The 144,179-nt window shown below is 40.0% G+C and overlaps 5 protein-coding genes across 9 annotated transcripts in view; 3 read left to right on the top strand and 2 right to left on the bottom strand.

Annotated features, from left to right (window-relative positions):
* Positions 1-52,325: 52,325 nt before the first annotated feature.
* On the bottom strand, positions 52,326-79,784 carry arhgef7b (Rho guanine nucleotide exchange factor (GEF) 7b). 3 transcript variants are annotated; one of them, XM_030067569.1, is made up of 22 exons: positions 79,593-79,783; positions 76,679-76,762; positions 72,264-72,348; positions 71,988-72,112; positions 71,278-71,482; positions 66,687-66,781; positions 64,296-64,390; positions 63,973-64,068; positions 62,157-62,279; positions 61,529-61,667; positions 60,775-60,834; positions 60,379-60,525; positions 60,053-60,139; positions 59,725-59,803; positions 58,772-58,902; positions 58,452-58,676; positions 57,788-57,881; positions 57,064-57,153; positions 56,224-56,367; positions 55,401-55,497; positions 54,171-54,225; positions 52,326-53,650 (listed from the first exon to the last, which is right to left on the bottom strand). In XM_030067569.1, the coding sequence occupies exons 1-22, from the start codon at positions 79,755-79,757 to the stop codon at positions 53,528-53,530; spliced, it is 2,544 nt and encodes an 847-aa protein (XP_029923429.1). In that variant the 5' UTR covers positions 79,758-79,783; the 3' UTR covers positions 52,326-53,527. The 3 variants fall into 3 exon arrangements, with proteins under 3 accessions (XP_029923429.1, XP_029923449.1, XP_029923439.1); XM_030067579.1 differs by having other exon boundaries at positions 53,527-53,679; positions 79,593-79,784; XM_030067589.1 differs by lacking the exon at positions 56,224-56,367.
* Positions 79,705-118,656, top strand: LOC115370521 (protein-tyrosine kinase 2-beta-like). 2 transcript variants are annotated; one of them, XM_030067558.1, is made up of 31 exons: positions 79,705-79,950; positions 85,790-85,946; positions 86,045-86,412; positions 88,595-88,773; positions 89,882-89,969; positions 90,156-90,235; positions 90,800-90,862; positions 91,603-91,657; positions 91,776-91,916; positions 92,773-92,847; positions 93,096-93,197; positions 93,883-94,000; positions 94,656-94,695; positions 97,704-97,738; positions 98,489-98,533; positions 99,863-99,957; positions 100,858-100,939; positions 103,448-103,548; positions 106,988-107,103; positions 109,923-110,023; positions 110,240-110,329; positions 110,815-111,019; positions 111,276-111,381; positions 111,794-111,841; positions 113,291-113,416; positions 113,550-113,585; positions 115,030-115,057; positions 115,472-115,512; positions 115,709-115,843; positions 117,458-117,538; positions 118,201-118,656. In XM_030067558.1, the coding sequence occupies exons 3-31, from the start codon at positions 86,209-86,211 to the stop codon at positions 118,432-118,434; spliced, it is 2,850 nt and encodes a 949-aa protein (XP_029923418.1). In that variant the 5' UTR covers positions 79,705-79,950; positions 85,790-85,946; positions 86,045-86,208; the 3' UTR covers positions 118,435-118,656. The 2 variants fall into 2 exon arrangements, with proteins under 2 accessions (XP_029923418.1, XP_029923410.1); XM_030067550.1 differs by lacking the exon at positions 79,705-79,950 and having other exon boundaries at positions 85,725-85,946.
* A 2,491-nt stretch (positions 118,657-121,147) lies between these two features.
* Positions 121,148-128,517, top strand: LOC115370550 (inosine-uridine preferring nucleoside hydrolase-like). Its single transcript, XM_030067600.1, has 8 exons — positions 121,148-121,195; positions 122,293-122,483; positions 122,986-123,165; positions 124,351-124,462; positions 124,601-124,737; positions 126,416-126,493; positions 126,854-126,970; positions 128,149-128,517. The coding sequence occupies exons 1-8, from the start codon at positions 121,168-121,170 to the stop codon at positions 128,299-128,301; spliced, it is 996 nt and encodes a 331-aa protein (XP_029923460.1). The 5' UTR covers positions 121,148-121,167; the 3' UTR covers positions 128,302-128,517.
* Positions 128,518-133,759: 5,242 nt separating this feature from the next.
* On the top strand, positions 133,760-139,156 carry LOC115374571 (inosine-uridine preferring nucleoside hydrolase-like). Of its 2 annotated transcripts, none has more exons than XM_030073557.1 (8): positions 133,760-133,907; positions 134,729-134,913; positions 135,021-135,200; positions 135,657-135,768; positions 135,894-136,030; positions 137,017-137,094; positions 138,018-138,134; positions 138,214-139,156. In XM_030073557.1, exons 1-8 carry the CDS (start codon positions 133,841-133,843, stop codon positions 138,364-138,366), a joined length of 1,029 nt encoding a protein of 342 aa, XP_029929417.1. In that variant the 5' UTR covers positions 133,760-133,840; the 3' UTR covers positions 138,367-139,156. The 2 variants fall into 2 exon arrangements, with proteins under 2 accessions (XP_029929417.1, XP_029929409.1); XM_030073549.1 differs by having other exon boundaries at positions 135,018-135,200.
* A 39-nt stretch (positions 139,157-139,195) lies between these two features.
* The window catches only part of unc50 (unc-50 homolog (C. elegans)), a 7,059-nt gene continuing 2,075 nt past the window's right edge, over positions 139,196-144,179 (bottom strand). The window contains exons 2-6 of the mRNA XM_030073568.1: positions 143,994-144,179; positions 142,854-142,974; positions 141,920-142,059; positions 140,618-140,725; positions 139,196-139,966 (exon numbers count right to left, since the gene is read on the bottom strand). The exon at positions 143,994-144,179 is cut by the window's right edge and continues 86 nt beyond it. Of these exons, the coding sequence (XP_029929428.1) occupies positions 139,830-139,966; positions 140,618-140,725; positions 141,920-142,059; positions 142,854-142,974; positions 143,994-144,179 (692 nt within the window). The 3' untranslated portion in view covers positions 139,196-139,829. The remainder of the gene's footprint in view (positions 139,967-140,617; positions 140,726-141,919; positions 142,060-142,853; positions 142,975-143,993) is intronic.

The raw sequence follows: 144,179 nt of genomic DNA, 5'->3' as shown, positions 1-144,179 counted from the left end.
AGATACGCATTATGTGCCACCTATTCAGATAAGCCAACACTTTCGCGAAAAAGAAAACATTCCTAGTTTTAGGAATTACTTACGGTTTACTTTACTTACAGTATACATAGGTACCATGGAAGGTAAATGTGGCATTAAGCTGGTGGAAAAATGCACCGGTTTTTAGAAAGGTGGGGCCAAAGGAATTCCTTGACTTAAATATGGGTTTTGGAAAATGGGGGCCAATATTTGCTGAAGGTACACTGTATAACACTGCACTGAAACAAGGACCCATTAGACTCAACTGACAAAAAAAAAAAAAAAAAAAAAAATATGTGGATTAAGCACACAATCCACATTAACCCACATAAGACACCTTCTAATTGAACCTGCCCTTAGCTCATAGAAAAATATTTTTATTTGGCCATTATCATGCCAAAAAGAAATTATTTAACATTTGTCCTGGAACTGTATTCTTGTTAGGAAGGGAAAGCCTTGGAAACAGTGTTTAGACCATCAAAGGACACTAAAAAATCCATAATAATAATGATAACAATAATAACAACAATAATAATAATGATAATAATAATATGACTTCAGTCATAGATGGACACCACTGGTTGGACAACATCTTATTTTTACTTGAAGACTATAAAAGTGTTGGTGTAACCCTAAACCACATAGCCTGTCTGCTAAAGCATTACCTTCATCAAAAGAGAAAGCGGTCCTGAAACCAATCAGCCCGCCCGTCATGCTCGCTCCTTTCCCTCCCTCCTTCCTTTCTTCCTCTCTGTTCCTTCTTTCTGTTCTTTTCCACCATCCCTCCCTCCCTCCATCCACCCCAACCCCCCCTCCTCCATCCCTCCCATCGCTTTTCTTTCTTACAGAAAATCAAAAAGGCTGACATGCAAATGGGGCTTATTAAATCCTATTAGGCCGTCTGTCACAAGCCAGCAGAAGGAGAGAGCGAGAGAGAGAGAGAGGTTGCGGCGTCAGCTCACATTGCGATTAGAGGGAGGGAGAAAAGGTGGAGAGATAAGAAAAAGGGAGGATGAGAGGAGAGAGCAAGCAAGGAGTGAGGGTTGAGAGCGGTGAAAAACATGTGAAATTCTTGTTTTACTACCAGCTGGCAACTACGGTGCTCTTGGACTTATACACAGAAATACACTGAAGGTATACAACTTTAGCACTAATCCAATGGAGCAGACGTGAAAAAAGACGATCCCATCCAAAATGAATGTCTTGTCCCCCTGCTCAGTTTTATACGCTGCCATCAGAGAGCTAGTTTTCATGTGACATATTTCTTTTTCTGAACACCATTCGCTTTCATTTAACTCAAAACAAGCTAGCCTTCTACTGAATAAACAATGATAGGATATTGTTACATGGAAAAAAAATGCTACTTAACTATATTTTCTGTCATTCATAACTAAATACATCCCCACACACCCATTTAATCTTATACAAGTGAAGGCGCACACTAGATGATAAGCTTAATGAAATTATAATGTACTTGTTGTGTTTCCACTTAGCTAAGCAAACAGCAGTTCAAGGTCATTACCTGGGATTTACCTCCATGCACAATTCAAAATGTCACATGGTAAAGAACATCAGCGATGGTTACCTAGCGTGATGTGCCCGTCAAACTATTACAGAGACTCGAGTGTCATCGCCATACATGATACAGCACAATGTCATACTTTAATAATGTATTATTATTACAGCCTCTATGACAAATGAAACACTGTAAAAGGACCATATTAGTGATATTGCATGTTTAACTAATCTGCAACATGCAAATACTTTACATTTCTGCTATTTTTTCCCCAAAGCAAGCAGTCTTTTAGTATTTTAGAACTCCAATATCATTTTCCTCCCTTTTTTCCCCCATTGGTTTCCATTCATTCCACTATGATATGAAAATGAACTTTCAGAAACTTCAAACTTTCGTCACACCACCAAACGGTTCCTCCACCACGGAAAATAGTCCCCACGGAAATGTTTGCTTTACACAACCAACTATCAGTTTTGTGCATTATGCATGGCCTGATGAAGATCATAGTTGAAACGTTGGCCTTGTATAAATACATGTCTGACATTGCATCAGAGCTGAAGTGTGAGACCCATCCTGTCATTTGCTTGCACAACTTTTTTTGCAGTCAGCACCTCACTCATCTTGGTGTGCACTCCTGCCCTAAACTTGTCTGTATTGGCAACTCAAAATAAACTAAAAATACAACATGGTACACATTGATTGTCCTGCAAATTTGTGGCACACCAACTGGTTATGAGAGTAAATTTCATGAGATCTGGGCCGGATATGGCCGGTTGTTATAATTCTTTTCCCTGTTCTCTGTCTCATCCCTCGCTTCTCTTCTCCTCTCTTCATTTTTCCATGGTTCACTTTTTCAGCGATGAGAAAGAGGAAGAAGAGGGCTGCCTTTCTCTCGCCTGTCAATTATCCCTCTGTCTGTCTGTCTGTCCAGCTTAATTGGCGTTTAGGAGACGCTTGCGGCGTCCCAGAGGGCTCGGCCAGAACAATGGAGGCCCGTATAGCTGACCGGCCCTCGGCTCAGCCCAAATTGAATTGGAAATCTTCCATCTTCTCTTTAGCATAACAAAGGGGGGTGCAGGGTTTTTAGACAAAGGGCCCGTTTTAATGGAGAAAATCAATCTCTGGGAGGAAGCGGCCGTATTGTCTCCCATCAGCCATACAGGTGTGTCTCGCCCATAGCAGCCTTAATCAGAGGTGGCAGGAGAGAGATCTGGAAGCTACATCTCTGTCACTATGGGAAAGCCTGGAAGAGAGGGGATGTCAGGAGGAAGAACAGTGTGTGTTTGTGTGCCGTCCTGTAGCCCAGAGCAAGGCACTAGCACCTCCAGTGTTAAGGTTTGGGACCAAACTTTAATGGTATGCTTAAAGTTTGTGTTTGTGCAACTTTCTTTCCTCTCTAATTTCGACAAATCACCGTCATACACACAGAGCGTAGTCAGGGTAGAAAACTGGCGGTTCATTTGAATTGTGTAGACTTGTGACATCAGCACATTTGATTACTGTTATTGATTCCTAGAGCACTAGAGCACCTTTACTCACTGCTGTTCATCTCAAGCATGCCCCTGATGCTGCCAGGCCGGCCCACCCTCTCATTTTCAGTTTCAGTGTAGCAATCTGTACTCATAGTATCAATCCCACTGCTGTCCCACTGTTTGTTCCCAAACAGTCCCACAATGCATTTCACACCATGTGATCAGCCAAGCTGGTGGTACAGGAAACCCTTATAATGATTAGGAATCTGAGTGACTGGCAAGACTATATTCAGCATTAAAAATGAAATGATAAGAAAAATACCCTAGGCAAAGGCTGGTCCCATGAACCATTTTGGGGCAAGTTTATTGGGATTGGAAGAATGTCGATTGGAGGAATGGTGGGATGCACAAATGAACACATGCACACATGCACACACACACACACACACACACACTGCATACCAGCTGCTCTCCAATTATATTAATAGGCTTTCTGGAACTGAACCATGTAGTGACTCGGAACCAGTGTTTTTCAGAGATGTTGAAAACACCAGTCTGACTGTTTCCCGTGGGCCAATCAACTCAGGACCATGTCCAATCAACTCATCAACTCCCCAAAAAACCTGCTAGCCCAAAGGTAAAGGGGTGGCACAAACACACACCACTCCACTGTTATATTAGTAAGATCTCTGGAACCAAACTTTGTAGCAACACAGAACCAAAGCTTATCTGGGGGTTCTTGGGCATGCTGAACACGCCACTCTTGATCCCATTTCTGCACAACCCTCTGTCCCTGAGTTATGGGCTCCAGTCCATGGTTCCAGCCCATGGACCAGTTCTGACTATTTCCCATTCGGTCCAATTGATTCGGGACCATGTCCAATTGGCTCTGTGCCCCTAAAAACCTCTGTGAAACCCAGTGAAACCAAAACAAACGTTTGTTGTTGTGCATCCTTCTATATGCTGTAATCTCATTTCTATCTCTAACTTGTGCAACTCAAACAACCCGTCACCTCAAGGAACCGTTCCTCTCTCAGTCCAATCATGTCTTGTGCACATGCACTGCTGCTGTGCACGCGTGCTTCTCCTCCCCCCAAATATCTACCAGCTTACTTTAGCTACAGTAATTTAGCTGACTGCAGCTACAGGATGGCAGAGGCTCACCAGTTCTTGTTCCTTCATTGCGTTGATATCAAAGCTTCAGACATGAGCTTGCATGAGGGTCAGCTCCAAAGCACCTCACTCCATGAGAACCAGAAGGAACACTGGGGAATGGTGAGCACGACGGAGACATATTAAAGGAGAAGGGTTTTATCATTGCTGTCGTGATTCCTGATGGACATCAACAGAAGTCAGGGGAAATCATAAACTACTTAGTGCCCCTTTAACTCAGCAGTAAATGATGTGCACAGCCAAATTATACATCTTGAAAGTCGTAACAAAATTCAGAACACACCCTTTGTTGTGCTGTCACACTCCTCTGTGTTTCATCTGCTTAAAATATACAGTTTCCCTGAAGGAGGCCCTTCAACAAAAGGATATAAAAATCCTCAAAGCTCAGCAACTTGTCCTGATTCCACTGTAAGGGGAAAAAAAACATACATGAAGCCAAGAGAAGATTTGCTGGGATGTGGATTTGGTGGCTGAGATTGTTTCTGACTACAGTGTTGGGTACAAGTCTGCAGTTGGAGATGATACTATCAATCAGTCAATCAGATAGCTTTATTTACATATTGCTGCGTTTATATTATACTGCAATAAAAGATGTCTTGTTCTAAAAATTACCAAAAAAAAAAAAAAAAAAAGTAAACGCTAATTTTAAAACATTTTTAAATAATAAAATATAATATAAAACAGAATGATTTTTGGTGTCTGTGGAAAAAAAGTGCACTAAAGAGATATGCCTTAAAGCTGCTACATCTAACAATTTAACATCAAATTCACACAAACTCAACTTCTGTGGCACCACGTCAGTCTGTGTGCCCACTTAAGCAGCTCTCACATGTCGCCCTCTTCCCTCCACTTACTGGAGTGCACCTATACCTTTTTTCTAGGCAAAGTACAAGTATGAGAAATTTATTTTGAGTACTCTCTGATGCCAAGTGCTGATACGAGTACTTCATATTATATATACCAACCATGAAAGCCCTTCAGCAGCCAGATCTCTTCACAGTCCACCTTGTCAAAAACAGAAATGGAATATCGGTGGATTTCATCAAACAGAAAACACTTAGTCCCATTTTTCCAGCTAATGTAACAACCTTTGAAATGCATGCACCAACATTTGCAACAGTTCACTTCACCAAGGCTGAGCTGGACTTTAACATGATATTAATAATATCCACTAATATAATAATAATATCCACAACAGTATCAGTGTAACCCTAGTTCTAGAGGCTTAAGGGACCATCCCAGTGATTATGAATGTTTAGCCCTTTTACTACAATTTCCCTCCATTTTATGTTGATGTCACAACATGTAATCAAAATCTCTAAGTTTTCAAAAGTGAATTTGTGGTTGAAACAGCCACCTTATAATGTTCTGCCTCTGTGGCCAATAAAGTTCAGCAGAGAGAGTCGACAGTTTAGCTGGGTGGATGTCCTGACTACTAAGAGACAGTTGTTCTGCAGAAATAGAAATTCATCGTCTTCTCTATGGAGCTCCTCTATGTAATCTCTGGTGGCCACTTTGATTATAAACTATCAAGTTTACAACATCATCATATAATCAGTATCTTCATAGAATTGGTGTTTTGTCTTCTAGATTAGGTTTATCCACAAGATAGCTTGTGAATTTGAGTCTGTTAGTCAGTGGAAAATGACCATAGTCTTCTGTTGTCAGATGCCCCTGAATGCACCACCAGGAGGGCTTTCAGATACCTCAATTTCAAGTCATCAAAACACAAGAGTGCTGCTGCTTTTAGGAAAACTAATGTGGATGACTTTAGTGCGGTGATGGAATACTGGTGTGAAGAAAGTTTGAAATCTCTGAAAGTTCATTTTCATATCATAGTGGAATGAATAGAAATCAATGGCTGGATAAAAAAGTGGCAAAAATGATATGGGAGTTCTAAAATACGACTGCTTGCATCTGGAAAACATTTGCAGACAGGTGAACTAGACACATTTTTGTATCATGCCAAGCATACAAAATAATCAAATAATCAAACTGCAATAATTGAAATCGCCAAGGGTCAATTTAAGTGAAGACTTACAGTCAATGTGCTTACTACATATTTTTTGTCAGTTGAGTCTAAACTGCCTTTGTTTTTTGTGATTTCAATCATTATCTTTGATGAGGATTGTCAAAACACTGAACTTTAAGGTAAGGCAAAGTCAAACCCCAATCTTTGAATATTCACTTATATTGACTAAATTTCTATATCTATATAGTGGAACAATGACATAACTGACAAGACACTGATGAATTATTGGAAATAGAGCATCAAGCCATCAGTTTAGAGGGAATTTTGCTTCTGCATGTTTTTAGATAGGACCTCCAAATACGTGGACCATGAGCGAGTCATACCAATCCATCATTAAATGTGGTGTGAAGTAATGGGCGTACCCATAATGGAATTCTTTGTCCAGCAACATGTTTTTGAATAGCAGGCCACGGTCTACCATACCTAACTGACATCTTTTTCACTCTGTCTGTTTCGCTTTCCGTGTCTGCGTCTCTCAGCCACTCTGTCAGCGTTGTTCAGGAGTAGTCTTTTAGGTCTGCGTGTTTTGATAAGGTGAGTGTTTCTGTTTATCTGCGTGCTCCCAGCTCCATGCATTACCATGAGAATGGTTTAAGCCCTGCGCTAATCCTGTGTGTCTCTGTTGTAATAAATGTCTTCATTCACACACTGTGCAGCGGAGAGGAGGCGAGACAACACAAGGCAACAGCAAACATGCCGTCTTCCGCCAATGATGCGGCCCGTGTCTCGGCCGCATGGTGACGAATACATCACCTTGTTTTGACCTGGGAGTGTGGCGTCTCTCGGGCCAATCAGTGTCATTTTAAAATGATGGGAGCACAATGGTGAGATGCATCATTCCCCCAAGTCTCACTGAAGTGTGATCAGTGGTGTGCGTGACTATCACATGACGCATGGACAAACAACTGAACAAATAAACAAATTATGTACAGTACAGTAGTGCCCCCCTTGGACCAGGCGGTGTAATTCTGAAAACGTCAGCATGAAGCGATGGGATGCATCATTCCCTCAACTTTGGTTAAGATCTCACGGCATGCAGCGAAGAGGAAACGCTGAAAGACAACAGACAGAAGAAAGAAATGAAAGGACAATCGCGTAATTTACAAATGAACAAATGCAAATGAGTATCCGCTATAGTTTGTTTATAGCTGATTTAAAGGTGCAGTATGTAAAATTGCCAAAAGTCAATACAAGCGAAGATGCTTTGACTCAACAGACAAAAAAAAAAAAAAAAAACATGGAATAAGCACGGAATTCAATGGTCTCGACCCACTGATAGATTTAGTGCTCACACCACATTTTTCTGAAATCTAAAGGGTGCCCATTTAAATCAACCCCCATCAGTTTTACATTGTGTATTTTTTAATTTGATGCGTTTGAATGCTTTTGTATGTGGGCATTCCACCAAGTAAAACTTGCAAAAAATGCGTTTTTCTGCTTCTTTGGCATGACTTGAATGCAGCAGAAAACCAACAGCCAGCAAAGTATAAATCGGGAAGTGAATGAGACATGCAAAAATGCTCTCTGTCCACCTATGAAACCACAGCTTCAAGGTGTGTAAATCTGAAAACACCGGCTTGGCGTGTATTTATTCATTTACAATTAACCAGTGGCGTAAAGAAACCACAACCTCACCGCTATCAGTAACTTTATTTAGGAGAAACCATAAAAACTCGCCTCTCTATCGTGTCTTGCGCACCTTCAGTGATCCATCGCTCCATTATAAATGTCCCGTTTGAGAAAGGGGAAACTCACAGCACAATCAAATACGTCTGGAGACCGTCCATCCAAAAACTGGTGGAATCTGTGCTTTCGAACAAATTTGATTTATCATTTACAATGACCGGCTGCATCGAGATTTGTTTACTTCCACTGATGCAAGAGGCTGCTGCTTTCAGTTGCGCCTTGGGAAAGCTATTTTAGAAATTCCCAAACTTTGATATCATTGTGGTTCATGTTGCACAAGTCAGGCGAAATGCATGTGGCATACTGTGGATGGAATGGTGAAAAGGTGTTTTTGGGATTTGCCCAGCTTCGTGAGGACATGGCTGGAGTGTTCTTGCATTGATAGGACATGTTTTAATAGCGTTTTGGATTCATCGGCTGGGAGATTTCAAAAGTAATTACAAGCTGAATGAAAATGCCAGGGATTATAACTTTATTTCCACTTTATTTGAGTCAAATACCAAGTTTAAAATATGTCCGGAATTCCAGTAGTCCGGCAAACTGAAATTCCCCACCCACTCGGATTTTCAATGAAGCATCCTACCCTCGGTCTCGCCGCCCCCCCGCCTCCCTCCAGCCCCCTGCATCTCTCCCACGGGACTCCCCCTCCTTAACCCAGACTTTTCCCCAGACAAAGCAGTCCATTAAAAAGCCTTTAGCGAGGCCATTCACTGACAGCTTTCACAGAGAAGGTTGGAGTGCGTGCGTGTGTGTGTGCGTCTGTGTGTGTGTGTGTGTGTGTGTGTGTGTGTGCGTCTGTGTGTGTGTTCACGTGTACCTCTGTAAGGTCCTAGGCCTTTATGCTTTGGAATACCCTGCCTGAGCAGCTTAGTCTGGCAAAATCGCACATAATCCTATATAATCTTACAGCAATGCATTAATACCTACAATGTAACCATATAACCACATGAATATACCTGTTTTAATCTTCATTTTTCTAAACCCCTGACTGTAATTAATGGTGGACATTATGAGATCTCTGAGCATTATTAGAGAGACACTGTTAGAATGCTTTTTGAAGAACAATAATACATGCACTTGCTCAAAATGACTGTTTTTCTTAATACATTTATCCGAGCTAATCAATATCTTTAACATTTTCATACAAATAAATATGTGTTTTGCTATTCTATGACACCGTATCTCAACCGTATGGATTAAAGCTGCAGTCATGAAAGACCATTTCCTTTTTTAAACCCTTGGTGTCTCATAGCTCTTAGGAAAACCTTCTCCTGCATAGGAAGTAAAATGTTTTATGTTTCCAGTTTCCAGATGAAGACCTGTTAAGATGGACACAAAATTAAAAACAAACAAACAAAAACAAACAATATCAAGGATTAACCCTTTAACTTTTCTCATTAATAACGGTGTCTGTCCTCATTGTGCAGACAGGTGAACATTGAGTGCATTCCCTCATTTCTCTATGTTACGTTTCCCCTCCCAAGTAGAACACAAACTGGAGAAACAAAGGTTGCTAAAGGGGAAACTAACATAAACTGCATGTAAAACAAAACTGGGTCTTGGGTTCTAAAAGGTGGCAGGGGAATTTTACTTCTTCCTGCCACCCACTAAATCTATCAAAATGATAGAAGAACAAAAAAAAAAAAAAAGTAAAAGAAAAGAGTGGAAATCAGTGGAAGGCCAAAACACAAAACCCCACACAGCACACAGTCAGTTTATCCTCACTAAATACCAAGAGAGCCAACTGAGGGTGTTGACTCTCACACACACTCACAACCCATCTGAACTGAGCAGCAACTGCTCCTTATATATCCGCCCAGCCCCGCTGATTAATCAGACCTTCAGCTGGGAGTGGACACCACAGGTGCATCCACTTCTAACGAGCAAGGTGGTTCTTGTGGGGAAAAACTCCAGTACTACCAAAACAACTCATAACATCTACACTACACTAAAGCCAAGGTAAATCAGGCTGTGATCTGTAACATGTAAAAGGAACTTTGGATGGAATAGCTGTATGTGGTGGTTTTCACAGTGGGGCCCTTGGAGGGTCTTCCACGGGGTCCAAAATGAGGAATAGTGAGATTTCACTGTAATTTAATTCACTAAAGCAAATGTAGAGGGATGAATGTCTGAGAGATCATCTGAACATTTTCTTGTCAATGCAAAGTATGACATTGAAACAAGCTGACCCTTTGATATCTGAGCAAATTCACTTGATTTCTTTCAAAAACGTGGAAAAGCGACAAATTCCTCAGAACATAAAAAAAATGCAATAAATAAATAAATAAATACATACATGCATACAAAACATGTTTTCCTTTCCTTTCTTTTCCTCTTGCATTTAATACTGAACACAAACCAAAATATCTCTTAATATAAGGGTCACTTGTTGAAACTTGGGAGTCCTGAACTAGAAAACGTTTGGAAGCTCCTGTAAACACAGTCAAAGTGAGCACGCGCGCACTGAGCCAGGCGAAATCAGAGCGTCTAGATCCACCATTGCTAAACAGAAATGCTTTTCCTGCCCAGACTCTTTGCTGATGGCAAAGGCCGAGGGGCAGGAGACAGAGCGGAACTTAAAGGAAGACAGGCGGCGAGCGAGGGAACAAGAGGAAGACGGAGCACCGCAGTTAGCCTTTGCACTTTCCCACCGTTTGAAGAAGATGAAGGGAATGGCGGGGAGGAAGGGCAGATGGCAAACCTCTTCAACACCTTTGATGCTCAAACGGCAGCAGGAGATCAGAGCCGGAGAGCTTGAGGAAGAGAATTGACAATATATAGATATATATCACAAAGAGGACAGGGAAGATTGAAACATGTAAGAGTAAGTGTCCCGACACCACGAAGAAACAGAAACGGAGACAAATAATAACGGATATTGCTAAGATATTGCTTCCTCCCCGAGTGCATTGCTACAGTATATGTCAAAACAGTGAATTTGGCCGGCTGGTGTATACGCGCAGCCAGTCTGACACATAAACACACACACACACACACACACACACACACACACAATGACTTCTAATGCCTATGCTGGTGTGTGTATGTGTTTAGCAGAAAAAGTAGATCATGCTTGGCCAACATGTATCTCTCTGTCCTGCCGCCAAATGGAAAATTACACCCTGGCTTTGGCTACTGCACTGCGTGCGCGCGCACACACACACACACTCATCCTCCTACCCTTATGAGGACTTTCCACTGATTATATTCATTCCCTAACCTTTAAAGGAAGATTCAACCGTAGAACAGATTAACACAAATATGCCAAATATATTTTACCATGTGGTCGTGGTGCGGTTTTGTTGTTTTCTACTTTAATTTCTTTTCACTGAAACTTCTTGGTGGTGCACCAGAACCGGGACATCATAATTCTGCATAAGTAGAATCTAAGAGACTGCAGGGGCGTCGAGGGGAAGGACAGGTAGGGCAGGAGCTCAAAGCTTATTCAGGAGGATCTTTGGAAATGGTGTCTGTGTAGGCTCCCAGCTGCCCGGGTCATGGTTCTCAATGTCGACGTGAATCGAGCTCAGTTGGACTGGTTTTAAGGTTTTCACTTCTTCAGTTCAGAGCTGAAGAAGTGTTCTTCTTGGATGAGCTCTTTTTGTATTTGTTGGATTGTAACCCACAAATAGTCACATCTTCCTAAGCCAGCAAAGCTTCCAAGGTTGAAACTTCCTTTCACTAACTAATATCAATGCTAATAATTTTAATCCTTAACTAACTTTAACCTCAACAATTACATTGAATCGTAAAATTTCAGCACATTGCACAGCTGTTCTTATAAGTTTAATAGCTTTTTCTGTGACTACAGATATGAACATGTTGAAATCCATTCTGAACCCAGTTTCTCAAGTTCATCTGGTTTAGCCTGATGCCATGCAAACATCATACGTGGGTTAGAATAACCTAAGTAAATGCCATAGAAATCATATAAGAACAAGACAACTCAATTTTATTCTTTGTATCTTTGTATCTTGTATCTTTGTATCAGTGTCTTACACTAAAGCTACATTTTTGGCCAAGTCCAGCATGACGATGGGTACTTTCCTATAAACCTCAGAGGAATAATGGGGAGAAAATACAAATATCTGAATTTATTGGATTTCCCCTGCTATTACATGTGACAGTAACTTTCACTTGTAATAGCAAGAACTGCTCATTTGACAACCAACAGCCCTTTTCTGTATAGAATGAACCTCAGATTCTGACACTTTCATGATGATTTCAAAACTTGATAATGACGATAAAAAATAATTTGAATGAAAAATTGCACCCCAAAAATTGCACAACAATTTCAATTCAAATCCATTGAACATTTAACATTTCTGCTTTATTCGCTTATGAACTCCACTGTGCATGTAATAAAATAAGCTTATGGGGTAAATTTTATTGAATGAGAGGGAAAATTCTAATGTGAAACAAGCAGAATCTGCAGCACCTTTGGACAGTTCAGTTGTCACGGCACACCACAGTGCTGCGGCCCTCGCTCTCGGAACCAGCGATTTACAAGATGCTGATGAATGATGCTAAGACATATGGGGGAAGAAATATGTGAAAACAGACAGACTAAACTTTGTTCAGCTCTTCTCCATGTTGGATGATTGCAGACAGTGTTGTCACGCTGGCTTAATTAGACTTTTATTTTGATATTCACATGCATGATCCTGCAGTTCTCCTTTGTGACTTGATGATGCAGGCAGCATGCAGGGCCACACTGGTTCCTCTGCATGGGTAATTATGGGTAATATGACATTTTTGCCACCCCCTGCAGGTTGTAATGCCAGTTGGCTTCTTGCTACTGTCAAAATGACACTTGCACTCCTTACAGTGGGAGTGTCATTGTGCCTGTTGTGTTATGTTAACTATACTTTGGAATTGTTCTTCTCTGTTTTGTACTTACTAATGTAAATTGTGCTTGCTGTTCTCGTGCCTTGTGTTAATGGGAATATATTAAAAAAAAAAAATTGTTATATTGGTTTTATATGTTATTGTCAACGGTTATTTTGTTTTATTGTCTTATTGTGTTATTTTATTGTCTTGTGTCTGAACTGGAAGGTAATGGGGATCCTTGAGTCAACAAATAAACAAACACCAACAAAGATTTTAAAACGGGACTACAATGCATCGAGTTGGGCCAAGAAACTAAGAATTTAAAAAAAAAAAAAAAAAAAAAAAAAAAAAAGATTCACACATATATCGCACACACACACACACACACACACACACACTCATAATTTCCAGTGGCATGTGAGATGGATAGGCAAATATTGAGCTGTGACAAAGTAAACAATGCCCTGGTAACCAGATGGCTGGACTGACGCACATACACACACACACACACACACACACACACACACACGGTGATGTCTATAAAAACTCAATAGCTGGTGCCTTGAAAGAGAGAATAGACAGGGACATGAAAAAGCTGCGCATGTGTGTGTGTGTGTGTGTGTGTGTGTGTGTGTTGTGGGCTTGTTATAGCCTTCATTAATGAAGGCCGGATATCCTCATTTATTTATCATCCTCCCTCATGAAAAACCCAGGATAACAGTGTAATTAAGAACATTTACACATATATATGTGGAATCTACAGCTTCCCATAAGCAACCAGTGCAGTGTTTGTAGTCTAGTGCAATTCTATAACTATGTAATTGATCAAACTGCATCATATCCATCATCAGATTTTTTAAAAGGACAATATTGGCCCCATACACTATATTACCAAAAGTATTCGCTCACCTGCCTTTACTCATACTATGAACTGAAGTGCCATCCCATTCCTGACCCATAGAGTTCAATATGATGTCGGTCCACCTTTTGCAGCTATTACAGCTTCAACTCTTCTGGGAAGACTGTCCACAAGGTTGAGGAGAGTGTTTATAGGAATTTTTGACCATTCTTCCAAAAGCGCATTGGTGAGGTCACACACTGATGTTGGTCGAGAAGGCCTGGCTCTCAGTCTCCGCTCTAATTCATCCCAAAGGTGTTCTATCGGGTTCAGGTCAGGACTCTGTGCAGGCCAGTCAAGTTCATCCACACCAGACTCTGTCATCCATGTCTTTATGGACCTTGCTTTGTGCACTGGTGCACAGTCATGTTGGAAGAGGAAGGGGCCCGCTCCAAACTGTTCCCACAAGGTTGGGAGCATGGAATTGTCCAAAATGTTTTGGTATCCTGAAGCATTCAAAGTTCCTTTCACTGGAACTAAGGGGCCAAGCCCAGCTCCTGAAAAACAACCCCACACCATAATTCCTCCTCCACCAAATTTCACAGTCGGCACAATGCAGTCTGAAATGTACCGTTCTCCTGGCAACCTCCAAACTCAGATTGCCAGATGGAAAAGCGTGATTCATCACTCCAGAGAACGCGTCTCCACTGCTCTAGAGGCCAGTGGCGGCGTGCTTTACACCATTGCATCCGTGCTTTGCATTGCACTTGGTGATGTGTGGCTTGGCTGCAGCTGCTCGGCCATGGAAACCCATTCCATGAAGCTCTCTGCGTACTGTACTTGGGCTAATCTGAAGGTCACATGAAGTTTGTAGCTCTGTAGCAATTGACTGTGCAGAAAGTCGGCGACCTCTTTGCACTATGCGCTTCAGCATCCGCTGACCCCTCTCCGTCACTTTACGTGGCCTACCACTTCGTGGCTGAGTTGCTGTTGTTCCCAAACGCTTCCATTTTGTTATAATAGAGCTGACAGTTGACTGTGGAATATTTAGGAGCGAGGAAATTTCACGACTGGATTTGTTGCACAGGTGGCATCCTATGACAGTTCCACGCTGGAATTCACTGAGCTCCTGAGAGCGGCCCATTCTTTCACAAATGTCTTGTTTCACAGTCTGCATGCCTGAGTGCTTGATTTTATACACCTGTGGCCAGGCCAAGTGATTAGGACACCTGATTCTGATCATTTGAATGGGTGAGCGAATACTTTTGGTAATATAGTGTATATCAGTCTAACGGTATGATGAAAAATTCATTCCAAATTGTTTAGGAAGCAGTATTAAATCAACAGGTTTCACAATAAAATGCCCTTAAGGACAAGCACACACACGGAAAATACATCCTTATCATGATCAGCACACATGAACAGTATCACACACACACACACACACACACACACACACACACACACACACGCACACACGCACACATATGTCAGCTGTTAAATATGCTGAGCCTGTGTCCTCCATAGGGCAGCTCTCCAGATCCATCACAGCCATATAGTGAGCTGGCTAATAGAGCATGATTATAGAGCACATCACCCTCGCTGCTCTCTCTCTCTCTCTCTCTCTCTCTCTCTCTCTCTCCTCCTCCTCCTCCTCCTCCTCCTCTTCTCCAGTTCCCACTCTATTCTTTTATCCCCTCCTCCCTTTTCGATTTATCCCCCATAGCTACCAACCCCCTATTAATCCATCTCAAAATATCAGTTTAGAGAAATTCAGCACAAATAAATAAGAAATAAAGCCGAGCTGTGGAAGCCGTCTGTTTGGAGTGCATTATGTTGTGGGAAGAGCCAGCCATGTCAATATTAGCTAGCTCACTGACCGATAGATCTTTTTCACTGCCGCCATTTTGCCATGAAATAGCAGGGTAAACACAGGTGTTACTCATTACATTTACTAAAATTTTCTTCTTTCTTTGCTTTTATTGTTTATTTGTTTATTTTATTGTTTAGGTGCTAACATTTCTAATACTAACATTGCTAATGTTAATGCTAACATGTACTTATTTATCATATTTATTAAACATAAGTGCTATTTTCCATCTTGTAAATTGCATCGATAGCCTATATCTGGCTAGGTGGTAAATAATGTAAGTATCTGAAAAATAGTACTGTTAAACGACAGTAAGGTCGTTCAAGAATAAACTTGCTCACGTACTGAGCATTTGCAAATCATATGGGCAAGAAACTTTCTGACATCTACCTTCTTTCCCATGTGAGCTAAATGCGGCAATAGTGAAATTAGAGTGAAAAAAAAAAAAAAAAGTTTACCTTGTTGGTTTTTGAACACCAACACTGTACACTCCTCTGTATTTTTGGACCGAAGTTGCAAATAACTTTTGCAAGCAGCTATTTTGAAGTGTATCAGTGATTCCCACAAAAGAGTGTTCACGCCAGGGTGGAGAAGCCTCTAAAACAACAAAACTCTGCATTGAAACCCAGGATATAATTAATATCTAATAGGCTACTAGTTATGAGGGTAACCATATTTGTGCAAATGCTTTTTCCGCACCCTGTAGTTTGTTCTTTTGACCAAACTGATCAATACAAGTGGCTGGATTTCTACAGCCCCGCCAACCCCCCACCCACTGTGAAGTCAGCTGCAAATGCCAAGCCTCTACCATTATTTTGCTCATGTGGTATTAGTAGCCGTAATGCTATAATGCCATAATGCATCAAAACATTACAAATATAGTTCTTGAATTACTTAAAATGGGTTACGGGACCTTCCCAGTGATTTTTCATGATATCAACACAATATATACATCTGTTAATTAATTAATTTTTCCCTCCTTTTCTCCAGCCACTGGTTTCCATTCATTCCTCTACGATATGAAAATGAACTTTCAGAGACTTCAAACTTTCTTCACACCAGTATTCCATCACCGTAGTAAAGTCCTCCACCTCAGTTTTCCTAAAAGCAGCAGCACTGTTGTGTTTGATGACGTGAAACTGGGTGGAGTGAAACGGTCCCTCCACCAGGGAAAATAGTGCCCATGAAAATGTTTGCTTTGCACAACCAATAATCAGTTCTGTGCTTTATGAATGGCCATGACTTTGTTTGCTGCACAAACAGAACATCATAAGGTCGGTGTTTCAACCAAAAATTCATATTTGAAAGGAAGGGATTATGATTACATGTTGTGAAATCTTTAGCACCCTTACATGATTTGCAAAAGGGTTTGTTGCAATGGAAAATGTGGGGAAATTATGGAAAATGGACCAAACATTCAAAATCATTGTAATGGTTATATTAAATGAAAGACCCCCACCCTTGAAATAGGCTTGCTTTGCCTCTGGTAGTGTTATACCAGCTATATAACACTTTATGTTGCAGTATGACATTATTAGGCACTTTGGATGATGACCTTTAATGTGTTTTTCATATAAAACTGTGTGAAATAAATAGATTTTTTTTTTTAAACTCAGTCCACGCAGGCCCTTCGATGCCAGCGTTGTTACCACATACACACACGCCCACACACACAATTACCATATGCTGCTGTGGCGTCTTTGTATTCGAGGCCTAACCTGTATAATAGGTGTCACATTAGCAAGACAACAAATCAAACCCTCCTTCATTTCCCAGGCCTCGGCTCTCCTCCACAGCTGTAGGCCTCTCTTTGTTGTCAGGGGAGTTTCTAATTAATATGATAAATAAGATGGCGGGTTCAACTCCCCAATGCTTTTTAATTGGAGGAAGCCTTGAATGGCACGCGGGCAGAGGCAGAGATTAGCGGGGCTATTTGTGAGTGTTTTGTATGGAGGAGAAAATTTTCATCCTCCCAGTGATTTCCTGTCTCATTGTGATACTCGACTCGGTGCCCGTCACACACACACACGTGCACGCGGCCGCGCACACGCATGCACCATAGTGTGTTTTGTGCAATTTGAGAGACAGCTGACAGTCTTTCCAGTGGCTCTATGATCCGCCATGTTACTACTTCCTGACAATCAGAACCATATTCACTCCATTCTGTTACGCCGTACACACACGTGCACACACACACACTGTTTACTTGCCAATTTCAGACCATCTGCGAGTACACTGACACACTCAGATACAAGTACAGTACAGTTTACATGTACACACACCTGCATTTGAATGCAACATCGTCAATATTATATACAGTTGGATTTTTTAAAATTTAAATTAAGTTGTAGTATTTCATTTTTTAATGCTTTCTAAACATATTTTTCATTGAACTCGCAAACTTGCAAAATAAAGAAAAACAACAACAACACTACGCAGATACATTAGAGCAGTGCAGAATAATACTGACAAAAAAACAAAACAAAAAAACAAGGGGAGGGTTGCGGGTGTTGAGGGAACCTGTTGTATTTTATTTTATTTCATTTTAAGAGTAGACTAGACATAGGAAAATGTCATGACACAAAAATAATAAATAACATAACATAAAATAAAATAAAGTAAAGTAAAACTTAGGCAAAGATAACTGTGGCAATTAAAAGCGGGACAGATCTAAAAAAGGCAGAAAAATTGACATCCAGGGAGTAAAAAATAGATAAATAATAAACGTGTATGTGCACTTAAGCCGATGACACCTCTATTTATATGTGGTGTGACTGGGAGAACCAGTACTGGGGATGCAACTCCCTCATATTTTAAAGTGCACTGAGAGCTAACTTGTTGAAGGAAGCCGTCCATTTATCAAGTAAGGGTTGCCAGATTTTCAAGAGGCTATCATTGCAGTAGATAGCTTCTGACAAAGTTGCTCCAAGTTCTGGATATCCACCAGATCTGAGCCACTGCTGAATCAGAGGAGTAGCCTCTGCCTTCCAAATCTGTAAAATAAGACATTTAGCAAACAATGCACATGGCTTACCCTGTACATGCCAACAGAAGGACTACAGTTGGATTTTGAACTTTGTTTTTGTTGCTATGCTACGTTTGCTTTTAATTCAGCGCACAAGCACTTTGGAAATGTGTGTGTGTGCGTGTGTGTGTGAGCATCCTTCATGGTGTACTATGCACCACCTACGGAACACAAAAAGGAAATCGGTCGAATATCTGACAGCTTTGCCTCGAGCGTCTATCACCAGCCTACTTCTCTTAAACACACACACACACACACACACACACGCACACACTACTCTGATCTCCTCATCCTCGGCTAATCCTGCTCCATCTAAATCAGAGCAAACAGCCTGGAGGGGACAAACCGCTGTTGTTTCGCGCCCATCTAATCCCTCTCTCCATCATTCTCATCTCCTTCTTATGTCTGACAAGGCTTCTGAGCATCGGTACAGATCAACAAAACCCACCAGTGTGTGTGTGAGTGTGTGTGTGTGTGTGTGTGTGTGTGTGAGGAGAGAGAGAAACAAGCACAACAATCCAAGGGGATTTAACTCCGTTTTCTCCAGGCCTATTTTAGTGTCGTGTGTCAACACTCAACAACTGAGGAGGAAAATCCTGTCTGGCCGGACAGTCAAAACCTTTGTCTCTCGCTCTCCCTCCCTCTCCCTCTCCCTCTCTCTCTCTCTCTCTCTCTTTTTGAGAAATTAGAACGGAATAAATTCCCTTTCTTGGCACCACTGATGGTTTGAGGAGAGGAGGACTACAGAGAGAGGAGGGGAGGAAAATGAAGGGAAATAGAGAAGGAGATGGTAGATGAGCGGAGAAAAGAGGAGAGAAGAAGAGACTATTGGAAAAGAGGAGAGGAGAGGCGATGGAGCAAGACAGAAACACACACATACAAACACACAGACACACACACACACACACACACACACACACACTTGCCACTTTGCCACAGCAGCGTTTAAAGCTGTAATGACAGGCCAGAGAGTGATAAGAGACTCAGAGTGGAGAGGCCACTATAGCTGCTCTCCTCTCCCTGCTAACAACTGTAATTATCCAAACTCCACACTCACTACTATTGATCTCTCTCTCTCTCCCCCTCCCGCCTGTGCCGCTCTATGTCTCTCGCTCTCTCTGACAGGGTGACGGTGGAGTGCGTCCCTCTCGACAGGAGAGTTGTTCACACCTGCCGGCGGTAGACGTGGAGAGCAGCAACAAGGACTTGGACAAATACGTGACGGCTGCACAACACAAATATTGGTGCAGCTCAGATGTTCCCCTCGCCGAGTGTGTTAAGTGTGGCGAGTGAGTGTACAGTAGGCGTGTGTGTGTGTGTGTGCACGCGTGTGTGTGTGAGTCCCCCATCTGTTTCTCACACCTGGTTTCAAGCTTAGCAACAGCCCTGTCCTCACATACAGTGTTTGAGTGTGTTGTTGTACTTCTGTCCTACCGAATGTCCTCATAAGGATAGAAAGGCGAGGACATTTCTGTCAAATGGAGAGTGCTTTGGCTCAGTCTCACCTCTAGAGGGAGCTAGTCCGGGTTTAAACCTTGCATTTAAGATTAGGATTAGGTTTAGTTTAGCTATGGTGAGCCAAATATTATTATTAACATGGCAATATGCAAATCACAGGAGCTGCAATTTTTTTTGATAAAGGTTACATGTGTGGCAAAACATTGTTTTGAAAAAAGTATTATGGTGCTACAGAGATGCCCTGACCTGCAAACTGTATTTTCCAGATGTAAGGAAACATGTTTGTTTGGTACAGACCACAACAAAAATATATAAATCATCATTTTAATGGCTTTTGGGGATAAAATGAAAATTGTTTAATGCAAAAGTGATAATTCCTACTAAAATCATGAGTCATATCAGAATCAAAATATCTATGAAATTAATAGCAATGAGTTTTTTTTTTTTTTTCCCCCGCCAGGATAGAAAGGTGAAAGTGAGGGTGATTTGGCGTGGTCTTGCCTCTAGAGGGAGCTAGTTCGGGGTGAAAGCTCGGGTTAAGGATTCGAATTTTGAATTTGAAAACACAGTGAAATATTTCATGTTTGGCTACATGACTCAGAATGGACATACTCCAGGCAACAAAACCAGGTGGAATGACACTGACAGAAGGTAAGGACAGGTATTTTTATTACCTGAGGTCTCTCATGACTGGAATTGAAGCTGAATGGTTTTTTTTGCCAGGGCACTAACAGCAGCATGATCTCACTTTTCCAAATTTGTTAAGCACCTCAACCCACCTGCTGTTTTTTGGTTGTTTTTTTCCCCCTCCTCTGGCCAACAAACTGACAAAAAGTCCCCTTCAAACACATTACAAAACATTTATTTTACCTTTTCATTTCAGCGCGAGCGACCTTTAATCACGTCTGCGCGGCCGCTGAAATGAAGTTGGACTCGAAACGATTAAAACGCCCGCGGCTTTGCTCTTTCATCGACCGGAGGGGGAAAAAAAAACAGTTACGACAACATTAGCTTAAATGTTGGCTTTAATGAGTAACGCTAACAATGCTAACGAGTCATTATTAGGGGGCCATAAAAGCAAAAAGAAACATGTTTCCCGCTGAGACAAAGAGCCAGTGGAGAAAAATAACAGAGGAAAATTCAAAATGTCAGGGCTTTAAGTGTTGAAACTAATCAGGAAAGCTGTCATTAGGAAAGCAAGGTTAATAGCTGCTGACAGAATCACCTTCAGCAGACACCAAGATAAGTAAAGGTCTGCTCTTTATTAGCACCGCTGGGGCACACACACGTACACACATGAATACGTGGACGCACACACACGCGGAGGAATCGATGGGCGGCAATCCGGTAGCCGTGCATTTCCCATTGTGGACCGTCAGATAGCGCCATTCAGAACGGGGGAAGGATTTACGAGGCGCACCGCGGCCGAGACACCCAGACAAAACGCGCCTTTTGTTCCCCCCATCACCTGTTCCAGATTTATGACGCCCAATTACAAACGTGGATGCTAACAGTATTCCCCATTAGCCTATCAAATGCTTTAGTGGTTGTTGCCTCAAAGGGTTATCTGGCCTTTCAGCAGGGGCTTAACCAATTTATGGCCCCCCCCTTCTCGAAGATCTGAACAAAGAACTCTTTGGCTCTGCTTTTTGTTTTGCCGCGCGGCTCCCCAAGACAGGTAATTAACAGGGAAGGAGTTTGTGGTTAATTTGTGAGATAATTATCTAAATTAAACTGCCTTTCTCGATGCAGCGCTCTCCCTCTCTCTCTCCCAGTCGCCGGCGTGCGCGCAATCTCTCGCTCCATCGTTTGATGAGGGTGGTCAGGGTATTGTACTGCTGTAGAAACAAAACCACTAATGACATGTTCGTCTTTCTCGCCTTTTGTTTTGCCCTCTTTGTTTTCCCTTTGTTTTTTCCTGCCAGAGAAGAAGTAAATTAAGAGGGTAGCAAAACAGACAGTCACTGAGATAGAGGGAAAGAGCGGGAGAGCGGATCCATAACGGGAGAGAATCGGTTTCCACGCCGACCTTACCCTGACGACGCGGCGGGAAAGAGCCATTAACACAGACTGTGATGTGATCCAAGCCGGCAGCTGTTATTCAGCAGGGATCTGTGAGCACGAGTTCTGATCTGCACTCAGTGTGTTGCCTTTCAGAGCTTCATAGAAGAGCTCATTTTGCAGATCGGGCTACTGGAGTCAAATGCGATGTAATTCACTGCAAAAACGCAAAATCTTACCAAGATTATTTGTCTTATTTCAAGTCAAAAATGTCTTATTTCAAGTCAAAAATGTCTTATTTCTAGTCAAAATATCTCATTACACTTAAAATAAGACATGATCACCTCAGAAGTAAATTGTTTTTAGACAATTTTCACTTGTTTCAAGTAAAAATTCACTTGAAACAAGTGAAAATTTGCTTGTTTGATTGGCAAAATTTGCCAGTGGAAAAAGTGAAAATTCACTTGAAATAAGTGAAAATTAGCTAGAAACAAGAAACAAATTTTGCCAATGAAACAAGCAAATTTTCACTTGTTTCAAGCAAATTTTCACTTGAAACAAGAGACAGTTGTCTAAAAACAAGTTACTTCTGAGGTGATCATGTCTTATTTTAAGTGTAATGAGATATTTTGACTAGAAATAAGACATTTTTGACTTGAAATAAGACAAATAATCTTGGTAAGATTTTGAGTTTTTGCAGTGTTCTAACCTTAACAAGACACTGAGCACACTTCATATTTTGATTGCAGTAGATCAGTGGCTTCAGCCTAGGGTCTGGGTTGAAAAACTGGGGAATTCTTTAATTTCACTGTTATTCCACTGACTAGAAGTTAGCCCAATGAGAGAATGTATAAGAATTACCATTCTGGTCATAGGTTTCACACTGTGCACTGTCAATCTGCAGCATAGACAGTTATGAAATAACTCAAACTTGTCAGATAGGGATTCTTGAGACCACATCTTATCCAATATGGGTCCATTGTGGATCAATTTGGGGGTCCTTGACACCAAAAAGGTCGAAGCCATATATAAGCCGCATATAATACCATGAATTCTCTGGTGTCTGGCATTCAGGAACAAATTCATTTAAAGCATCTTTACAGGTATAACAAAGACACGTCTGAGAAATTGAATGGTATTTCCCTTTATAAAGCAATAGTCCTTCATGTTTTCTCCATGCCCCAACTTAGAAGCAGGTTCACTTTTTATTCTGTTATTTTATTTTATTTTAATTTATTATTTGGCCTGCCATTCCACCAGTCTCCCCACTGCAGTCTCAATAATGAACACTGCTGTGCAAGTTACAGAAAATCAGTGATTAGTTACAGTTAGTGGTTACTTCTCTGAATAGCAATTTTTACCAATTATGCCAAAAAAGTAATAAGTCACTAGGGATTGTAACGTTTGTGTTACTTTTAAATACCTGCCTCAGTTCTTTATTAATGGACACAGGTAGTTTGTCACTGGTATTTTGCTAATGAGTTGTCTGAGGGCAACGGACCCAGCTGTTGACTCAGTCATGGACACGGCACCTGACAATCAGTGTGTTTAGTTCTGTCTGGCTTCCAGACTGTGTAGACGAACATGTGATGTGGATAAAGTTCTCACACCTGTGCATAGACTGCAACTCGCCACTGAATTTTTGTCCTTGATCTCAAGGAGGGAAAAATAATGTTCCAGGACAGAAAGCTCACATTGCCTGAAGTGTCGGACACTGTGTGCAGTCTAATGCTGACTGACTGATTCACTCAGCCACTGTCCAACAGTAATGAACCCAGTTAAATTTCAGCCATTGTAATTTAATTCTTTAATTTGAAAAAGTAATTTGTTACATTTCTAATTATCATCAAAAGTAGTGGAATTACATTGTCATGTTAGTTCCAGAAAACATGCATGGCTTTGAGAATATCTAATACCCCTTTTCCACCAACGCGGTTCCAGGGCTGGTTCGGAGCCAGTGCCTGACTTAGCACCAGTTTTTTGGTTTTCCACCGCCCAAGCACGGGCCAAACTGGTTCCAAACTGGTTCCAGGCAAGCACCAACTTCGAGCAGGGGCTAAACAGGAGCCAGAGAAAGAACCGATGACGCGACCCACCACATCATTGGTGGGCAGGGTTACAGACCCAGACGGGAACAGCGAACGCTATAAACATATAGCTAAACATAGTCACCGTTCGTTCCGACCACGAATACGACGGGTATCCAGCCTCTGGATTGCAATGTAGGCTTGTAAAGACACAAGCAGCATTTGCATTTGTCGTCCATGTTGGTTATTGATAGATAGATAGATACTGTAGATAGATAGATAGATAGATAGATAGATAGATAGATAGATAGATAGATAGATACTTTATTCATCCCGAAGGAAATTCACAAATTGTGATTCCGAGCGAGCATCTCGCACACCCATGTCATCACGTTTTCTGCTGACATAATGACGTGGCTCTGACTTGGTTGCAGTTGGCTGTTGGCCGGTGGAAAAGCAAACCGGTTCTTTGTTGGAACCAGTTAAGCACCAGCTCTAGCACCAGCTCCAAACTAGCACCAGGTGCTTTTTGGTGGAAAAGGGGCATCAATGTGCAACATGTATGTTAAGGAGCATCTGTGCCACTCAGTTGCAGTATGGAAGTGTAACAGAGAAAGGAAGATGTCAGGGAACTGTTTTGTTGTTGTTGTTTTTACGTTTTACTATGTCTTACCCATGGTTAGGCTTTTTGGAACTTTTTCTACATGTAAAAATCCATGTCAGCTATCAATAGCAAAGGAAACTGAAATGGCCAAATCAGAAACTGGGAGATTTCTGCATGACTTTGGTCAAATCTTTCCCGTCTGAAGAGTTTAGAAAGAGAAGCAATTCATGTTTGAAGTGGACATTGAGGGCCTTTCAGAAACTGCATTGGTTGGACCTACTTACATACCACTGGAAGAAGAAAAAGATATACAGTAGTCAATATTCTAATGGAACTAACGGCCAAGTAACCACAACGGAAGCAATATACATGGATGAAACAGCACTTTGCGGTTGATATATATTTTGTGGACACTTTCTGGACTCACCATTTATTTGACAAATGTATTTCCATCACCATTTGTTAATTCTTTTATTTACTGATACAAAGCCGGCCTTAAACAACGGTAAGAACTTTGCACTACTTACAAACTCTAATCGAAATTTGCCGTTTCCAATCAGCTTCTCCAATGTGATAGATCACAGTTTGCATGAAAACACTTGGATGGAAACCCAACAAGTGTGTCTGTCTGTCTGTCTCTCTCGCTCTCTCTCTGTCTCTCCATCCCTCCCTCCCTCTCTACTGTATGAAGGAGGGATGATCACTCCCTGTCACATCTGTTGGCACGTTGCCATCAGGCCTTGACAGCAAAATAACACTCTTCAGGGAAAATAATACACTCGTTCTGCCGTCGGCGCTCCCAGACACATGCCTCGGTGTGTGTGTGTGTGTGTGTATTTATGTGTATGTGTGTGTGAGAGAGAGAGCGCGCGTGTGCCTAAAAGCCCTCGTCGCTGCTGTCAACCTGAGTACAAAGGATCACTTTATATGATTAGTATGCATCTCTGAAAAACATATTGAACAAAAAGCCCTGCCCCGAATGCTGCTCCACGCCAATTAATGGATTAAGAAATTATTTTGAGGCGAGGCTTGTTGCGAGACAGCTATGATATGTGGCTGGAGAGGCATTTCTATTTTGGTTATTGCCAGCCATAAGGAAGCAATGTATTTTGATCTATACACTGACACTGTATGCAATAGCAGGTTCACCAGTCATTTGTGCTGGCTGAGCGATGAAACGGCGTTTAAATCATGAGACATTAAAACAATCCATTCAAACCAGTGCGAATAGAATTGAAATGAATGGTGGAGGATGTCCTCAACAAGTTAGCTGCTGACCTCATGTATGAAGCTAACATCAGCTATTCATACTGTGGGCAGAGCTCTCTCTCTATATATGAATTCAAAACCAGGCAATTTTATATACATATTGCGTATTGCTATTGGGAAAGCAGATACATCTCTTTAATACTTGATACAGACAAGAGTGTTGCACCACTTTTAATGATTCGGTGATTTAAACAAAAAAGGCCAGTGTCATCAAATCACACTGGGAAGTAAAAAATTGTTCTGACAGTCTAAGTACAAACGCACATTATGATATATTGCATGCATTTTTTTTTTTTCTCTTCACCCCCTCACTGCTGCAGCTTCATTCAAAGCTTCTTCTGAAACGTCACATTCTGCAGATGAGCGGATCCAAATTTCAGATCAGCGGCGTGAGTGCCTCTGTTGCTTTGATCAGAAAAAGTCCATTCAAACCAATGATCCAGCAAGAGAGACTGAAATGTATCCCGCATTTTATCCTCGCACTGAACTCAGCTGCAGCTAGTGTTGCAGTTTAACATGGCCCAGTGGCGGCGCCAGAGATTTTTTCTTGCTGGTGCTGTAGTGGGGCTGAATCATTCAGTGATGGGGCTGATGGATGTACCGTATGGTAGCCTTTAGTTGCGCAAAAGCCAGACGCGCAGGATTCAAAAGTAAGTTTCAGATATGTTTTTACTAATGCCGCTATTGATTCACAAAACAACAGCGTTTTTCGTGTTTAATATACAAGTGAATTGCGTCAGCAACATGGGAGACAACCCGGGCTACACAAGAGCATAAACAAAAACATAACAGAACTTCCGAGCTGGAGTGCACATCAGTCACACACCAATCCAGCAATCAGCATTAAATGCGTGCTTTTCAACTTAAAAACAATGTCAACACTGACAGACAACAACGCCAACAGACAGCCCACATTAAAGTCAAATAAGGAAAACAGCAGATGTGAGGCTTTGTAGGAGTTGTAGGACAAATCGTATGCAATAAACAAAACAATAATTAAAACAAAAACCAAGAATCACCCAGTGGAAGTCCATAAGCAAAACCAGCAGGCTTAACAGCAGTAACAAGTGACATGTTCTGTCTCTAACCATCTCCTCTGCTGCGTTTCAGCACCACTGACAGCGCAACACCTACTATAGGTTATACACACACCCACTTCAATCAAAAGCGCTGTCCATGGTACCAAGTTTTCATTAACCGCAGCCTGCACATTTTACCATGGACGGTTTTTGCTATGGGCAATGTGAGCAACCGCCCAGAGCGCAATCTAGGCTACTTGGGGGCGCACGAGCGCCCTCAAAAAAAAAAAAACAACAAAAAACAAAAAAAACTGTCAGTTTTCTAGACTAGCCTACCATATTGACCCGCATAAACACGACCCTGATTTTAAGACGACCCCTCTTTTTCAAGACCCTTTTTTGGAAAAATAGGCTTTTTACTTGCTACTTTTTTTGGCTAACACCCATCTCTCCCAAGCAGGATCACCTCGAAAGTACAATCAACGACTTGAAAATCGGAGAAGACACTATCAGGCACAATCTTTGAAGCAAGCCTTTGCACGCTTTGTTGATTACCACTTTTAACAAGCAGCCACAGAAGAACACGTCTTGTCAGTTCTCAAGCTATTGTGACACACTTTATGGCCCTAGTGAAGTGCGTTGTCACCGTAGCAACTAACCTAACTGCCATTTTGTTCAGTGCCAGCCAAACAACCACGGCAAACAGTCCAATGTCCATTTTACTCCATTCAAGTTGTGTTGATATTTATATTCATACTGGAAATTTCAGTTTCATATCGCTCATTTGTTCATTCATTCTTCCCTCTGCAGTTACGTTGCACACCACTTGATTTAATTTATACAGTTTATTTTCATCATTGTCACTTACACCTCTCCCCATGCACATTAGAGGAGCGAATGCAAAAGCTTTCATGGTCTTTATATAGGCTGAATCACTTTGGTGTTATATCAATCAGTGATAGAAAGAGGAGAATTTAATATTGCTTGGCTCTTAGCAGCTTTGCCTCGCTTGTGGTTGTGTCAGCTGCCCTGGGAGAAGCCCCAGGATTTTATTAATGGTTTCAGCTCTGTATGTAAATAGTCAACATTTAGTTATGCATGCATACACACACTTTGTACTGTTGCCCAGTGAGCAGCTGCACTGGTGTTGAGTTGAGGTTAGGGACAAAGTTGGCGGCTCACTTACCCTGCCAGGATTTTCTCATTTGAGCCTCAAGATTCAAACCAGCAACTGTCCAGTCACTTCAGGCTATTGCCATTGGCTATGCACCATCATCCTAGTGCTGCTCAAAAGCCCTTTTGGACATGGCACTTAACCCAGACCCTCTGAACCTTGGCTTTTAGTCCTGTATTAAGAGCTCAATTTGTAGATTTTGGAGAAAGCTGTTGGAAAAAAGAGCAATTGGACTCCAATTGACCCTGGGAATGACATTTGATTTCTTATATAGCAGTGCTCCATTTTAGGTGTGTGTAGTTGGGTGAGTGTGTGTGGGGAGGATTTATGTGTGGGAAAAGTGATCTACTTGAGTTATGGGTTGATGGCTAGACAGTGAAACAGATGATCCTCATGAATCAAATGACATAGCAAAATGTGAAGGTGGAGAAATACAAAATTAGAAAATATACATGTTTTGTAACTAGAAAAGCAGATTTTCTGAAGAGAATGCATGTGACTGCTATGGACATGAACACACTGCTTGTTAATGTGTGAAAGCAAACATGATAGATACTTAAAGAAGGAAGGTGCACAGTGAATTTTGAGTAGAAAGCAGCAAAAAATAAAGTGAAAGCAGGAGGGGAGATTTTAACATTTAAAGAGAGCAATGCATCAGAAAGGGAAGAAAGAATGAAGGCAAGCAGGAGAGAAGTAGAAAGATCAAAGTTTGAGTCTGAGAGAAGCACAAGACAGTCAACAAGACAGTTTGAGTGCAGGGCTTGCAGCAACAATGAAAAATCAGAAACAGCCTGTTCATTTAAATGCAGTAAATTTCCCTACATTTTACATTGCAGCAAGCCATTTTGCAAATCATGTGATGGCACTAAAGATTTCGCAACATCAGGAAAATCCATTGATTTTCAGTGTTGAAGTTCTGGTTCAAACAGCCAGCTGATAATGTTCTGCTTCTGTGGATAATAAAGTCGTCTCCATTCATAAAGCACAGGACTGATAATTAGCTGTGGAGAGCAAACGTTTCCCCGGGGACTATTTTCCCTGGCGGAGGGAGCATTTCACTCCGACCAATTTCAAGTCATCAAAACACAACAGTGCTGCTGCTTTTAGGAAAACTAATGTGGATGACTTTATTACAGTGATGGAATACTGGTGTGAGTAAAGTTCATTTTCATATCACAGTGGAATGAATGGAAACCCATGGCTGGATAAAAGGGAGGAAAAAGAATATTGGTATTTTAAATAAAACCTTCTTGAACTCAGGCTATTTTTGTGAGTAGATTTGAGAATTATAGAAAATACGATGCAAATTTTTCAATTCAAAAATGTGCAGTGAAAAATAGAATATGACTTGGCCTGTGAGACAGCGTGCACTTTTCACATTAGCCAGCTGATTGGCATGTTCTCCATTATAGAGCCTGAAGAGAGCTCAGATCTCAACTTCCACCTCAATAACATGGAAAACGACAGTCCATTTTCTCTCACTAATGCGAACAACATAGCTCCTCTAAAATCAATGTAATTGGCTTGACCATTAAGTCTGACTGAATATCATGTGTAATGCGTTGGGCATGAGAGCAACATAGCTCCTTCACAGTGGGGATGTTGCAGTAATGTGAGGAGCATGTGCATGGTTGGGAAAGATATTGGATATTTACAAATGCTACAGATTTGATCCTCGATCCTCGGGCCTGAACTGAACAGCCACAAAAATCGACGCACCATCTAGCTGAAGGAAACGCTCCTGTTAGAAATAAATAGAAATAAATATAATAAAAATACATTTTATTTATATAGCGCTTTTCAAAAAACTCAAAGACACTTTACTTTGTTTCTGATTGGTGCAACACAACAGCGATTCTACCTATAGTCAGCTGAGGGTTTTAATGCAAATGACTAGAAGAAGTACAGGAAAAAAAGAGGGTCACCAGCCTCATCAACAGAAGATCCAAGGTAAAAGATGTCACAGACCCGCCCACACTGTTTGATTGACAGGAGGATTTTGGGAAGTGCAGTGCAGAAACACAGTGATGAGCGCCCAGCACCATAGATGGATACAAATGAATTAACAAAAAAAAAAAAAAAAAAAAAAAAAAAGAATATGGCTGTTTTGAAACATATGGTTTTAACATTTGTTTGAAATGAAAATGAAACGCAGAACAAGCAGAACATTATAAGCTGTTTGTTTGTTTGTTTCTACCAAAAGCCATAAATTCAAATTTGAAAATGGAGGGATTCTGAGTATATGTTGTGAAATCTTTAGTACCCCCACATGCAACCTTTAGCAACCTTTATTCGGGTATAAATTAGTAAGCGCCTAGTTTAAAGGCCTCCCTTTGGTGCACCATGAGCCAAAGAATCAGCTGTTTTTTGGGGGTTTTTTTGTAATTATTGTCTAATTATATATTAATTCCTGGTATTAGCTCCAGTTTCCATGAAGACGATGGCATTTATCTTAAAGCATAATCCAGTGCAGCTACAGGAAATAGCTGTAAAGACGAGGTTGGAGGGTTTCATAACAAGGCAGTTTGGATCTAAATGAACCAAAAAAAAAAATAATAATAATAATAATAAAAATGCAGTAAACTAAACTTTTCAGCTGGGGTTCAGACCAAAATATCTTTGTCTATAACTCAGGTTTGAATAAATACTGTTTCTCAGCTTTTTAGGTTGTATGATTGATGTTATTGCATTACCTGTTGGACGTTTTGTCATTATGTTCTTATGATATAAACCACAGAACTGATAATTAAACTGAAAGTTCATTTTCACATCATGGAATGAATGGAAAACAATGGCTGGATAAAAAGGAGGAAAAATGATATGGGAGTTCTGAAATACAACTTCTTGCTTTTGGGAAAAGATTAGCAGAAACGTGAAGTTGATACATTTTGTAGGCATTATGCTAAACATGCCAAATCACTGGGATAGTCCTCTACTGATCAGATAAATCAAATCAAATTTTAAAAAGCCCTCTCATCATCCAGGTTGGCTCAGGCCAGCAGATACACCATATCTGCTGGTGAGCTGCGCACTCTTTGGAAAGCAGCGAAAATTGGGTTAAGAAAAGTGTGAGTGCATGCTCGTGAGCGTTTAAAATAAAACCCACTTGAACTCGGGCTATTTTGGTGAATAGATTTGAGGCAGTGAGAGCCTGAGCGGCTGTTGTGTGCTGGAGGCCCTCTCACCGGGATCTGTTTGTCAGCTCCCGTGTTTATTGCGTGGAGAATGAATGCAGAATGGCGACTATCCATCACGCTAACTCGGTTTGATAGCAGCCTGGCACTTTGAGGCAATTCAGTCCACAGGAAGGATTTTGTGTCCCACTGGTCCCTGCCTTCTGCAAATGGCTCCAAACGCCGCATGCCACTTATGTTTGCAGCTTTATTTTTTAAAAAACAATTTCAGTGCAATTGTGTTGGTGGTACATTTAATTGAATTCTACTCAAAAGGCCGTGTGCTTTGGCTTTTGTTACCATCGCTCTTTGCTCTTTTATTGACTGATCAATTTGAGTATATTCAGCTCCAGCAAACATCATAACAGTGCTGGTTTCTCACACCATAATGACTAAAATTATGTCCTGTTTTGCTCTGTGAAGTGATTAAAAAAAAAGGAAAAAAAGTCTAAGCATGCAAGAGTGAAATAAGCACAAGTGGAGACGGCATCTTAAAACTATACCGGCTTTTTTTAACCTCCATTTCTAAAACATGCAGAAGAATATCTGCACGCTGCCAAGGCTCATTAGAAACTTCAGCATTTTCTTCGCTCTTGAGTCAAACCTTGACCATGGAGGTCCAGTGTTAAAGATGCTCATTTGAAGTCTCTAATTCTGCAGGTAAAGGTACATCATCTCCACTTTCACCACCACGCTTAAGGCTGTGAATATCCCATTTTTTGTATCGATGAAGAACTGCCCTATGATCCACATCAGTGCACCTTTAGAGCAAAATGTTGTCAAAATAATATGTAAATAGTTTCATTTTTTACTCCATAATACTGCAAACACTGTCTTTGTTGGTTATTTCTCACGTTGTGCAGGAGGATTTCTTTAAGTAATCCATAAAAATATGAATGTAGTATTTTTTTATGGTAAAATTAAATGCAGACATCATTGAAAAATACACAAAAAAGCTGATATTAAAGCTATTTCATAATACTTGCCCCTTGTATCATTGTCTATGCACTCCATTTTCCTATGACATTTACATTTTAATGCACTGTTTTAGGTAAGTGTATTGTGATAATTCTATTTTAATGAATTTGATTATTTTGAGCCAGTTTATCATACATGCTATATGTTTATGAGTCTAAGCAGGTGTTATGCAGTAGATTGGATTGCAAGGTCTGTTTGTACATTTTTACTCAATTCTGTAGAGTTTTGCAATGTACCATGATACAAATTATATTGTGACTGATTTATTGTGATATATATTGTATCATGAGGATGTTGCCAGTACCAAGGCTTATCATAATGACAGCACCATCCCAGTGATTTTGAATCTTTTGCCCATTTCCTACAATTTGCCCCACATTTTACATCGCCAAGAAACCATTTTGCAAGTCATGCAGGGGTACTTAAGATTTCACAACTTATAATCAAAATCCCTCTATTTTGAAATTTGGATTTTTGCATGAAACAGCCAATGTTCTGCCTTTGTGGCTAACAAAGTCGCCGCCATTCATAAACTGCAGAACCGGGGACTATTTTCTCTGGTGGAGGGACCGTGATTCCAGTGATGGAATACTGGTGTGAAAAAAGTTGGAAGTCTCTGACAGGTCATTTTCATATCTTAGTGGAATGAATGGAAACCAGTGGCTGAATAAAATAGAGGGGAAAATGATATTGGAGGTCTAAAATACGATTGCTTGTTTTGGGGAAAGATCAGCAGAAACATGAAGTATATTGTGCATTGTCTAGATTTTGCTCTTAAAGACTAAAATATCTCACCGCAGGGTACACACACAAACCCAGTGATGCACATTTCTCCACAAAAGCGAATGTGCCTCAACCGGTTAAAAAGCCTGCAATCTTTTCCTGCACCAGGATGGTCGGCTCCACAATCTAAAACCTTGTTTTTCTCCTGCCCGTCTAGCCTAGTTAACCTTAACCCCATCCAAGGAGAGAAAAACACAGGCTCACAATATAGTCACATTTCAGAAGTGAAGCTAATGGCGTGTCAAGAGGTCGGGGACTTGGAGCTCACATAATGGCAGTCTTTATTCCACTCAAGCTAGTTTGGCCATTATGGTACAGTTAGTCTAAATGGCAGCTGAAGAAATGGCATAATGCACGGATAGTGTGAGCATGAGATGTTTCACCTGCTTATTCCCATAAAGCTCCCCTCTCCCCTTGTAAACACCAATTCATTGTTTATCAGGGCTAATTCTGCATTTCTGCCGGCGATAATGTCATGTTTTATAGCGGTTGTTTTACAGTCAAATGAAATGAAACACCTTTTGTCTGGTGATGAACTCAAAAATAATACCAAGAAAATTCAAGACGTCTGTTGTGTTTGCGCTGATGCGTGATCGCACAAGATTTTGTGGAACATTTTGCTACGGCCGTGTGCATTTGTGTTGATGGCAAAAAGCAGAGAAAAATAAAATGAAATGCCGCATCACAGATCTTTAATACAAATGATTCAGAGCAGGGGTTTTCAAAGTGGACCCTCAAGGGGGCTTCAAGGGGGTCCTCAGCAAAATGAATGAAAGAAATGAAAGAAAAGAAAGAAATGAAAGAAAAGTTGAATTTCATTTCACTGTCACTGAATTCACGAGAAACTGTTAGAATGCAGAAAATGTAGGGATCGTTTGAACGTTTTCTTCTTTCTGGTTTAACCTCACCACGATCTGTCAGTGTTCAAGTATGACACTGAAACATCTGAAGCCTTTGAGACGTGAGTGAATTCACTTGATCTTGATTAAGAACTCAGGAAAAGGTGATTTCACGAATATATGAAAAAGAAAATAAAAAAAACACTGAAAAATAGAGCAAATGATGACAAAGCAATGATTATAATTATAAAATAATTATCAGATAATATCTATCTATCTAACTATCTATCTATCTATATATATACAGTTCAAATGAGTGATGCTGGATTGATGTCAGACTACCTGTGTTAAATGCTTTAATTTAATACTGAGCATAAACCAAAATATCTCTTGACATAAGGGTCTCTACAGGACAAAGTTACTTGAAATGGATGTCCTCATCTTATTTAAAGCCAACTTGTGGGTCCAAATTATGAAATTTAAAAAAAAAAAAAATATGTTATTGGATTAAATATTGAATTGAAGCAGATTTTTAATACATGAACACAGTGAAATGAATCAAAGAATTAAGTACTTTAAACTTTTGACTTATTTATAAAGATGGCGTCCTCTAATTCTCTCCCAAAGTGCAGTGCCTGTTGCACACACCATATGTGGGAACAACCTGTGACCAGTCGCTGTTTGTTAAAAAGCAGATGATCACACCGAGGACGGCAGGAGGCTGCTGTCTGTTTGCTGCTGGTCAGTTGTGTCCGTACTGCTGGAAAAACAACTTTATGTTTCCAAGGCTTTATGATGACATGAGCTCAGGACTCTGCTGGTCATGCTGGTGCTGAGTTATTTGGATTTTTTTAAAGGTAGATGTCAAGCTCCCTCTAGTGGAGCATTTCTGTACTGTATGTGTTTGCACTGAGGGTTTTTTTTTTTCCTCGACCGAAAGGAGCACACACCAAAGCAAATCAAGAAAAGGTCTAAAGGTAGAAGAAGTAGATGGAAAAAAAATATCGGAAGGAGAAGGTTTTTCAAAACTTATCCTCCAGGATGAAAGTGATCCAACTGGTATAAATGTGATCATTGGGTTTTTCAAAACAGATGACTTCATTTGTCTCATCCAGATTTTAAACTTTTAAAGAAAAGTTTTGAAAAATCTGGCCCCAGGTCCCATTTTTTTCCCGATACAGGGTCAAAATGATCTCACTGATTTTGACCTGCTTTTCTAGACATTGTCAGATTGGATAATGCTGATCCAGATTTCACAGGATCCAGATTTCTAAATCAGGATATGGAGTGTTTTTAATTTGCCTCTTTGTGGACATTTGCTGGAAAAATAAGAGCTAATTCAGTAATGAAAGAGAACTCATTAATGACACCCCTTTTAATGTGTGACATTAATGAATCTTTGCAACATGTACATTTCTTTTTTGACAACAGGCATTTTTTTTTGAATGTTTTAGAAATAACTACTTGTCATTATCTGTCCAGTTGCTCGGTCATGCTGTAGTGTGGAGGTGGCAGAGCAGTGCCTTCCTCTTGGGGCTAATGAGGAGCCCACTGTTCATTACATTGTGTCCAAGTTATTGATTTAAAGCAATATGTTGTAATTAGTAATAATAAAATCAGCTGATTCTTTTTAGTTCCACAATATTATGAAACCTTGACTGTTTTAAATCAGTTTAAGTAAAAACAGGTTTATTACCCCTGTATTCCTTTAGGTTTCAAGTCATTTCTGTAAAAGCGTACACTACTTTGTCCATCCACTCTATATCCATCCATCTAGGTGGCATGTAAATTATCCTGACTTCTGGTATTAAATTTAACCACATTCTTGCCTTGAGTTTTGGAAAACCCAGAGACAACATTTAATCCTCCTTAAAGGCTGGATTGGATTTTAAAAAGGGCCCAAGGTTCAAATGTTCAGCATCAGAAACTTGGTAATTGTCTTCAAAAAACCCAATTTGCAGATTTAATCCAATTGGCTCACTTAAAGGTTAGGTTTTGAAACGTCAGCTCCTGTTGAGGGTTTCAATAGATCTACAGTAAAGCAGCCAGTGGCATTTAGAGCTGGAAGCAAACTTACAGGTTGAAGTTTTACGAAGAATTATCATCAAACCTCTGATCCTTCACATGCCAGGCCATTTCTTTTCATTTCTGTTTAGAAAAGGGAAACCTGCAATGAATGTCCATTCTTACAGCCATGAAAACACACACTGTCAGAGTTGTAACTATTTATTTTCTGTCTTGAGAAAGAAAATGAATACAGTATCTGAGAACTATAGCTGTGTTTGCCTCTTAAGTCTATACTGGGCCAGTTCTCCTTCAGCATACTACACACAGATGGTTCTATTAAGACTGTGATTCCATAAAGAACCACCAATTACTAAAGAACCACTTTATTTGGTGGCTGGCTCCTCAAACACAAAAGAAAAAAAAAAGTTCTCCAAGGAACCAGTTTGTTCCACCATGGGAAAAGGTCTGATTGATAATCTTTTTTCCTGGAAGGCCCATTTCAGGTTCCTCAAAGAACTTTTTTGGATGGAAAATTCTTTGTGGAAGAGATGGTTGTTATATAGCATCACTATGAAGAATTGTTTTATTTTTCCTTTATCAAACGAGAATTCCTACTGCCAGGTACCTTTTGTCTTATCTCTTCTTTGAAATACCAATTAGTGTTTCCTCAACAAACTGTTTGAGGCACCTTTGAAACACTTATAGAAATGGTTCTTCAATGAACTATGGTCTGAAAGGTTCTTCATGGAACCAGAAAAGGCTCTCTTATGCGGCTCCAGTTGGTACCGCGATTTTTTAATTTTCAGTCTTATTTTAAGTTTTATTCCTTCACTTGTTAGATCAGGTGGGACCAAACTCAAATAGAAACCAAACATTACAGGGAAGAGGAGGTAAGGGTCAATTAGGTACAAAGGGACACAAGCTAATGTGACATGTGCAGAACTGGCACGCAGGTGATAATCCATGGGGCAGATTCCAGGTTCCAGTACCACCCACCATGTCAGTCCCGGGTGGCAGCTTTGTCACAGCGATCAGCTCATGAACTAAATCACATTTTAGATACTGGTGCATCCTGGTTCAGGCACATGGTCAGGACCTTCATCAGTGTTCTACTGTGTTTGCTATCATTTCTTCCTCCTGTGAAGACCATATGTGAGAGATTTCTCCCAGTCATTCCTCTACCACCTCTCACACGGAAACATTCTCTGAGTCCTGTGGGAATTTCAGCTTTTCAGCTGTGCCTCTGTGATGTTCCTTGATGCCACAGAGCTAAAATAAAGCATATCACAGTATAATAATGTTCCTTGAGTGAATGTTTAAAAGATTGTCATTCCTGCTACTTACAAAATATGTTCATACATATATGTAAACTATTTACAAATAACCAGAATTATACAAATTTACCTGTAAGTGACTATATCTTGCCTTAACACTACCCAATCTGAATTATTTGTAAATAGTGATAGATATGTTTATAACTAGTAGGAATGATAATCTATTGAATATTTATGAATACATAATCATTTGTGAGGGAACATTATTATAAAGCGCTACCACTGACAGGATATAGCGTGAGTGAAAATTATGGGAAAATTATGTGTCATTGACGGTTTGAAGTGCTGAAGTAACGCCTATATTTGTAAGGAAGATTCACAGTTGGGATCAAATGAAAGCTGAGAAGTTCCCAAACACAAAATTATGAGACACTGAGAAATGTCATGACCACGAGCCTGAACCTGGATATGCACCATTAACTGAAATTCAATTTATAGTAAGGGCGGTTAACTTATCATACCAAAACATCGTCTGCAGACATGTATGTTTTCAAAATGATAAGTTTTTCCATCTTGAGTGATGCTGACATTGAAATTTTGGGCTCTGGCCCATGGACTAAAACTATATATAAGGAATAAACATGTCAAATATGACTTGTATTACCTCAAGCCATTGGGTTCCTGATTGTTATACTGTGCTGCCATCATGTGGATCTTTGAGCAATTACATCTTGTTGCTTAAGCTTGTCCATCATTCCCTGTGTCCCTTTTTTACACTCAAATGACTCCTTGTCATTTGTAACTCTTAGAAACGCTTCCTTATATTGTAGTGTAGCTGATTTGGTGTAATTTGTTATACTTCAATAAAAATTAAATTACATTAAATTTAATTTGATGAAAGTGTAATGTCGTCATGGTGAAACTGGAACTTTTGTCCTTAACTTAGCAGCCATTCAGTTTAACTTTGCCAAACGAAAAAAGGCAACAGCCAACAATGCTTTAACACACTGTTAACTCTCTGATAAAAGTCCCTATTTTGTTCAGAGAATAATTAAAATTTGATGTTTTCACAAATGAAGATGCATTTAAAGAAAAAAAAAAAAAAAAAAAAAATCATAAATAATAGAGTCTCATCTAAGAGAGCATACTTAATCAAACACTGCATAAATTTACTGTTTTTCACAGCCTATTTCACAGGCTAAAGTAGCTGTTTTACACTGATTAATACTTTAAAATATAATCAAATTTTTGATTTATTTAATTTTTTTTTTTAGACTTTTTTTTTATTAGACTTTACATAACAATTGGGGAGGGTTATATGTACACATTCAGCTGACAATGCTCAAAGATATTAAGTAGCACATTGCCATTTTCAGGTCAAAACTTAAGTCGCTGAGAAAATTCAACCATCTGTGTGACTAATAAGACACTTTCAAGCATCATTGGACAAATTCAAAAATGCATAGACATCAAGCTACAAACAAGGTTGCATTTTGTAGGGTTTTTTTGTTTTTTTTTTAATATTGGAGGTTACAGGGTTTTCACTTGACAGCAACAACATGAATGAGTGAAACGTGCAAAAATGCTGCCACTTTCCCATCTTAGGTAAATTAGCCACTTGCTCATAGATAAGCTTGTTCTTACTAAATCCTTCTAATGATGAGATTTCTACTGTGAAGCAAAGTTATTTGAAGAGATATAACCTTTATAATCAGCGTGTAGTGTCCCTCTAATCTTTGTGTTTGGACCTGCTGGGATGGGCCGATTTCAGTAACTCACCAAAACATGGAACTTGGCAATTTTGTCATGAAATATTGCTCTAAACCCTGACTTTAAATAGTCTGATACATAAATGTCCATCAGCAAACTACATCTGAACTTGCAAGACACAGTTAAGGAACAGTTAAGATCAGTTAAGGAGGAGGTATTGTAGGTACAAACTGCCTCTACTGCATTCAGACTGCAAGCAAACTGGGAAACAACATGCAAGTAGAAGTCTTGTCTTGCTAATTCTCACTAAGTCTGGCTAATTTCTTACTCATGCTCTAGTAATTTTTTGCTGATTTGCTAATAGATTTTTTTTCCTCAAGTTTTTGAACAAAATCGTGTGAACTTATCTGATGGCAACCCAGCTTCACTGATCTGATGTGCAACTTGTCTGAAGTCTGCAAATTGAGGATCTGTCCTCCACTTTGGCAGGGGCTAGTTACCAACAAACAGGAAAACTTTACGTTTCTCAGAACACAAGTTCTTTAAATATGTCCTCACTTACAAGCAGAACAGAATTCTTGTGGCCTTAATGTCCGTGGTAATAACATTGCTGCCTGGAGAAGAAGGGGATCTAGGAGCATTTCTGAGGACAGCTCCAGCTGGGGACAAAGCATCAAATCAGGAGAGTAGCCCTGAAAATTACCCCCACTGCATGAGAAATAATCTGTTTCACATTTATGGATTGTTTTGAAAGACTAGGAGAAGAGCTGGGTAGATATGCTGCGTTCACGTCCTCATCAGATTTGGCCAGTTTGTGTTCCTTCTAGAATCTCTCATTTACTCAACACGATTGTAAGACTTGGTGAGACGGTCATGTGCACTTCCTGCTGGGAAATTGGACAATACCATAAACCCAACACCACATGAGCAGGGCATTAGCATGAGCAGTGATAGCCGCCATGGCTGAACAAACAGAGAAAAGAACGCCACCTACAGAAACTCAGATTCCACCAACAGAAAACCCGAGGACAAGACGTCACAGTTCCACCCACAATGTTTGATTGACAGGTGATCTCTGGGAAGTGTTACACCGCGGTAATGAATGCTTCACATCAAAGATGGAGACAAAATAAAACATCTTGCAGATTACCATTTTAACTCTATTGTATGGTTGTAACTTTTTCCTTATCAGTATATCATTTATATCATAAATGGCATGGCTCATTTGAAACATCATTTTCATGATTCATTAACAGGAGAAACATTGATTGGACATCTTAGCAAACTGTTAATACATGCTGATGCAACCAATAACTCTGGGCTAGTGCTGGTTAAAAAAAAAAAAAAAAAAAAAAAAGGAAAGCAAACAAACAAACAAACAAACAATACAGAGTCAGAGATAGTCAGATAATTTTAATTAATTTTAAATGTGCTTTTATTTAATTAATTTCTAGCTGTGCATGTCTAATAATCTTCTTGTTTTATTATTTTACTATCTTATAGAATACTCCTGTTTTAATTATTCTTATTTTTATGCTCTTTTAACAATGTTTTTATGGTGGATTATGCTTTTTGTTTTGCTGTGAAGCACACTATGTTTTCAATGGTGATAAATTGTTATTATTATTATTATTATTATTATTATTATTATTATTATTATTATTATTACTATTACTATTATTAATATTAGTATTTGTCTTAGTCTTAGTATTTGCTTAAGACAGAAATGTTCAACAACATGCCAGTTTGTCAACAAAGATATGCAGAGAATAAAGATGGTGAAGGCTTTGGCAAAAAGTGGTTTACATGTCACACTATTCCTAATGAAATTTTTTATTATTGTTGTTTTGTTTGTTTGTTTTTTTTCCATGTATATCATATACATTTTATGTACAGCATGCATTAGAAATGCATGCCATGTGGCCAAGCTTTGTTCAAACCCACAGAACTTTTTCTTTTAATATTTCACTCAGTACCAGTGTGATGCAGCTTCAATGAAGCTGCAACCAGCAGAGACACAATGTGCATATAGAAACAAGTATGTGGGAAAAATCAGAGTTCAAGGAGAATTCCACCCTATTCTTTTTAATTGCACCCACTTTCCCTCATCTTGCCTCATCTACTTCTGTTTTCTGTTTTCCTACAGTCCCCAGAATGCCCAGGAGAACCTGCCTGACTTGTTACTTCCAGCTGTTGGTTTTCCATGCAAGTGGAGAGAGCATTAGTGACTGCAAAAATACAACCAAAAGAGTGAGAGTTTTTAGCTACAAAAAACTGTGAGCTGCTCCTCTTCCTCAAAAACCAACATGTCCTGTGGCTGCTGTCTACTGTAAGAGAGCAAACTCACTTCTAGCTCTTCTGTGGTGCATTTCTACTGGTATGACTGATAAACACTGGTGCTAAAGGGTGAATCTTTGCTGAATTTTTTTTCTGTAATCAAACTCCATTAAGCACTGAGCTGGGAATACAGCTCCACATAACATTGGGTAACTGTACAGGAAAAAAAACACACCATGGAATAACTGTTTCCTTCATTTTGTAATAACTTGCCACATTTGTAGCATAAACCTTGCAAGACACAACAAATTTTCATGCATTTTGTAACACTTGTAACATTTTGTGAACAATTGTTTTGTAAGCACTCCCTAACCATTCCCTTAACCTCTCTCAGTGGGCTTGTCTTGGACTGGACTTGGTTTGTGTGGGTGTGTCTTAGACTGGTGTGGGCGTGTCATAGGCTGTGTGGGCGTGTCTTAGACTGGTGTGGGCGTGTCTTAGACTGGTGTGGGTGTGTCTTGGGAGGGTCTTTTTGGAGTCTGCAAGTTGCAGTTGGATTAAGGTGCAAATTAAATAAATATGGCGTGATTTAAACAAACGACAGCAGCTGTGGCATGTTATCACATAATTATTGAACTGAATTATTACATATTCATCAGAAAGAAAATTGTATCACTCCTGTATTAGCCTATGTAATAGAAGCCAAAGTTATTACAAAGTGCATGAAAGTGTTTTCCTCAAAAAAGTTCCTCACTATTTCAGTATATAAAATCTTTTTTGTGTGCCTTTGTATGATCATATGATGACTCTATTAATGTACACACTAGGATTAGATCGACAAATCAGTTGACAATGTTTGAGCATGACAATGGCTTTCATTATTACTACAGATTATTATTATAATTATTATTATTATTATTATCATTAAAAATCAGATCTGGTCTGTCACTTAATCTAATGAAATAATTTGATCAACTTCCATGGAGAAATGCATGAATATGTTATTATGGGTTTCAGCTGAGAGTTCCTATGACTTTTTTTTTTTTTTTTTTGTGGCGTTTCAACATTTCAAAACGCTGATTATTGACACAAAATATCAGTGGCTATTGGCCATATCCATCCAACAAATGAAAGCACTGGCACTCAAACAGGCCACATGGTGGAAGCCTGGCAGCCACATTGCCTGTAATCTCCTCAGACTGCAAATCCTCCTTGTATATCCAGCAGCATCAAGAGCTGAGGAAATAAAAAGCAGCTTTCACTCCAAATGGCCACAAGAGCCCTGTGAAGGACACTTTGCTGGGAAGATAAGAAATTTCCTCTTTCTGAAGAAGATATGTGGCATCCCACATCCTCTATATTGATTCTCTCTCTCTTTGTCTCACTCTGGCCACACACAGCCCAAGACGACAAGAAACACTGGTAAAAGTGGAAAAATGCTTGTAAAATGCTTGAAAAATGAACAAACCATCCCTGTGAATTTTGAAAATTTGACCCGTTTACTATAATTTCCCCAAATTTTACATTGCAACAAACTATTTTGCAGATCACTACATGCGATCAAAATCCCTAAATTTTCAAATTGGAATGTTTGGTTAAAACAGTGACCTGATAATGTTCTGCTTCTGTGGTCGTTGCCATTCATGAACCACAGAACTGATAATTGGCTGTGGAAAGCAAACATTTCCCCAGGGACTATTTTCACTGGTGGAAGGCGCGTATCCCTCCGCCCCAGTCTCAAGTCATCAAAACACAACAGTGCTGCTGCTTTTAGGAAAACAAATGTCGACGACTTTATTATGGTGATGGAATACTGGAGTGAGGAAAGTGAAGCCTCATACTGGAATGAATGGAAACCAGTGGCTGGATAAAAGGGAGAAAAAATGATATGGGAGTTCTGAAATATGACGTTTGCTTTGGGAAAAGATGAGCAGAAACATGAAGGATATACAGTTTGTAGATATTACGCTAAACATGCAAAATCACTGGTATGGTCCTTTAAACTGAACTCAGATCATGCAGAGTAACACATGAACGAGGCAGAAATGTCACTTACATCACATGGGACAGATCCATATCCACCTTCACATCAATATCCCTGTTTACCATGTCATTTATGTCCAGTCTCATTCTTAAAATGGAATGCCACGAAATATCACCTTAAAGCTCCTTCTGCGTGTAAAAAAGTTCATTTCCAAAGAGCAAGGAACAATTATGCGTTTCTGGGGTGTGTTTTACTTAAAGCTCATTCAACAGATATAAAAGTTTAGATGAAAAAATATTAAGTGTAATTCCCCTTTAATGTGGAAAATGTAGATTCACAGGCATCCCGGAATTTTCTGTTCTGCATCCACCTGATTTCGCTGTATATTCTTGATAAAAAAAAAAAAAAAAAAAAAAAAAAAAAAAAGATGCTGAAAAAGTAGTCTCAACAAATAGAAGTTGTTGTAGCACATTAAATAAAAAAAAAAAAAGATGGAATATAATCTTCAAAGTGCTGCAAACTATCCATGGTTTGGATGAGGAAGCTCATTGGTGGATACTGGAGGAATCCTGAGTGCTGTCCACATCGCAGGTTTGATTTCACTTTATGACCCATATATCTCCAGTGGATGGGAATCAATATATTGACACTTGGGGCAAAAATTGTAAAAGAAGAATAAAAAACATATGTCATGAAAATGATCTAAAACCCAAATTGGAGGTAGCTGGGTTGTGTCCGGTCCAATGAGGAAGATCTTCTTTCCTTGGGATGACACAGGTGTGTGTGTGTGTGTGTGTATGTGTGTGGTAAATGGACACACGCACACACACTTGTGTCCATCAAGTCATATCCATCTGTCTCTGTCCCATTCCTGAGAAAAGTAATCCACCTGTTGGCCGGCCGAGACAAACCCTGTCGAAGTTTGTCACATCGCCGTGAAAAGAAAAAGGAAATATGACCGCGAGGTGGAGGAGGAATGAAAGTGTCAGCGATGCGAGTGAAGAAGAGGGTGATGGAGGGAGAAGAAGAAAGAGAAGGAGAGGTGGAAGATGGAGAGTGGAGGAGTCAAGCATCCTGCCGCCTCTCAGCCAGTCAGCTCCGAGGATGAATGGAAAGCCTCCCTCTCTCTCTCTCTCCTTTTATATTCTCTCTTCCTCTCTTCCCCTGCTGCCTAGTCCTGCCTCGCTTTGGCTTTTACCCTGGCTTCAGCATGTGGATGTGTGTGTGTATGTGTGTGTGTGTGTGGAGAGAGAGAGAGAGAGACCTCTTTCAGAGCAGCAGGAATATATTATAACCCAAACAAAAGGGCCCCCGGCTTATTGTTTATGAATTACCAGCCTCCCAAAGCCAACAAAGGGCCCTATTTTCATAGAAAACTCCATTTTCATTTCAGCTCCATTTGATTACCAGAGCAAAGAAAATAAAAAGGCCCCTTCGGTCGAAATGTCCCAAAGGGATTCATTCCTCCTTCCCTCACTCATTCAGCACCACTGAAAAGGTTTCTTTATTGCTTTCTTTTCAGGGCCGACGTCAAATAGGCTTTTAGGAGTAAACCACTGACAAAAAATTATTGCTTGGTTATTTTGTACAATAACAGGGCCGGGGGAAGAGAGGAGTCCTGTGTTGTCTTTGTCATCTTTCTTTTCCTTTTCTCTCGCTCCTTTCTGCTATCGGAGAGGAAAATTGCAGAGGCTGGAAATTAATGGCGAGGCTTTGGAGGAGAGAGGAGGGAGAGACACAATGCAACAATGCAAGTCAAATCTAAATGATCACTTGCTATTGAGCGCAGGAAAGAGAAAGAAAGGTATGGTCAGAGAAGATTGTGTGCTCGCCGACGTTCGTGCGTGTGTGTGTGTGTGTGTGTGTGTGGGGATTGATCTTAGCTTTCAAAAAACAGACACCTGTTGGTTCCAGAGCCACTAACAATAGAGCCCTAGTGACTCACTGTCATTTTTCATTTACAATGAGACTGTCAGTTGTGTGTGTGTGTGTGAGTGTGTGTGTGTGTGGCCCTTATACTGTCCTCAGACTCCTGGCTAGGTGAATAAAGAGGCTAGTACAAAAAGATGGTTCAATATTACACTTTTCAGACCAGACTCTGAAGCAAAGGATCACATCTGACAGAAGGTCCAGAACAACCTACGATGACACGCTGGATTCTTTAGGTCATCTGCTCTCACATGACACCAGGAGCTTCACCCTGTCTTTAAAACGAACTCTGTTACAGACGTCCGTGGTGGCATCTGGTCTGTCAGAGGGGAATAAGGTCTTCAAGAATCTACAAACACAGTCAAGTTGACCTCGATCCAGCTCTACGTGGATCAGCCTGTCAGCCATTGAGAGACAGTGAGGTCGCAGGCCGAGTGTAACTGTGTGTTCAGGCCAAATAAAATGCAAAGCTTTTGCTCTCCTGCAGTGCAATTACATACAAAGTCAATGCAAAGACATGTATAGTTGTGGATTCACGCTGGTTGACATGAATTTCCACATCGCGAATGATGCAAAAATGTGAAATTTGCCAAAAGGGAAATTTTTTCAACTTGAGCGAAAAATTTGGCGTATTCGTGTGAGTCTGCGATGCAAACACGCCATAATGCGCGCATAGACGCAGCGGCTACAGCTCTCCACTCTCGGTGCCGTATTATATATTTTTGTATGTGTGAACGGTTGTGTTTTTAGCTTAAAACACCACCTTATGTTGGGCAATGTACGCGTACAGTCGTCAGCACCTTTTGAGCTTGGGATTGTGCTGCGAGGTACCTTTTTCACCGGACTTTCATCGCTACCAGGACACTCCGGAGGACACCGTTAGAACACCGGGGTCTCCGCGGATAGTTCTTCCCAGTGACAAGTCCAGGAGGAAACGTAAACAAGCAAAGGAAACAACAGTTATCAGGACCTTTTGAGCTTGGGATTGCGCTGCGGGATGCCAATTTCACCGGACTTTCATCGCTGCCAGGACATTCCGGAGGACGCCGAGGCTGCAGGGCCGGTGCGTTGACACGGCTGAAAGGACAGCCCTTTGGGCCGCCGCCTCCCAGCTTTTTCCAGCGCCAGGTCCATGGCGAACACGGGATGACGAACTGTGCTTGCACATCCAACAAGTGTTTCCGTGACTGTTGAATTTTTTCTGATATCAGAGACATGGCTGCAGCCATCTATTACTGGACTTGGCTATTCAACTAGCAGAATGCACGATGCTTTCTATTCTCCCCTGCACCAAAAGGACTGAGCCCTAATTTCGTTGCATTATTATACGTATATGATTGTGCAATGACAATAAAAATCTATCTATCTAAGAAGTTAACTCATTGTGGGTCATCAGAAACGTTAAGATGGTGTAAAAGCATTATCAAATGACATTGTGTATTAAGTGCCAATAGCTGTTATACATGACGTCAATGGGAGGAAGCTACAAGGTGGCTGGGAAGCAGAAAATGTTTTGCCAGGCTTCTCTGTAAGCAGGGTGGAGGACACTGCATGACCTGAACTGACCGATCACAATGAAGAAAGCTGACAGTTTTTAAGAAAATGGAGAAAATAAAAGTAAAGTAGGCAGAGTCGGTGTGGAGCACAGGCCGTGTTGTGCACTTTCTCAGGGTTTTAACTTGTACCTAAGTCCCGTCTGCTGACAAAAATGTGTCACTTCCAAATTACCGTCAAAAAAATACCACACTTTCCTTGTGCAGACGTCCTTTCATTTTACATTTCCCCTCTTTTATGTCGCGGACATATATTTTGCTTGAGACAAAAGGTGAACCAATCAATTATTCTTTTTAGTAAGGGCCACGGGCTCCGTTATGAAAAGCGGTGACATTTGAGCTTTCCAGACGATGCCTGCAAAATTATATGCCTTCCATTGTGCGAGGCAGTCAGCCTCCTATCAAAGGCCGTAAAAGGCCTTGTCAATTTAACAAGGACAACTCCACAAAGCCCGGCTTCTCCTCTGTTGTTGTGGGAATAATACTTTCCCCCGGTGTCCTGCTGGAGCCTGATGTTAGACCTGATGTCATTTAACTGATAGCAGACATCTATCAGTTGTTCATAAGAGGTTTCATGACCATGAGAAAAGCTGAACCGTGCATTACACATTAGAATATGAGAAATGAATGGACAACAAGGTTCGAGGGCACTTTGTTTGTTTTTTGTTTTTGTTTTTTTTTTGTCTATGGTGAAAATGAATAATGTTTCTGTGATGTACAAACAGCTTTCCTCAAAATGAAAACTTCCTACATTCTACTGCTTCAATGGACACTTTTCACAACAGAGTTCTATGGCATCGGTTTGCATTGAGCTAGTTTATGTGTTTGTGTGTCAGTATTAGAAGTGTGTATGTGTAGGTGTCCAACCTTGCCAGTGGATGGTTTGAATAGAAATACATTTGTGTTTTGATACTATGATATGAAAATGAAAATTTTCTTTGCACCAGTATTCCATCACCATAATAAAGTTGCCTACATAAGTTTTCCTACAAGCTGCAGCACTGTTGGGTTTGGATGACTTGAAATTGGGTGGAGGACTGGGCCAAACATTGGTTTTACAATCAGTTTCATATTTCTAGAATGATATAGTTTGATTATAAATGACTACTTACATTTACTGTATTACACTAATTATTAGTTGTAAGTTGACTTCGGGGCTGTAAAAGAGATTTGTAATTCTGTTCAATTTCAGTCAACAAACCACACACACATACCTACACACACACACACACACACACACACACAGAAAGAGAGAGAGAGTGAGCTTTGTTTTCATGTAAATGTCCTCTGAATGGCATTCTCTGCAAATGCCATCCCTCACTTTGGCTGTACACAAACAAAAGGCTTTATGTTTTCAAATCCATCCGTCCTCAATCCCACCTTTCATCCCCTCTTTGCCATCCATCCCCTCTGTCCCTTTTCAGTAAACCTGTTTCATTGCCTTTTCGCTCCGTTCCTCTCTCGCGTTTTGCTCATCCACCTCTCTCTTTATCACTCTGTTTTTTCTCTCCGCCAGCGGGTTCACCTTTCCAACAATACCTGCTGGGTCTCACCGGATTCACTGGCCTTTCTGCCTTTTGACTCACACTCTTTGTCTGGGAGGAAAAGGTGTGTGTGTGTGTGTGTTTTGGTGTGTTTGTGCCTGTGTGTCATGGAACGGTGATTTCAAGCCTTTCCAAACCCTCAAGGACCATATTGTGGCACGGTTAGTTTTGGGGGAAATACTCTTTCAATGGGCCACATTGCTTTCAACCCTCCTAAAAAACAGACTACCTGTCAGGAAATGAAAGCTACCACCTCCCTCCATCTATCCATGCATCCTTCCTCCTGCCCTGTATCCCTTTCTCCTCCCCTCTCTGGATCCGTTTTTTTTTTTTTTTTTTTTTCAGGATTACAGACAATAGTGCAGAGGCTGTGGGCTGAGGAGCCTCAAACAATGGCAGCATTAAAACAACGGAGCTCAGCAGCCGGCTGGACAGCTTTTGCCAACACATAAAGGTGGGCACTGCTGAAGTAGCCTCTTCATCCTCGGAATCCTCTGAGCCTCAGCAGACAGGGAAAAAAGCTGAGGAGCTGAGGAGAGTGGAAATCTCCGAGGCCATCACACACAGTTTTTGTAGTTTTTTGTAGTGCTGAATTTCAACAGATTCATAAAACAGAATGTCGATAGTATGACAGCATATTTGGGTCACTCTAAGGGAAAAAAAAAAAAAAGGAGCCAGAGGTGGATGGGGAGGGAGATTGTAATCTTCCAGGAAAAAACTTCCAAAGATTGAAAAAAAAAAAAAAAAAATCTTGGCTATTCTTTGAGATTAAAGTAGTAAATTTTTGAGAGAGAAAAAAAAAGGTAATTTATGAAAAAATGAAACTTGAAAATTCTGAGATTGTCACAAAATTGCAAGAAAAAACTTGACTTCTTGATCTTTGAGTTTATTACCCATAAATTTATGTAGCTCCCAGCCAACCACAGCACAGTGCCAGATTGATGGTACGGCATCCAATAGGAAGCTACGAAAACCATGGACCGCAGAAAAAGGGAAATCTAGCGAGGCAAAATGCCAGGCAGACAAAGCTCGTTCCACAGCCAAAATTTTTTCCTAGGATGGAAAGCTTACATTTTGGCCGCGCTTTCATTCCATCGCTGTCCTGGGAAAGGAAAACTGGCTGCCAGTGGTTATCTTAGCCAGGGAGGAGGGGCCAAGGTTGAATGTTGCCTTTGAAATATGCGCAGCATTTGAGAGAAACATATCCACTATGTGATTGGTTGGTGATCTCTGCAAGAACCACATGTGCCACATTCCAGGCAGCCTAATGTCCTTCCTATTTAATATTGCATTTTTGTGCATATATATTCCTTTTTCTTTTCTGTGGTTCATTCTGTCATTCTTTTTCTCTATAAGTTTCAACTTCATAAGATCCTGCTGCTTGCGATACCTCTATTTGCTAAGTTTCATCTTCTTTTATCTTAATATAAGAATTAGTCATTACTCATCATCAGGATTCAACTGTTTGATTTGACAGTTTTTATTCACACACAGGGAGAAATGGGTGAAATAAATAGAAAGGGATGATTATTGTCCATTCTAACTACTATAATCATCATCATCATCATACAATTGGAACAGTCAATACATATCATTTACATCAGTTGCTTTCATTTAAATACATAAGTTAAAGTTAATGAAACATCACATACCTTACATTAATGTGGTTTATAATTTCAGTCATTAATATTGCATGAGAAAAGTCATAAAGCTTAAGAAGAGCATTAGCAAAGGAATCGTTTGTTTTTTCTCCCCAAGGCACGTCTCCTGACGTTCATTTGAAATATCACGCGGCATCTATGTACAAATAATCTGTAGTGTAATCAAGCATGACCACTGACAGCAAAATAAAATCCAATTTTAAGAGTAAAAACACAACGACGAATATAAAAATAAGAAAGAATTCTAACTTGCATATTAACACCATACAAATCATAGAAAACATTAACAATTTCCACTGTTGTATTGCTTGGACTTTGGTCATTAAACAGGAAAGATCTGGTAAAGTGGAGTAAGGTGTCTCATTTTAAATATTGGTCAGTTCCTGAAAGACGGAGGTCCACATTCACTTAGACTGCACCGTGAAGGCAAAGCTTTTTTTTTTTTCTTTCTTTTTTAATGCAGCTCCACTGCCTCAACAAAGAGAACTAATGATGCAGAGTCACTCTTTCTTTCCAAATTGGCCATTTTGGTGAGACAGCATCTGCTCTTCCTGTGCAAACCTCTCAGTGAATCCAACCCTCAGTGTGAGTTCAGTATATTTTAATGTTCTCGTGCACAAGAGTCTGTGGAGTCAGTGAATGCTCAGTCAGCCACTTTCACTTCACCACCCTTCACTCTGGAATCCTTGCAGCAACTTTGAAAGTAATAGCTGAGCATACTATTGCAAAAAATGTAATAAAACCCCATTATGCAGTAATATGTTGGACATATGGCCTAATCATCTTTTCCAGGGTAATGTAATGCATTTCATTTTTCATTTATTCATCATTTGATGGATTTACAGAAATGATATCTAAATTCTAACTGACTCCAACATTTTCCTACATCACGGGCACTTTTTTACATTTTGGGTGTTAGTGTTTTTTTTTTTTTTCACAATGTAGTTACTACATTATGCACTGCTCAACCCACATCATCAAATCATACTGACATGTTCATCAACATGGAGAAGAAGACAAGTAATATTTGACTGTGTCTTGGCTTCTGATTTTTAAGAGGTATTTTTACCCTTTCACACTAATTTCTATTGAGAGCTGGGTAAAAAAAAAGACTCTGTGCAAATGGTGACAGCAGATAGACAGTTAAGTGAATTTTGGAGGCTGACTGCTCCTGAATTTCTATAGAAATGTGGAAAGTCAAACATCAAAGGCAAATGTCACTTTGAATTCAAATCTTCAAGGATCTGAAACTTGAAATAAAATGCTCAGCCAGAGAAAGTGAAAACTGACACATTTGCTGGTCAAGTTAATTCCTGAGAACATCCGTTCATTTTCCCTTTGACAGTAACAAGACAACTGATTAGATAAGGTCACAAATGATCTACAGCTGCAATGGAGCATTGTCAAAATTAAACTTCTGTTTAGCAGCCTACACATGATCATTATAAAGATCATTTTGATAGTGGAACCACTGTCTGATGCCATATAAATCTGCAACATCTGATGCTGGACGTAAATCCCTAAGAGAAACTCCTCATAGGCTCTCACGCTGTCCACGGCAACTCTAGTTTTGTTCAGTCGACCAGGACAGATTCTGCTCTATCCATTGGGCTGTAAACATTATATTCTCCGGCAGCATATAGACCAATCAAATGACTTGGCACTTCGTCTTGAAAGCTGCATGAAAACAGCAACAACTGGGTCACTTAAAGTAATACATGAAGCCATGGCTGTTGCTAAGCCAAATTGAAACTTACAATTTAATTTAGCCAGACTGTCCTTGCTCACTGCACTAGAAGTGAACTTTAGAAGTACTTTTATTTCTTACATCATCAACCCACTGATAAAGTACAACATCTTAAAATTAAGCTTTTAACAATATATAACATACATTGTAAATCATGGAAATTGGTAGGACCATTAGCAGTGATGAGTGCAGAAAGAAATGTCTAACAGGTCTAAATGGAGAGTTTTGCTCTGACAAAAGGTGGACATTATAGTATAGAATGATTTCTAATAATGCTTCTGTGAGTAATGTTTCAGAGTGCACCGCCTTTCGTCAAAAAGTTGAACTCAAACAGCTCAGGCAGCATCCACCCGAGGTTCAGCACCTCATCCAAACCCCTCCCACCCACATGCACGCTCATGTGTGTGGCTCCAGTGCCGATGAAATGAGGAAGGAAGTGCTGTGCCACAGCAACAGTAAGCTAAGCTAAATTACTACTAACTTAACTGTTACTTTGAGGTGACTGGTTGCTTGATTTGTTCCAAATGGCAGGGACGGTTTTTGCTATGGGCAATGTGGGCAACCGCCCAGGGCGCAATCTACTTGGGGGCGCACAAGCGCCCTCCAAAAAACAAAAAAAAAAATAAAACAAAAAAAAAAAGATTGCCAGTTTTCTAGACTAATATCACTCATTTCCACGTCAAGTTGGTGCAGTGGGCGCTGAGGCGCCCCTACTATCACGTCAACTTGCTGCTGAGAGTCATGTATACAGGTCGTGTGTGTCAGAAGAAAAGACAAGGGGGGCGTGCGGGGGATCAACTTGCGACTGCAGAGGCTGTGAGCAGGTTGTGAGTCTCAGGAAAAGCAAGGGGGAGGGGGGCGGGGGCTAGACTAACCTCTGATGATAGCACCCCCCAAAAAACCCGGCGTGGAGCGGTTTTCTATTATCTATGCAGTGGCAAGCGCCCCTGCTTGCTGAAAAGGTACCGTGCACAGCATGGCCGGCTCTGGAAGGGGCGACTCTAGTGGCCGGAGGAGCACCGGTAGCGGCCGTTACCGTTACCGCCTAGGCCGGCAACATAGGCAGAACCGCCACTGTCAAATGGATTTTAACAAATGAGATTACAGCCCCAGGAGCAGCCTCAGTGTATTTAGTTTGGCTCTGTGTGTAATGGTGGTTTGTCAACATTATGAAGACAAAAGTTACCTACGCAAGCTTTAACACGTTATTATTCTGGTTAGTTAACAATATTTTAAACTAGGCTGGCAAAAAAGTGCTGTTCTGGCTGTGGCAAAAATTTTAATCCTCAATGCATAAAAAAACATGGAAAAGTGTGATTATTTCCTCAGCACTCCTCAGAAAACTGTCTAGAGAAGACTAAAAGCAGCATGACAGGAGGTGATGTTGTCATGCCTACCAGCTAATTTGGCTTCACAGCTTTTCGGTCAGTTAGGATGGCTTTGCTGATGGCTGGCATTTTCTGTTGGTCCAGAGTTTTGTTTACAGGTCACTGTGAAGTTCAAAGTAGGGGTTAAATTGTATATCAGTTGACTGATATTGGCTCTTTAATAAAAATCAGATATCATTCAGTCAGTGTGGTCCACCTCTGATATGACTGCGGTTCCTCCCTGATTACAGCTAGGCAGTATGTTTTATTACTAGTTCATATCAGATATTTGACCAGAGCAATGATTCCAGCGTGGTGTGGCGGAATGTACACACCAATGTGTAAAACCTGTAGTGAAACCTGCCTGATCTGCCTTAACCCACCTGAAATAATTTCATTAGACTGTGTTACAGTGGAAAGTTTTAGTGTCCCCGATGGTCTAAATGCTGTTTCAGAGGCCCTTCCACCCTGACAAGAAAAGCATTCTTGAGGAAACACTGAATTCTTAGAATTTTTTTTTGGCATGAAAATGGTCAAATCTATGGATATAGAGTAGTGGTACAAAGCATTGGCTATTGACGGCTTGTCTCCAAAGGTACCAGCAGTCAAAGACCCATGCCAGTTGAACCGTTTGGTCACTGACCGATTGGGAATTGGTCTGGTCCATGATGTTAAAATACATATTTATCTCAGAGGTTAGTTTCGTCCCAGGTCGGGTCGTTCATGTTCTTCAGCACTCTCCTGACGATCCTCTCCAGCTCCTTCCTTGCTCGCTGCTCCTCCTCCAGTGTCCTCCTCATCCTCTTGTTGTCCTAACGGGGAGGAGACACAAAGTAAGGCACTAAGGTAGAGATGGGGGAGAGGTGCAAAAAGATAGGTTGTAAAGGGAAAGAATCTGGAGAGCAACATAAGAAAAAGACAATATGTAGAAGAACAAAAGAGAAAGATGATGTATAGAGGAACAAAACAGAAAGATCACAGAAGGGAACTAAGAGAGGGATTTTTGTAGAGAACTAGATAAGAAAAAGATGATGTAGAGAGGAACAAATGTGAAAGACCATTTAGAGAGGAACACAAGATGATGTAAGAATAATAGTAAGATGCATCATTGTCTCATGTATCATGTATCGACCATTAGGCTGGTCATGGTAAATCTGAACACACTGGAATGGAGTAGTAATGTGCAAACATGCCATCAAGAGGAGATGACAGATTGACAATCTACTCCCAGTTTCATGATGTGGAGAGCAATGGTGCCAATCCTGCAAAGTTCAGTGGAAACAAAATAGTAAGATGCTTGGTTTAGTGAGAATGAAGAAGTCCAAGAGTCACCTGTTTGAGTTCCTGGACTTCGTCTTTTAGACTGTACACAGTGTCCACTAGACTCCTGGAGGAAGACAACAGCTGTGCTTTAGGTCACCACACCAACTACTAAAGGACACTTTTATGTCTGACAATGATAGCTCACTGATACCAAAGTACTTTATCATTTATCAGCCTTTATTCCCCTTGATGCATATTTTTATACAGAAGCTGGTTGTAGCCAACTCACCATAGGTACAGTTTGGGTGAATTTATAAAAGTAAAAAGAAAACAAAGCTTGCACATTTCAATTTAGAGTTTATCATAATTGACTATTACAAATTTTATGGTCACACCTTAATAGTCAGGATTTTTAGGATATATTTTTTGGCAAAGTTGACAATACCAGGAGTAAGATCTCTCTTACATTTAATCTGTGTTTGGATCAACAAATACATGCACATCCTCTAAACTGAATGTCATAATTACTGACTTTCTGAAGGAAATGATTGACTCAGTTAACTCAACTACTTTCAATGTTCTTAGATGCAATCTGTTTGACTTTAAAATTTTTAAAATGATTAAAATGATTAAAATATAGAAAAGCAGGTGAACACGCATGTTTCTGCTCTGTTTCAAGGCTATTACATAGAAACAGAAATGTGACCGTTTCCAGGCAACATCCTATGGCCTCCGTTAAGAAGCTTAGAAAGGGTTTGACATTTAAAGTAAAGAAAAACTGGTGATTTTGTATTTTCCAGCACTAATCACATCACATTAGATCACATTACAAACTACAGAAACTACCATCTATATTTCCAGAAACTCAGCATTTGCCACAGATGGAATGTTTGGAAAGGACTAGAACGAATTAACCGTTTACCATTAACAACTATGAGTAATTAATATTACTTAACAGTAAATTCCAGGTAAATGTGCAGAGATTACCCTGTTATTACGTTACAAAAATGTAGAACATATTCTACTGCTGAAATTACATATTGTACCCATTTTCTCTATTATCATTTAGATCATATTTTGCATTTCTTTGTTGTCTTATTCACTGCTGCAATGATCAAATTTCCCCAGATTTCATTTAATCAAATCATCTAATGTGAGTAAAATTCTTCACACATACACACACACACACACACACACACACACACACACACACACACACACACACACACACACACACACACACACACACACACAAATGCACGCACACAAATAAACACACATAAATCTCTCCTCTCTCACCTCTCTTCCACAACAGTCTGTCCATTGCTCCTGGTCTCCTCCACTATTATTTTCTCCTCCTCTGGGAACAACATGTGTACATCCTTCCGACTAGAACCTGTTTGGAAAAAAGACAGTATTAAGTTACTGATAATCACTGAGAAAAAAAAATGTACCATGTAATACTCTTATGTTCATGAAAATGAGTAATGAAACCATAACTAGAAAACCCTTTGATGGATTGTAAAAATTTGTTATTATAATGTTATTATAAGCTACTGCCAGTACAAGTCTACAGTATAATAGCTGGATTTAGATACACTAGTCTGTGCACACACAAATATAGCATAGCATATAACACAGCACACATGCACACAGATACAAAAGATGAAACATAGGCTTACTAGCAGCAGGAGAGGTCTTAGTCCACTGGCCTCAGTGGCTGGTGATTTAGTTTCCCTGTTCATTTATCACTTCCTGTATATTCCTCTAACCCCCCTTTAAAGTGAAAGCTGGGATCCTAACCCATATAGTGGTGTATATTAGCTGATCCATGTAAGTGGAATACATCCACCAAGTCTGGTTAGTTAACTACTTTCCTGACACAAGAACAAGAACTTCACCGGGAATGTGCTGCTCCAAAATGAATGAAGTAGATATACAACGTGATTTTGAGCAATGATACAAAGATGAGAAACTGGGAAGGATTTAATGGACCAAACTTGGTGGATGAGTTATACTCAAATGGAGCAGCAAATGCCGCTATATGGATACGACTCCAAACTATCACTTTAAGCTAGGCAGCTGGGTAGTAAACCTGGGGCTTATGGTTGCAATGTCTTACGAGAAACCGAGGCAGTCCTGTAACTATGGGCGGTCCAGATACTGTCATAATCCGAGTCCTCTGATTGGTCAGAACATGGTGGGTTGCCGGTGAGGCTGGCATCAGCGAGCACGTGGTTGTGCATAAGGTCAGTCCCTTGCCAGGCTGCACCATAAAGTAACCAAGGTGTGGGCAAACCATATTGGAGGAGTGAGGGTGGTACAAACCATGTTGAATAGGAGTGGAGGGGAAGGGGTCATGGGACAAACCAAATTGAATGTATCAGGGACAGAATGAACAGCAAATTGTTTGGGAAAGAAAATATGGGATTCAAACCGAACGGAACCGACAGGAAAATATAAAAAATATATATGTGTTGTGAACGATATAAAATATGAGAACAAGAGTGGAGGAAAACATTCAGAAGAAGAGAGGAATGTATAGGAAGAGTAGGGGTTCATACGAGTAATGATGATGGTGATGACGATGATGAGACCAAACAAAGGGAGAGGTTAATGAAAAGCAATATGACCATATTATTATCAAGAAATGCATTTTCAAGCCACAGGTGGACAAGGGGACAGGGGGAAATGTGTTTTCAACAGATTTAAAAGGCATCCAGGTTGAAGGATTTAACAGGAAAACACAAACAATTGAAGGAGGAGGAGGACAGACGAACAAAGGGATTACACAGAAAAAAGAGACAGAGGAGAGAGAAAGAGAACAATGTTAGAGCCAAAAGCAGAGAACAAACAGTGGTTAGCACTAAGCTAGCTAGCACCATGTGTGTTGCCATGTAGGTGACAATGTGCGTACGGTGTATTCATGTACACATATATGTGTGTGAGTGTGTGTACTCACTGGAGTTGAGGGTCTGTCGTGTCTTGGCACTGGTACAATACGCCTCAATCACTTTCAGTATCTGAGCGTCCTCCTCTAAAGCTGCTGTACCTGAGAGAGACAGACAAGCCAAGAGTAACGGAGGATTGTATTGAGGTCGTGGTATAAAAACACAGAGAAATGCAAGTTTGCAATTCTTCCTCTACAGTCCTTTCAACTGTTGCCATCATGTTGGGCTTTGCCAAACAATTCTGGTTGCCAATGGCAAAAGGAGAGAAGCAGAAAGTCTTTCTCAAGTCAAGAAAATGTGATAGTTGCACCCTTAACTCAAAAGGCAGCAGTCTTAGAGCTGTATTGCCTTCTGCTCTCCTGAAGTCAAGTGGTTGATATATATGCCTCTTCTATGATGCATTTTTCCCTGTATGATTATTAAACGTTAAAGCAAAATAGTAGTTCTAGAAACATTATCTTTTTAATTCTGAGAGACTGATGCCTGCCATGTACCAATGATAGCTGAACATTTTTTCCCATTAAACTTCATTGTAACTGGTAATACCTCAACATTATGTCGTGTCTTATATGCCAGATATCCACAGAAATTAGTCAGACACACCACCATCTGATAAAATGGGCTGAGAAATGAATTACCAATAGCTGTTGTGCTTTAGGGTGGTATTTTCTGTTAAAACTGGGCCTACCAGAGTGGAGATCTTTTCCCCAGCATATTACTGGGATGCATACGTACTCTTCCTCACGGTAAAGTCCTCTTCTGAGGGTTTCCTCTCTGGCTTCCTCTTCGGGAGGAGCTTCTTCATGTTCTTCGGACTCTTATTTATGTCCTGCAAACCAGAAGACCGAGAGACATGTATGAATTTACCTCTCATCAGTGCACAACCTATTCCAATTTACCAGGAAGGAGAAAAAATATCCCAAAAGCCATACTAAACATATGGCAGAGAATGTGAGTCAAATCCTGTATAAGTATACAACATAAATACGGTATGTAGGGAGATTAGCATTCCTGAGGGTCTCAGCCATGTAAAGTCTCTGTCTTCTTTTAAATCCATTTTCAAAACATATTTTTTATCTAAAGGGCTCCTTCTAATTGTTTGAATTATGATATCATTCCTTCTTATCTCTTTTACTATAAATTTATTGCAGACTCAGTTGCTGAAGTTCGTTTCAACTTTGTAACTTTGTTTCAAATAGTGCTATATTAAAAAAGTTAGTTCTTATACTTGTGATAATTTGTATGGAATTACATTACGATGAAATTGTACTTCCTAATTTGGCTGAGGACCTCCTCAGGACCCTGGACCACAGTTTGACAATAACATATGCCATAAATTAGTACTAAATCTCTCATTCCCGTTAGATTTTTACTGTGTTTACTGTATCTGGTGTTGTACCTCCTTATAACAGAGAGCAGCAGCTGGTCGAAGAGGAGGTGCTGGGCGAAGGCAGCTGAGGCTCCAGGGTTTGGGGGTGCTGGGCGGCTCTAGGGGCCCCCACATCGGGCCGGCACTTTGAGCCGTCCCGTATGAAGAGGGGTGGGGAAGGGTGTGGTAGGCTGGTACACCGCTCCCTCCGCGAGACTCTGAATGTCTGGAAGGAGTGACGGGGTGGGACGGCAGCTGGGAGGAGCAGAGGACGGGGAGGCGGGGTTGGTTGACTGATCGGTGGACTACTTGGCTGAGTGACTGATTCCTTAGTGACCAGTAGGACTTACCGTGTGACACACAGACAGAGGCTTGGGTGTGTGTGTGGCGGTGGTGTGTGTGTGTTTAGTAAGAAGATCCAGCCAGTCCTGTAGGTCTTGCTGACTGTGACACACCACTTGCATCCGCTCACTCTGGGTGCCTACACACACACACACACACACACACACACACACACACACACAGACATACAGATCACACAGAGACATGTTTACTGCAAATCATCAGAACATAATAAATGGTATGCGTGTATACAAGGCATGCTAGGATACACACACCTGTTGACAGGAGCTGATTAGTTGACAAAGCAACAAAGAGTTTTTATAGTGCTTGCAGTGCTAGGTGTTCATCCTCAGATTTATGATAGGCACTATGAAAGCACTATGTACAATGCATTCCAGGAATTATTCTGTGATGAAATGTTTTCATTTACTTTTTTAGCTTCACTTTCCATGATCCTGCTTTGTTTACTTTTGCTTCACTTAATAATGTCCTATATGTCCCAGAAAGCATGAACTTGTTGTATTCAAAGGTCAGTTTGCTGAGTCTGAGGGCTGACACCAAAACCTGACATTTAATACTGATGTCTTACATAGCTAAAAACATTTTCCCCATCTGTGTTTGGCTAACCTGGATTCAGTCCTCGTGAATCATCACAGCCGTGTAATCGTCATAATCTTTGCAAGAGGCCTCATAGCTATTACTTAACAATGTGAAAATGTTTTTTTTTTACTTACTAAGTATTTTTACTTTAATGTGATCTAAATGCTGCTGCTAACATGGCAGAGTAACAATTTTTTACTTTACAGTATAAGTAATAAAACCACCACAAGAAGTATAAAACCACTGAGACCCAATGGAAACCTGCCAGTGAACCCCAATCTGTCATTTGTCTTTAAATCAGGTTTGTATCAGTAAGCAGTGTAAAGAGAGAAGGTCTGACATGCCAAATGAGAGGGCTAACCAGATATTTCAAAAGCATTCCTGAGGTTGTCTCCGTCTTCTATCCTGGAGATGAGCATTCCTGACAGCGGGACCCTCCCCTGCACATGAACACACACAGAACCATGCAGGCTTAGTCAGAGGAAACACTGGACTGGACAATAAGATAAAGACAACCAGTGTGTGCATGATAGATAGATATAGATATAGATAGATATGGTTATAGCTAAATATTTATCTATATATCTATATAACTATATAACTATATCATATACATATATAGATATATATCTGTAGATGTGCCTGACCTGCCTAGCGGGCTTGACGGTTTATTCAAGTTTTAGAGTTACCTGGTAGATGAATCCACTCATCCTCGGGCTGGCAGAGATCATGAGCAGAGTATGAGGGAAGAGGAGGAGGTAGCGCTCATTTGTCTCCTGAAACACAAAACACATTATAATTATTATAGTCTTACCAAGAGGGACTGGACACAGAGCTCTCAAGTTTTCTCAGCATTTACAAGAATTTTAGTTTTACTACTATTTTTGTGGTTATCCCACAGCATTGTGAGTTTATTCTGGGGTTTAATTTATACAGCTTCATTTGAATCAGTCATTCTAATGCTCATGAGTTGTCAGCCGTTGATTTTTAGTTGTTATTAGGTTAGGCTTGGTACCTGACAGCTCTGTGTATGAACGATGGTCTGGGCCATGTGGAGGACTGGACCCAGGGTTTTGATGTCATCTCCCTCCCAGTTCCTGATTGGCTCCGTAAGAATTTGCAACTCCAAGTCCTTCTTCTTCCTCACTTCCTGGCACTGAGACTGAACACAAGAGGATTGAACAATGACATAATAGTCATGGTGATATTCCAAGTATTCTAAGTTTTACAATTTTTTAAACTTGATGAGATATGAGCTCTACATATTTGAATGTTATTTTGTTATTTTGCAGGTGACATCAAATAGAAGTCGACAGTACTTGCTTGTCTGTTGGTGAACATTTTAGATGTAAAAAAAATTATGTAGAAAGAAAAAATCTTGCATAAACTGACTGATGCGTGTGTGTCTTACTGCAAGGTTTTTGAAGGCTGTCATGGAGGTATGGAGGTCTGCTCTGTCAGGGTGGTGGTCCTAAGACAAGACGTAATGTGAAGACAAAGTAGGTTCATGCACCACATTTTATGAAAACAATTAACAAACTTTCCTAAATTAGAGGGGAACCTCTTCTTTCTAAAGCAGAAATGCCAAGGCAATGAAAGTAAATACACTGGACAAGATAGCAGCCAAATTAATTCTAAAGGTAAAGCTTAGCAACTTTAGCCACCTAAAAAAATGCTGGTAACAAATGCCAGAGCTCTATATTGCCAAAAAGATAATGGAGAACATTTCAAGGGAGTTAGCTGCCATGGCAAGCCTGATGTTAGCCTAGCCTGACTAGCCATGGAATCTAACTCTGTGGAACAGAGCTGGGCTAATTCTAAGGCTCAATTACATCAGCAACGCCTGTCCCGCCTTGTAACGTCAGTGACTGAGCCAGTTAGTTTTTCAAACAAGAAATCACACTTGGATTGAGCAACACCAGACACCAGACAAATTTTTTTAAAGAGCACATTAACAAGCAACAAGCAACAAGCAATTAACAGCGATTAACACACTTGAGCTAGCTATCATTCAATCTATAGTAGTGCTAGCTGAAATGCTAACCAAAGCCAGTGATCTATCAGGGTCACATGGGTGGTTATGGTGTCTGTGCTCTCTAAATTAACCAATGAGACAGTCAACTAAAAACTCAACCTGAGACACACAGACAGAGGCGAGGACTCACCTCCATGTGTCTGTCCAGCTCTTTCAGCAGGGTTGGGTATCGGTCCAATCTGGTGAAAGGTTTACTGAGGCCCATGGTCAGAGTCAGGATGCCAGGACTGGACGCTCCCTTTGACTCCATGTACTCCCCCAGCTCCTCACTACAACACACACAGCAATAAATAATGCCCAAACATGTGGACAAATCTGGGTAAGTCCTATGGGGTGACTTTCACATAGCTTCTCAATCCCTACGAGTAGCTTCAGTAGTTTTTCAAAAACTGGATTTCATATTGCACATCCTCACTGGAGGGAAACTGGGCTCCAAAAACGGAGGCAAACACACAGCCAAAAAAGGCATGTGAGTACAAAATCCATGAAATGTTTTGTCATGTTATTAATGTCTTAATTAAAATGAAATATTCTCTTTTTTAAAATGGTGGTATTAATAATGATACGAGGAAGAAGATACAGGAGAATGAAACATTTCCTTCAATATGTAGCACTCATCTTTTATGTACATACTATATTTCTCACAAGGGTTACTAAAAACTAAACACAGACCTTTTTTTCTTTTTTTCAGCATACATGTCCTCTAGCTATACACTTTTTTATATATGCTTGCGCACACACATTCCCTTTTACTGCACCTGTGTTGAGTGAGTACGTTGACAGCTGAGGGATGGTTAGAGCAGTAAGCCACATAAAGCATCTTCATCTGGGGCATCAGACTCAGGAAGAACCCCCCAACTCTCTGCTGACATTCTGGGAGCCTACACACACACACACACACACACACACACACACAAAACAACATTCCACCTGTTTAGACTAGTTTAATTTAATTGACAACTCAAAGAGCTTAGTTTGAGCCTCACTGGCTTCCAAGTATGAATTCAAATTTATCATGTAGTTTTTTCAGAAAAAGAGGGTTTGTGAATTCACTATCCTGATAACACTGAGTAGTATTAGACAAAACAATGAGGCAAGCCTTGAAGGGACTTAAGCTGGCATGCACAGGGCAGTCTCGAATAGACTGTGTTGCTTCAGTCTGCCACTAGATGTCTCTCTTGTCATGTTAGCTAAGCATATGTGCCTTCTGTTCAATCAATAGGAGGTATAGGGACTCACTGAATTTCAGAGGTTACAGATGATGAAGTTGAATGAAAGAAGATGAACGAAGCAAAAGAGCAAGAAGCAGTTCACAGGCAAATGAAAATGCGAGGAGGATGAAGAGTTCTATGAAGGGAACATTAATGAATGAATGTATTACAAAAGAAGCAGAGAGAATGAGCATTCAAAATCTCAATGCATGATACGACAAGGGCCCAGAACAAAATTTTATATGTTGAGGCAGTGAAGAAAGTAAGGGTAGAAAAAAGAATGGTGAGGATTGAATAGCACATTGTAGGCTCAGTGAAGGAAAAGCACAGAAGATAGAGGTATAAGCAATGACAGGAGAGGCTTTTTGGCATTTATAGCAGGTGCAATTTCAGCACTTCTGCAGTTGAGACAGGGCAAGATGGGATGGGGCGAAAAAATAATGATGGTAGATGCATCACCAAAGGAGATACGTCAAGTGAGAGGAGATGAATTCAGGTATATTATAGAATTAATACCAACTGGAAAATGTTTCTACAGCTTGTTTTACGATTACCCACATGAAGCCCCTGGCAACAAAGACAGGAATTTGTATCAGTTGTATCACTCTTAACTGTCATGTGGAATGCTGTCATTACTTTGTACAGCTGTACAGACAGACATTAGATGTGTGAGAAAGATGACAGGTGTTTTGGTCATGAATACAATTTACTTTCATGCAGACAATGCATAATTCCATTATGAAAAGACAATACGGCTGTAAAATCTTTGTAAGGTATACCAGTAACAATTTAAAGGCAGCAACCCAGGCTAATTAGGTTAACAGTGAAATGGCACTGTGCATGATCCTTGACCTTTGGAAAAAAAAAAATCCACACCAGCCAGATGACACTGAATTGTAACCACTGAAACTAGTGAGTCCCAAAGGATTCTTTAGTTCAGTTCCTCAGTCAGTCCGCTGGGTCAAGCTGGTAAAAGGTGGAGCTGGGTGATCTATTGCTGGTTCTACAAGATGTGAACATGAACAGATGACCTCTGGCTATCTGCAGCTTTCAGCAAGCCAAATCTAAGATGTTTCAAAACAAGAGGTTACCTGGAATTGAATTTCAACCAAAGAAAACATGGCTAATGAAAGGCCTGAAACTAAGTGAGAAGTCTAAGAAAAACAACAGTACAAAATCAAATGTTAAAGGACCATATAAATAATTTTTATTATTTATATTTCTATTTATTTATTAGCTAAAAACACAGTATTACTGGATATAATACCCTATTTTTGCCTAGTATTGGCATGATATCTAATATAATTGTAAAGCAGTGCATCTGTACTAAACAATGACCAAAAATAAGTAAGAATGTACTGACTTGGTACGCTCCTCCAACGACTGAACCAACATCTGCTGGAAGGTCGAGATCTCCTCCAGATTTCCCTGAATGTGAGTGATGTCACTGCTGCTTAGTCTGCAAAGGACAAAGGAAAAGAAGTCACCAGTGATTTCTAACTGTTCACTCTGTCCTCTTTCTACTTCTGCTCGCAGTCTATCTTTCATGCAAATAATGTGTCTTTCATACAAATATACTAAAAAAAAAGAAAAGAAATAGAAAATTAGTGAGGTATATAGTATGCATGATAAAGGCTATTTCAGGAGCAACACAATAAAAAGTTAATCACAAAAATATGTATCTACTTGTCACTGGGGTGAAGGGAGCGCAGATATGTGGCCAAGAGACTCTGGAGCTCTCTTGAATATTCACTCTCTGCTTCCAAGATGTTCTGCAGGACCTGAGAGAAGGAACCGTCACATATGGCCCTTTTCCATTAGTATCTACTCGGCTCGCCTCGGCTCGACTCTACTCGCCTCGACACGGTTTAGGTGGTTTTCCATTACAGTTGAGTAGCACCTCGCCGTGGGTGGAGTCGTCATAGCAAGGCGGCGCACCGTCCAGCTCCCTCTGGATTCTTTGGGCCGCCACCAAGCTCAGAAAAGTCTCCACGTCTTTATTTGACTGCGGTAGCGGTTTGCTTGCCATTTTCCGACTTTGACAACTTCACTGACGATCAATGCGCACGGCCGCTGTTGCCGTTTTTTTTTTTTTTTTTTTTTTTTTTTAATGTCGGGTTTTGTTTTCGTGCGGGAGTCGCTCTCGTCACTCCCTGTCCAATCAGTTGCCTGCACGGCGTTAACGTCACATTTTCAGCTCGACTCAGCGCGACTCAGCTCGCTTGGAACCCCGGCTGAGTAGGTGCTAAATGGGACCTGCTAGCAGGTACTACGACCTAATGGAAAAGCTCTTAAACCGAGTAGAGTCGAGCCGAGTCGAGCTGAGTCGAGCTGAGTAGGTACTAGTGGAAAAGGGGCAATAGATAACAAACACACACACACACACACACACACACACACACACACACACACATTCACTTTAATTATGTAGAATCAGATGTATCAGTGTTGAAATTACTAGTTCCCTATTAAAAAATCATACATTTTGAAACAACCAAAGAACATTGTTGACCAAAAAACTGAATACCTCGAACATAGCGGCCTAAGGGTGCATTATATCCAAAGACTCACACACACTCACACACACACACACACACACACACACACACACACACACACGCACACACACACACACACACACACACACACGGAATATGCCCAAACCTTGCAACTGACATTCCTCTTATCTGGGAGTCCATTAGGGAAAAGGGAAGACAAACTTTTTCTTTTTTTCTTTTTATTTATATATTCCTTTTTGCTGTCACATTACTGGCAGGGAACAGTTTTGACTTCAGGCAGGGCGTGTGTAGGTGTGTGTGTGCGTGCGTGTGTGTGACTCAGGTAGTCCAACCAGTGATGGAAAGCCCACTGGGAATATGGCAGCTTGTTGCATTATTAAGAGACACACAAATGCACACCAGCAGCCAACCCTGGGGCAAGGCTGCCCCAGAAAGCAGTGGGATGGAAGAAATAACCTACATTACATCTGCCACACACAGACACAGACACACACACATACACATTCACTAAACATGCAGGGGTCACACAAACACACACACTCTCTGTCTCTCCCAGTCTTTCCTGTTTTCCTGTTTCTTTCAAGTCACCTCACCTGATCTCCGGGTAATGAAATCCTCACAATTCAAATCAGCTGGCCTACCACCTGCTGCCATTTGGAGCCAACAATGAGCAAAACTGCCTAATACAGCTTTAAAGAAAGACTGAAATGTTTTATTTAACCTCTGAAGAAAATTCACTTCTTTCAAAAATATTTATAATAATCACTACTTTGGCCTATGAGGTCACTTTTGTTGTTGTTGTTACTGGAACATACAGATTCTTACAATGGCGTACTAAGGCCATTGTAGAGGAAAAAAAAAAAAAAACACAGAGCCGGGGGGGTGGGTGTAATATTCGGAGAACAAAAACTCAAAATTTTAAAGTTTTAAGCTGTAAATTTGAGAGCAAAAAAATGATATTCTCCGAGATTAAAGCAGTAAATGTACAGGAAAAAAAACTCACAGTAAAAAACAGATACTTTTGCAATTATAAGTCACAGAGCGATAAAAAATAGTTTTTCTTAGCCTATATATATTTTTTGGTCAAGGAATCACATGGTTCATATTATTCCCCCACCTCCAGCTCCTTAATTTTTCCTTTTTTCCCTACAGTAGCCCTTATATGCTGTTCTAGATTCTGGTCTAACAAAAATCGAAATATATCAATAAAAAAATTAATCAAAAAAAAAAAAATATTACAACACTTTTCTTTAAATTTTTTTCTTATGTTTGCCCAATAAAAACATTTCTTTTTTTCCAGACAAGACAGTTTCCAAAAAATAAATAAATAAATAAAAATACCAAAGTGCAATTTTTTAAAAATATTTGTGGAAAGAAATAAAAGGAATTTTATGGAGAGAGTTAAACAAAGCATGTTAAAATTGAGGCCTGCCCCTGCAGTCCTGGGTTTCAGATGGTTTAAAAAGTGCAGATATGTGCAAAGTATTCACTTTAGAGAATTTGTAGTCCTAACATGCTCACATACACAAACACAGTTTCTAATAAGTGTGACACTCACCACATTGTAGTAGGTCTTACTGATGATTGTGTTGTCAAACCCCTTTGGGGGACTTTTCAGGGTTCCTGATTTGGGCTTATCAGATGCTGGCTTATCTATAATAAGGAAAACGAAGAACAGAGTGGTTCAGAGGCCATGGGTGTAAAAATACAGAGGCTTAAAGAAGTTCAATTTGTCTGCAAGTTTCATTGCCACCTGCAGGAACTCAAGACGTCACAGTACTGGACACACTGATTGACAGGCGACTTTGGTAGAGTGTTGGGTGGTAGAGTTACCTGAGCATTAAATCAGTCCACATGGTGGTAAACTATCCTCATTAGTTGCTTTGTGCTCCCCTGGCCTGCAAATATACTTTCTATCTCTCCATTCACTTTCATAGCAAAACAGCTCCCAAACTAACACTTTTAGCAAATAAAGGAGCACCAACAAAGCGGATTACATCAAAACAAAAAACAAGTCCCGGTACCAACTTTTTTTTTTTTTTTTTTTTTTTTTTTCCTGCATAATTGCAATTGAAATTGCAAAGTAAAATCTCATATGTACATTGCTTTGGAAAAAAAACATCTACCAAATGTGAATTGTAATTGTGAAGTACTGTTTCATTGTTTCTTCCTAGTGCAAGATTGTCTGCAGACTCTACTTGCTGGATATACTTTCCAATATAAATAGGAGAGTAACAAGAAAAGACAAGTTTAATTTCCTCAAAAAATGGGAACGGGGTGTTCTTTTTTCTTAAATTGGCACAATCCATTTTATTTGTTTTCACTTATGTGCTGAAAGTGTTTTTTTTTTTTTTTTTTTTTTTTTTTTTTTTGGGTGGGGGGGGGGTTAGGGGGGTGGGGTGGTTGTGTGCTATAAAAGTGAATGGAGAAATAAAAAATCCAGTACTGTGGATTAGCAGCCCAAGGGAGCACAAAGCTCATGAGGAGGTTTCACCACCATGTGGACTCACATCACACCAGGGAACTATACAACCCAATACTCTACCTAACTGAACTCTAAGTTCAATTTTGTTTTAACACCAAAGATGGAGAAACTCACAGCTCACAGCTTTATAGAGAAACTCACAGCTTTATAGGGCATTGTAATGTCAAAATGAAATATAAGACAAAGTTCACAGATCACATAAAATAATGTGAGGCTGACAACTGGACTGGTATGCCACTGGAAAGAGAAATAATTATTTTTAAGACCTATAATACAGACTTTAAGTCAAGTCAAGCCAATTTTATTTGTATAACCCAATATCACAAATGACAAATTTGCTTCAAGAGGCTTGAGGCTATAACATGCTGTGCTCTTAGACCCTAACATCAGATAAGAAACAACTCCCTTAAAGACATAATACTGAACTGAAGACATAAAAATGTGCATGGAGAGTTCTGGACTGGATTTGAAGATGCTGTTCATTGTTCTGGTGTAATTACATGAACAAATCTTTCAGTTGACTGTGGTGTGTTGGTGTGTCTCAGGGGAACAATACCACCTCTCATAGGAGTTGAATCACTGCTACTCTCTATTCCCTGGAAGGAATCACAGAAAATGTATCTGTACTCACTTCTATTACGTTCCAATACTGTGGCGGTATCACAACATGGAGGACAAACAAAGAATGAAGACCTAAATTCAATGAGGCTACATTGTTGTGTCATTTCATTGTCCTGGTTATTGTCATTTCAAGATTATGTAGCCAAACATCAGGCATTGTCCTGCCCTCAAATGAACTATCCTGCTTTACAGTGAGTGAAATGCAATGCCTGAAGGTTAAGAGGAACAAGAAAAGGGAAGTATCTTCTAGATAATGGCAGGCTTAAGGTATTTATCTGCTTTAGTCAGAGAAAGCCTTCAAAGCAATGGAATAGAGAACTTACTGAGGCAGAATCTGCTGTAATCATGATGCTAAACAGGAAGACAGGAAGCATTTATTTTTGGGCTTCTCAACACTACCAAAAATCTCTCCATAAACAAGTCAATTAGTCTCAAATTAAGTCTTAAACTCTATTTATTTCCCGTCTTCTTTCAGATGCTAATCAACTTGTTTTAAGAAATTTTCTTGAATCAACTGTCATCTCTTGATCCTGGCGGGCCTGATCCTGTCTTGTTTCAACTTATTTATACTATCCCTGAAAACATGCAAAACAGCAATGGGAACAAATGGGATTATCTCATGGATAGGAGACTAAATTTGAAGTTTTGTTTGTTTTTGTTTTTAAATTTGTACCAGTATTCTAGAGCTGAAAATTCAACAGTTAGGTCTGCAACTATGAATAGAACCCAAGGAGAAGGCAGTGTTTCACCTTCATTGGTGCGATTTCTCATGTCAATCTCCCATATCAGACAACTCCCACTGGTCATATGAATTAGCTGCCATTCTACAGAATCCAGCGGTATGACTGTCCTTGTTTTCTGCTCCAATCTCTGGGCCAGGAAGTTCCCTCAATACATCAGCTCTGGAACTTCCTGTCTTTGTCTGCTTGTGGAGCTTCCTTCCCCCCTTCCTCCCTTCCCTGAACACAAAGTTGCCAGCAACAGCACTACCCATTATGTCCAAAGGAAATACAAATGCAGGGGGCAGCCATTAGTAGGATGAGGAGCGCATGCAGCTCAGTTTGCAGTTCAGAAATGTTACACAATGTGTACACATTTTTATGTGATGTATTTATTTTATCTCCAGTTCCATGAAGAGCAACTGAGAACCAGACAGCATGAAAACTGCTGACAATCTGCCTATCCATCTCCCTCTGTGTTCAGTTTTCTATGTGATCATTTTATTGAGCAGGCTTCTGTCTATTCATTTTGTTAGATGCAAGCCAAACATATTATAAGCTATAAACCAAGCTATGATATGAGCTAAGAGCTTCAGTGATCGCAATATATTAGGCATACAAATTGGCACTCTGTTGTAATATGATTCAATGGCCGTCCTACTGCTGAAAGACGTAGCACTGAAAGAGCTTATTGAGCTACTGAGAGATCTGCAGGAACTGTGTGTGTATGTGTGTGTGTCTGTGTGTGTGTGTGTGTGTGTTGTGTGCATTAATGTATCACACAAAGCACACGCAGTGTTACCATAAGGAAACAGACTCCAATATTTATCATATCGCAATTCAAATTCCAACTACAATATAATAATTTATTAGTCCTTACCATGTAGATACAGTGGAAACTGCATAGGAGCAATATGTTCTCTGTCCTTAGTTTTAGTTGTATATAACATCAAATGAGGGTATGAGGAAGATAACCATAATTATGGCGACAATTAACATTTCCAAAGTCATATTTATTAAACCAAGGTTTCTAGTGATAATTAATGACCTGATGCAATGTAACTATATTGACTAATTTAAAAAAAAAAAAAAAAAGTAATTTAAATTAATTTCATTTATTAACATTACAGCTTCACTGAGTGATTTATGACCACTAGAGGTTGTTTGAGAGCTCAAATTCCATTTGTAAACAAATGCCCTGCCTCTGGGATCACATGGCAACTTGGTTCTACAAAACTCAAGGTTTAGGTGAGAAAATGTATTTTGGGATGACAATGAGGGATACATTTCACTCTTACAAGGGCACTGTGGGAATACTTTTTTCTCTGACCTCTAATTTAAAAATGTGGTAAAGCTGCAGACTTTTGGCAACAAGGTAAGACAGTTTGATTGAAGCGATCTGCATAGTTTCAGGAGCAGGAGCCCCTTCCGACATTCCTAAACCTCTCCTCTATTCCGTTCTTGTTACTCTGCACTCCTTTAAACACCTTTTGTTGATGGTGCTGTCCTTGCTAGTGAAATTAACTTTTTCTGTCGCCACAGTGCTGACTACAGTGACAGAGTGCCTCTGTTGCTGCACATCCAATATGAAATTTGGATATGTCTGCACATATATCTGATATATATCTGCAGAATGTGTGGTTTTAGAGATGCTAAATGAAGCTGAGACGGCGAGCAGGTGAAGTAGAGGGCAGAAGAAGAGTTCATTCAGGCCAATCAGTGGCCAATACAGAGCTAAAACCTGGAAATAAAAATAGGCTAGAAGCTAATTGGTAGAAAAAAGACACAGTGATGACTCTCACATTGCAATTGGTAATTTTACTGTGAAAAATGCATTTAATATCGCATTGCAATGTAGCTTTATTAATGCCTCGACACTCTTGTCTAGGCATTAATTACAAGGTTTTGCAAGTAAAAAAAAAAAACAGTTATATATATATATATATATATATATATATATATATATATATGTATCATCAGGGTTGCACTAGAAGGAAACATATTTATTAGTCTATCTAAACCAAGATGACCTGGGATGGAGCCTTGAGGTACTCCTCAGCAAAAATCTGCATACATAGCTACAGAATCACTCAACACAACAGACTGTTGTGTGCATATGCATCACTACTAATGGATAGTATAGTGTAAAAACTGCCACTGTAAATGAATAATTTCACCTAATAATTTAAATACAAGCCAGTTTTTAGGCCTTTGATTTTAGATCCAAATCCAACAGTAGCAAACTAAATTATCCACAACCACCATAATCACCAACAATAAGGACAATACGAATGCATAAAATCTAAAGAAATAAAAGTACTCACCTCCTCCTTTAAGCTCCCGTACATAGTTACTGGGGAACCAGCCAGTCTTGCCATTGAGCGAGCCTTCCCACCAACCCCCCTCTTCTTGCCGGCTCACGCTGATGATATCACCCTTGGAGAAGGAGAGCTCATCCTCATTGGTCTGCTGGAAGGCAAAGCGGGCCTTGACCAGCAGCTGACCACACCCACTGCCCTCCGACATGTCCTGAGAATGAGAGAGAACAACAACACAAACTGAGTATGTACCAAATGTACAGGCTAGAGATGCAAAAACAACATGAGTGTAAAAAATTTCAATGAAGACCAGAATCACAGGGAATTCACATTCACAAATGGAAAAATATTGGAAGCTTTATTTTAAAAAAATAAAGCTTCAGTCAAAGAACCATGCATGGTCAAATGATGAAAGCAGATGAGTAATTTATTCTATAAAAGACATATCCTGATTTATGCCAAAGTACAAAATAACAAAATAAAAAGTAAGAAATAAGAAGAAATAAATATGCAAAAAGAAAAAAAGGGATTAACAGGAAGCTTAGACAAATATATCTACATGACTGCGGTCAGGGAGGAACCTAAAACATACCAAAGGTGTACAACACTGAGTGGCTGATATTCAATACAAGGCAGTCTTATCAGCCAAACCCTGGATGAACTTTGCTCGTTGTAATTACTTATGTTTTTTTGTCGCTGTCATCATGGTAACTCACCAGGCTGCGGTACTGAGGCTGCAGCAGCTTGGAGGAGCGATTCTGAGTGTTGAGACAATCAAATGACTTGATTCGCAATGTTGAGGAGTGCTGCACACACACACTGTCCCCACCCACACCAATATCTGTCAATGAAAGTACAAGAACTTCTTGACATTTTTTTAATTGGTATTTTTCATTATTATAGTAAATAAGACATAATACGAGAAAACATGAAATGAAATAATTAAATAGACAGACAAACACACAAACACACACACAAACACACAGCATTACCTTCAGTGGCTTTGTTGAGGGCAACCAGGGAGTTGAGGACCTTGGAGAAGTTCAGTCCCTGAAGGAGATCACTGACCTCAAATGGCTAGAGGTGGGAGAAGCAAACAGAGAAGATGAAGTGAAGCTGAGAAAGGCAACAAGGCAGATGTGGGATGTGGGCCAGAAGAGCAGAGGATACTATAAATTCATGAGAAATTCATAAAGTATGAGATCAAGTAGGACACGAGGTTTCCTTCTACACACACACACACAAAAACAGTTCTATTTTTGGAGAGGAACATCAATTCATGCTACCCCCTTTAAAGGGAAAGTTCATCCATCTTGAAAAATGTGATTTCATGTCAATTCTTCCAAAGCTGTTCTGTAGGACAGTAGTGGTGCTCTCTTCCTCTCATTGTTACTGAGTGCTGGATACTGGCTGGATGCTCCAAATGCTAACTGTTAGCCTCCTGCCATTGAGCTGGACTTCCCCCCCCTGCAAACATTCTTAAAAACAGACACCTTGATCCACTAGAACAGGGGTAGGCAACCATGTGCCATGGAGGGTCAACCACCCAAAAACTCCACCAGGAGATTTCACTGATTAGTCCCTTCTCTCTGAAGGTGAGGAAATCAGTGAAATCACCCGCTTTAGTTTAGGTATTCAGTTTAACATCACTTTACACTTTACTCTCTCCAAAAATGAAATCAAAATACGACAACAGGCTGCACATGGACAAAGTTTTTGCTGAAATTACTGTTACTAATAACTGAATTTTTTCAGAAATCAACACCCAGAATGATCCACTAATGTCTGCAGCTTCTCTGTCATTCCACACCAGAGGAACTGCAGAGAACTGTCAACATTTTTAACACCATAAAAGTCTATAAAAATTAAGGTGGAGGTGGATTAAGGTGGTTGTTTTTAAGAGTGTTAACTGGGGGGAAGTCCATTTCAATGTCAGGGGGCTAACAGTTGTACCAAACAGGCAGAAGTGTTTTTTTTTTTTTTTAATAGCAGCGATACCCCTTTAATGGACACTATCCTTTAAAAACCAAGAAAGTCAGTCTACTGCTACATACTGTGATGCGTGTGATGTGTGTTATGAATTTTTACCATATAGATTAATGCCAGCCTATGTGGTTACCTACAGTCCTACGTTTAGGTGGGTTTTACCCTCAACCACATCCCTACTACCACAGCAGTCTGCTCAAGGATTACTCAAAGGTCTAAGCTCTCCCTTGTAATCTCCCCATTACACACACAGACATGTCCATCATCAAAACACCTCCCGAGCCCCTAATCTTGTGTATACCACAAACACCTCTACAGTCCCAAGTCACGGTGGGCAAATCATCTGAGCGACAACATTAAGAGCTTAAAAGTCAAGGTTTGGGGGCACATCAGTTTTCTTAGTGGGGCGGTCCATTCAAAGCAAATCGCAAAACAGTTTCAAAGCAAATGTGCAATGGTAAGCCATACGAAAAGCCAGAAATAGCTGGACACACACACAGTAGACGATTTCCTAAATCCTAATTCTACATTCCTTTACAGATTGGGTCTCTTTCATTTAATGTCAACACCACATAGCTTTTCCACACACTTGTCCATTTCCCCAACACACAAATACCACTAAGAATGACAAGAATTTACATTACATGTTTGAGGCATTAGCGCAAACAGGCTACAATAATGTATCATAACAAATGACTTTTCTAGTGCTTATCCCATTGATCTTAACAAAAGAACACAAAGTAATTTGATTTTCTGTCTTTTAACATATGGATCTTACATGTTATTAATGCAGCAGAACTCATTTCTTATTGGGTGATATTTTAATTTAGATTTTATATTTCATCTCATAGTTTATGCCTCTTTAAAAAGATTTTATTAAGAGATCTTGACGTCTGCTGGTCCAGGAGGAATTGCAGCAGCACTGAGAGAACTTATCTCCGCCTACACAAGTCTCTGACATATGAACAAATTCTAAAAACAAATCATGTCTCGTCGTGCGTCTTCCTCTGGGACGTTTCTTTGGACTGACACTTCAATCTCTCTCAGATGGCAAAAGGCCCAGAACAAGGACGCTGCAGCACAGTTCCACAAAATGCAACACAGCAGTGCTGCCTCGCTGTAGCAACAGTTTGGAAAACGCCACAGAGGAACTCTTTGTGACCTTTTAAGATGGGATAAGGCTGGGCAGAACTCTACCACTGAAACCAGCATGGCTCAGATGGTTCCCAGCTCTTCCAAACAGAAGGCCAAACAGATTATTTTTGTCTAATGTTGCTTGGCAACAACATTTAGCTCCACTAAGTCAAAAATCAAATACGGAAGGCTGAATTTTAATGGCTTCTCAGTGGAAAATATTGCAAAATTCCAGCATTAAAAAGACAACAGTAAAGCCAAACCACTGTAATTATTTAACTTCTCATCAGTTAATCAAGGAAGTCAAAAACAATCAACTGCCATTTTGGCTCTGGCTGTCTGCAGTGATAATCTTCCCTATCAGACAGACAGTCTGGCTGCTCCTCTGCTTGTCCGATGTCTGACTGGCTGAATTATTAGTAGGCTAGCGTCATTGGGTCAGTCTGCTGGTAACAGAGGCCTTGGCTTCCAGAAGCATGGCTGACATGGCTCTAATCAACATGATTGGAAAATCCACTGGCCGCCTGACATGTTGAATTACATCAGCAGCCCACCATTCTCCGTCCCTTAACCTCTTTCCAGCAGTCGCTGTGCCAAAAACTCACTGTGCCCACCCTTTTATTGATAAATGCAGTTTAGCCATTAGTAGAGGACAGTGCTTGTATTGTGTGAACGTGTACAGCTGCACGAAAGTGATGCAGGGTGTCCATGGGAAAACAGCAAACACACTCTGTTGACTTTTGACTTTGACTTTTTAATAGTAATGATCATTTTTGCAGTATTAGTTTTGTTTACACTGAAAAAACGATCACAGTGTTGGTGCGATTTTTGCTGGGGAATGTACCAAAAAAACAAAACAAAAAAAAAAAAACAAACAAAAAAAAACACCTTTATCAAAAAACTGCAGATCCTTTGATGTGGAAATCGCACTCAGCCTTACTGCAATTTTGATACTATTTTGATTCATTGTTCAGCCTTAGAAAAACAAAAGTAGAAAATAAAAAGCCACCCTCCTTATAACTAATTGAGCTTTCGGTGACATCAAAGTAGCATCTCAAGTCCAGGATGGAAACCCCTCTGCTGCATCATCTGTGCTTCCTTTATGACGTAATGGCTTTTTCCATAGCCAAGACCGATACAGTATGTTACATCTACTGTACCCACTGTATGACAGGCTGGAACCTGAACCGATCCGTTGCTTTGCGCACACACACACACACAGACACACACACACACACACACACACACACACACACACACACACACAGACATGGGATCATGAGAATCAGTTCACATTAATGTCTTCCCACAAGCAACCGGCACAATGTTGATCAATCTTACCATAAAAATGTAATCAATTGTACTGTATATCGTTATCATATCAGACATGCACCACACTGACTGTTTTGTTATTTTAATAAAAAGCCAGTATCAGCCCAATATATCAGCTTGATTCTAATCCCTGGTATTAATTCCTGCCATGTTTACACATCAGACCAGCAGGTCCATGCTTATCTCTACTTCTTGTTTTTTCCACAACTGTAAATGAACCATAAATCATCCTTGGTCGAATTCATGCAGCTATAATCCATTTTTTTGAGTCAGAGCTATGAAAAAGTAGTACTGAAATGATACGAGGGGAAACAATGAATGCTTTCTGACTGTAAAATGGATGTGCTTACAGCCTACTGGTGGCTGATTACCATTACATCATTGTTTAGATGTAGATGCAGATACTGGTTAACTTGTAATTGCTTTAATTGGTGTGTTTATAATATTGTAGAGTGTGTTAAGAATAATTATTTGACAATACTACTGCAACTACAAATAATAATAATAATAATGCTAATAATAATTCTTATGAGTGTTATTATTGTTGATGTTGTTACTATTTTGTCTCTATTTAAATATATTGAGTCAGTATTTGCATCTTAATTCGTCTTCTACATGGGACGAGGATGGCAGAAAACAAATAAATACATAAAACACGTTACTGTCACACACACATTTCATTGCAAATGTCATAACCATTCACATTAAAAACGCTCTTCCTACTTGCTCACAGAATACTGTCATTTATTCATTACGCATCCGTTAATTGAGGTAATAAACAAGAGTGGTAACTGTAAATAAACAACAGGATACAATAAATCACAGGGAAGCAGGTGTGTGTTTCAGGAGGTGGTGTAACAGGTGAAGTAGTGAGTGGAGCTGAGAAACCGTCTCTCCAGGCTTCATAACGTGAAGGGGTATTAGGAAGTGCATTATTAATATTACGTTCACTCACCTCCACATTGAAAGCCCCGCAGCCTTTAATAAACTCGGTAATGTTCTTCTGACATTCGCTGTCGCTCCTCGGCTCCTGGAAAAACTACAGACAAAAACACACCGCTATTCAGCCAGCAGACACCAGCTCTTTCTTGGGAGAATCATAACGTGCTGGAAAACTGAATAAAGCTGTTTCCGTATGAAAAACTGTATTCCATGCGTCGCTCTTGCACTTGCCACTGCCTGTTATTCCCAAACTAGCTGGGGTAAGACACACAACTTCCGGTTACGACTTTCAAAATGAAACCGTCGTTGACGCGCGTGCAGCAACAGTAGCCTAGCACGAGCAAAGAGGAAATAAAAGAAAATACGAAACTGACATAAGGGGGAAATTATTTGCTGTTTCTACCCTAAATGTCATTATAAAGCACGTTTGCTGCTTCCTGTCGTTTGTAGACATTTAAATATGATACATTTTACACATCATGTGCGCTGAAATTGCACATGCCACGTTCTTATGGCTGCCGAATAAACATAAACAACATAATCAATCAGAAACACATAATAGACAACTTATAAGGGTGTCTACTATCTCAATAAAGTCTATTTTAGTTCATACTGTGGTGACAATGTTCCTGGAAGCTGTAGAATGGCAGCGCTCTGACGAAAAGTGACTAATTTTGCGCCTTTATTTGGACGGAAAAATGGGCTAACTTTCGTTGTCGTTGTAGTGAACCCTGGCTAGCTTGACGAAGTTCTTCCACAATCTCTCTGGGAAGTTGGATTAGCAAAAGAAGGAAATGACGTGAGAGGCTCTGGTGTGTGTGTGTGTGTGTGTGTGTGTGTGTGTGTGTGTGCGTGTGTGTGTGTGTGTGTGTGTGTGTGTGTGTGTCTACCGGAGAAAGAGAGAGAGACACCTGCTGTAGTTTGATACAGCAGGTGTGAAAAGACTCTAGCTTTAGCATTAGCTATGCTATAAAGTCTAGGCTATATAATGGTGGTATTCCTAATAGTCTATTACTACTAGGCTTGTATAAGTAGCATTAAGAGTATTCATAGTATTATCATAGACCTTTTATTCTCAACTTACAGACGTATTTATAGTGGCTTGTATAAGTATGCTAGTATAGCTTTAATTCTGCAAACGTGGTAGTAATAGTAGACTACAGAACCAGTAATAGTATTAGAAGTATTGCAGTAGCACTGCAGTATAGCATTAGTATTATTACAGTAGTAGGCCTATTAGTAGAATTATAGATAGTGGCAATGTAGTACTGCTGTAATGGTAGTATTAATAGCATGACCAGTATTTGGGGTATTATAGTACTCTTAATATAGTAGCCAACTATAGTAGTGGGCCTATCACAGCAGTACTGCAGTAGCAGTAGCAATATACTAGTATCTGCAGGACTACTGATGTAACATTAGCAGTAGTCTAGTAGGCTATTAGTGCACTGGTAATATTACGGTATTACTAGTAATGTAGTGTTAGCAGTGGTAGAATTAGTGGTATTAAAGTAATATAGGTGGAACTAGCAGTATTTCAATAAAATTAGTGTTAATGCAGTATTGCATTAGTGGAGTTAGCAGTATAACAGTAATTTTAGGTTAATACAGTATAGCATTGGAATTAGCAGTATTACAATATTTTAAATATTATTACAGTACAGCATTAGTCTTACAGTCTTACAGTAGTAGGCCTATTAGCAGAGCTGCAGTAGTAACCCATTAACAGTACTATTACAGCAGGCTACTATTAATGCCAGTATTACAGTAGCATCAGAAATATTAGTTGTATTATAGTGGTGTTAATGGAATTATCAGTATTACACTTTAGCAGTATTTTAGTAGTAGTAGTACTAACATACGAATAGCCTAGTGTTATTATTAGAGCAGTTGAAAACAGCTGTATTTAGCCTCCAGCTCTCAGCCTCCTTCATGGGAACCAGTTTGTAGTGAATGATGTGAGTCAGCAGAGCATCTGAGTAGCAGGTCCGGAGCAGCAGAAGTGAGTCATGTGTTAGTGAAGTGAAAGCATACGGGAAAAACTGAGGTGCAGAAATATCAAACTGCTGCAAACAGAATGTCTCCCATGGGAGGGTGTGCAGTCTGTGGCCGCAAGCTGTGTGATTTAAAATGGGTGTCAATGAGAGAACAAATCAATCTCTCTCTCTCTCTCTCTCTCTCTCTCTCTCTCTCTCTCTCTCTCTCTCTCTCTCTCTCTCTCACACACACACACACACACACACACACACACACACACAAGTAAAGAACTGTGACCGGATATCCCACACAGGGTGGTCTGAGCCTGCCCTATGGTCATAAAGTCAACCGAAATAAATTCATTTCCAATATAATTTAATGTAGTACTACACTCCCAATATTTCCCATGATAATAATAAAAAATGCAGGCATCCTGTTTGGTCGGATTACCAAAACGACCTCACTAAATCACTGAGCGTGGCTTTTTACATGCAGCTGGTGTTTTTAGCACCTATTGGATTGATGATTTGTTTTTCCTCAAAATATCTTCTTGTACACATTTTTCTTGCATTTTGCTGTTTTTGTATTGATTAAGCCATTTAAATCATATTTACTTATTTCACCATTTTCTCCCTCTGCAATCGTCTTTTCTGCCCTTTTGCGCTTTCCACTTCCAGAATATATTTAATAATTGTGTTTTTCTCCCAGGTTGGCCAATATTTGTGTATTTATTTATTTATTTATTTATTTAGTGTGCCGGTGTTGGGGGGGTTAAGTGGGCTGCGAAAACACCTTTTGTTGTATAACCATTTTTAGTACACAGCCATAGTCATTTTTCTTTCTCATAAGGATTTATTCTCTCTTACAGCTGTTAAAACATCCGTACATATTTGACCAACCTGTTTGTTTGTTTTTTTTCCCCATTGTCTTTTTTGCCTGTATGCACTTACTTTGTCCACCGTCCCGGGTCTGAGCCGCTCCAGCAGCCTGCAGAGCACCGCTCCATCCTGCAGGGAGGTCTGGAGGAAAGCCTCTGGATCCGATATGCTTTTCTTGGGAGACTCCAGGACCCCCAGCGTTATGAGCCACGTTACCGTTTGCTCGGCCGAATTCATGTCGGGATCCCTTCTCTCCTCATAGAATCCCGTCAGCGGCGCTTCTCTCAGCCTGGACCCCACTGGTGATGCGGCCGGGGTGTGAGGCGACAACTTCACACGGCGCTCCAACCACCATGCACTGCTGGCTGGCTGGCTCACACAGGCTGCTGTCCGGAGACTTCAGCCAAAAAAAAGAAAATGACAAAAAAAGGTGGGACCTTTTCTTCACAGCTTCTTATACTGTTCTCTCTCTCTCTCTCTCTCTCTCTCTCTCTCTCTCTCTCTCTCTCTCTCTCTCTCCCTCTCTCTCTCTCTCTCTCTCCTCTTCCAGCGGATGTTGACATCACATTATTCCCTTCTGGTGCAACAGCAGCACCATCGTCAAAATTAACACAGCAAAGCAATACCACTTCCTGTTACTGTTGTCAAAATAAAACAAACGTGAGTCCTCAACCCCTTCCGAAAAGCAATGTGAATATAAACAATATGCGGATACACAATATAGCGCACTTACAACCCTAATCCTAACCCTAACCTCATATAGGCATATGCAGAATGGAAGAAGGCTAGGCAACCTATACAGGGCTAGTATTAGATGTAATTACTGTTCCTCAGATTATTATAATTAGATCCCAGCAACAAGGTGTCATTAATTTTTATTAATTGCATTGCAGTTGCGTTTCTGATAAAATTCTTATTATTTGTTTTATTAAGCACAGAGTTGAGTTGTGTGTAACACCTCAAAAACCACATGAATTAGCAATCAAACCTCTCTTGCCAGCTTGCATTGATATTTTCTGGTGCAGCCGGTTGAAGCGAATCACTCCCGAGGAAAATGAAGTGACAGAGATGGGTGGATTGACAGAGAAATGTGCTTGAGATCATTTAGAAAGCAGGAAAGGCTCCTCTAGACAGGCTCCTCATGATGGTTAACAGGGGTGAGATTGTAATTTTATGTGAGCTGAGGTGTTGGCTTATTCTGGTGAAAGTTTGTCCTGACCAGTCTGCTTTCTGTCTGCTAGGATCAAATTATATTTTAGCATCAGAAACACAGTTACTAATCTAATTACTTTTGGAAAGAGTAGCTAGTGAAGAAATGTGATTACAATTTATAGGAAGTAATGAGTAACTTTACTATATTAATTTATATTATATTATTTTATTTTGTTTTATTTGAGTAACTTAACCCAGCATTACTGAGCTGACAAAACCAGTAGTATCAAACACAAAACTTCAACCCGAATGTTTGACAGCTGTGGTTCCCTTTGTGTTTGATTCAATTGGTTTACAAAGTCATTTGATGTGATTTATGTTTTGTTCCGCAATGTGTAGTTTTTAGATCAGCCATCCTTTCTAGACTTTTATTTTGAAGGCAAAGCGGCTGAACATGCGCTCTTGTTCTGGCTGTCTCTGGCTAACTTGGTGCAGCCAACAGGCGCACTGGCAGACTGTCCCAGTGAAGACCATATGAATTTAACCATGCCACAGTAGTTCACATAGCCAGGGCCACACCTTATATTATTTAGAAATCATAACTTAGACAATTCCATTTCCAAATATCTATAAAAGTGCTCCAATTTCCAGCATTTTCCATTTACAGTAGGAAAAGCAGATAGGTAACCTACATCATTATTTTTAAAGTGGCTTCATCTGTCCAAATGGTTTAACATGACAACATATGATACAATGAAGTACATGCATGTATCGGAGCCGCTTTTAAATTAGGTATAGACATATGCCAGCAAACAGGATCTGTTGCACTCAAATCTCATCTTTAAGAAGTAGTTCACACTTGCTACCGCTCACTACAGTACATTCTGATATAAAAATAATGTAAATAAAATAATGTGGAAATATAGGATGGTTGTAGAAGACATATTAATAAATGACTGTAAGAGCTGTTTGGAGGATTATGTGGATGCTGAATTGAGGAGTGGATCATCTTAATTCAGAACAGTGTCAGTTGGGTGGCAAAATTTTGGTATGGTGGCTTAGGAGAGTGGTGGTATCAGGCAACCTTAATGTACATTTGTTGGATTTATTTTTATTATTGCTGGAGGTGAAATAATAATAATTACCTAAAGCTCCTCTCAAGAAATCCCCTCAGTGAAAGACAACTACAAGCTGCTGCTAAACCAGTTGCAATTCACAGAATCACTAAAGGCTTCCCAAAGACAACTATCAACTTATATTATTTACATTTTGTTCCATACTAATGTAAACCTGTACTCACTACAAGTGCTGCAAAGCTATCATTTCTTACAAATGAGTCATTGTTGATTAGATCTTGATCTTAATTCTGTGCATTATCTTGATATTCTTGCCTTGCCAATAAAGGGCACAGTTGCCAAGTATGAGCTGATTGATAGTCTGTTTAATGTATCCGCAAGGCATCCGTTCATCACTACAAAAAGTGCTCAGCACTGTCACTGATGGCCGAAAGACTGTACTGCATTCTTTTTTTTTTCTGTCTCACATCAGGGCTTGGCTGGGCTTTCCTGCTATAGGCTCTGCATGAACTCATACATTCTATATACAATGTATCAGCTCATGTGTGTTCTGTGTTCCATTTTAATGATACAATGTATCAGCTCATGTGTGTTCTGTGTTCCATTTTAATGATACAATGTATCAGCTCATGTGTGTTCTGTGTTCCATTCTAATGATACAATATATCAGCTCATGTGTGTTCTGTGTTCCACTCTAATGATACATTGTATCAGCTCAGTCCAAGCCTGTATAGAGAGAAAGTCCCACCAAGGCCATTCTGACCGCTGTGAGACAGAGAAAAAGTGCAGTACCACTTTGTTTCATCCTGCTTTAATTTGCCCACACACACCATGCTGCATTCACTTGAACACTTGAACTCAGACATCACAATTTTGGTGTTGTAAATTTCAACTTTTTTTTTTTTTTTTTTTATATTATATTACCAAAACTGGGGTGACAGATATAGGCTGGTAGCTGCTGAAGGTTTGAGCTGTATGGCTGTACCTTTACTGACAGGGAGGGCAAATGTAAGTTTCGAAAAATTTCAATGGGGTGTGTCATCTTGTTGCCATACAGAGGAGCACAAGGTGATTTTTTCACTGAACTCTACAGAATCCAGGCTGCCTCTTGTAATTATAGAACATCAAATTATTCATTCACTGAATAAGAAAATCATCCTTCACAGTGAGAAATTAGGCTGTGTCGCCCTCTGTTGGATAAAATAAACTGTCCAGGTAAGAAGTATCTATAGGGATATTATGGGCATAGGCTAAAAAAAAAAAAACACAGCTCTGCACTCTAATATCATCAAAAAGTCAAAATCGAAAATATTGTCTTTCATCAAAACCTCCAACGTCTTAATGGTCTGATCAGCATGTCTTTACTCAAAAAAAAAAAAAAAAGTTTTGAGACATTTCTTACAGGTGATTCCAAGTTTCATAACTGTGATAAATTTCAGAGGGAAGGAAGGGGAGCAATAAACTGCAGAAATAAATCATCCAATTTGAAGAAATAATGTAGGGACTATCTAGATGTCTCAAAGAGTGAGTGACAAGCAAGAGTTCGCTTGGTGTTGCTGCTTGCCACAGTGTGTGTTGGAGGGTGTCGGCACCATGCCTTACAGGATGTCACACATGACATACAGACACTGCAACACCTTTATGTGTGATCGCTTTCAGATTCTCAGTTAAACTCCAGAAAAAGTCACGCCTTGATGTCTCTTTAGTGTCCACTTCTTTTAATCGGTTTGCTTTCCTTGGTAGAATGCTCATCTGGTAATCAGAGGGTTCCTGGTTCAATCCCCAGGTTCTCTAGAGTGTGACAAAGGGTCCTTGAGCATGATACTGAATCCCTAACTGTTCCTGATGGACAGGTAGGCACCTTGCATGGTCCCCACTGTCATTGGTGTGTGAATGGGTGAATGTGACGCAAACATTGTAAAGCACTTTGAGTGGTCAGTATACTAGAAAGGCCCCATGTAAATGCAGTCCATTTATCATTTCATGTTGTTGTCATAGTTCCCTCTGTCTGTTGTTGCAGGCCCGTGGGGCTGAGAAGATTTAGTTCAAGATTGTTTCGAATTACAGAGTGAAATCTTAAGGCTTACATTATTCTCATAAATTGGCCCCGAAAAAAGATTATGTGGGTGGTTGTTTATGATAATCACTGATCGGAGGTCTGACCTTTCATTTAACCACTATTTTATTTGAAGAAAGCACTATTGCTTCTGTTAGGATTCTTCTTCATCTTTTTCTCCTCTTCTTCTGCCCTAAAATGTCCTGTACCTCAGAGTCTGTGATCATATTTGGCAGATAGATTTCAAATCACCTTTCCTAGGCAACAGAAATTTCATAGATGGGCCAAACGGTGGTTTTGTAGTATTCGTTTTTTTCTGTGGCTTTGAGGTGCTCCTGAGGTAAAAGGTGCAGATTCAGAAAAAAGCTAGAACTTTCAACTTTGTTCCCCTGAGATTCATTGGCTCAGGACGAATAAGTTGCCCATGCAAATTTTCTACCTAGAAGGTTTTTTGGCTACATGTGAATTTTATGCAAAATGTATTTTTCTCCAACAAAGCTGGGTTAGCTGGTTGCTAAAGCAACCAAAACTCAGTTATATATTTGGGAAGGCGCTTAAAGTGTCACAGACCACATTCACTCTGTTACATGCTCTCACCTTCAGGCCAGCTTTGCTGTAGTAAAAAAAAAAAAAAAAAAAAACTCCTACAAATTTGATTCAATATGACTGAAAATATGACTCAAATGACTCCATTTTTAAATATGTTTTATACAGCTAAAACAGCCTGAGGTCAAACTGACCCCATAGATAAAAGGAGCATTCATTTACTTTTAGTCTTCTGTAAACAGATATGCAAAATACATTAGCCTGCTATTTCCATCCAGCCCATTTGAAGAACAAAACCACTGAGGCAGTATGTGAAACCAACGAGAGGCTAAAAGATTTTCCATTCACCGCTTCATGTTCATGGTTCCTCCACAGCCTACACCTGTCTACATTTCAATAGTATTAACTAGCCACCTTCACCGACAGATCTAAAGTTGGCATTATAATGCTTTATGCTGCTTTATGCAGTCATTTGTTTGTTTTGGTAAAGTATTTGCAACATCATGACTCATAAATGAGCAAAAATCAGTGACTATGAAACTATTTTGTTCAACTGTGAGACAACAGACTGCTTGCAAGCTGACATGCAGGCTGCTGAACAGTCTGTGGTTGTGTTTGACCTCATTCAAGCTGACTACAGCCGAATCAATCCTGAGAGCAGACTGGTCATATGACGGTATCACATATTATGGTATTATCTTATTTTATTTAATTTTAATTTTTTCGACTGAGACTCATTTTTGAGATATTATACAAGTTTTGGTTACACTTTCTTTGGGCTTCCTGGTGTTAACTTCATATCAGCCTGTTAAATACTCAACTTAGAATCAACAGGCTATCAGTTTAATTTGTACTTATCAGCTTTGTACCAGCTAAGGTAAAGGGTAAGGCCTTTAAACTTAACCCTTAACTTGAGAGTAAAGATTAAAGTTAAGGGTTAAGGGTTGAGGCTAGGGTTAGGCTTAAGGTTAGGTTGACACTAAGTTGATTAACACTCGACCATCAAAATAAAGTGATACCCAAGATTTTCCTTCATAGAATACATTTTAAAATAGACATCACAAAAGCAAAAGAAAAGAGAAACCTCTGTAAACATTTAAGTGTACTAAGACACCACATCTAAATGTCAAGGTGGAAAGAAAAAGTATTTTGAACACAAGGAATGTGATTTTGAGAAAAGGCACTACGCAGCCAGTAGAGTAATCTCTATATTCACTAGCTTGTGGTGTTTTGATGAGGAAGAGAGTTCAGACCATGCCACTGTCGCAGGGGGGTTGGGTTGTGGTTGAGCGATGGAATGTGCCACTGCATGTGTGACAGGGGGTGACATGGCAGTTTCATCAGTCCTGTCAGTTTTTCTGTTCATTGCTCTTCAACTTCCTTATTTTGCCCGTTAGTACTGTTTCCTCTTTCGATCACTTGGTGTGCCTCTTCTTCAGGGCAAAAGCTTCAAAGACGTATGGGCTGTATCCTGCCGAAAGAAGAGCAAATGTGAAATCGTCACTTTGCAAAGCAATGGCAACGCTGGCTGGAGAGTTTCTCGCATTCACTTCTATTGAGTTTTGAAGGCTGTGGTGGAGAGTTGATGTGAGGCTGGTGAGTACAGAGGAATCCAAGTAGAACTGAAATCTTCCGTCAGCTGAGGTAACAATGTCTTCTTATGGTGCTTGTGTCCACCTTCTGTTTCTCTCCAGCACTGGGGGATTTATGCATGGATGTGCTCTGACTGTGTGTGAAATGGTGTGTGTGTTGCTGTGATGGGGCGAGGTATGTCAGTGTACAGTACCATGCACGCTGTTTGTGATTGTCTGTGTATGTGTTGAGTGTGTGTGTGTGTGTGTGTGTGTGTGTGTGTGTGATGTCAGGAGACACCAGCACCCTGTCCTGGAGGAGCATGTCTCCTGCCAGCCAGTCAGAGTCCTCCGATGCGTCTCCCACGGCAACATTCACAAGGGACAACATCTTTCCGGCCAAGATCATCAAAGTTTGTTTCCTTAGCAACAGTTCCAACTTGGGCAAGAACTTCAAACTGGTCCGATGTGAAGAGGGTTGGACTGTCAAGGTACATTGGACTGCACTCCACACCCCGCTGTCCTCTGTTGCTGGGGGTTTCAAACTTTTTCAGGTTCGGGACCCCTAACTTGACTTTCTCTAACCCCCAGATCCCCATTTAAAGTGATTTTGTCCTGCAGGGGCCTCTAAATCAGATATTTTGATTTCGCTGCATTAATTGCTACTTGTGAAAAGCCTCGAAGGGCAACATTTAAACACAAGAAATCTGATCCAGCACCACTGATTTCACCCTTAAATATATTATTTCAATAATTACAAATATCATTAACTATATTATTTTGCTAATTTTCAATGTTTATTTATCTGTTTATTTTAACTATTTTTTCCCTAACATTCCATTTTTTTTTTTTTAAATAGTTTATGACCTTTCACCATGTTTTTGAAACAAGTCAAATATGTCACCCAGACAGTTCCATAATTAACAAAAACCAAATATATATTTTCATATCAGAGCACCGAGGGCAAAATCATTTCAGTTGAGTGCTTCATGAAAGTCAAGTTGGGGTTTCAGAACATGAAAAAGTTTGAAAACCCTTGGTCTACTGCACTATATGTTACATTACACTACAGTATTGTAATGTTCAGTACTGTACTATACTCTACTGAACTCTGTGCTTTGCTATGCAGTACTGTACTCAGCTATGTTTTTCTGTGCTGAAAAATATTGTGCATTAATTATCTATTTTGTACTATGATCTACTGTGCCCTCTTGTACTCTATTGCACTCTATTAGTACTACTACTGTGATTCTACTGTACACTAATGTACTGGACTCTGCTTTATTGTATACTATTATACTATACTTTGTACTCTACTATTCTGTAAGCTAATGCAGTGGTTCTCAAATAGGGGTACTGCAGTCGGTACGTGAGATTTTTAAAAAATGTTAATTTAAAAAATAGCAGTCATGCATAATTCTATAATAGGTTCAATAAAAAATGTAAATGTAAGTTTGATAAAGCACACTTTAGATTTGGTTTTCTCTCTGGGTTTCCAGAGGGTGTCAAATGTGTGTGTTTGTGGTTTAAATGTACTGCTGTGGTCATCGAGCGAGGACGTTTGTTCACTATGACGACAGAGAAAAATCCAGCAAATGGGTTAGTGGTTCAAACGCAGCAGTGATGACAAGGAGAAAGAAGAGAAATAGAAGCAAAAACAGAAACAACAAAATATCCTCAGTATTGGGTTATTGTTCCACACAGACGGAGCTGAATTGGACTTCTGTAACATTTATTTATTTATTTTTTTCGAAGGGGGTACATTACTGAAAAAAGTTTGAGCACCATTGAGATGCTGTACTCTACCACATTCCACTCTTTTGAACTGTGCTTTACTCTGTGCTGCTGTATTCTACTTTACTCTTTGTACTTCAATCCACTTGACTATTGTTTTCCATTGAGCTCTACTCAGCTCTATTCTACTGTGCTGTACTTCGTACTATTCTACTGTACTCTGTTCTACTGTACCTTTCCATTTAATTGCACAATAATGTACAAAGACATTTTGTCTCTACTCACCTCCATCCTGCTAAATTCACCTCCTCCCATTCATTCTCTTTCCTCATCTTTTACCTCTTTTGTCCTGCCATTACATCACCATTACAGAATCAGAATCAGAAATACTTTATTGATTCCCTGAGGGGAAATTGGGTCGGTTGCAGTTGCTCAAATTCTCAAGAGAAGCACATATATATAAGCATAAGTGAAATTACACAAAATATAAAAGAAGTAAGAAATATAAAAATATGTGCGTAAGAAAATTGTAAAAAAAAAAAAAAAAAAAAATGCATTTTGTGCATTCTGCAGAAATATATGCATTAATCCTACAATAATATTACAACAAATACAGAAATAAGAACTTAAGAATATGTAAAAAAAAGTTTACCTAAAAACACCATATATACACAGGGTTATTGCACTATGTCCCCTTTCTCTCCCTTCATCTCCTTCCCTAAAGGACAAAATTGTCCCCAGGGAAACATTTGCTTTGCACAGCCAATTATCAGTTCTGTGGTCACAGAATCAGAATATTATAAGGTGAATGTTTCAACCACAGATTTGCATTATGTGCAAGATTTGTTGCAATGTACAGTGAGGGTAAATTGAAGAAAATGGGCCAAACCTTCAAAATCACTGGTATGGGCCTTTAATAAATCAGTGCTCTTATTCCAGTCTGTCATCAATGTGGTGTTGACCAGCGGCTGTGTGGGACCGGAGATAAAGCACAACCTCTGCTATGGCCTCCTCCTCAAGCACCTCAAGTCCTCTGAGATCCACTGGCTGCACCCAGACCTGACCGTGTGTGAGCTCACCCAGCGCTATGAACAGCAGCACCTGGAGGCTGAGTGGAGGTCAGGGCTTTTGCTTTTTAATTTACTTCTGTGGCTACTGGATTTGTCTGATTTTTAATTCACCACACCTTCACCCTTAAAAATTTACATGGGTTGTAATTAGTGCTGGACTGATATAACGTGTAGCTAATGTACTAGCACTTGTAGCGGCTCAATGTCAGGTTATTTAGTTAACTGTAATGTTGCACCTCTAAAATGTATGGGCTTGTGTAAGGAACTGGTAAGGACAGAAAATCTGACAAAGAGAAGTCACTTCCAATAGCAGCAGAGCTCTCTTCTCATGAGACTCTGAACATAATTTACTTTGTTTACAAATGAGCAAAGCTAGCCAGACAGCTTAATAAGTTTTTGTGCTGCTGATTTGCAATGAGCTTCTTTAACAAAAAAAAAGCATTACTAAAAAGCATGCATACCTCCACCAACACCATGCAACTATCAAGATCTTCCATTTCCACATCACACTGTCAACCAAATGAAACGTTTGTCAGCTCTTACATTTCATTTCATTCATTGAGTGTAATGTTTTTTGTTGAATGAATTCACAGATTACACAGATTATGTGTGTTTGGTTGATTTAGGGAGTTTTTCTGTTGCTAGAGTTCTGCACCTTTTTGTGATAGGCCACACCCAATGTCTTTTTGTGCTTGGCAACCCCCTTGACCAATCAGCATGAAAAGTTAGTCCACAAAGTTTTGTGAAAATCCATTCATAACTTTGTGAGATATCATGGGTGAAAACATAATCCTTGTGCAGCTCCACAGGTAATAATCTACATGCTACACAATAAACAGCAATACCAACTTTACATTACTAAAAGGTTAGGTCTTCATATGTTGATCAATGTTAATGGAATACAAATACTTTAACATCAGCACAGCATATCAACTATTGACAGCTTCAATCTGAAAGTATTGGTACTAGCCTTCCAAATTCTATATTGGTCAAACCCTTGTTGAAATGCATACTGTATGCTTGTGGTATCACAGGTTCCACCTTTCCTGTAGCAATGATCTGTGGACTTACAAAAAGGAAAAATTACCCACGTAATTCACAAAAAACAATTTCCTCCATTACCCAACACATCTAATCGTGAAGGTTCTTTGTCCAGGTATGACCTGAGGATCAGGTACATCCCAACAGACTTTATGGAGCAGTTCAAAGATGACAGAACCACCATGCTCTATTTTTACCAGCAGGTCAGTGTGAGCTTGTGTTTTTGTATTTTTATCTCTGTGATCCAAATTGACTTTTTTATCCATCCAAGGTGAGGACATTTCACCTATTGGTCACGTCTTCAAAAGACTGCTTTTGGGAAGTGCATGTCAGCAATGGAAAGCCCTCATAAAATTAAATCAAATGTACATATGTGTTCCTATCTACAGGTGCGAAGTGACTACATGCAGCACTATGCCTCTAAAGTCAGTGATGGGATGGCTCTCCAGTTAGGTTGTCTGGAAATTAGGTACTGTAAAACAACTAACCCAAACCTAATAAAACAGAAAGCAGTGGCAGAAATGGTCTTAGACATTGCAACTTAAGTTTGTGACTTTGCCTATATTTCACATAAGTAGAAATACTTATGTGACATTTCCCATGCAATTCAAAGAGTATTAAAAGTTCAAGCTAAAAGTGCACCAATAAAGTACAGGCAGACTGTTTTTTTTCTCATCTCTGCTGACTGAGCATTTATGATTGTTCAGTTTCTGATGCTTATGGACAGCATTTACAAGTTGTACTCATAACTGGCATTTAAAATGTAAGCACAATACTGTTGGCAAAAATGTACTTAGATAAAACTGAAATTACTGATTTTAAAAAATCCTCAAAAAAGTACAAGTGCACAAAAGCTATTCAATCACAGTAATATGAGTATACCTAATTACTTTCTTTCACCTCATGCAGAAAGACTCTAAAATCCTCTTTATGCTTTCTGTCAGTATGTAAGATCAATGACAGTGTGAACTGGAAATTGTTTCTGTTGATTTAAGACAAACTGAAGGCTGCTGTTTATTCACTGTGCTCACAGGAGATTCTACAAAGACATGAATCCAAACGGGCTGGAGAAAAAGTCCAACTTTGAACTGCTAGAGTAAGTCCTGAGTGTGATGGTATTATTGCACAGTGAGAAGTTTCAGCAACTTCCTCTAAATTACCCACGTCTTATCTCACATTAAGACTGAAGACATGACAGTTATTTACTGTAACAACATGCTTATAATCACATTTGCTAATGTTACCATTTTCTCAAGGCATCAAGGGGAAAGATATATACTACATATTCAGAAAGTTAAAGGAGAAGTCCACCCTAAAAACACTTTAACTCTGATTTTCCTTTAAATTTCCCCATAAGTAGCTTCAAAGTTAGGATTTTTTTCTCTTTTTTTCATTTTGTATGACAGTGCCAGGTTGCAGCTTCATTGAAGTTCAGTCACTCTGATATTGAGTGAATTTTTCAAAGCCAAGATGTCATTGTTTTTTGGCTGCAGCATCACATCAAATAGAAAAGATGTACATGTCTTTTGAATCATTTTAGACACATTTCCCTGGAATTCAGCAGGACATGTCTGAGATCTTTGGAAAACTGGGGAGCTCCACTAGAATTTAAAATAAAGTTCTGTGGGTTTGAACAAAACTCAGATATAAATATTGTTAAAGAAATAATACTTTTTTTCTACTACTAATTTTCAGCCAGCTTTGTATCCTTACAGTGTTGGTAGTACATGCAAATGAACAATTTTTACCTTCCTTCCATGCTCATACACCCAGAGTTTAATTAGATGTGCGTTTTTTTCTGGTGCATTGTGTGATGCTATGATTTTCCTCCATTAGGAAGGACGTAGGGCTGGACCTGTTCTTTCCCAGAGAGCTGATTGACAGCATGAAGGTAAAAGCAACAAAAGCCCCCGTGTCCACACTTGATATTACTTTGACACAATACGAAGGGTGAATTTTTTTTATGTACTGTTTCCGTGTGTGTGTGTGTGTGTGTGTGTGTGTGTCAGCCCAAGCAACTTCGTAAGCTGATCCAGCAGACGTTCCAGGGCTACTCCACCCTGAAGGAGGACCAGTGTATGGTCAAGTTCTTCACTACACTGGCCCAGTGCTACAGCTACACACAGGAGAGCTTTGCCTGCCAACTGGTGGTGAGTGTGTGTTTGCGCAAGTACATTGTCAAAGCAGCCTAAGGCCTTATCTACACTAAGCGAGGTAAATTTAAAAACACCTCAATTTGTTCCCATTGCAGCCTTAATCCACCATTTTCCACCCATAAAAATTAAGCTTTTCAAAAATAGTCTGTGGTAATTTGAAAACATTAGTCTGACATTTTTGTGTGGACAGGGAAAACGGAGCTGAAAGCAAAGACAGGACGTATAAATAATAGTGAGAATCTTGCACTTTTTTTTTTTTTTAATCTTACAGGATGTCAGTCAAAAGGTTTGGTTTGGTAAGCAGCCTGGCAGCTGCATTTTCAACCAACTAAAGATGATAAAGATCAGTGAACTGCAATAATCCGAATGTAAGAAGATGAAAGTGTGGATAAGGAAACACAATTGGCTGAAACCATATATCTGCTTTTAAAAATACAGTATTTCTTAATTGGTGCATGACAGTACAAGTTTATTAACCCTTTGAAACTTGTGGAAATTCATGTGGTTTCTCCAAAAAGGTGGGAAAATGAGATGAGCAAAGAGATGATCTGAAAATGAGCAAGAAACAAGTAAAAAGAAACAAGAAAATGACATGAAAATGGGCAAAAAATTCCCAGTCCAACATATATAATATAGAAATGTGTGTCATCCGCATAGCATAGCATACCAAAATAATGATAATAAAATTATCAACAAGCTGTGATCAGGGAGGACCTGCTTTCATATCAGAGGTGGACCACACTGACTGGATGATGTCTGATTTTTAATTAAAAAAAATATTGGCCCAATGAATTGACACACAGTTGTATCAGCCTAACCCTTGTGTGTATGTGTGTTTGTGTGTCCACAGCAAGGTTGGAGTCTAACAATTGACCTGGTCATCAGCCCTGAAGGCATCAGCCAACAAGCTGACAAGAACTCAACAGTGAGCCCATTCTCTCTGTTTCCCTTTTTGTAGTGAGATGAAACAAAAATAGTGATTAGAGAAATGCAAACTGTTCGCTTTTGGTAAAGAGATGCATGCTTAACAATAGTTATTTTTCCTCATCATGCATTTTCCATATTAGTTGGGGAATGTTTTGTACATATTAGAGCAAAAAGTATATCCTATCTTAAGCAGTTTAATCTGGATTTTGTTTCTACTTTTCACTTTCACTTTAACTTTCCCCCCAGCCCATCTGTCTAGCCAGTTTTTCTCAAGTGCGCAGTATTTGCTGCTCTGCACAGAGTGATGGTCGAGCGCTGCTGACTGTCCACACAGAGGGAGCCAAACAGGTATACCTAGCACGTGTTTGCTAACTCTTTTAGCCCCAGCCACTTCAGCTTTTGTGTCTTTAGCATCTGTGAAGGATATGTTATTTTTCAAACCAGGCCTTATTCAAATGTTGATTCCCATCATTTATACATAGCACAACCTCACTGTTGCTTAAGTGATGAGAACCACTCTGCTGCAGTTTTTTGCTTTCAACACAGTCCTACAAGGCACTCATTTTTAGCCTCAAAAAACATTAGAAACATTTTTCAAACAGAGAGTTTATAGTTAAATACATCTTTAAATTATTTATCAAAATAAATAAATAAATGAAAAGGTGTTTGCAAACTGTGCTTTCTAACCAGCTATATTTATGACAATACATTGCTTTGTATACAGTCGGCGATTTGAGAGGAGGCACTGATGTTTTATCTGACTGTGGTTTGTTCAAGTTAGAATCTCTGGCCTCGACCTCGGCTCTAAAATATCAGCAACCTAACTGGGCTGTGTATTGGTAAATCCATGGCGCTGTCCATGGTGCTGAAGTAGTAGATGGATTTTTAAATATGCCTTTTTCCCTCAGCCCTGAATCTGCACCTCTGATGTGTAGCTTGCAGAGTCAGTGCTGATAACCTGCAGAAGTTTTCAAGGTTTTAAGTCATCAGATATTGCTAATCTGTCATTTCTCTTTTCTCACCTTTTTCAAAGCCACTTACAGTGAACACCTCCTCCCTGGCTGTGGCAGAGAACATGGCTGACCTGATTGACGGCTATTGTCGAATGGAAGCCAACTCTGACACCTCGCTCATCATCCGGCCCAGCAAAGGTACACATTGCCTCAGTGGTCTCCTCAAAACAATAATATAATAACTTGTAATAAAATGTCCATGTAAAAGAATCAAACATGTATCTGCCAACCACGGCGAGCCAAAAGCCTGCAGGTTTTCATTACCAATCAAACACTGAAGCAGCTCATTCCATTCATTAGCACAAATTCAACCCAAGAGAGGAATCACTGAGTGAAATCAGCTGCTGTGGTAGAGTAACTTTTCGATTTAATAATAGCAGCAAATTGTAAGCAAGCAAGAAACCAAGAGCAAGTGCAAATAATAATAATAATAATAATAATAATAATAATAATAACAGGAAAAAAAATAATTTTGAAAATCTTTTGACTGTTGTGTGGAGTTTCATCAAGAAAGAGTAGGAATTATTACATTACCAGGTGAAAAATATCCCATTGCTTGTAATGTCATATGCTTAGTCATTGTTAATGTAATGCAATAATGAGTTATTTCTAAATACTAGACATAGCTTATCAGAAAAAAAAAATACAACAATATCATTCTTAGGATATTCTTATCCAGCAATTTATTACATTATATTATCAGGTTTTGTTACATGTTTGACCCATGTGGAGAGACATTTTTATGACATTAATATATTATCCAGAGGTAAAATCAGTGGTTTGGCTTTTACAGGAAGAGATGCACGACTTGCACTGCCTGACATCCCAAAAAAGTAAGTGAACACATTTAACATTACTGTTACTGTACTACAAATCTGACTGACATGGATTGAAAAACAGTGCATTTAAAACATTGTGTTGAGAATGATGCAATTTAAGGTTTTTAACTGCCAGTGTGTAAAGCCAAAATGGCCGTGACCTGGTATCAGAACTGGTGTACTGGTATTAGTGCACCGTGTGTGTGTGTGTGCATGTGTGTGTGTGTGTGTGTGTGTGTGTGTGTGTGTGTGTGTGTGTGTGTGTGTGCATGTGCGTATGTGTATGTGTGTTTGTGTGTTTGCGTGACTAGTCACAATACCTTTCTGATTGTTTTAGGGAGGTGTTATCACACGCTGCTCTTCACACCTTTTTTGCAGCTCTTTTTCCTCTCTAGATCTGCAGTCTTGTCTCTTTTTTCCTGTAGAGTTGGGTAGAGTAGACTTGTGGAGAAACAGCATTATGACAAAGTTTCATACAAATGAAAAGCAGGATAAAATTATGAAATCATGCTAGTTTTATGTCCAAGTCTAAGGTCAACTTCACTGTGACATCATAATGTCTGCAAAAACACTTTTCTGGCCATAATTCAATGCCATAACTCAGCATTTTCATTCACTTCTCCCTGGATGACAACCAGGGCAGGGGGTTCATCTGGTAGTCCACCACAAGCTCACTGGTCATGCTGAATCCCAGTTTCACTGTCCCTTAAACAATGTGATTCTTTGAGAGAAATAAAGTATATTTTGCCAAGAATTGCAGGAAACAGATTGTTCAGTCAACCTTTTTATCTATTTTGGACTATGGTGACATAATTTATATGCACTCTCCTGCCTTAACTCTTAGACCTCTACTGACTTCTACTACTAGACTACTATTACTATGTCTGGTAGTCTAGATGCCATCTACCATTCCACTGATAGATTCAGCTAGCAACAGCACAAGACTGGGAGCTGAAAGTTGATCTGAGGAAGCAAATTAAGTTTCCAGAGACTGCTCCCACAACAATGCTAAGGCCAGATAGTGTGCTGATCTCGGAAACCTCCAAGCAGATCATCCTCTTCAAACTTACTGTTCCATTAGAGGAATGCATTAGAGGCCAGCAGGAGAAAGTTGCCAATGTTGAGCTAGTGGAGGAATGCCGCAGCAACGGGCAGCAAGCGAGCTGCAAGCCCATTGATGTGGGATGCAGAAGGCTTGTAGGGCAGTCCCTCTGCAGGGCCTACAACTTGCTGGGCATCACAGGGGTCAGTAGGTGATGGGCGATCAAGATGGCCACCAAGGCAGCAGATGCTGCTTCAAGGTGGCTGTGGATCAGGAGAGGAGAGCCGTGGGTGGGGTAGCACTACCAAGGCGAGGGTCTGATTGTTGAAAAACCTGAAATACCTGATGACCCCAGGAAACATCTCTGATGATGTGTCCAGGTGCATCACATGATGATGTATGTTACAAGAACAATATGCAGAAACTGCTGAAATAAGACAAGTTTATCCCTTAAAGTCATTTTAAAACTCTGTTGGCTGGCATAGAGCAGTGTGAATGTATGTGTTTTTTGATCTGATTGCTGTAGCTGTTAGACTTTTACTGTTTTTTTTTTTTTTTTAAGTTATTTTATTTAATTAAGGTGGTTATCGTTACACCGAAGCTCAGTCCTCTGTACTGCTCTGTAAAAAGAGTCTATAAGTGAAGACAAAATGTTTCTCACTGGAAATTATTTGCTGCATTCACACATGTCAATATAGTTAGTTATAGATAACCTCCATTTCACTAAAATAATACTCTTAATACATTTTACCTTAATTAATACCTTTTACTAAAATTAATACCTTTTATTAAATTCCTGCCAAATCTTCACTACAAATATTATGAGTCTGGACAGACATGGATGTCAGCTGCAACTTGCCAGGTTCACAGAGGCATACAAATGCAAGACGGTAATTGCAGTTTATTTCTATCTGTTTGTTTGCACTTATGAGAACATACAGTCCAAATTATCCTTGTCCTCCAATGTGTAAAGCCATGTAAAACATGGTGGAGATAAAGTGGGATCAGCATATGTGTATGTGTGTGTGAGCAAGTCACACACACATGGGAGGTGTTGTCGCACTCTCCTCTTCATATCTTTTTTTTAGAGCTCTATTGTTCTCTTTTCTTTCTGTACCTGTAATTTCATTTATTTTTCCTTTTTTTCTTTTTGTATGCACTTGCATGAACTTATAGTCCAAAATATCCGTGTTTTGCTAATTTGCAATTGAGGCACTATTCACTACCTCTGTCGAGGAGGTGGCAGAGCTTATGTAATTGCTGTGTCTGTCTGTCTGTCTTTGAGAAAGAATATCTCAAAAAGTTTTGAATGGATTTTCATGAAACTTAGTGGAAAGGTTGGTCTTGGGCCAAAGAAGAGCTGATTAAATTTTCACACCAATCAGCCAAAAGAGACAAGTACAAACAGAAAAGTAACTATGCCCATGTTGCAATTTTTAGTCAACTGACATGCGTGTGATTAGATGTGGAAGTACCATAGAGTCCAATGTTAAACGTTCAGTGTTAATTGTGGTGTTTTTTATGATATAAGATAAAATGAATAGAGGTGATTGGCTGCTCTGCTGAGTGCACTATCCATCTCAGACCCGTCAATCTGCTGCAGACACATCAAAACCAGTGTAGTGGTTAATTTATTTGAATGCGTGTGAATCAGATCCCAAACAGCTGATGGAATGGAGACGTACTGCACAGCTCGGGGACGATTTTGCCTCCTTGGCAAAAATCTGGGCTCTACTTAGCTTATTTTCTAGTTGCTCATTAAAGTGGGAAATGTAACCCCTAATTAACAGCAATCACTAAAACCAATCATGGCTTTCCACATTTTTGCTCATTGTGCTTGTTAGATCAAAACTGTACTTATTGCATGGTGTGAAGACTTTCTAACATAATAAGCTCCTGTACAAACAACATTTTTTGCTGGAGGGCAGTCTCAATATTACTGATTTATCCCAACCCCCACCCCCACCCCCACCCCTTTCAGTGATGGCACGAGCGAGAAACGTGGACAAAGTGTTGGTAAGTAAAATTCACAAAGGCTTATCTTATCTTACACTGATGCTGACGCACAGACTGCATAAGATCAGATGTCATATGCTGGATTTGGGTGGATTTGACTGTAGTGCCCACTTTTAAAACTCCAATGCCAGGACAATGACACATTCGCATTTGATTTGTACAATGGTGTGTTAGGGCCATTGTAGGGGAAAAAATTACAGAGCACAGGAGGGGGCTTCTGAGAAAAAAAAAAAAAAAAAAAAAACTTATACTATGGGATTTAGTAAAACGGAAATCCTGGTGATTTGAGCTCAGAATCATAATATTATCAGTGTCTGGACGTTGACATTGCCGTCACTTGAGCCAATTCAGAAGAAAACAATATTGTGATTCAGGGCTAAAATGGACTGTTTCACTCCAACCAAATTCAACACATCAAAACACAGCAGTGCTGCTGCTTTTAGGAAAACTAATGTGGAGGACTTTATTACAGTGATGGAATACCGGTGTGAAGAAATTTTTATTACGCGGAATATGCAAATTCACTGGTATGGTCTTTAAAATGTTATGTTGATCTAACAAATGTTACAGCCTTCTAAAACTACCATATCACTGCACTTTTATGTGTGCTTGCTGTAACATACAGTGTGCCAAGAAAAATTTGAATGCTGACAAAACAGAGCACAGTCCAAAAATATTCAGCATGTTTGATTTATTTTAATTTTGTAATAATGTCATTTTGCTTTGCTGTGTTTATTTGTGTTACTCCAGGTTCTGATATTTATGCTGAGATTCCTGAGCGCACAATGAACTCTGGTAAGTAAAATATGGCAGACATCAGGACAATCTATATCATAAATATTCTTTTTATAGATCTAAGCTCTAAGAATGTCCCAAACCCAGTTAATATTTTTGAGCCTTGGGTTCCCTGGCCAGACTTCCAATTTTTTTCCCCCATAGGGTTTTTGATTCAAGCTTAAAAGTTTTGTGGTTAACATAAGCACTAAGAGAGTTTCACATTTTGTTGTATAACATGACCTGTGATCTCATTCGCAAAATGTTTAACTGTTATGTGTTTTATATGTAAAAGTAATGAACAAGTTGCTATACTGAAACTACGACCCAAGATGTAGTTTTTACAAGCATTAATCTGGCAAAACATGATTATTTCACTGTTTCTGATTCTGTTTCTATTTCACTATTTAATTCCACCCATTGAACAGAAACATACAGTATATACTGTATTATACAAGGGATAATTCTGGAGGGACTGCCACATGCTACAGTGGCAATACTCCCTATGTCAGCCACCCACACATAACTGTGTAATGTCTGAATGTATTCAACCAAAAACATTACCTTCAATAACAAGCATAAAAAGTAAGAACTAACACAAGTTTCATTTCATCAACTACATGATGTGGAAATGGCTTATCTTGAGTATTGCACAGCGTTGGTGGAGGCATGCACATTACTGAGTGCTATCTTTCTTGTGATTTGGTTACTTTAATGTGGTGTTTCTGTTATTTTCTCCAAACCCTTTACATTCTCAAACAATCTGAATAAAGCACAGCAATCAATATCTCACTCTGAGTACGGTCAGTGTCCAAGTGTTATTTTTGTAAACGGGGAACCCCGACTTCCCATACGTGACACAAAACAGTGACACAAACTGCTAACGCCAACTCATTCCCCTCCTCCACTCTCTCTATGGAAGTATTTCTCATTCTGAATGATGTTCGTTGTAAGTTCATAATCCTCATCTTTTGATCTTGACTAATAACTTCTTCAGTGCACCACACATTTCTTTGAACTGTCCCAATATGAATACGCCAACCAAATATATGATTTTTTCCCAAGAAAATAGTATCTCTATTTTTTTTTATTATTATTAGAATTATAAATTCATTGGATAGTTAAATCTCTATTTTCTAGACATTGTGTGTGTTTTCATTTGGAACATTAAACATTATATCAAAAATACCTTTTCTATGATATGTATATGTATGAATAAAATTAAGTAATTTCATAAGTTTAACAAATTAACAAATTCCTTTTGCTGTGTGTACCCATGCATGTGTGTGCATGTATTTATGTGTGTGTGTGTGTGTGTGTGTGTGTGTGTGTGCACCTGTGCATTATCAGATAAGCACATCCTCTCCAGAGATGACATTGTGGTGGGTCGAATCCTCGGTGAGGGATTCTTCGGAGAGGTTCATGATGGGGTTTACAAAAGCCCGGTGAGTCAATTTTCTCTCAGGATCGCTTCAGTTCACAACAGCAAAATAGCCAACACCAAATTGAATGAGTCATGCTGGGAGTTTGTCCCACTGGTCAATACCGAATATCATTCATGTGTTCCCAGTAGATCATTGACTCCAGCGCTCCATGAGAACACTTTAGCATTGACTGTATCAAGTAATAATGGACTCTGTGCTAAAACTTTAGCAGAGACTATGTTGAATGATAATGGATCCATTCTAACACTTTAGCAGAGACTATATTAAGTGATACTAGGCCACTAGCACTATCCTACCTTAAAACTGAGAGACTGAAAGCTCAGAGCATTTGAAGCTAACAGGTAACCTAAAATGTTACATAGCTGATATAGTCTGGGAACCCACTAGTTATCATCTGACAACAATTTTAGGGCAGTGTCCTATTTTTCAGGATTTCCGGTCTAGCCAGAAGCAAGACAGAAACTAGAACACATGCAATACCAAAAACTTGAAATACCTAGAAAAATACCTGCCCTGTGGGCAGTGGGCAATGGAGGAATGTTAAAGAAGAAAATCATTCTCTAGTTGAAATGACTTGTAGTGTTTTTACATGAGAAAAAGAAAACTTGTATGAAGTATAATTTGAAGCAAAGAGAATTCTGCTCACTCTTCGTTTTTCACTGTTCACCAAGCCAATGTGTTGTCATGTGTCAAACTCAGGCTATCGATCTTGCCTGAATTTCCAATTGGGAATTCTGATTTGATCAGCCATGCTTTTGGACACCTCTGACTGAGAGATCATTTTTCAAAGACGTCTGAGCGCACTCAAATGCAGCATTACCTAAATATGAAAAACACTGTCATGGACCACACATGAATGGAGTTCATGTATTTTTTATGTTTGTGAATCTGTGTGTGTAGACTGGGGAGAGGATCCGTGTGGCTGTTAAAACATGCAAGGAGTGCTCAGCAGATGTAAAGGAGAAGTTTCTCAGGGAAGCTGGTGAGTAAGTATTGAGTTTTCTCTGTTCTTTTGAAGTGCTTCTGTATCTCAAAGTAGAGCTAAAAAGATTTGTCTGCAGGCTAGTTAGTTATATGAAGTGTTATCTATGTTCCCAGAATCCTAAATTGTCTAGTGTCTTATGTTCCCAGGATCTTGAGTTCCCAAGGTTCCATGTCCCCCAGTTCAACATTCTGTTAACGCACATTAACCCTAACACTAACCCTCAAATACAGAGCTGGGGGACATCTTTTTCAGGTTCCCAATATGTGCTATATAGAGTTGGGGAGCATAGGACCCTGGGAACTTAGGGCCATGGGAACACAGGATTGACGCTGTTTGCTAGCTAAAGATTTGTTCAGGTTAACTGAGTTGACTCTTGTCAAGCAGCAACTCAGTGTTTTGGAGTAGAGACTAGTGCTAAAGACAAGACAATTTACTGTGTCACAGTTAACTACAATTATAAACAATTCTATGTTATCACACTATTCACTTTGGCTCATACTACTACTGAGATGACTTCGCAGTAAAAAGAACAAACACATTATTCACTTTTATTCAGAATGTTACAAAATTGACCTGTACCTAAACAATGACCATTAACATATTTACATATATGTCTTTTTTTTGTTTTCTTGTCCAATCAGTTCTCAGTTCTCAGTTCTGTGTGGTGGTTTGCTGGATTTGTGATGCAATTGCAAAGTGTCTATGCCAGGTGTTTACAACAGCACATGTAAAAGGTTTCATGAACAGGATATGAGTTGAATCATTCTAGATTAAATTACTCAATGTTAGTAGTGAAATTAACATTTACGTACATAAACTTTGAAATAGAAACAAACAATAGAGGTTGGTGGAACAAGTGTGGAAAGTGTTTTTGTTAGAGGTTTGCGGGGGTTATTGCATGTTGAGTTAGTCAGCACATGATTCTAGTCGACTTCCTGTAGCCTGCGGCTTTGTCAATCTGCAGTGTGAGTCGGGGGCTGTGGTGGAATTGAAGCTACAGATGTGGCCTTCTTACTGCAAGGTAACTTGATTTACTCCTGAACTGCCAAGCCAAATGTGAGCTTGCAAAGTTAATTCTCTCACCTGTCTCAACACCTATTGATCGATTTATTTCAAAGCTCTGCCAAAAAAAAAATTATGCATAACAGGACCATTCAGGACCAGTGATCCCTCTAAACTGATAGATTGTTGATCTATGTTTAGTCATGTATCACACTGACCAAATAATATCTTCTTGTTAGTTTTGTCCTGCGAAATAGCAACTGTAAACTGGTTTGAAAAGTTTGGTGGCACATGGGTTTAGCCTTCAGGGACACATAACTTATGATTTACTGAATGATCTCTACTTATTACTACTTACTCATTAAGCCCCGGTTACCCCAGTGGAACAGAAAGAGATTGCCAGTGATTAGCAAATCTCTAGTGTGTGTGTGTGTGTGTGTGTGTGTGAAGCAAAAGCATAAGAGGAAGACAGCAATTTATGTTGCCATGGCTTGCACAAGAGCTGCCACACAAACACATTGTTGAGGGTGTGTCTGCCATGCTCATGCATAGTGGTTTGATCAGGACATCTCTAAGGTATCATGGGTCCTTAAAAGCTCTAAATTGAAGGCATTTATATGCAGTAATTAGATATTTTTTATTGCATTTAGTTTACATTTTTTATTGCCTTAGTTTGTCTTTGATGTAACCATAACATAAGACAGAAATACAGACAGATGTGTGGTGTTACTTTAGCACCAAAAACACCATTATCAATTTGTGTTTGCAAAAAATATGTTACAGGAAAAACAAATGGATAATTTGATCATTTTCAGCTCTTTTTCTTTTCTTTTTGTAAAGTTTTCAGCACTCTTCCGTAGCTCAATTTCTGATCATCTCCTTGTTGTCGTTGTTGTTGTTTTGTTTGTTTGTTTGTTTGTTTGTCAAATTTTTGTGTCGTTTTCTTGTACCTTTTTACTAATTTCTGGCAAATTTTTTGGTCATTTGCTTTTAAGTTGCTCCTTGCCTTTTTCCTCATGTTTTTGAAAGAAATCAGATGAATCTGCTCAGGAGTTCAAATCTGCTAAAAGAGTTCATTCGAGATGGATATTAAGGCAGCCTTGAAGGTGCACCATGCAAAGTGGCTGACTGATGTAAGGACCATTTAGACTCAGCTGACAGAAAACATAGAATAAAAATGTGATGTATCAGGCTGACAGTGAGGACCAGACAGTCTCACTCAACCTTCAAATTTAGTCCCTATTCCACTTTTTTGTCCGTTCAGTTCTCATTGTGGATCTGGTGATCAGAGCTTTATAGACTCAACTAAGAAATTTCATGCTGATGACACATTTTTTTCTCAGTTGAGTCCAAAGGGTCCTCATTTCAGTGCAGGTTTTCCTAGTGCACCTTAAAGCCAAAGGCCATAAATTGTGATATTTTAACAGATGACATGAATGGATCCAGCAGTAGTCTACTTTATAACTAATATTGCTGTGATCTTGCTTTCTCGGTCTGTTCCAGTGCTGATGAAGAGTTTGGATCATCCTCACATTGTGCGTCTAATTGGGGTCATTGAGGTCGATCCTGTCTGGATCGTCATGGAGCTCTATGAACATGGAGAGGTGTGTTTGAATGGGTTTGCGTAACACTTTTACCGTAACCATCATTAAAGTCCCCATGAAATGACCTCACATGACTTCTGCTTCCTGTAAAACAGAGCATCTTAAATAGTGACATCATCCTGCACTAGTAGGTGTGAATTAAAATTTCAACTAATAAAACCCTCAGAAATCTTTGAAAATCCTCTCTCATAAACCTGTCCCTTCAAAATAAAACTGTGTTTCTCTCCCAAACTGAGATCCTGTTGGTTTGCACTTGATCCTTCCCTGCACCATGCACTCCTACCTGAATCAACATGAAATACATCACATAAAGAAAGTAAGAGTCCATTTCATGGGGTCATTAACACATGGTAAAATTCATGGTTAATTAAACTATGGTTAATAGTTATTTACAGTTAACAAACAATGAAATTGTAACTAATGCATGGTAAATAGTTAGTAAATGCATTATAGTGCATCTTTAAACAATATTTGGATGGTCTTTATAAAGTTGGATATTTTTAAATAAGCTGTTGAAGCTCTGAACTTCTAACTGCAACTTTTCAATAGCCATCAAAATAACATTTATAGACAGTTCACAAACCACTAACAAAGTGTTATAATACCATAAAACAAATAATTAATATAGTATTAAATAGTCTACTACCAAATAGTCTACTGTGTAATAAGTAATTATCAATTATCATTTCATTGATTGTTAACTGTAAAATTCCTGTTAACTACAGTATAATTAACTACCATTGTACTAATTACTAACTACTACATGCTAATTACTTTAGCCCTTATCAGAGGGAGACCAAGACACCAAAATCATATGAGTGCTGATCTAGAATCAGTTTTGTATTAGTAAAGTCTTGGTAGGCTGTATCTGCATATCCAGAGACAGATTATCATCAGATTATCATCATCTACGTATCATCTGACCATTCAACCAATCACCCTTGGTAACTTTCTGACCATGTGTGTCACAGTTTCTTTCTTTCACACATGTGTTCATGTGAAATTTACAGTCAGGCCTAATCTGAGCTGCTTTTCTGGGAAATTGTCCTGATTGAATGTTGTCTGTGATAAATAACCTGCAAGGATTATTCTGGTGCAATCGCAGCAGTGTCAATTGTGCGTAGTTCACTGTAAACCTTACATTGTATCCTACATTAGTAAAAGTATTCATCCTTTGGACCAAATCAAACTATTTAAATTGCCAGGTGAATGTATAGCTATTCATGAGACAGTAAAGCACTTCTCAACTGTCAATGAAGTTGAGTTTTCTGCAGAGCTGTGACAGTGCCTTTACAATAGCTGTTGACAGCCCTGCTTATTACCTTATGACCTCGTTTTTAGGTCTGTTTAATGTCATAGTGCACCCTTCAACCATTTTCCTGTTCTGTTTTTAGTATGTCCGCTTGACGTCCATGGCAAGTCATTTTAACATTTTTCTGTAATTATCTACCTAGTCGAAAACATTTCAGATATCCACAATGACATTCTTCCTATCCACAGCTCTCATTTCAGATATACTACTACTCATAATTCCAGTTAAAGATATCTTTAAAGTTTTGACTAGTCAGAATGATAACATTGATATCTTCATGAAAAGTCATAGTGACTAATAAAAATGATGTTGATGCCTGTAATGTTAATTCCAGTGAGTCAAACTTAGCTATTAAATGTTAAATGGCTCACCATATATGATCATTTTGAAAACTCATCTCAGGAAACTAAATGGAGAGAAGCAACCCACACATCTCTAAAACTGGTAAAATTCTAATCAGATATTAGCCACTTTAGCAAATAAGATATAAAACATTATAGTTAGTAAATATATTAGCAAATACACTACTCACAAAAAGTTAGGGATATTCGGCTTTCGGGTGAAATTTCAGGATGAACCTAAAATGCATTCTAACCTTTACAGGTGAACTTAATGTGACCTTCTGTAAACTTTTGAATGCACATGTCCCACTGTTCAGTGTTTCAGTACCTTTTGCACAAGTTGCTGTTCTCTAACAAGGAGCTTAACGGCAAAATTCACAACAGGTGTTTGATCCATGAATCGACCAATAAATTTCCTGGTTCAATTAGAATTGGTATTTAAACAGTCCTCCTCATCATGCTGTTCACATTTTGACATCATGAGACCAAGACGACACCTAACAATTGATCAGCAGCACCTCGCCATGGCGAGGCTTCAAACAGGATGTTCTCAGACGGAAGTGGCCACTGAGCTTAGAGTGTCACAGAGTGTCATCAGCAGGTTGCAACAGAGATACAGAGAGACTGGAAGAGTCACAGAAAGGCATAGAAGTGGACGTCCTTTGGCCACATCCCACACTGATGACCGCTTCATTGTGAACAGTGCCCTGTGGAACCGGATCATGAATGCCACTCAACTCCAGGCACGTTTAAGGGAGGTGAGAGGCACCCAAGTGTCACGTCAGACCATTCAAAACCGTTTACATCAGCATGGTCTGAGTGCTAGACGACCTGCAAGGGTACCTGACCACACCACCAGGCACAGGTGTCATTGTCTTGCATGGGCCAGGCAGCATTTACGCTGGACGAGGGACCAGTGGGCCTCAGTGCTGTTCTCTGATGAAAGCCGATTCATGTTGAGCAGAGATGATGGCCGCCAACGATGTTGGAGACGTCAAGGAGAGCGCTATGGATCAGCCACTGTTGTCACCAGATGAGCCTTTGGTGGTGGTGGTGTTACTGTGTGGGCAGGTGTGTCTGGTCAGTACAGAACTGCCCTACACTTTGTGACAAGCCCATACTACCTGAATAACATCATTAATCCAGTCATTGTACCCCTGCATGAACAACACAGGCCTAATTTCATCTTCATGGACGACAATGCTCCAGCTCATCGAGGTCGTATCATTAGGGAACGGCTGCTGGAGACTGGGGTACCTCAAATGGAGTGGCCTGCACTTTCTCCAGACCTGAATCCCATAGAAAACCTATGGGATCAGCTGAGTCGCCGTGTAGAGGCTCGGAGCTCTGTACCCCAGAACCTCAATGTCCTGAGGGCCGCCCTTCAAGAAGAGTGGGATGCCATGCCTCAGCAGACAATAAGTCGACTTGTGAACAGCATGAGACGTCGTTGTCAAGCTGTAATTGATGCTCAAGGGCACATGACAAGTTATTGAGACATTGACATTTTTTGTTGTGGTATATCCACCACTGTTGTTGGCTTTTGTTTCAAGAAATTGTTTGAGATGAGGAAATCACCAGTGCATGCTTCTACTTAAATGGCCTACTTTCATGATATAATATCACTGTAGCGTGAACTTTTTACATTTTCCGTAAATTTCACCCGTAAGCCAAATATCCCTAACTTTTTGTGAGTAGTGTATGTGTCTCAAAATATCTTGAACAAAACATGAAACTACCAGATTTATGTTGCTTATGCTAAATGCTTGATTTTGTCTCATGACAGCTGGGGAAATATTTGGTGGAGCAGCAGTACACAATGAGTGTTGCAACGTTAGTCCTGTACTGCCTGCAGATCTGCAGAGCCATGGCTTACCTGGAGGGACTTAACATGGTGCACAGGTATCTCACACACACACACACACACACACACACACACACACACACACACACAGAAAAGAGTGAGCGAAAGCAGCACATTTTTCACATGAGCAGGAAGTGCCTCTTTCCTTTACTTTGATATCAGCACCATTGCTCTCTCATTTTGGACATATGTCTTTGTGTTTCATTTGAACAGCTGTGCATCTCAAAACAGAAACAAGACACTCAGTAAAAATTCTTCCTTATCGAAGGCATTTTTTGTTTTGTTTTGACTCTGCACAAAAGAGAAGTGATGGTGTATATTTTAATTAAGTAGAAGTATTGTGAATGGTGTGCTTTTCTTTGCCTGTTTAACTCATGGTGGTTATCACTACTCATGCAAACTTACTCAATTCTTCTTTTGTTTATTCTAAATGTAAAACATATCACTTCCAGTGCAGCAGAAAACAAAAAAGCTACCAGATACCATTTGTTTAGAAAACTAAGTGGAAAAGCTTTCATAAACTGGATATACTGTAGGTGTCCTATTGATAAGAAAAATAATTTTCTATCCAAATGCTAACTAAACTAAGAAACTAAGAAAAAATGCACAGGCCTGATGCATACATAAAGTATACATCATGTGATAAAATCTGATTAGTGCTGTGAGAGAATGCTAAATATGCTTGCTACTCTTTCCCAGGTTTTTCCCAATATCGCAGATTGGTCACAGCAGACCACGTGTCAGTGTCGCGTGGTTAGGTTTAAGCATGAAAACCACATGGTTAAGGTTAGGGAAAAGTTAGATTTAAGCAAAAGAAACACATAGGTTAGGGAAAGGCTAGGTTTAGGCATAAAAAAAAACACTTGGTTAAGGTTAGTGAAACACTAGGTTTAGGCATTAAAACCTCTCATGCTTGAATGTCCTCTGGCTTACACGCCCACCATCCTTTCCATCCGCCTCCCTTCACAGACTTTGTCACTCTTCATACTTCCTCACCATTCGCTGCGTCTCATATTGAGGCCTAAGACTGTCTTTGGATTTTAATGGGTGCCTTTTGTGTCAGTATCAGATGCAGAAGGGTGTGACCAAGCCGCAGTATTAGATGCCGTGGGAATCAGAATGGGCTTCTTTGTGTAGTGATGGCTAGTAATTTTAACATGTAATTACTTTAAATGTGTGTGTATATGCAAATTAAAGGACCAGTGATTTTGAGTGTTTGGCATATTTACTACAATTTTCCTACATTTTACATTGCAACAAATCATTTTGCAAATCATGAAGGGGGTACTAAAGATTTCAAAAGGTATAATCAAAATTGCTTGATTTTTAAAAATAATGTGTGAGTTCTAAAATATGACTGCTTGCTTTGGGGGAAGATTAGCAGAAATATGGCATTTTTACATTATGTAGATATTAGGCTAAATAGGAAAAATCACTGGTATGGCACTTTAAAGACCATTCACCCTGTTAGGGTGAAGAATAGTTCAGCCTCACACACAGCTACACCACTAGACTTATTCTGAAGCTTCATTTTGTCTTGTTGGACCACGTGACAGTTAAAAACAGAGTGTGATTGTTGAGAGATCCAAAAATGGCAGAAATCTTTTCTAGAGAGTGAATATGACAGTGCAGCTCACTTCCTCATTTTGGTCAGCACACTACTCAGCAGGCATCTGACAGCTGGCAATGTGTAGGAGGTAACTATAAGTCTAACCCCTTGAATTCACATGATCCCAACTCAAAGGGCACAAGAGTTTCACAGTTATGTTATGGTAAAATTCATATCAAAAAAGCTCCAGAAATTGTTTTGAACTGATATCAGAATGCTATTTGGATCCAGATTTCACACAATGGCAATAGGTCTGACTTTTTGGTGCTTTATCTTCTATTGTTTGTAAGATGTGCACTAAGGTGTATATACACTGTGGCTTATCATATCATCAATAAATCAGTGGCACCACATTTATATAAGTAGTGATATTAACATCTATTTATTGTCAAAGTTTCAGCTTGGTGTATGAAAGGAAGAAGAGTGTTACTGTATAATGAGGCAAAGCTAGGTCTTTCAGCACCACAATGCAAGTTTTTATTGATTTATTTTTTTATGTATTCATTTATTAAACATGGACAACTGTCTCCCTTAGTACTAATTCTCACCCCAGGTCTGTGTGCACATGAGCATAGGTGCAACATACAAAATAATATTTACATAAGATTCTATCCTGAAATCTGTGCAACAACCAGACCCCATTCACTTCAACTATTTAGATAGTTTATTGTATATTAATTATATTGTATTGTTTTCTTAAATGCAATCTTTCTTATTTTCCATTTCTATTTCTTATAATTTCACTTATGCTTATGATATAGTCTTCTCTTGAGAATTTTAGCAACTGCAATTGACCCAATTTTCCCTCGGGGATCACAAAAGTATTTCTGATTCTGATATGATTCTTATTTTGATTCTAGTTTTTTATGTACTGTTGTGCTACAGCTATTTTAATTTAGGCCATATACTTCCTTGTGGATGCTTGACTCATGTCTTTCTGCTGTTGAATTAGATATAGCAACTGAGATGGGTTACTCTACAAACTGTGTTGCTGTTGTTGTTTTGAGATTTTATATTTGTTACACTATTGTTACTTTTTGTCCAGCATCATTATATGGATTTTTACTTTTTGTTGTCTGATGCATGGAAGCTTTTGTGATGTGGATCCCAGGAAGAGTAACCATTATAACAGCTAATTGTAACAGTGAAGAAATACCTAACTCTCTCTCTCTCTCTCTCTCTCTCTCTCTCTCTCTCTCTCTCTCTCTCTCTCTCTCTCTCTCTCTCTCTCCTGTCTCTGTTCTGCAGAGATATTGCAGTGAGAAATGTCTTAGTGGCATCTCCAGAGTGTGTCAAGCTGGGTGACTTTGGCCTCTCTCGCTACGTTGAGGAAGAAGAGTATTACAAGGGTACACACATACACACACACACACACACACACACACACACGCACACACACACATTCACAGGCACCCTTTACAAAGTGCTTTAACAGTCAAACCAAATCAAATGTCATGTTCATAATTCATAACATCAGTTGACACACGGCCAAAGAAGAATGCACCACAGGGAAAAATGATGTGATAATAGGATGAAGACATCAGCTCTGTGTATTTTTCCTGCAGCCTCTGTTAGCCGATTACCGATCAAATGGATGGCACCTGAATCAATCAACTTCAGACGTTTCACCACGGCTAGTGATGTCTGGATGTTTGGTGAGAAATACTCTTGTTTACAAGCATTTACATACTGTTTGTGTGTTGCGGGACATCATGGAATTCTGAGCGGTGTAGTCCAGACAGGGAAAGTCTGGGGATTTAATGATTTCTCTGCAGAAGTGCAGAGAGTATTCTGCAGAGTGTATTCTCCAATTTGTTTTAATGATTCATTGCATTCATTCTCATTAGCATATACCTCATCAACCGCTAGTCCCAGAAAAATGTCTTTACAACTCAAAAGACAAGACACATAGAACATACGGCATTACAAGATAAAAAAAAAAGATGCTATAACAAATATCATTGTGAGAAATTTGCCAGGTACATAAAAAAATGGCAGGACATGTTGAACAATATGAGCAATAATAAATAGAGCGTCAGGCCAGTGTCACTGTTAATCAAAAGAGTTGCAACCTGAGAAAGATATTATTAGTGATTGTTGTTGGTGACATTTTGTGTGTGTGTGTGTGTTGTTCCACCAGGTGTGTGTGTGTGGGAGGTTCTGTCACTGGCCCAGCAGCCATTCTTCTGGCTGGAGAACGGACAGGTGGTCAACGAGTTGGAGTTGGGCGTTCGACTCCCCAAGCCGCAGCTCTGCCCCCCCAACCTCTACTCTATGCTCACACACTGCTGGGCCTATGAGCCACACCGCCGGCCCACCTTCAGCCAGCTGGTCTGCTCGCTGTGGTATACACACACACACACACACACACACACACACTGTCCCTAATTCTAACATTAACCTTAACCAGAAAGCCAGATTTTGTTTTTGTAGTTGTGAGGACCAGCCAAAATGTCCTAACTTCCCAAAAAAGTCCCCACTCTGTTGGTTAAAAATGCATTCTGGTCCTCTCTAAGTAGCATTTACAAGTATACACTAACACACACACACACACAGTTTGTTACACACGGGTTGTCAGTGTTTCCATTACTGGTTTTATAGTGACATTCACAAAATGGAGATCGAGCAGGAGGTGGACAACAGACGCGACAGATCACGCTCCATCCCTCGCCACTTTGACTCCGACACCACAGAGCCTCCACCCAAGGTAGTGCCGCTATACATGAACACACACACATTATCTACCATAGCAGCAATTCTGCATGTGTAGCATAAAATTTACAAAATATATACACTCTGCAAATATTTTCCCAAAGCAAACAGTTGTATTTTAAAACGCCCATATCATTTTTCTTCACTTTTATCCAGCCATTGGTTTCCATACTACCATATGATACATTTCATATAGATACATACTATATGACACACTGCGATATGAAAATGAGCTTTGAGAGACTTCAAACTTTCTTTAAACCAGATGGAAAATTTGTATATTTAGAAACTACCTATACAGAGCCAAAGACTTCTAATATAGCTGCAGGAGGGTCTGCTATATCACCTGAAAGTCCTTTATAGAGTTAAGTCCACTCTTTCATTAACCCTCCCCTTTTCCCCCAAAGCCATCCAGACTACAAGGCAGTACCCTTCGTCGAGGTGTGCAAATGCAGGTACCACACACACACACACACACACACACACACACACACACACACTTGAGTGTTTGTTTATGAACAAACACTCAAGTGTCCTCTGCATACATGATTTGTCATAGTTGGTAGATATAGATCTACCACCCCTCTTTGGTTTTCTGTTTTCTGAGTAACACCTTCAAAATTTTGTCTGTGTCGACATTAAAAAAATTAATATTTTGTGTCTGTGGTGGTTGACTCACAAAATGCTGACCAGTATGGCAGCCACAGTGTGAACACAGCATGAGTAAGCATAATGTGGGAGTGAGGTGACAAATAGTGCTCCTCCATCTTCAGTTCATTCATGAATAAATCTCGTTATTTTATCCTTGAAACAAAACAATCAATCATGAATAATTAGCTGCATGAACTTCACCAGAACTGCTGGCTTTGAACCAAAACGATTTGTTCTCAATGAAAAATAAAAGAAAAATTGCTGCAAATAAACAGTTGCAACTATCAAGTTCCTGTTTTATTCACTTATTTTTTTCTTTATTTGTGTCTTTCTTTTGATATAGTTTGAGTTTGTGAAGGTGCTTTCTGTATTATAATTAGAGCTGTTCAATACTGATACCAATATAGGAAATGCCTCCAATAAAGCCTAAAATGCTGGTTCAGGTGTGGGTGAGTCCATGAGTCTATGCACCGATCCGATACTGCATAGCTTATTATTTGTTATTAACTTATTTTGAAACTTCAAGCCTTGTACACAGTTATTGCTATGCAGTGGTATCTCCGATTTTCTTCTTCATTTTTTAATCCCATTGTGGCTGTGTTTGCACTGAAAGTCAACAGATCTGACACACGAGAAACACTGTAAAAACACTGCAAAAAATGTAAGAGTAAATCATTAAAACAGGATACTTCACCTGACTTTTCATCACTGACAAGTAAAACAGCCATCACTGTTTCTAAGGTCAGTGGACAGCAAGCAGTTATAAAAAAAATAAATAATAATAATAAATCAGCAATTGGGCAATATTTTACACTGGAAAGTTCCTCCACTAATTAGGCTGTGTCCAGTATGCAAAGCTTTAGATTCAGTGACAGTACATCCACACAGGGTTAACAGTACACAGCTGTTAACTTTTTTTTTTTTTTTAATGAAATGGTATCGGATTGGTATTCTTTATCGATTGATACTCAAGTTCAGGTATCGGAATCAGTATTTGGAAGGGGGAAAAAATGGTATTTGAAATATTTCTAATTGTAATCCTCGATTTCAGTGAAGAACTGATACTGTCCAGTTGAAGCTTTAACAAGCAAACTCTAACAAGCATAGAATAGAAAATGAGAATTTTTTGTTTTGTATTTGGATCATAGATGTCGGCCTGAAAATACTCTTGTCAAACTCTTGCACGACTGGTATCATCAAATTTAATTTAATGTGTTGACATTCTGTATGTTTGTGTGTGACTGTGTGTGTAGGGAGGATACACAGACACCAGACCAGCATGGGAGATAGAGAGAGAGCGAGTGGAGGACACCTTACAAAGACAAAGACGAGAGATGATAAAGGATAAAGAGTGGCTGGAGCAAGAGGAGAGACAAATGGTGAGAGATCACAGACATGCACACACACACACTCACACACACATACATGCACACACGCACACATCCTGAATGTGAATATTTTGCAGAGCATAATTTAAACTTCAATTGTGACTGAAATTGTGTTTTTCTGTAGGATCCTGTCGTGCAGCAGGATTCAAACCACATCAAGGTCAGTACTTGTGCAAGTTTCAGTGCTATTGGAAGCACTGTGTTCAAGCTTAGTTTCTGTTAGCATTACAACTGATACTCAGTATTTACACATTTCAAACAATGCAACTGTCACTGCCAACATACTTCCATGTGTCCTTTACGGTGGCATGGATGTTAAGCAATAAGTCCACTAGAGGGGAGCACAGAGTCAAAAGTTTCTGACAGCAAACATGGCAGCAGTGGAGGAGGTTGTAATAATGGACCTGCTACAAAAAGGTGAGGCGGCACTGTAAACGGCAGTGGACTGAGAAGTAATAGGCACATCACAACAAGAGGATGGAGAATTTTTTATGTAACATTATCGATGAGAGAGAAATTCCTTTGTCATGTCTCACTCAGAGACCGGTCTTTCTTGAACTACTGGCTACACTGCCCCACAATTTCCAATGGTACTGCTCCATTTCATTCATAGCGTCCTGAAAACATGCACGAATACAGACAAAACACAGTACAGACAGAGGGCTCTGTCCGTATCTGTATCTCTGCTTAACCTTAATGTTTAGGTGTGGTCTCTGTGACTTCCTGTGGCTGAAGGAGATCATGCCAAGTTGAACCTTAAGTGAGAGTGAAATCCTTAAAAATAAAACTTAAAGGTAAAACGGTAAACCCAGTTAAAAACTGTGATTTTCTTATTTAATATTACTCTTCCATCCTTCTTTGACAGTGCCCAAAAGTTACTAAACATGATAAAGATAAAGAGTTGTACCAGCTGCATTTTCTACTCTAATCCATTCCAGCAGGGCTGGGTGGACTGGGTGAGCTTCATTGTCTGGACCCTGTTAAGACCAAGCAGCTGTTAAGCAAAATGAAAATATCACACTTGTTAGGACTGAAAGAGCTACAGCTCTTTCTAGAACTACAACAATATGTTAGTTAATGTTTTCCCAGCTAAAATTGCTGTAGCGCTCACTGCTAAAAACCTCCCCTGCAAAACTGATCGTTTGACTCAGTCCTCCAACAGCCTCTGTCTCACAATATAAAAGATGTATTCTACACCCAATAATGATGATATTAAAAAAAAAAAAAAAACATTTAAATGAAAAATTATTTAACTTAGAATCCTTTTAACAGTGGAGAGTGAGTGCTTTGTCCACAGAAAGTTGAAGTCAGTAGTGATGTGTGAACAGCCCAGCCACCTCCACCCAACATGCTTAGCCACAGTTTAATTCATTACCCAGAAATCTATAATCAAGTCCTCACAGTAAACCTAAATTATAAAAATCAGGTACCTCTCACCACCATCCAGCGCTGCCAGTGTGCACATTTGGCTTGTGCAGCTTCAGTCGTAGATTTGTTTTAATTTTAAAGTTGAATGCATCCAATGTGAAAACCTGTCAAACTGATGAATTCCCAGTTAAAGTTTGCACACCTTTTGTCTCTTTCTCTCTCTCTGCTGTTTGCAGCCGTCCAAGCAAGAAAACGATGAGTTCAGTGAGTTTATTTTGTCTTTTTTATTCTATTCCTTGTTTGTGAAGCATTGGTAAGTGCCACATAAATAAAGCTATTATTATTAGTTTATCTCTACATACCAGTGTTTGTATCAACATATTTTTATTTTCATCACATTATAAAAGGTTCATGGGAACAGCAAAATTCCAAAAATGTAAATTTATCAAAAATGTTTTTGCCCTCGCTTCAGGTGGTTTCTGCCTTTTTCAAAAGTTAAAGTGCAAAATGTGAGATGGAAACTTTTTTTTGTATTATGATGATGTAGTGAGGAGCTGGGGAGCAATTTCTCTTTCAGACAACAAACACGACAGCGGAGGGAGTCATTTTGGGCTTGAAATAAATCTCCATCCATAACATTTTGGATGGAAATTCAGCTTATCTCTCCCTCTCTCTCAGATCCTCCAGAGAAGCCTCCCAAGCCAACCACAGACACACAGGTAAAAAACAAACACACATACACACAAAAAAAAAACCCTCTCAAAAATTCGGAACAGTCATGTGCTCACAAAAATATTGTAATTTTAGGTTACTGATCCTCATAAAGCTGTCATTTTGGCATGGCTACAACATTGTACTGGATACATAATGCTTTTTGACAGAAACCAACAGTCAGGTGTTGTCGTTGTTTTGCAGCCTCGGCCCACAGCGGAGCTGGACAGATCTGATGACAAGGTTTACACTGGAGTCATGGCGATGGTCAAGGAAGTGGTCCGACTCAAGAACGATGTCAACACACTGCCCCCCTCTGAGTATCCCAACGCTGTCAAAGTAGGGCACTGCTGTGTTTGTGTGTTATAGCTTGAATAGACCCTTTCCAGCCACATTGACATGAAATAGCAGGTAGACACAGTTGTTACAAATGACATAAATTAAGGTTCTGTTCCATTAAAGTGTAGCAGAGTCGATCCAGTGAGCCAGCATGAACAATACATGGGGCTACTCCAGAAACTAAAATGAGTTTGTTAATCCAGAGTTAAGGGAAACCTAGGATTTTCCATTCCAAGAAGCAAGATTAGATCACCATGGTAACTTACACTCTGAAGCTATAACATGTTCACAGCTTGAACTAACCTTACCTAACTAAACTAAGTTTCTGGTCAGAAAATACCTGTCAAGGACATGGCATGCTTTTTTGGTAATATACAGTGAAGCCCATATTATTATTCACAGTAATCAGTTTCTTAGGCCTTGTTCAGACTGCCAGCCAAAAAATGTCTTTTGCATCAATCGTAACACGACACACAGCGATGATGTCAAATTCATAATGACGGAAGTGCCTCAGAGTAGCCGAGCAGAATCCACGCTGAACAACAAGACAACAACAGAACAACAAGACGCTGAAATAAATTGCCTGCTGGCACTTTGGGGAGTGGCTGTACATTTCTCCTGCTTCTGCACTGAAAAGCGGCATCATCAGCATACATAGTTACTGACGCTGATGTTACCACAGCAACCCATGCAAATAGGTTGGTGATGTCTGGACACACAAATCCTATCTGATCACTGGCAAATACAGTGGAGACAGTCTGCCTTAAAGATCTGATTTGAGAAACAAATACAGTTTGCCTGCAGTTTAAACAAAGCCTTAGTTGCAAATTGTTATAAAATGTGTTTTTCTTACTTGGCGAGAAAGTGAGAACTGGTTTCTCTCAACTATGTCCTTATATTTCAAACTGCTGACAAATTTGTTTGTTTTTTTGCCCGTCAGATTTCAACTGAAAAGGAGAACAAATCTTGTGTTAAACTGTTGAAATGAATGAACGGACTTGGTGAAGCATTTTTCATCAACCCTTTTGCAGCTGCTGTCTTGTTTCTTTTTTTTTTTCTTAGGATATACTGATAATCCACATAGGATTGCATTAAAACTTCCAATTAAAGTGGCATGGAATATGACACTCTGGATTTCTTGTTGTAATGAATCCCTTCATTTGTGCTTCATTGATGCTGGCTTTTTAAGTTCACCGTGAACACGTCTTGCTTAGGTTCAGCCATATCAGAAATGACTGAACTTACTGCAATCAGCTGTTCTGGAACCACTGAGGAAGCCAAGTCTGGCTGAACCAACCCGGAGTTCACGGTTTTTGTTAAAGTTTGTGAAATCTGCCTTCTGAAATATCCCTCAGGTCCCTGGCTCTGTTAGACCTTAATAGAACAGAACTTTACCTTACTAGTCTACCTGCTATTCATATCAAATGGCTGCTGTGAAAAAAGGTCTTTAGATGGACTATTATTATTATTTAATGTTATTTATGTTTTCATAGAGGTTTTAGGGATGGGAGGTTTTATTCTCATACATTGTGTTAAAATGTTGTTTGCTCCCATGACATAATGAGATAATGTTTCCATCCTTTACCCGTCTCTCCCTCCATCCTCCACTCTCAGACGGTGGGTTTCACCCTTCGCAGTCTGATTCAAAGCGTCGACGAGATCCTTCCTTCCCTGCACAACTCCATCAGGACAGAGGTAGGCCTCCTCTTCCTTCTAACTCATTCTCCCTCATTCTTCTTGCCTTTCATTTGTCACACAACTTTTTTTCTCTCCCTCTTTCTCTCTTCCTCTCTCCTCCAGCTTGTCTCATAGTATAGATGCTTAAATCTTGGGAAATGTTTAAATCTTGAAAACTTTTTTTTCAAGATTTAGTGTGCTTCCACTTGATGTGAATATTGTTTACACTTTTATTGTTCTATTGGTTTAGTGCCCTCTTGTGGCCAAGTACAAAGCCTAAATTATGGGGTGGAATATAAAATATAATTCCAGTTGATTATATGAGAGTCAATCCATGTTGGTCTGTTGCTTTGCTCAAGTGCCTTAGTTTTCTCTATGTCGTTCTTGTCTGCATTACCTAAAGAATTTAATAATGATATAAATGGAGAAAAGGAAGACAATCTCAGTGTCTTAGTGAGGCTGGAATCACACAAAATTTGAGATTTTTACTTGATATAAGACTAAAACCAATCGATTTTCAAATTTCAATAAGTGCATCAAAAATGACACACTTATTGACTATTTTTGAATTTTGAGTCGATCTCTTGGCTTAACAGGCTTATTATCTTTTAAATGCATCACAATGCACTTGTGAAATGTTACCGCACTTATGTGATACAATTTCTTGTGCTTTATTTCAGATCGAGGGGACTGAGAGGCTGCTAAACAAGGATTTAGGGGAGCTGATCAATAAGATGCGGCTGGCCCAGCAGAATTCAGTGACTTCTCTGAAGGAGGAGTGCCAGCGGCAGATGCTGGCGGCTGCCCACACACTGGCACTCGACTCAAAGAATCTTCTGGATGCTGTGGACCAGGCCCGTGTCAGGGCCAACCTGGCCAAGCCGAGGCCAGAGTCACCACACGACACTGTCTAACCATGAATGACAAGCGAGCTAAAATGCCAAACAAGTTTGTCTTTTTATAAGTGCACACTGATAGGAAACTAGAATAATGGCACTCAGTTGAGTGCACACCTCCGCCAACGCTATGCAGTTATCAAGATACCGGTATGCCATTTTCACATCATTTAGATGACCGAAGGAAACTTTTATTCTTACTTTCCATGCTTTTGAGTCAAAGTCATGTTTTTGGTTTAATAAATTCAAACATTAAACAGTTATGTATGTGTGATTGTTTCTGTTGCTTTACTTAAGCACCTTTTGTGATAGGCCACGCCCACCACCACTCCATTTTTGACAATCCACAGAAAAGGTAAATCAGTTCTTCCTTGCACCATGATTACTCTTTCCCTAAAGTTTTGTGCAAGTTTTGTGGAGGTAATTATCACCACATGCCCAAATTGCCCCAAGATGTGGATGTATTCGTGAATGTGTTTGTTTGTCTGTCTGCTCTGGCATGGACTAGTGACCTGGGTGTTCCCCTGCCTTCTGCCCGATGAGCACTGGGATAGCCTTCAGCAACCTTAACTAAGATAAGTGGTTTGGAAAATGAATGAATGAATGAGAATCCATCTTGCAAAATCACTTCAAATAGGGTCTGCAGGTTACTGAGGGTTGGCTTGGGGGTCCAGAACATGAAAACGTTTGAAAACCCAGCACAGTGAATCCATACCTCTCAAATTGGACACGAATGCAAGGTTTTTGCATTCCAAACAAAAGGTCACTCAGCATGTCTCATAATGTCAAACATTTTTTTAATTGCATAAAAAGACACCAGCAGCTGTCTAGGATTATTGTAACCACTTGCCTCATCTCATTTATTAATTATACTGACGCGTAGGCATCATTCTTGCCAGAAGATGGAGCTCTTTCCACAAAAACAATCTTCCTTTCCTCTCTCACTGAACTTTCCTCACCAGGTTATGTGGCTGAAGATACTGGAAGGAGTCAGCAAGATAAAAATATGTCTTGCACGTAAGATTATTTATGGTTTGGTGCCCATGTATTTTAATCATGTAATACCCAGGGCAATACCCATATTTATGAATATCACCACTCATGAAATGCTTCTTGTCCTATCAAATCACTCTGTCAGAACTAACTCTTGTATGATTCCATTGAAGCAGACATGGGAAAAGGGCAGCCTGGGGCTTCTGAAAAGTCCGGTGTTTTTCCAGTGGAACAACTACACCTTTGCAGTTCCCATATCTTCTGTCTTAAGCACTGGTCCAGCCGAACACCCCCAACACTGACCAGACCGCCACTTTTCCAACTGAGAAACTATCCTACCTGATTCTGCCCAGCACAACCTCAAATGCCGGTTGGCTAGAAAGCAGCTGTCTAATGAATAAATACACAAACTGTCAAGCTGACCACTTTTTGACTATCCTCCACCTGCCTGCACATTCAAACATTCAAGTTCAAGATCAGGTTCGGGTTGATCTATGCACCACAGCGCAAGGTCCAACCCTCTCACACCCACAGTTAAATAATAACAGTTACATAATCTGATCCTGAACCAGTGTGATTGGGTCGAGCCTGCCAGGGTTCAGGTTGAGAATTACACACTCTGGTGTTCATACATTTACATTTTCCTACATAAATAGTATTAACAATGAGTTTCAATTTTTGATGTGTTTGGACAAAAAATGGATCAGAGGCCTGACAGCCTTTGACTTTTCAGAATATTTGTCTCTAACAGGTGCCACATGCATCTGCTGTGTCCATGCCATTGCAGCAATCTGAAACTATTTACCCACAATAGACTATTTCTTCAATGCAATATACTGTATGGCAGGGGTCTTAAGGCTTTCAGACAGATCTACATCATCAGTAAACACCTGCTTATTGTGCTTCGCAACAGTGGAATAGAATTAAAAGAAGAGTTAAGGTATTTCTTCAGATTTTGTATGACAACATTATTTAGTAGAAGAAGTTACTAATGATGAGGCTTGATTGAGCAAGGATGCCTCATTTTGTTAAATGCCTCCACTCGTCTCTCCTGGTGTCTGCGCCACGCCTCCTCGTCACGAGGGGAGGAGGCAAGGGAAGGAATCGAGGACGTACGTCTGAGAAATGAGGAAGGTCGTATGCTGCTCTGTGAAATGCTGAACTGCTCTGAGCAGGTGTGGGGTCGTGGATCACCTGACAGGGAACACCGCCCCTTCATCAGCAATCACTGGCCTATTCATTTCTCACACAACTATCACAGAGCCACAATAATTGCTCTGGTAATACAGACTGCTGATTTGTCAGTGGCATGGGGGACCTTGAATGACCTTGAATTCACATAAACATATGTTGATAGCAATCTGCATTAATTTGTATTTTCTTTAGAAAACCAGCTAGTGGGGAGTGACAACAGGTTACGGGGAAGAGTGAGATATGGAGTCCGAGCGAGCTATGGGGGCAGATGTAACACACCTCTCCAACCTGTAATCACAAATACTGTGACTAGACCATTAACATAACATGGCATCCCCCTCATGCATATAGAAAAAAAGTCAAATTCCTCTTTGGATCTATCGGTGTGTGTGCATGGAAATGCTCTGTTTTTAAAAGGGAACATAAATACTTCCTGGTTCTTCCACTCTAAAGTGCCACAACCGGACGGATGTTTTTAAGCCACTCCTCTGTTTCTGATGGTTTTTAAAAGCCTAAGGTCTGGGTGCTTTGCAGCAGCTCGCCTCTCAACCAAGACAGTAACACATGGAGCAAGTGCAGACCAAGTCAACAGGTAAGGATTTTCTACCTTTTCACTGTTTTGGGAGGGTTACTTTAAACGTACTGCGTTAAAAATAGAGATTATCCGTAACTGTTAGATATAACCATTAGAACACAATGTTATAAACAATGTTTTAAAAGGGAAATAAGGATTTTTTTTAAGAAGCTTTTTAAAAGTTATTGGTAATTTCTACATTACCAATTTATACTAAGTATATGTGACAATACCAAACCTCAGTTTTACTAATCAGAATACATGGCAAATATTTATTATGGCATTTGCCAGTCAAGAAATTCCTTATTTAGGCTGCAGGTCTGTGTCATCCAGTGTGTGTAATGTGTGAATATTTATATTTTTTTGCCTCAGATTTTTGCCTCAGATGAGCTCAAATGTTTTGGGATTTTTTTTCCCTCTTCATCAGTTGTGCGCCCTTATCCAGATGTAGCACTCACTAAACGAGTAGTGGCATCCAATGCCATCTGTTTTTCCTGTTGCTCTATATTCACTATTGAAATATGACAGCTCTGGGTTCTGCACCCTAAAGGATTTCAGCTCCCCGGTCATACGTACCTCTTTCGTGCCATTACATTGGCACACAAACACACACACACACACACAGATAGAGGATATTATATAACCTCTACTGTTTATGTGTCCCTGACTGTCTGTATTGCACAATAAAAATAAATATATTTCAAGTCATTTTGTGCTCTATTCAACAGTACATTCATTTCAGAGCCGTAGAGGTGTTTTTTTTTGTTTTTTTTTTGGTTGTTGTTGTTATTAATGTTTGCAGTCTGGTGCTCTATCCTCATTTGACTTTTTGAGCATTCCTGACTTGTCACAACTCAGTCAGGTTCTGTGTGTGGTTTGGGTGGAGCCCTGCAGACTCATGTCCCTTTATGAGGAGCGGCAGGACATTTACCTGGGCTAATTTCAATCAAGTGGAAAGTGTTTTCAGTTTACAAGGATTGTGGAATAAGAACACAGGTGTAAACAATCCTGTGTATCATATAATATCATGAATCCCTTGTACACTTTGCTTCGGACCTTTCTTTAGAGTAAATTTAGGAAGATACTGATGAATGAGGCCCTTTGTTTGCTTTTAGTGACAGGTAAGATGAAGAAGAAGTTGCTGATTGATGTGGATCCAGGAGTGGACGATGCTCAGGCCATCATGGTGGCCCTTGCTGCCCCCAATGTGGAGATCCTAGGGATTACTTGTTGCCATGGTAACACACCCCTGGAAAATGTCTGCAAGAACACACTGCGCATCCTGAAAGTCTGCAACAGACTGGATGTAAGTTTGCTGCTGTATTGTTCATGATGAACCATGCACTGGGTAAGATTAGGGAAAGGCTGTAGAAGGCTGTAGAAAATGAGTGGAAGTCAATGTAATGTCCTCAGAAAGATAAAAAAAAAAAAAAAAAAAAACTGTGTGTGTCTGTTTACGTTTGTGGAGAAAAGACAGTGAATATGAATCCATATTTGAATGCTAAATTTCCTCTCTCTTGGTATTTTGTTCATGGTACCAGTGCATCTTATCCCTCTTGTCATGTGCAAACCTTACAAGTGCAAATCTTGCTATTTGGTTTTAACTTTATGAAGTATTGCATGTTCCTCTATGGGTTCAGGAAATTCTGTCATCCTTAGGTTTATGAGAACCTTTCAAAAGCCAGTTGCATAAACTCAGCAACACGTGATGATCAAGCTGAAATCCATTCTTAGCTCCTAGACACCCCTCTTTTTGGAAATACAACACAATGACCAAAATTGAACCTAAACCCATCCTGAACCACCAGATTCCAGTGTACCGTGGCTGTGCAGCACCCCTGCTGGCCCGCAAAATCCATGCCAGTGATTTCCACGGGAAGGACGGCCTTGGCGACGCCCCAGATCCAGACGCTCCAGGCCTGGAGCTGCTGCAGGAGGAGGGAGCTGTGATGGCCATGATCAGGACGGTCAAAGAGAACCCTGGGGAGGTGGGACCAACTGAGGGTTTGTGAGGGGAGAAAAGACATTCGGTTATGCATTCATGTATTCCACCTTTAATTTCCAGCAAGAGACATTTGGTTTACTGGCAAGTCAAGAACAATGTTTTTGAGCTGATGATCCAATGTTGTAATAAGCATCCACCCTTCTGAAATATCCTTGAGCAACACATTGATTCTCCTTTTCTTTTTTTTTTTTCTTTTTTTTTTTTTTTGGTTGTTGTTTTTAATGTTTGCAGTCTGGTGCTCTATCCTCATTTGACTTTTTGGGCATTCCTGACTTGTCACAACTCAGTCAGGTTCTGTGTGTGGTTTGGGTGGAGCCCTGCAGACTCATGTCCCTTCAGTGACTGTGTAAATCCCTATTTCAACACATTTTGGCACTAGATAGATGGCAAAGAACATTTTTGAATGTAAGTTATTGACATTTTTCAGATCTAACCAACATGGAGCCCCCTAATATGAAAAACTAAACATTGCTAGGGACAGGTTCCAGCAAGTACAGCCCTGGCTGTTCCAGTTTCACTAGGTGTTGACGTGAATCTTTCTTAGAAACAGAAATCACATATCTTGCCTTTTGTGCATTTTTACCATACTGCATACCACCACTAGGGGGCAAGGCTTAGAGAGCGGTATCTCACTCACTGACTTACTGATTTAGAGGCCTTTTCAACCAAGGAGGAACTGGTTTCATTCTGGTTTGCAAACCTAACTTTTAGCTGTTCTCATCATCAAAGAACCTAGTGAAAAGTGGCACTGGATGTGGTAATATGGAGAAAAATTATGAACTTCTTGATCCTGTGGTGGGTTTTAGACCAGCAAACCAGCAGACTTGGAATCAGTGGCCAGAGACTAGGCGATGCCTCTGTAAAAAATGGTTCCACTCCAAACTGGTACAAACACAGGATGGTTTACTAGTTCACTACTGTACTTTGGTTCCAGGAATCCTGAACAGAGCCAGTTCAAGAACCAGATTTGTGGGATTGTTGATTTACTGAATCACTGGCTTTCTGACTTACTGATTTTTTTCTCGTAAATAAGATAGTGGAGCCTCCTAGTGGCAACACTAAACATTGCTAGTGACAGGTCCAACGGGCACAGAGATGTGCAATGCTACATGGAGGTGTACATAGCTGCCAAACTTTAAATTTTAAATGCTACGCTCTCTTTCTCTAGGTGATTCTGGTAGCTACAGCCCCTCTCACCAACCTGGCCGTGGCAGTAAAACTGGACCCCACCTTCCCTGAGAAACTTAAGGGGCTGTACATCATGGGTGGCAACACTGACTGTATGTTGTGTGTCATGCATTTCAAATTCTGATTTGTGATTCAACTGTATTTAATTCACCAGTTTGGCTGTGTCCGTCAATTTTACTCACATGTTACTGCAATGATTTCTGAGGAAGAACTAATGTGTGTGTGTTTAGCCAGGGGTAACACCACAGTGTGTGGAGAGTTTAACTTTGTAGCGGATCCTGAGGCTGCATACATCGTGTTAAACCAGTACCATTGTCCCACCTACATTGCCCCCTGGGAGTTTAGCTGCAGGAATGCTCTGCCATGGGTAAGACTGACAAAACGCCTTTTTCCACAAGCGTTAATTACACCTCACAATTCATTCCAGTTTGAAGCCTAGAGGACTACTCAGACATGTGACAGGCTTGGCTCTTTGCTCAACCTCCCTAATATGTAATAGGAGAATTGACACCAAAATTATCTCTGTGTCTGTGATGGATAGCTATACATGATTGTAGGCACATACCACTATCCAAAGACAGGACTTTTGCTATACTGAAATGAGCAGTGGCTTTTACTTTAAGGCCTGCAAATTCATAATAGAACTCGATTTTGTAGAGTGGTGTGTCAGTGCTACTAAAGCAGAAATCTTTTCTCAGGACAGAGGTGCTTGTCAACCAAAATCCAAATGTTAAAAAGTGATTCATATAATGAGAGAACAGCAGCTCCCAAGAATGAACTGCAACAGTTTCTTGAACTTATATGGGGTCAAAAAACGGCCCATCCATACAGCAGTCAAAAACCAGCCCAAAAAACAGGTTTTGAAATGTTTGATTATTATAGGCCAACATGCATTATTTTGCTCCTCTAACCAGATTAACAAAGGCCCTGTCGTATTGCAGTTCATTCTTAGAAGTAATACATGAAATCACTTTTTAACTCCATGGATTCATAACTTCGGCAAACAAAATTCCAACAAATCAACAGCGGGAAGAACTTACAACATGGATGGCTGCGTTGGTCCATCTGTCCTTTCAATATTTAACTCCAAGACAACATTTCTTGAAATATTTGGGAAATGCGGTGAGCACATTTATGCTCCCCAGAGGATGAAACTTGTCAGTTCTGGTGACCTCGTGGACTTTCCTTTAGTGCCACCCTTAGGTCAAAATGCCAACTTTGCACACAGGATATCACAAAATGTAATTTAGATTGGCATGATATGTGATAAGAGCATTCATAATCCCCAAAGGATGATTCCTCTGTCTAGCACCACCCTTAGACCAAACATTTGAATTGCAAACAACATAACTCTAAATGTAACTGACGGATTACCAAGTTATTTGCTGAGCATATTCATGCTTCCCTAGGAATGAACCCTATCAATTTTGGTGCAATCATCACCTTTCCTCTAGCACCTCCTGTAGGCCCAAGTGTCAAATGACCTATCTCGGAATCTATTGGTGTGACTTGGTGAGAACATTCACACTCTGCAGTGGATGAATCCTGTCAGTTTTGGTGACCTCATGACCTTTTCTTTAGAGCCACCCTCAGGCTAAAATGTACAACCCCCACTCTCCCACTACATAGCGGCAGATTCCCCGTGCTTGTTGCACGAACAATTCCCTAATCAAGCCTGGCAAGTTTAGATGTGTCATTACAATTAACTGACTATGGTTAGAGCTGCAGTTCTGCAACCTCTCATTCATTAATGTTAGGATAATGCTAGTTGCCTTTGATGACTGCATAATTAGCATGTGCATCAGACACTCTCTGCCAGGGACACAGAAAATATTTGGTGGCCTTCTCCTTACTTATTTTCTTGACAATGGGTTAAAATCTGGGGGAAAAAACACACCTTTTCTTCAATATATGGCTTAATACAAATAACTATAGTTATTGTCTATGTAAAGTTCCCCAAAACAATGATTTGATCCGTTTGGATTTGACTTGATGACAAGTTCATACACATTTTACTCACTGTACTTTTCTTTTCCTCTCTTCAGTCTTTCTGTGACACCTGGTTGGCCCAAAAGACCGAAAAGGCTCGCTTTATGGAAAAGATTTTTCATTACACTAGGAAGGTAAGAGTGTGCAGATGAGTATGAAGTGACATTTTAGAAAGTAAATATCAGTGTTTGGACCTAGAATTCCACCCTATTGTATTTTACAATGCACATTAAAAAACTCTACGTTGTAAATTACATTGCATTTCGGTAAAGTATTCCATTAGTAAAATTGCCTGATACATTCCCTGAAAATGTACATACTCATACATATACCTCTGTAATGCTCCAAAATGTTAACCACAAAAGTACTGAATGCATTTTTGCACTTTTGCACTATAGCATGTTCTAATTATAACTACAATGTGCTTATAATGTCATGTGATCCACCATAAGCATCATGTCTGTATATCTTCTCATTTTGCTTTGTTATTGCAGGTCAGCCAGACAGAGGAGAATATTAAAGAGATGGAAGGAAATTCTGGTTTCAATTCCTGTGACACATATGCAATGGCTGCTGCCATTGACGACACATTTGTGACAGAGAGTGAAGAGGTAAAGATCTATGGCCTTAGCCCTTTAGTTCTTTCTTTGACAGTAATACAAATACTACTAATACAGTTATCCAAACACTGTACTTTTTAAAGAGAGGCACTTAAGGTACCATTTTGATTCAGGAAACAAAAGCACAAAACGAGGACAAAGTCAAAATGATACAATAGTTTCTCAAGGTGCTTAGTAGTTATTTGAGTATTCATGAACTAAGTTCTAAAAGGAGAATAAGCATAATTGTAATGTCCTGTTGCAGTAACAGTATACACCCTCAGTGGTGTTGCAATTTTAACTGGCTCCTGATTGAGAAAGGTCAACAACTGCTCTTGTTGAATTTTAACTCCTTTTTGTCATGCTTACAGGCAGGGGCTAAGAATGGCTGTTTCGCTCAGTCCATCTATTTAATACTTTAATGCATGACAACACCTTTAGCATAGGACACACTGGACCAATCTTTACCAAGGGAAAGGACATAATGCTAAGATGAGCTTTTTGTAGTACATTTTTGGAACACGCCATCACATAATTATGGAGCTGAGTGTCAGTGCATTTGGATTCCTTATGAAACTCTCCTTGACCACATGATGTTTCTCATGGCGGTGAAGAAAAGACATAGGATATCATTTTTTTGATGAACCCCCTCCTGTAGTGCCATCCTGAGGCTCTCAAATGTCAATTTTGCACACAAGATAGCATTAAATGTGATCATGGGCTTGCCATATTTGTTGGTGAACGCATCCATGCTCCCCAAACAAAGATTCCCTTTTCATTGTGGTGACCCTATGACCTTTCCTCTAGCGCCACCCTCAGGCCAAACATTTGACTTGTACACAGTCATAATATACTGTATCTCTAAATGAAATGCACAGTTTGCCAAGTAATTCACTGAGCATCCTCCTGCTCCCCAAAGGATTAACCCTGTCAACTTTGGTGAACTCATGACCTTTCTTCTTGTGCCACCATCAAAAGTAATGTAATGCCCGCAATTCCCAAAACAAGGCAGGCAAGTTTAGATGCAAAATGAACTGCCCCTACATACAGCTGCTATGAGGTATTGTTTTCTCATTTTTGGACAACGATTACTTAATGCTGTTTTATTCCTGCATAACTGTCCCAACATATCATAAGAGTCTTTTCAAATAAACATCATCTTCTTGCATCTTGATCTCCTCCTTCTCCAGGTTGCAGTGACAGTGGAGCTGGAGGGGCGCTACACCCGAGGCATGATGGTACTGGATCCTGTGGAGATGCTCAAAAAGCAGCACAAGGTCAACATCATGAAGACGGTGGACCTGGAAAAGCTCAAGAAGATGCTGATGGACTCACTGAAGTAGCTTAAAATTGTCATGAGCAAACAGGATGAATTTGGGTCCATGAAAATGTATAGTATTTGCTATTATAAACAATGCAGCATTTTTTGTAAGGTTTGGTTATTGCACAAACGTGATGTAGAGTTTGTATTGGTTTGACAAAGATGTAGTACACTCTGAAATAGCCCTCTCATGAAATAAAATGCGACACATACTCATGTCATCAAGTGTTGAATTCCCTGACAGGAGCAATTAAGAAAAAACAGAAATATTGTGCTTGTGTCCTATGGGTGTCCTATGGAATCCAATTTCAATTTCAATTTCAATTTTATTTATTTATATAGCCCAGAATCACAAATTACAACTTTGTCCCAAAGGGCTTATGTTCCCACAGGGATTCCATAGGACAAAATCCTAAAAAAGTTTGGGGAACCCTGATTTAATATTGTGCTTGGACTAAGATTTTAAGCAAATTAGGTAAATTAGGTAAATTTTTGCAGTCAACCAGACGTGGTGGCAGGTTAAATGAAATAGCCAACAGTTCTGTGGTGTGAAAACAAAACACTTCTTTGGCCACAACTGTGATTATATGCTTACAAGAAAAATTATAGTTCGACGGCATACTTTTGCTATTACAGTGGTAGACAATGCATTTGTGAAATATTGCATTAACAAATCACTCTTAAGTCTTCAGGTGCAATTTCTTTTAGTACAGTCACAGCCAAAATAACTAAACAAATCCTAAAAAAGCCATTAAAAACTTCAAATTGATTGGTTCCATAAAAATACATAAGAAATTTTGAGTATTGGGTCATTTTGGTACCAGTGATGAAGGTCGTTCTTTGTATTAAAAGACACAATTTTTGTTGCCAAGCTTGGTGTCTATATAAAGCAGCACATTTGAAAGTTCTTCAGACACAAAAATGGCTAAAACAAGGAACCTAACACAGGAAACACGCCTGAAGATAAAGATTACACTGTCAAGAATTTAGTTTTGTTAGTTTTTCTTGTAAACAATAAACAAAAAAATATATAATTTGTATTTGTTTGTATCTGTCTAATGCAGCCACACCCTTTGAAACACAAAAAAGATTTTTCCACAAATATTTCATGTTAATATTTGAGATTGTGAGATTGTGTAAAATTTTAAGGGTGTCCGAAAACTTTTTTCCACCACTTTACTACTGGCATAAGGTTAGTATTTATGACTGTTTGATCCAGATGAAAACAGCTGTAGACGTGGGGGTTTCACATGGGTGGCAATAGGTGGCACTCACTTTTGGTGGGGTCCTGCTTGTGGTGTTGCTTGGAGTGTCTCCCAACCAAGACACAGCAGGAGTTCATGGCACTATGATTGCCTAGTCTGACATGGTGACCATCATGACAGACATACAGTATGTTTTATTTGGACCTTTTCTAGCCATTGTTCTCTCTCTGTTGTGTGTAATCATAGTGTTGATGAAATATGAGAAGCCCGTCTGTCTCAGAGAGGAAGGATTTGTCTTGAGATCAAATTCCCTGAGTATAGAAACCAGCGACACACAACAATGTAAACAGACCACTGCAAGAGTTTACCATTGGACTGCTATAGAACCTCTTGACCATAGAACTTTTCAACATCTGTTTTTTGTCTGACTGACTACATGTAGTAACTGGAAAAGAGAATTACCTGCAAGTGACTCAACACTGGTATGCAACTTTACCACCTTATATCTTAGAAACAGTGTCTATTTTTGCCTTAGGTGGATGAGTGGGGGTCCAGGGATCCACAGGCGTCCTTGAGGGGCTTCCAAAGGTTTCTCAGCGAAATGGAGAATAGTTTAATTTTTCTTTACTTTAAATGCTGTAATTTAAATGCTTTTACCAGCATTTAAACACAAAAATCCAGCATCGCTGAGATGATGGTCGCTTCAGGTCCACCTCAGGTCCACCTGTCCAATCTAATGCAGTTCGGGAGGGGGACAGAATATTAGAAACAGCTGTCAGTAAACTGCAGTCCAGTCGAACAGCAGCACTAACTATGAGCTCAATGTCAAACACAGGACTGAATGAACACCTCTATTACTGTGACAACAAGACAAGCTGAGCATTATAGACAGCAGACTGTGCAGGTGCACCAAATAAAGTCAGTATATATTCTTAATAATTGTAAATAAAAGTTTTCTTGTAATTTGATAGTTTTCGATTTTCATTTTTTGTCTTTTCTTTCTTAACTCGATTTTAATAATTTTCTGTTTTTTGGTAACTTTACTCATTTATTGCTATGCTTTCATTTCTTATGAATTTGCACTTCAGTTGTTTTTGATGTGAATTTGCTCAGGTTAATTCAGCAGGCACAGCTGCTACACAAAAATATGTAGGACTGACTGATTTGACAAGTATGACACCTAGAGAGTTCCATAATGAACACAAACAAAAATATCTTCTCATATCAGAATCCTGAGGGCAAAAGAGAGGGAGCTTCAAAAATTTGAAATTCTTTACAAGAAAGGGGGGATGTCAGTTCTTGTCCCGGCTAAAATCTTCTATAAGAGACAAGCCCTCAGCCCCCACAGCCTGAAGGCTTTGCAGGATGTGGAGGGAACACCTGTGCTCCAAGGCTTGTTGCATAACCTCTCCTTTTCCATAACGCCTTCCTTTTACTGCATTGTGGGACCCAAGTTGTGGGACAAGTTTTAAGTTAAATGAAGTTAACCTTTATTAATCCCCATAGGGATTAATAAACAGTAGTTGAGGGTTTGAAAAGATTTCTCTGGGTTAAGAGTCTTCACTGTTAGAAAAACCAGTTGAACAACCAATCACTTGTTTGTGTGTGTGTGTGTGTGTGTGTGTGTGTGTGTGCATGCGTGCGTGTGTGTGTGTATAATGCATTCAGACCCCCTTTCACTTTTTTCACTTTTGTTATGTTGCAGCCTGACGCTACAATCTTTAAAATTCATTTTTTTTCTCTCATTAATCTACACTCAGTACCCCATAATGACAAAGTGAAAACAGAATTGTAGAAGTGTTTGTAAATTTATTTAAAAGAGAAAAAAATGGAATATCACATTAGCATAAGTATTGAGACCCTTTACTCAGTACTTAGTTGAAGCACCTTTGGCAGCAATTACAGCCTCCAGTCTTTTTGTGTATGATGCAACAAGCTTTGTACACCTGGATTGTGGAGTTCTTTGCAAATCCTCTCAAGCTCGGTCAGGTTGGACGGGGACCGTCAGGGCTCCTGCTGGGCCACTCTAGGACATTCACAGAGTTGTCCCTAAAGGCTGAATTATGCTTCAGCGTTGGAAGAGCGTACGGGGGTTGTGCGAAGCACGCATTTCCTACGCAGCGCGTGTGTGTCCAACATACCTCTGCAAACACACAGAGCAATTCTCCTCCCACCCTGTGACGTATGGTCGCTGCTCTTCTGTGGCGAGTGGACGAGTCGTATAGGTGCGGGCACTCTCCAAAGTTTTCAAACACAACCGACGAGTCGAGACACAACAGTTTAAAAAAAAAAAAAAAAAAAAACGGCGCTGACGGCACAACAACAGGAATGTGATGCCGGTTGCAACGAAATGCCGGAAATAGTGTACTTCGGCGGACCAATCACAGCTCTTGTGGGGCTGCGTAGGGTCCGCGTAGTTACAATTTTTGGGAGGCGCGCGGCAAGGCTCTGCGGCGGTCGCACAACCCCCGTAAAGGCTGAATTATGCTTCAGCGTTGGAAGAGCGTACGGGGGTTGTGCGAAGCACGCATTTCCTACGCAGCGCGTGTGTGTCCAACATACCTCTGCAAACACACTGAGCAATTCTCCTCCCACCAACGTAGACCCTGTGACGTATGGTCGCTGCTCTTCTGTGGCGAGTGGACGAGTCGTATAGGTGCGGGCACTCTCCAAAGTTTTCAAACACAACCGACGAGTCGAGACACAACAGTTTAAAAAAAAAAAAAAAAAAAAAAACGGCGCTGACGGCACAACAACAGGAATGTGATGCCGGTTGCAACGAAATGCCGGAAATAGTGTACTTCGGCGGACCAATCACAGCTCTTGTGGGGCTGCGGAGGGTCCGCGTAGTTACAATTTTTGGGAGGCGCGCGGCAAGGCTCTGCGGCGGTCGCACAACCCCCGTAAGCTCCGCACAACCTCCGTACGCTCTTCCTACGCGGAAGCATAATTCAGCCTTAAGCTTCGCACAACCTCCGTACGCTCTTCCTACGCGGAAGCATAATTCAGCCTTAAGCCACTCCTGTGTTGTCTTGGCTGTGTGCTTAGGCTCATTGTCATACTGGAAGGTGAACCTTTGTCCCAGTCTGAGGTCCTGAGTGCTGTGGAACAGGTTTTCATTGAGGATATCTCTGTACGTTGCTCCATTCAGCTTTCCCTCAACCCTGACCTCTCCTGTCGTCTCCTCTTTTGCACTGAGGAGAGACTTCCGTCCAGCCACTCTGCCATAAAGCCCAGATCAGTGGAGGGCCGCAGAGATGGATGTCTCTGGAAGAAGTTTGGCACAACCAGCCCTTTGAAGAGTCCTGGTTGTGCCAAACTTCTTCCATTTGAGAATGATGGAGGCCACTGTGCTCTTGGGAACCTTCAGTGCAGCAGAAATGTTCCGTAGCCTTTCCCAGATCTGTGCCTTGCAACAGTCCTGTCTCTGAGCTCTGCAGGCAGTTCCTCTGACCTCATGGTTTGGTTTTTGCTCTGATATGCATTGTCAGCTGTGAGGCCTTCTATAAAGAGGTGTGTGCCTTTCAGGCAGCCGACGTCACATTATGCGCCAAAAGTGCGCACAATGTTTACATTTGGCTATGGTGATCATAGACATGATATATGTATATTATGTCTATAATGGTGATGATCATGGATGCATTCACAGTGGCAGTCGCATTTCTGTCCATATGTTTACATTTTCAAATACAGCAGCTTTTTTTTATATCTAGGAGCAGAGATGAATGAGGGCTCGGAGGTCAGTCTCCTCCCTCCAACACAAAGAGCCAGTCAGCGGCACCGCCAGCATCGCTTGGGTCTGACCTGGGCAGACTGCTGTCGGGTTTGGCTTCTGATTGGCTTGCATGGTTTTCTCCTTCTTCCTACACCACCGCCCAGAGGCTTGGTGTAGTTATGATGGCGCTCGACAGCGTATTTATGCGGGTTGATGTAAACGAAAACTTTTTTGAAAACGATGCCGTGTGCACGATGTTATTTTGGAAAACGGAGGGAGGGAAATATTCGTTTCTCAAAATACCCGACTACGTGTAAACGTAGCCACAGAGGCAGTCCACTGCTCTCCCTGAACCAAAGTGAGCCTGCTGAGTTCCCAGCTGCAGCTGAGCAGCCAGGTCAGAGTGTGTGCTGTGGCTGCACCTGACTCAAGACTCCTCACATTACAGCTTGTGAAGCCAAACGGAGCAGCTGGTTGGTCCGGTTGTGCAGAGGAGGGGCAATCAGAGACCATCATCAGGTAGAAATACTTTTTTTTTTTTTTTGAATGGCACTAATTCAAACCGGCTCGTAGCCAATCAGATCTGAGACACCCGGGCGTTGACCTTTGGAAAGGCTTGTTAAAGTTGTGTTTGCCTCTTTATGGTTTGTTTGTGCAGGCTGGACTCCAGCTGGTGTGAGCTTGGACACAGTTTACCTGCAGCAGAGAGTGAGTATAAACTATTGTTGCAAATGTCTGTGCATAGCCACATGTTAAGATAGCAGCTTTATTTCCATAGCAGTTTGAAAACCCTGTTGTTGCCATGTACATCCTGTCAGGCTTTTGTAACATTTCATCACCTGTGCTTTTGTTAAGCGTATTGTAGCATAGCCATATGTTGCGACTGAGTGGGGGAGGTTATGGGTCATTCCACGTCATTTCACCAAATGGCCCACACACTTGGGTCTCAAAAAATTCTGAAAAATTTGCCAGTTGTTCCTTATGTATCCAATAGGCACACTATAAAGTGTGCCTATCTTTATCATACCAAATTTCAGTTTCCTATGTGGTGTAGTTCCTGAGATATTGACACCTGAAAATGGAGGAAAAATTGCACCAAAATCGACACATACCCCCCTCACTAAATCGGCCGTATCTCAAAAAGTATCCATCCAAGCAAACTACAATTTTACAGTGTGCCTATTGGATACATAAGGAACAACTGGTGAATTTTTCAGAATTTTTTGAGATCCAAGTGCGTGGGATGTCCTGAAAATTTGGTGAAATGACATGGAATTATGTTTTATTTTAAGGACACAAAAAACTGGGTAACTTTTTTTATTGAAATCATTTTCTGGAGCTTTAAATTGCTGAGGTCAAGGATAAAAATGTTGGTGAATTTGAAAGTAGCAGGAGGGTTAATTTAATGGGACCCCTGTAGACAGAGGTGTCCTCAGGGGACACTTCCCTGAGGACACAGATGTCCCTGGAAATGTTGAGGGCCGTGCAAAAGAAGAATTTTCCTGCATCATTTGCTCTTCACCTTCCAGATATGATGAAGAGGAAGTTGGTGATTGATGTGGACCCAGGGGTGGATGATGCTCAGGCCATCATGGTGGCCCTCGCCACCCCCAATGTGGAGGTCCTGGGGATCACCTGCTGCCATGGCAACACACCTGTGGACAATGTCTGCAAGAACACACTCCGCATCTTGAAAGTCTGCAACAGACTGGATGTAAGTTTGCACTCCATATGAAAGCCTGTATTTGATTCAGTGATGAGCTCCTTCTGTGTGGTGACCATCACATCCTCCATGAAGCTAAACCCACTGTGCACCAGCAGATCCCGGTGTACCGCGGCTGCACAGAGCCTCTGCTGGGCCGCAAAATCCATGCCGGTGATTTCCACGGGAAGGACGGGCTTGGCGACGCTCCAGATCCAGACGCTCCAGGCCTGGAGCTGCTGCAGAAGGAGGGAGCTGTGACGGCCATGATCAGGATGATCAGTGAGAACCCTGGGGAGGTGAGCAGGGGGGGAAATTAATGAGGACTGCCGTTTCTCACATACAGGCAAGGGTGGCAAGGGGAACAAAGTGTTTAAAAGGAGTGTGGGCAGCAGTTCTCGCAGTTACTGGCTTTTAGGCAATTGCAAACTGTAGTGTTGGTTCTTCATCAAGCCTGGGGGTGTGTCCTGCCTCACTGTAATAAACACAGAGGTTACTGAGAAAGCTGGTGTGTTTTTGCCAAACTTGATTGGCAAAAAGCCAAGTTTTCTCACTGGCTGCAACCCAAATCTACCTCCGGGTATAAATAAAGTTACCTTACCTTACCTTATCTCCCAGTGCATGCATCTTGACATGGGGCGGGTGTCTTGACTTGCAGAGGCTGCCGAGACAGTGATTCGCTTTTAAGACCGTGTGTCCTTTTTAATTTTAGCACACTGTTTTTGTCAAAAGCCGTGCTCTCCCTCTCTCTGCAGGTGCACCTTGTCGCCACGGCCCCCCTCACCAACCTGGCCATGGCAGTAAAACTGGACCCCGCCATCTCTGAGAAACTCAAGGGGCTCTACATCATGGGAGGCAACACCGACTGTACGCTTGAGCGTCTGCATGTCAACATCGAGTGTGTAGTTTAATCTCCACAGCTCACATCTTTCATACAGTAAACATAAAGGGAGATATCTTTTGTGTGTGTGTGTGTGTGTGTGTGTGTTTAGCCAGGGGTAACACCACAGTGTGTGGGGAGTTCAACTTTGTCGCGGATCCCGAGGCTGCCTACATCGTGTTAAACCGGTTCTTCTGTCCGACCTACATTGCCACCTGGGAGTTTAGCTGCAGGAACAACCTGCCGTGGGTGAGGCCACCGCAGAATGTTTTCATAACTCTCAGGAAATTATGGTTTAACACAACTGTGACTAGACGTAAACATTTTAATAATCACTTAAAAAATGAAACTAAGGACTACTGCTGCCAATAACGTGCAATCGAGCAGTCAGTGCAGTGCCGTCCCTAGATGTTTGGAGGCCCTGGGCAAAAACATTATTTTGGGGCCCTTGTGTTTTACTGTAGATCAACCTTAGAATAAATCAATGTTGGTCCAAATCATGAACCTAAAATGTTTTACTTCAGCCTATGAACAAAATTCACTGTAGTTCATTTTCCTTTTTTATTTTCACATCTACATTTTTGTTATTTATTATCTTTTTTATTATGAGTCTAATTTTCTTCTAATTTTTTCTGATTTTCTTTTCTTTTCTTTTTTTTTTAAACTAATGTTCTGGTAATTGTTAGCTAATTTGCTCGTCATCTTTTTTGAAAATCAAGTGATTTTGTTGAGGGTTCAAAGGATAAGTTGAGCTTTCCAAAATAAAAGGCTGTGATTGGTTAGGGGGGGGGGGGGGGCTATGCCTGGTGAGCCTAGTGTGCTTTATGGCTCTGGATCAGTGCAAAAGACAGGACAAAATCAGTAAATGAAATACAATAACAACATAACATTCTTGTCAACAGAAACAAAAACTGAGCCTCATCAAGCCTCCATCAAAACAAACCTCTCAAAAACAATTTGCTCAATTTTGATCTGCGTAGTTTAAGCTCCCACAATATTAAAAAGATGGCGATGTGTATGGAGGTTCGGTTTTCTTCCAAAGTTCTTCTCAGCGTTGGTTCAGTTTGACAAGGTGGTGGTGATTGTTAGTAGATCCAAGAAATCTTTTAAACTGGTCACGTCTGAATCTTGCTTGAGGAGGATGATGCTGAGTGCTCCAGCGTTATTAATCTGCTGTGTTTTGTGTATCCTCTCTAATGGAGTGAATGAATCCGTCTTTTGTTTTTCCACCTCAGTCTTTCTGCGACCCGTGGCTCGCTCAAGACACGGACAAGGCTCGTTTTATGAAGAGGATTTTCAGTCACACCATGCAGGTGAGACTGTCAGAAGGAATGGGCTGGAAACACATTTGCCCTTTCACCTTTGAGGCTGATGTGTTGCCACGGCGGCCGCTCGATCCTGGAGGGCCACATCTCTAAACCTATTTGGTGGATTGCCATGAATTTTGGTGACTAAACTGTTGGTTAGGGCACGCCACCTGTTTCAACAGCCAATCAGCTCAGAGCAAACATTTGATGGCACCAAATTCTTGACCCTCTCATTTTTTTTGTTTTTGCCATTTCATTAATACTTGAAAATGTTACTGTAGCAAGTAACTCCCTATCACTGTCCTCATTCATATTTTAAGAATCTACAAATTCTGTCCAGCTACAAAAAAAAAAACAAAAAAAAAAACTGAAAAGCTGGCAGTTACAACGGAAGTACAGAGAGTTGTTGCGATGGAAATGATACACCATTTTTCCTAGTCTCATTGATGTAAACTGGCAGGTTTTTAAAATGTTGAAGACCACTTCATTTTGCAAATCCAAGTTTCAATTCATGTCATCATAAATCTTTGGTCTGAACTGGTCTTCAGGAAACTGTCTGTTCCTGGGTTCACGGTCAGTGTTTACACCGTGCCATGTTGTGATTATGATTAAAAAGCATGTATTCACCTTATTTTAACAGAAATACAGATATAGCTACTTTGTTTTTTTTTTTTTTTTTTTTTGGTGCAAGACTTTCAGTCATTGGCCAGCTAACTCACTTTTCTCTGCAACAGCTAACACAACAACTGAGTGATCATTCAGACACATTCCCACATGGTCAAACAAGCTAGGCAAGCTAGTTAACAGTGAAGTGATCAAACTGTTTATTTCAGCATTCCTGAATAAAATGGTTGTTGTGGTTCAGATGTCACATGATCCTCTATGAGCAACATGGCTGAATGCCTCCTCATGCTGTGTCGTTTATGCAGATGGTCCAGACGGAGCGCTTTGAGAAGGAGATGGTGGCAGGAGTCGGTTTCACTTCCTGTGACACCTATGCCATGGCTGCAGCCATCGATGACACGTTTGTGACGGAGTGTGAACAGGTGACGATCTGCGGCTTTTGTCCATTTAACATTCTCCCTTTGAGCAACACTCCATCTTGATCTGCTCCTCCTCCTCCAGGTTGCAGTGACAGTGGAGCTGGAGGGGCGCTACACCCGAGGCATGATGGTGCTGGATCCTGTGGAGATGCTCAAAAAGCAGCACAAGGTCAACATCATGAAGACGGTGGACCTGGAAAAGCTCAAGAAGATGCTGATGGACTCACTGAAGTAGTGTGGTTGCATTTTCCCAAGGAAATTCTACTTTGAGGCACAGAAAGGCCTCTTAACCATGACACAATATGGCAGTAAAGCCTAGTTAATACCAGCATACATAACATTCTTTTAAGCAGGATGGCAGCTTGATGAGAAAGTTGGATCAGGAGCCTCGATTAACAATTGTTCTTATTACCCTACACGTTCCAGTTAGCCCTGGGTCAAGAATTCACGCTTTAAAGTCAAAGCCCAGGGTTTTCCTCAGAACATCTGCAGCACAGTTTTGATTGAACAAACATTATGGTGCTTTTCAAAAGTATTCTAAAAGTATTCAAAAGTATTCTTTTGTTCTAGTCTTGATTCTAACTTTGACACAACAGGCCTTAACGTTGACTTTTAGGGGATATCCCCAGAAAATTCCTGATAACTTGTTCTGGAGTGGTGTTATGTGTGGGGATATCAACATGCAAACTAGGGCATTTTTTAATGAAACCTTGCCTTATTTGAATTTTCAGATAAACATATTTCATATGTGTCAATTTGTAACAGGAAGAAATATTTTTCCCCTAGTCACCTGTGGTGCTTGTTGTAGATGTTTTCCATTTGATGTGATGCTTCTACGTGACAGAGCTTCAATGACACTGCAAACAGCACCTACAGAATATGGATGTGAGATTGTGTACAATATGGGAAAAAAGTTTGTTTTTTCTATCTTTGCCGTTAATTAAATCCAAAAGCTCAAAATCCAGTACTGCTGTCACTGCACCAACCTATGAAATACTGACAGCACCAAGGGATTACTGCTACAGAGAACAGAGCTGAATCCATTTCACTGAGACAACTCTGACTTTAAGATAATTAATAAACCTTTTTTATTGAAAGTGCAATGGAATGTACACTTAAGAGAAAGAAAAAAGCTATCCCCAAAGAATGTCACACTCATTTGCATCCCACTTTCCTCCTCTTCCCTCATTTTCTCTTCAATAAACAGGATTTAAATTATTTGCAGTCTTTTTTTATGAAAACCAAAAGCAAGCTTTTCCTCTTCAGAAACAATCCATGGTGTGTATATTACAACCGGCCACGATACTATTTACAAATCATACAAAAGAACATCAGTAAAAGCTGTATCTGCATCTGCCCCCATCCTGGTTCAGAACAAGTCCCATCAAAACAAATGTCCGCTGACTGCAGTTGCAGCTCAACATGAGAGCCAAACAGAAAATCAACTAGAAGTCGATTAGGAGTCAACTGGGAGTCAACCCGCAGTGAACCTGTTAACCGGCCACCGCGAGAGAGCCAGGGGTCAACTGAGACTCAAGAGTCACCCAGGGGCCCAGTTTGCTGAGAGTCAACCAGGAGCTAGCACCGCTCAACCACATGTTGACTGACAGCCAACTGGGAATATGAGTCCGCTATGAGTGAGTTGAGAGTTGATTTCCAGTCCGCCAACTGGAGTCCCACTGGCATGTGGTGCTGCCTCTACTGGACTCTGTACTTGTAGAACCAACAAAGTCCCTGTGTGAAGTTCCAGCCCAGAGAGATGGAGAGGATGTAGATGAGGCTGAGGAGAGCGAAGGGGTACAGCAGCACCACTGTGTTCTTCAGGAAAGGTAGTGCTGTGTGGACAACAGGACATACAAAGCACATGCTTTAGTTCACCACCTTGACATATAGCTGTGCAACTATTCAACATCTTTAATTGTCCTGCCAAAAAATGACTGTAACACTCCACATATTCACTGTTTTCCGTTTTTTCTGCATAGTGTATTAAAACACTTCTCCAAAGCAAAGTAGTAATATTCACTGTGGAATCTGGTCAAGATTAATCTTTAGTATCAGTTAAGGTCAAATTGGTCAAACTGCTTCATGTCATCATATCACAGGTAGACAATCCTGACTGGACAAAGTAAGACTTTTAATTCAACTCTTCAACTTAATGGGTTTGTCATGCTGTGTGACCAAGCTGAGTTCTAATCCAAAGAAATTTAATGGAAATTTTAAGGGAGATCCCAAGGCTTCCAAAGATCCCAAACATGTCCTGCTGAATTCCAGGGAATTCTAACTTTGAAGCTATTTAAGGTGAAATGTAAGGGGGGGAAAAAAATCAGACCTCAAAGGATTTAAATTCCCCCAACTCTGTCTTTTTTGTTGAAACTTGCTTCTGTGATATGAGGTCCAACCACATGCAATCCATTTCACTGTGCTTTTGCAAACTTCTTCTACAAAAACAACTGAACTCAGTGCATTTATATGTGGAGGGGACTCACCGTTGTACCCCAAAAAGGTGATGTAGAGATAATAACCGATAGCTATCAGCCACAGAGTGTTTCCAACAAAGTAACCCAGGAACCAGTCTGAGTTTATCATCACGATATCTGAAACACAAAACAAGTAACAACATTACATCAAATAAGCTTATTCAAGTCCACCAGACAGATAAAAATCAGAAGAATAAGTAGAAAAAAACAACAAAAACACCAAAAAATGTTTTAAAAACCCATCAAAATACATGCAACAAAAACAAGAACAAAACCAATAAAATCACCAAAATAATCCCTGCTTTTAGGTCTGTTTATCACTGCCATGTTTCAAATACTCAATAAATGCTATCAATCACTGTTGTTAGTGTGCTCATGAAGCAAATAACCGTGACACGCAGCAGGCTAGCGCCCTCAAGTGAATGGAAAAGGGGACTGCAGTAAACAAGTAAATGCTGCTGATTAGCCAATGACCACATGGAGACTGGGGTGTTAATTAAAGTATTGGCCAATCACAGTGAAGGACACAACAGTCTTGACAGTGAGCTACAACTAGCTTTCCTTTCTGCCAGAGTTCCTTCATGGACTGAGAGTTGCTGTCCTCTGCATCCATGACACGGAGTTTCCTCTGTTCTTTGATTGTGCCAATTTTGTGCCAGTGATTTTTAATATTTGGCCCATTTATTCCAATTAATCCACATTTTACATAGCAACAAACCATTTTGCAAATCTTGCAGGGGCTCAACAGATTTCACAATATATGATCAAAATCCCTTGATGTTCAGTTTGGAGATGTGGTTGAAACAGCCGCCTTATAATGTTCTGCCTTTGTGGCAATCAAAATCATGACCATTCATAAACCACAGAAGTGATCATTTGCTGTATAAAGCAAACTTTCCTTGGGGACTATTTTCTGGTAGAAGGACCATTTCAATCTGCTCATCAAAACACAACAGTGCTGCTGCTTTTAGGAAAACTAATGTGGAAGACTTTATAACAGTGATGGAATACTAGCGTGAAGAAAGTTTTAAGTCTCTGAAAGTTCATTATCATACTGTAGTGTAAACCAATGATCAAAGGGAGGAAAATGATATCAAGTTGTAAAGAATGACTACTTGCTTTGGGAAAAGATTAGGAGCAACATGAATTACATATATTTTGTAGATATTATGCTGAACTTCACTTGATAAATTGTCCATTGTCCAAGCAGTATCATGAAACTGGAAAAAGAATGAGAACTTTGGAACAAGTAATAAATGACACACACACACACACACACACACACACACAAAAAGACAGTGTGCCACTCACGGTTGATGAAGAAGAGCTGCAGGAAGTGCAGGATGACCAGCAGGGGGTAGAAAGCATTGAGGTGAACATCAAATGCGTAGCCCCACTCGACATCATAATCTTTACTGGGGTGTTTCAGCAGGTACTTGTTGGTGACCAGCCTTGAAAATACAGAACATGTAGCATTTTTAATCATATGTACACGCAAAATATTTTCATTCATTCATTCATTCATCTTCTAAACCGCTTATCCTCACTAGGGTCACGGGGGGGTGCTGGAGCCTATCCCAGCGCTCATAAGGCGAGCAAAATATTTTGTGTATTCAAATTCAGATGTAGCTGCCTTTAGATATCACATACTACTCACATTCCCCTAATTTAGACTAACTATAAAAAAGGAGGAGGAGAGTGTGGTGATGGGCGTGGCCTATTACAAAAAGGTGCATGACTGCAGCAACACAAATACAACCTAAATCAAGCACACACACATAATTGTTTAATGTTTGAATTTATTCAGCAAAAAACATTACCAACTATGTGATGAGGAGATGGCATATCTTGAGAATTGCATAGTATTGCTGGAGGTTTGCACTCCACTGAGTGTCATTATTCTAGTTTGTGGATGAATTCACAACATCAGGACATATTTGCAAACATCCCCTGTTCCAGCCAACATCATGTTGTCTTCATTTAGTAGAAATTCACTTGAAAATCATGGAAGCAGCTCAAAGTGGTCTAGTGGTTACATTACTGAACATTTCTGAAAAGCTATGGCAGTGGCTAATGCAGGCTGAAAGCAGGCCATAGAAACACATGGTGCGGCTACAGGGGCATTTTGACATGTACATAAAAAAATAAACTCACACGTTGCAAGAGTAAATCTAATTGGCTGATTCCGCCTTTTTGTTTGGTATCATCAATGGTCCACGAGCCTGGAGGTAAAGCTGCTACTCACCACATGAGCGTGGATATGAGCAGGCCGACTCCGATGCAGTCGATGAAGACCACCCACAGCAGCAGCTTCACAGTCTCCAAAATGCCCATGTCCAGCACCAGACCAAAGCCCACTGTCGACACTACACAAGAACACAGTGAGACAAAATGAGTGCAGCCCTGATATCAAACTACACAGAGAAAGTGAGAGAGCTGTTGAGGGACCGAACCAGTGATTCTGTATGTTTAACATGATATCTACAAAATATATACTTCATGTTCCAGCTAATCTTTTCCCATAATAATCCATAATAATCCATTTAGCAAGTGGAAACACCAAACATTTGCTGGTTACTGCTTAACAAAGGCTAAGCATGACTTGTTTTTCACAGTTTCATATGTCACAAAATGCAAACCAACAACTTCTGTACACCTGAATCATCTTTCTGCAGGTGTGTATGAACAAAAATAGACCAAATGTAGAAAGGAGCTTGTCCTGCACACTACTGAAACTTGCAAAACTGCATAATTTTATACACACAGAGACACACAAGTTGACATTTATGATCAGCTGTATGACATCCAGTGCACTTTGCAGGGTAAATGACGTGTTGTGATCTGTCAGTGCAGTTTGATTGGCTGTGTTTTATGTGTCACTCTGTCGATCGTATTGCATGTGTATGACAGGCATTCACCATTTGTTAACATTTTATAGATAAAGATTAACCAAATAAAATAATTGACAGGTTAATCGACAATGAATATACCCATTAGTGGCAGCTAAGGCTGGGTGACACAGACGGTATCAAATATATATCAATATTTTTGACTGAATACCTCTATATCACTATTATGGATATCATTACCAAGGAGGTAGCAGTAAATAATAAAACAGCTAAAACAGTCTGATAAGTTCAGAAAATAGAAGAATAGAGATTCTTGTCTCATATCATGATATTGATATAATAAAGATATGTTTCACAGCCCTAGTTAGGGCTCTTCCGTTTATGCATTTAATACCCAACTATGAGAGCCGTTCCATTCTACCCAACACTTTGTATTTCACTCTTTTAAGGCACATCCTTCATGTTACTTGTACTTCATGGATGAAATAAACAATCCCATGCATGCATGAGGAGGGACGTGGATAGAACTGACATACCACACAGCCAGATGCTGAGCAGCACCAGGAAGGCGGGGTCGTCCCTGGCCCACTGGTCCTTGGTCTGTTTCCTGTAGTGGAAGTTGCGGTAGACCCTCTGTGGCGAGGTGAACAGGTAAAGCATCTGCCACAGGGCAAACTCAAAGTCCATCTGCTTGAAATGGAAGAGCCGCCGCAAGTACTTGT

Source organism: Myripristis murdjan, chromosome 2 (genome assembly GCF_902150065.1).
Source record: "Myripristis murdjan chromosome 2, fMyrMur1.1, whole genome shotgun sequence".
NCBI lineage: Eukaryota > Metazoa > Chordata > Actinopteri > Holocentriformes > Holocentridae > Myripristis > Myripristis murdjan.
This window is presented reverse-complemented; position numbering and strand designations above follow the sequence as displayed.

What these genes read in the sequence shown, in the direction of transcription:
- LOC115370550 (XM_030067600.1), top strand. Translation starts at nt 121,168, where the DNA reads ATGGAGCAAGTGCAGACCAAGTCAACAG. An exon ending in TCAAAGAGAACCCTGGGGAG is followed by an intron (nt 123,166 to 124,350) that starts GTGGGACCAACT and finishes CTCTTTCTCTAG; the next exon opens with GTGATTCTGGTAGCTACAGC. An exon ending in TTGTGACAGAGAGTGAAGAG is followed by an intron (nt 126,971 to 128,148) that starts GTAAAGATCTAT and finishes CTCCTTCTCCAG; the next exon opens with GTTGCAGTGACAGTGGAGCT.
- arhgef7b (XM_030067569.1), bottom strand. Translation starts at nt 79,757, where the DNA reads ATGAATTCGGCCGAGCAAACGGTAACGTGGCTCATAACGCTGGGGGTC. An exon ending in GGACTTTACCGTGAGGAAGA is followed by an intron (nt 57,154 to 57,787) that starts GTACGTATGCAT and finishes TGTCTCTCTCAG; the next exon opens with GTACAGCAGCTTTAGAGGAG. An exon ending in CAGGACTGCCTCGGTTTCTC is followed by an intron (nt 55,498 to 56,223) that starts GTAAGACATTGC and finishes TTTTCCAAACAG; the next exon opens with GTTCTAGTCGGAAGGATGTA.
- LOC115370521 (XM_030067558.1), top strand. Translation starts at nt 86,209, where the DNA reads ATGTCAGGAGACACCAGCACCCTGTCCTGGAGGAGCATGTCTCCTGCC. An exon ending in GGAAGAAGAGTATTACAAGG is followed by an intron (nt 110,024 to 110,239) that starts GTACACACATAC and finishes TTTTTCCTGCAG; the next exon opens with CCTCTGTTAGCCGATTACCG. An exon ending in GCAAGAAAACGATGAGTTCA is followed by an intron (nt 115,058 to 115,471) that starts GTGAGTTTATTT and finishes CCTCTCTCTCAG; the next exon opens with ATCCTCCAGAGAAGCCTCCC.
- LOC115374571 (XM_030073549.1), top strand. Translation starts at nt 133,841, where the DNA reads ATGGTTTGTTTGTGCAGGCTGGACTCCAGCTGGTGTGAGCTTGGACAC. An exon ending in CAGTTTACCTGCAGCAGAGA is followed by an intron (nt 133,908 to 134,728) that starts GTGAGTATAAAC and finishes TTCACCTTCCAG; the next exon opens with ATATGATGAAGAGGAAGTTG. An exon ending in TTGTGACGGAGTGTGAACAG is followed by an intron (nt 138,135 to 138,213) that starts GTGACGATCTGC and finishes CTCCTCCTCCAG; the next exon opens with GTTGCAGTGACAGTGGAGCT.